Genomic DNA, 144,179 nt, shown 5'->3' with positions numbered 1-144,179 from the left:
TTACAAAGTTTGCTACATTTTCTCCATCTTCTACTCCATTATAATGAAAGATCATGAACACATAAATAGACACATCACTTTTAGGAACATTCGCATATGTTGTATTTCAATTTTCATTGTAATTTCTTTTAAAAATTGTTCAAACCCATTGTAAATTTGTAATGATTTTTAATACTATGGTTGGTGTTGTCTTTTAACTTTTTCTATGAAACCCTTTATACTGCCACGCCTCGTGTTTCCGCTTTAGCGGGGTGTGACAGAAATGGTATCAGAGCCGAAGGTTATAGAGAATACCGGTTTTCCTTTGGAGAACCACTACTATAGCCAAAAAATTTCAAAATGTTTTTAAAATACTGAACATACTACTGGTATAACTAATTCGAGTACGCATTATTGGACTTTAATTAAGCATAGCCTGGCCAACTATGCTTAATTAAGGAAAGTTAATGTGAGGCTGGAAACGGTTATAGTAGAATTATGTTCAAAACAATTTTCAACTTAAACTTTTGAAAAACAAAAAATTTTCGGTGTGCGTACGGGCATTGCATATTATAGGCATTCATCTATATACACTTAGAAACTAAGTGCCCTTTTATAACAATGCCTTTATTTAGAAATAATCTTATCCCTTATCAAGTGCTAAGTTAACCACTTAGGTTATATCACTAGCCACTCTAGGAGCAATGCACTTAGTACTGAGAATGAGTATTCCTCGGTAGGAACTTAAGTCAAAGTTGAAAACTAGGACTAGTATACTTGATTCCTCAATTTCGCTTGAATCTTGAAACCACTACATAGAATGCAAATAAACCGATAAAATAAGTTACAAATATTATTTATAACTATGAAAAGAGTTATAATACCATAAGATAAATTGAAGTCTCAAAGATTCTATTGATTTTGATATCCAAAGATTTATTAAATCTCAAAACCCTAAAAGCCCTAAAACCTAAATTTTATAAACTTTAACATCAATAATTCTATAAAAATAGTTATGAAACTTATAATATTATCTCAAAATAATCAAAGAGCTCTTCAAGTCACCATCTCTCCAATTTTACAATTGTATTCGGCTGCGTTCTAATTGAATTTCGGGACAAAATTCTTTCAACCAGGGGAGACTGTGACAACCGTCAAAATTCGAGTCGGTTGTAGATTTGACTAATCTTAGTTGCACGTATAGGCACAACACATACTAGACTTAGTAACTAGAAGCTAAGTTATAACCTAGTAGAAACTTGGAAACATGTAGAAACAATGGATAGTGTACTTAGATTTCACATTGATATGTGAATTCTATAACTACTTAACTGCAGTGAGTATCCATATTCTGGTCACTCTTTGACTTGAACACATTTTCATGAATCATATACACACATCATTCTTTTGACCTAGTGGTATAAATTAGGACCGACTCTCGTAGGAACTTAAGTCAAAGTTGAAAACTAGGACTAGTATACTTGATTCCTCAATTTCGCTTGAATCTCGAAACCACTACATAGAATGCAAATAAACCGATAAAATAAGTTACAAATATTATTTATAACTATGAAAATAGTTATAATACCATAAGATAAGTTGAAGTCTCAAAGATTCTATTGATTTTGATATCCAAAGATTTATTAAACTTTAACATCAATAATTCTATAAAAATAGTTATGAAACTTATAATATTATCTTAAAATAATTAAATTCAAGGAAATATAATCAAGGAAAATAAAAATTTAAGTAATTTATATTTACCCTTAATTTATAAGTCAAAAATCAATATTTTATGAGTAAAAACTATATTAAGGTGCATATTTTATAAAAATATGGTGTTTTTATAAAATAATTGGAATTTTATAAAAAAAATGGAAGAGTGAGGGAACCTCTCTCCTCTTCAAAATTCGACCCCCTCTTTCCTAGGCACCCTCTTCCAAAAAATTCCAATCATTCACTTCACCCTCACACTCCATCTTCTCCTCTTCACTCTCTCTCTCACTCCAACACCTACTCCACTCATTTCTCTCAAATCTCTCTCTAAACTCACGAAAATTATACAGCCAATAACACTTCTCAAGCACAAAATCTTCATCATTTGATGTTATTCTTAAAGGTAGACACAAAAATCCTTTACCTTCCTTCACTTTTCTTTCAAGTTTTACAAAGTTTGCTACATTTTCTCCATCTTCTACTCCATTCTAATGAAAGATCATGAACACATAAATATACACACACAAACTCACGGTTTTGATGATGACGGTGGTAGGATTTCACCCAAAAACAACATGCATGTTGTAAATGGTGAAATCCAAGGACCAAAACCTAAGTCAAAATCAACATAATGCACTTTTCTACAAGTTTTGGGTGAAAATCACCACATGCACCCTATGTTTTCTATCAAAAACGATTTTTTTAACATTTCAAACTCATGATTGGTCTTCAAACCAACATGCATGTGATGATCTTCAAGCTTAGATGCTTGATGATCAAAGTTTGTTGTTAAAAAGCTTTCAAATAGGTTTATAAAGGATTTATTCCCAAATAGATATCTAAAACAACTTTTCTGATCAAATCCAATTTTTCCCTGTATTCCACCAACAAAATAAGATGTTCTACAAATTTTCAGAAAATAATTCATTTTGCTCGAATTATTATAATTATTGCAATAAAATAGGGCAATAAATCATATAAAATACTTTCTGAGGCCTATAAATCCTAGGTAAATTCGTAAATGACCCAAATGCTAAATAATGACTTCTCATTAAATTTCATCGATTTTTGTTACTGTTTAATGTGGTTTTGAATTTTTGTTTTGTTTTGCCCCAATAAATCATCAAATCACTTTAGAGAATGTGAAAAAGGTATCTAATAATTTTCGCAGATCCTACCCTATCTGTAAGACTCAGAAAAATATTTTCAGAATTGTTCATAATGCATTCCTATTTTCTCTGATTTTTGTATTTATAATGGACTAAAACCAGGAAAAATAGTTTTACTCATCCAAAATTCATGAAAATTTACCAGAATACCTTATAATGTATTAGGATGCTACATAAAAATTGTGATGATTTTTCTCTTCTGTATGCTATTTTTCTTCTATTTTCCCAAGATTAAATACGCTTAAATCCATTTTTATTAGAATAAATACACAAAAATCATAACATTTGGGTTAAACAGTTTAGAAATCCATTTTTATATTTTTACCTGCTTAAGAATGTCTAATAACAGTATTATAAAAAGTTTGGGTAATTTTGGAAACTGTTTTCTATTTATCTCCATTTTTATTAGAATAAATACACAAAAATCATAAAATTGGGTTAAACAGTTTATAAATCCATTTTATTATTTTCCCAGCTTAATAATGTCTAATTACTGTATTATAAAAAGTTTGGGTAATTTTGAAAACTGTTTTCTATTTATCTCCATTTTTATTAGAATAAAAGCACAAAAATCATAAAATCAGGTTAAACAGTTTAGAAATCCATTTTTATATTTTTCCCAGATTAAGTATGTCTAATGGCAGTATCATAAAAAGTGTGGGAGTTTTTATCATTTGGATGCTATTTTTCACGAATTTATATTGATATGAAGGCTTAAAATTTTGGAAAAATAGTTAATCATATCAAAAATTCAAAGGAAAATTTCTGGAAGACCTCAACTATATTTAGAATGAAAATGCAAAGTTTGACAATTTTTGGAAACTATTTGATAATATTTTGGATTTTTAGGAGTTTAAAACACCTTTAAATGTATTGAAATACCCTCAATTAATATTACAAAAATATGGAAAATGATATCCAAAATTATCTTAATCACATGAGTTATAAAATTTCACCATTTCAGAAAAATGTTTGTAACTTAACAATATTAAATTTCGACACATTATTGGCATAATTCTATTGTAGTAGTAAATATACTAGTATTAGATTTCAATTAGAGACTCACTAGCGAATACCATTATTGTAGGAATCGATAGTGGTACGAGTGGAGCGTAGTCAAGGCACCATTTGCATCATCTCAATGCATTGTGAGTATTCACGCACTCCCCTATTTTCACTTTTTATGTTTTGGGGTGGAAAAGCATGTCCAAAAACTATTTAATGTTTGTTGTACTTAAATTGATTTGTATCAAACTTGATTGCTATATTTTGCTATGTATGTTTATGCAACTTGAAAGATGAGGCCTTATCGTCTTAAGTCTCTTCCCTTATACTTTAATCCAACCATTAACTCTCTGAGCCAATGGTCATTATGGATAGCGCTATTAGGAATTGACAACTCCTCACTCGCCCGATTGCTGGAGTGCATGATACCATATAATCTATGGAACAATAAGCATAGATCTTGATAGGGCATCAGTCATAGGCTTGGTTGTGAACTCATTGTTTGCTCATACACATACAATCTCGTTATTTATTATAGCAATAAACTTTGTTTCTCATTATAGCAATGTTGTTGAATTTATGGAAAGTTTTATACCCAATCTTGATTTTGTAAATTTGTGAGTACTCACCAACTATTTTTATATATGACGCTTGTTTTACATGCTTTTTCAGGAATCATCGAGTAAGTGGCACTTAGGGACACATCACTTTTAGGAACATTCGCATGTGTTGTATTTCGATTTTCATTGTAATTTCTTTTAAAAGTTGTTCAAACCCATTGTAAATTTGTAACGATTTTTAATACTATGGTTGGTGTTGTCTTTTAACTTTTGCTATGAAACCCTTTATACTGCCACGCCTCGTGTTTCCGCTTTAGCGGGGTGTGACACCCCATAGCAAAAGATAAAGACAGCACCAACCATAGTATTAAAAAGTGTTACAATTACAATGAGTTTAAACAATTAAAAAAAAATACAATTTATTTGAAAACAAACCCATGCGAATTTTCCTACAAGTGATGTGTCCCTAAGTGCCATCTATAGACATGTTCCTGAAAAAGCAAGTAAAATGAGTAGTCAACTACCAAAATAGTTGGCGAGTTCACAGGTTTACAGGATAAAAGATTTAAAAGTCAAGAACTTCAATTTTTGGAAATAAGTGTGATAATTAAATGTTCGTTGCTAAGATGAGTAAATAAAGTTTCCATAAACAGAAGTTCATTTCTAAAATGAGTAAACAAGTTTCTTGCTAACATAAGAAACAAAGTTCGCTTCTAACATGAGAAACAAAGTTCATTGTTATCATGATAAATAAAGTTCGTTTCCAACAAGAGAAACAAAGTCTGTATGAGAAACAAACGTCGTTGCTAACATGAGAAAAAAAATTTCATTATTATCATGAAAAATAAAGTTTGTTTCCAACAAGAGAAACAAAGTTTGTTGGTAAAAAGAGAAACAAAGTCTGTTACCATAATGAGAAACAAAGATCGATACCAACCTATGAAACAAAGTTGGTATGTGCAAAGTGACTAACCCATGACTTCACAACCCAAGCCTAATGACCGAGGGGTGCCCTCTTGAATAATTCCAGGGACTGTGGAAACTGTGCGAGTGAGGAGTTTTCTACCTCCTAGTAGCGCTATCCATAATGACCATAGGCTTAAAAGTTCTAATGAGTTGTGTGAAATAATTCCAGGGACTTAACCACGATACAAGCCTCATGAATCAACAATTGCAAACACATACATAGAAAATCACAATTGATACAATTTAAAATAAGTACAACGAACATAGATGTATAACCGACATGCCTTCCTACCCTAAAATATTAAAAACCGAAAATTGGGGCCGTGAATACTCACAATTTATTTCATGATGATGCTAACGATGCCTTGAACTAAATTCCACTCGTACCACTACCAATGTGCTACGATAATGATATACACCATTGAGTCTCTAATTAAAATCTAATAGTAGTCTACTTTATCTTATACAATAGAATTATGCCAATAATGTGTCAAAATATTGATATTTGAAGTGTGTTGGGATTGATTACGAACACAATGACACTCAGAAAACTGCTAAGAACACAAGATCTAAATATAATCTGGTTGACTCATATTCGAGTCTGAAATGAGTACAAGAGTTCGAGAGTACAAAAGATACAATGACGCTCAAAGGTTCTTTATCTACTCTAGTACCTATCCTATTTATAGGATACAAACAGACTACAAAACAATTACAAGGACTAAACATCTAAGCTTCGAATACAACAATGCCTTGTAAAATAGATAGAGAGTCAAAATCATTTGGATTTTGACTCCTTACAGACTCAGACCAATTCGACTCCTCGCTATTAACGTTTCGACCTCTACAGTCTCCCCCTTAGTAAGAGAGGTCAAAATTATGCAATCAGCTTTAGAGTATGTAGAAGTACACTCCACATCTCCATATACCATAAAATGGTCTTTCAAATCTCTATTTTGTCTTCATTTTCATTCTTATTCTAGTTGTTAATTTGAATAAGGAGATTTGTATACTGAGAGTTTGTATACCTCTCAAGATCACTCACTTGAAATAAAAACTTCGTCATTTTCCCATTCCTGTTCTTTCCTCGAAACACGACACCAAGAGGTTCATGAATTATTTCACCATCTTCATAATCATTAATGTTAATATTTCCTCTTAGCAAAGATTGAGGGACTTTCAAAGGCTTCTTGACAGCTATTGGAAGCTCAATATCAGTGATTGCCAAGCAATCATAGTAGTTATCAATGAAAACTTTGATATGAGCAAAACCAATTATGAACTCATCCTTGTTGGTCTCTGTTATCTTCGATACATCCATCACACTCAATATCTTTGTGAAGGTGATCAAGTCATTTAAGTTCATTAATGGAAAATCAGCTATTGTAAACTTAAAAGCAATGTTATTTTCTCTTAAGACGACATAACATAAGTTTTGTAGTAGACCTTCGAACAAGTTGTCACGAATGATGGTCATCACCTTTACTATCTTTAGAGGAGACCATGTATCTTTTTCATTTTTCCCCAAGACTGCATGAAAGCGAATCTTCAGTCTTTTGAATTCTTCTTTATCATTGAAATTCTCGAGAATCTTGAATTGAGAAGAAGTGAACAACATGTGATTGATCGGAAAATCAAGCTGATTAAAATCAAAACTTTCTATGTCGTAGCTCTTCTTAGGAACCTTTTGAAAGTAATCATTCATTCCAATCGAAAAAATATCTTCAATTGTTTCATCACACCACTTTTTGTTGGGATCACCCTTGTTCAAGCTAGGTGGGTCATTTGCTCTTCGCCTTAAAATGTTGTTGATCTGCCTTTGCATTTCAATTTCAAGAGCTTGTTGCTTTTTCTTCTCTTCTTCTGATAGAACAAAAAAATAGATTTTCCTTTATCACTTGAATTATCATTCAAAGTTGTCTAGTCAGGAATCGAACTCGAACTCAAACTTGAACCTCCAGCTCCTTCGTTTATTGAAATTCCTTTTGTCAAAGCTCTTGTTGTTGTTGTTGTTGTGGAAGTTGCGTTCAAATACATGGGAAGTGAAGTCGGAATTTGTGTTAAAATTACTTTCTCAACTACAACTCCTTTCTTTTTATCAGAATCCTTTGAAGAACCAACTCCTCCAATACCTTTCTCTCCCCCTTATGACACTTTCACTGCACGTGGAGCATTAGTTGGTAAACGAAGAACCAAGTCAAGGAATGGAGCAAGCTCAAATTTTATATTGGACTCAATATTCGAAATCATTTGATAAAGAATTTCTTGAGATACCGTCGATTGATTCGAAATATCAACCTTGGAAAGAGACTCCTTGATACTTGACAAAAATTCTTCCATATTCTCAAACAACTGAGTATCCTTTTCTTACTTGGCTTCAAGCTTATTTGTATAATCAGGATTAAACTCAACCAATTTAGTGATAGTAGTCACAATTGAAGGGTTTTGAGCATTCTAACACTCCTAAGGTGTACATGCAACCCTAAATACCTTGGATCTATGTTTTCTCTATTATACATGCAAATATAAATTTTCCAAGGTATTGTTCTAACTAGCATAATTTGAAGTACATATAATATAAATTCTAGTAGAATTACATACCTCTTTGTTGTAGCTTGATTCCATGGAGCTTAAGAGTCTAGTGCCTCAAGTGTGACACCTCAAATGGTTCACACAACATCACCAACATCTTGGAATAACTTGAGAGAAAAGGTTCCTATGCTCAAATCGGCTAGCCGTCATGTGTACACACACTAGTGCCAATTTCTTGAGCCATGGGGTCCTTATATATGGTGGCTATTAGGGTTACACCATGTAACTCATGTCTTTCCATATTCTTCATGCTCCATGGGTTAAAACCTCCATGGAGTATCCATGGGTTACTCCATGGGTTTAGCCCAACATGAAGAACTATGGATCATAAGCCCACATATATAAGAATGAATGATTTACACAATCAATCCCATATATTTAATTAGTCTCCTTTTGATCGCAAAATTAATTCCAAATTAATTCTTCATCAATACTAATTAAATAATATGATTTCATATTAGTATATTAGAACTTATAATATATTAACAAATCATAAATATCCTTTTCTCACAAAAGTCTATCCAAATTGTTCTGATACCATGCAACCCAAATGGACCATGCCAATCGGGTCAAGTACATACCAATTATAGTTATGGACTTAGACACTAATCCAACAGTCTCCCACTTGGATAAGTCTAAAACTATTATTGCGTATGACTTCAAAACCCGACTAGCAATCGTAGCTCTTAAAAGCTGTTGTCGAACTCTAAACAAATCAATGACGCGTCCATTAGATAAGGAATCATATATTCCTCCATTCTAGATATCATATTGACTGAGACATGGATTATAATCATTCTCTCTGTCCATTTGTTGTTTCTCGATTTCCGATTTGTGACGACCGACTAATTGAACAAATCAAATCAATCCAGGCTTTGCAAAGCACTTATGGGTGTCATCACTAAATCATCGAGGGATAACAGATATCGCTTTTATCCCTTTAAGGGTAAAAGGAATGGATAACCAACTCATAGGCTTGTTCTACTAATTGTTGAATCATACACAAAGGCACGTTTTATAACATCGAGTTACCAACGTGTTTTCGTACAATCAATGTATAACCAACTCATAGGCAACAACTCATATCTCTAGGTTTGAAGAATATAAGATATTATCGTCTCATGATCACTCGTGATAAAATCCATGAAGTGAGTCAAATGAGCGTGGGTTTAATCCAATACTCAGAATTTATGAGCTCTCATGAATGTTGCAGCAACTCTTGCTACGTCCCATACCTTGGACATCTACAATCCAACTTCATGACAGTCTCGATTCATATCTACTTCCAACATATGAACGACTGTGGATGGTTTGAATAACTTAGTCATTCGGGAAGAACGACCTAGTTATTCTAGAAGTCAAAACATGCAAAGTGAAACACAAGAATAATCAAATCCAATATGGTCTCAGAACTTATGAATATAAATAGAACACCTTTTATTTATCACCATATTGATCACACATTATTCATTGCATACTGTTTCAAACTATCAACTTTATACTTGAATTAAAAACAATAGTTGTGCCATGCTCCAAGCATGTACACTATGTTTTCTAAACACTAGTCATGCCATACACCAAGTATGCACACTATGTTTGTCTAAACATTAGTTATACCATACACCAAGTATGCACACTAAGTTTATCTATGATCTTTACTCTGTGAAATAGATCGATTGAACATAATTCCAATGATTCTCATTTCACAATCCCAAATCCTTACTGCAAATGAAAGAATTCCAAATTCCTGCCATTTACCTAAATCTATAAGATTCTAAACTTATATGCATTGATCCTCTTGTAATGATTATATACAAAGTTACAAAGACTTGTCAACATACATTACAAAGTATTCCAATGGAGATCATTCCATGGAAACGAAGTCTCAAATTCAAAGTACATTGCTTTGAACATCCTTCTTGCATTAAGTTTCCTAATCTTACACAGATTTAATGAATAACTTCTACCTATGGGAATATTTCCATATACTCATTTTGACTATCACTCCTGAACAGGAGTTGCCTCTGTTCAGAATATGTCAATATAGTCCTCTTCAAAAATTTACACCATACTTCCAACTATCACTGAGCAACCAATCTTTGGTAAACCTTAGATTGTCCTCGATAATTGCTTAATCAAATTAGTTATATCTAATTCTAGTACTTTTTCCCTCTTAATGCTCTGGGCATTTGGAAAAAATTAGAATAGATAAATATTATAGCACATACAATCGATCCTATATCTGAAGCATATGAGACACGATTCATGATGTCTCACATAAAGACATGATACTGGACCAGTCTTTTGCTATAATATTTCTATTTCTATTTGCCAAGTTCTCATAATTCAGATTATGAAAAGGGATGTCGTAATCATAATCGAATTTTAGAACGCAAATAATGGACCCATATATAGATTTTCCTTATGTTGAGCCATTCCAACATAAAATTCATATATATATATATATATATATATATATATATATATATATATATATATATATATATATATATATATATATATATATATATATATATATATATATATATATATATCCTTGACTAAAGATGATTAAAACCTCAATCTAAGCTTTTAGAATTGAAATGAAGTATAATTTCCTCTCCCTTAATTATAGCAAAACAACTTTTTCCCAATTGAACTTTTGTTTTCTATAATTAACATTGCTAACTTGCAACACTCATCATAATTATCATGCTCCCACTAACATGAGAATTATCAGCATAACACTTATGCTCCCACTAGCTTTGACATGTACTCAGAATTCAGCTGGACTTCTAAAATCAATACTTTATTGACTTTCTTACCAAAGTTCAGATTTCTGATACGTGATGCTTTGATAAAACTTTATCAAAATCATACACCTTTCCTTAGATAGCACACATGTATGTCTAAACAATTTCAGAACTATGAAAAGGGATGCCGTAATCATAGTCTCAATTGTTTAGACCTTTGCCATTCCTCACAAGTCCATGTTAGTGTGCCGGTTAACCACACACACTCCACTAACGACTTTGAGAATGCAAATATCGCAATTGCTTTCTACTTAAAATCTACTTAGTGAAAGCGTTTCCTCACCATCATTTTCATGAATCGGAGAGAAACCTTATGACACTTAGATTTTATGGTGTATGTGTTCCTATGCATGTGAATTTGTCAAAACCATAATCTCAAGACAAGGTTAGTGACAAATGCAAACTCATATGGAATGAACTTGTGCAGTCTTAACTTCTTGCCACCTGGCAGCACAAGTGTCATTGCTTCCAAGTTGTTATGCAACCAATTGAGAACTCTCAGAACTCATATGCAAATCCAACTTTAACTGGAATGGGCATAGAAATAGGAATATGTCAACACGATAGGTTATAAACCTCAAGTCGTGTGCTAGTGATAAACTACAGCTTTTATTCTTGATTAGATCTTGAAATTCTTTCAGGATCTTTAAGACTCCCACTATTCTCTTGACATATAAGACTCTCTTGCCAAATATTCAAGAGATAGTGCAGATTCTTTATCAAGACAAACACTTCACACAATTGGCCTTAGTTGGTCTTTTTTTTATCCAAAACATCACAACTTACCAATTTCAAATGTACAAGAGTAGGACACACTTTACATTTGACAAGTGTTAATAAACCTTCTTTAAGATGTGTCACTCAAATTACAATCTTCGAGTATGACTCTAAGACTTGTTTTGGAACGAAGTATGACTCATCTTATTGATTTAACCACTTCAACAATTCATGACTCCCCTTCTTAGCCATCAGAATGCACTAATATGTCCCTAGAGGATGAATTGTGATATGGTCTCACAACCATTAAGATGATCATAAAACATGACACTAAAGTACTCTCCCATCTTTTCAGATTTGAGAAACTTTTATCTTTCTGCCTAATTTGATTCTTCTCATTCGTTCTACCATACATTGAAACTTTTCCAATGTTTCAGAATTATACTTAAACTTGTAAGTATAACCATATTTACTAAACTTTAGTAAATCATGACGAATAGTCTTATCGATCTTTTATGGTGGACTTGAGCAATGCACAAGAATGTGTACTCGATCCCTTAGTCCTTCACTCGACTCACATATACATGTGAACAAGAAATTAGTCTTAATTTCCCAAAGATGAAAATTCTCATTCATCACACTATACAGCTTGCATGATTCCAAATTTCTATCCAACTGAAACTTGGGTGATGAGAATCTTTCCTTATTTGGTAAATTATGACACTACCACAAACGAAAGAATCAAATCTATTTTCCAATATTGCTATCAATGGAAACATATAAACAACAATTTTCCACAAATGCCATTGTAAGGGTACATAAAATAAATAAAAACAAAAATTTTCTTTTATTTTAAAACTTGTGGAAAAAGTTATCCTTACAATACAAATGCATATGAAAACTAAGTTGTTATCTATTCCTAAGCAATCTATCACAACTCTTAAGCAGCAGCTCAAAAATTCGGATCATCGAACCATGAGATCGAAATCTATCTTCGCGATCAGAATCAACTTACTCTTCTTTATGCTTCCTCTTTTCTTTGATTCTTAAAACTTCAACATGTGACCCAGTCACATCATGTAATAAGAATCTCCAAATAGGAACTTAATAAAGTTAGATAGTGACCTTACCTGAAGTAGTGCAATCTTATGATCTTTCAGGTAAATAGGGCAACTTTGCAACCAATGCCCCTTCCTTTGGCAATATAAGCATATGGACTCTTTGGGAATGGTACACGAGACTGTCTCAGACTTAGCCTTTCTCTTTACCATTTGGTCAACCAAGTTGACTATGGTCGACCCCTTTCCATTGGGAAGAGAAAGCTTTTTTGGATATCCAATGTTACTATTGTAAATGTCCATGGAAGTTTGGGAAGTTGATCTTCTAATCAAATTTTCTTTACCAGTGTTCCAAATCATTGCTGATTCAGCAGCACCAAGCAAATAGATAAGATCATTAAGGGTCATGTCATAGTCTATTACATAGTAGTCCTTAAAGAACTCACTATGTGACTTAGGAAGTGATTGAACATCCAACTTCCTCATGACTTTGATACCCAACTCTCCCGGATTGTCAATATGTGACTTAGGAAGTGAGCACACATAGACTTTGCTTGCCAATAGGGCTTGAGTGACCTTGAACTTGTGAGTTAGGGAGAATAATTGGAGAAGGTGGAGGTAGAGAAGTATGATTTCCATGAACCAAGCATGGGACATCATCTTCATTAGGAAAGCTTGTTCCTAGGGATTTGGGAAGATCATAGTTGTCTAAACCAGACATCTACAATGGGAGATATTGTCACACCCTAAAACCGGAACGACGGAATCGTTCGGGGGTGGAGGACGTCATGTTTAGTATCCCGAGATATGTATATGGTAAGCAAGTAATGAACAACCATTTCATTTCGAAAGAAAGTGTTTACAATGTGTGTGTTCACAAAACATAGAATTCATAAACAAATAATAAAACAAGACTTGAAGCCATAATGCTCCATCTTCTGAATTCCCAGCACGAGCACCTGTCTAATAGTCTCCTGAGAATATAAGTTATTTGAAAGAGTTTATCAGCAATTAAGCTGGTGAGTTCATAAGAGTTTAGTGATGTTGTAAGTAGTAAGAAAGTTGTAGAAAGTTGTAGTAAGTGATAGTAAGTTCTGTTTAGAAAAGTTTGCATGTTCCTCCAGAAAATCCTATATTTCCTGCTTTGATGAAAGATAAGTAAAAACGACTCAACAGTCCTTTCTATGAGTATTAAATGAACACAAGTTATATAAAACTCAGAGTAAACAAACAATCGGTTGTGTGTATCTGCCCTAAACCCACAACCAAACAAGGAACAGGAAATGAGGCGGAAGACACACATCCCATTGTTTGTTAGATCCTCGTTGTATACAACCCTGGCGTATTCACCTGGTACTCACGGAGTTAACTGTAATAGTTCCTTTATATTTGAAGAAAAGATCCTTTAAGAAAACCCTTATTTCTTATAGTAAAAATGGTAACCACAATAGTTCCTTCTATAATCACTTAGTTTATACTAGCTACATAATCTAATATCGAACAGATAGTTAATTGGGTGGATCTGCCCTAAGCCCACAACCAAACAAGGAACAAGGAATGAAGCGGAAAGCACACATCCAACTACCTATCGGATATTAATTATATGTAACCCTGGTGTATAAACTAAGGTATTATAGGATTAACCACCTAAGGTCTTTTAAGTTATACTGGTTTAATAAAATGGATTAAACCCTTTACTGGTAAGTTCCTAGTTTTGTATACCAAAAGTTCTTGCTTGAAAAGTATGTTTGTATACTAGCAAACGGTGTATTAAATTAGTGTCCTATGACCTGGCCCATACCTGGTACCCCTTATGATTACTTGGTGTATACGGAAACATATATATATCTAAGATCGGATAGATAGTAGGCTGGGTGTATCTGCTCTAAGCCCACAACCAAACAAGGAACAGGAAATGAAGCGGAAAGCACACATCCTACTATCTGTCGGATCCGATTAATATATATCCCTGAATGCATACACTAAGGAATCATAAAGTTAGCATTATAGGCCCCATTCTACTGAATGTACTAGACTGGACTATTCTGTGTGTCGGTTGTAAAATGTAAGTTTTCCCTAGTTTATAACTATCTTAACTCGAAAATAGTTTGCGTTTGACTTTCAAGTGGTACTGTCACTTTATGAAAGTATTGGGAAATGTAAGTACACAGTTCTCATTTATAATCACATGCGGATGTACTAATAACCTAAAAACATATTTGTTTTATTACGGTCTTAATGTGAAGGCTAGAACCCCTACTAAACGTTCTCCCTGCCAAGAGATTAAGGGAACCAAACGCGACCTCTGCAAATTCTTGCAAGCCGTGTAATTCACATTAAAGTTTTATGATCATGTATACCCAATATAACTATCACCTTTTGTTTAAAACAATGAGTTAGTGATTCATTGGTATAATTAGATCCTGAGAGTGTCCTATGCTATAGCACCTTTATTATGTTCGTTCTTTTATAGCATCTTAGTGTGTTCTCGATATAGTATCTTAGTATCTTCTAGTTATAGTATGAACTGAACCCCTAAACTATACCCATCATAGTTTACTAGTAAATTACTTGAACTGTTGTTGAAAAGACTCATTTTTCTACTAAGTTATGCTTGTACTGTAAAAATGGAGTTTTGTTAAACTATAAAGTAACATAACTTTAAAAGAGTTTTTGAAATGTTTTGACTACTTATGAATGACATAAGTAACATTTTGAAAGATGTTTATAACAAACATTTACACATTTATCATTGTGTTCAACTTGTATTCCCCCCCTTAAAACATTTAAAAACAGTTAAAAGATTCATTACGGGGTATGAACTCACCTGATGTGGGTGATTCAAACGGGTATGCGTGTAAGGATGAGAAGTTCCACGAATGAAGTCCTGAGACACAATAAGTCCTAAATGACATATAAGGACACATATTGACATGAATATAGTGTTTATAAACAACTATATGAAAGGAAACACCTTTCGGGACTAGGAAACACCTTGACCAAGTGTTGGAATCACATGTGATTCAACAAAGGAAAGTGAAATGGCATTAACATGAGTTTACGACCATGGGTTTACGGCCCAAGGGAGTTTACGGCCGTAAACTCATGGTCAAACATGCTAAGGTGTTGGTTTGAATGCTAGGGAACTTTAAGGACTTTTGCTCTACCCTTGTATGAAGAAGACCACCTCAAATGAGGCTTTTGATGAGGTTACGGCCCAAAGGAGTTTAAGGCCGTAAACTCATGGTCATTGTGAACTTAAGGGTAGTTTAAGGTCTTAAAATCATCAAGGAAAGGTTCTGGGTCACTAGCTTTGCATCTTATAGGGTTTAGGGCTGAAACATGCTTCAACATTGAGTTTACGGTCCTGGAAGATCTTGGACCGTAAACTCATGATCTTCATGGGAAAAGGCATGTTTCAAGTCTCTAAGCATGGATACTAACTAGATATGAAGTATAGGGAATAGTACATACGATCTAGAAGCTTGAAATGGTTCGTTTTGGCCAAGAACACTAGTGTGTGTTCTTGGTGAAACTTGAAGATCTATGAAAACATGATTTCCATGGATGAATCATGAGGATGAAGCTATTTAAGAAGGATTAACAACAAACTAGAGAAAGAACACTTACGATTTTTGAAGATCAAGTATGAAGATCGGGATGATACTTGAGAGAAAACTCATGTGTTCTTGAGGTGAAAGTGAAAGAATGAAGAAAAGTGAAGGAAATGAGGTTAAAAGGTGGAGTTCACGGCCTACCTTGGGTTTACGGCCGTAAACTCCATGTTTACGGCCATAAACTCCACATGTTGGAGTTTAGGGCTTTAGTGTTGTACAGAGTCTCTAGCAGGTACTTTCTAACACTTAATCCTTAAGTGTATTAGGCTCAAAACTCCTTAGAATGACCTTTAACCGGGCTAGAACTCAGAACTAATGAGTTTGACACTCAGTTGAGTTGATTGACTGGGCTTTAAAATCAAATAAATTTCCGGGTTGTCACAGATATTCAAGTTAGTTGATTTAAAGTCCTTAATATCACACCCAATATGAAGTATTAAGGCTAGGACCCAACACAATACTTTTATAACTTGGAAGAGGGATGTCGTAATCCAAGCTATAACATATTTGAAGGTAGGCGAATGACGATTCTGTTGGATTAGTGTCTAAGTCCATAACTATAATTGGTATATACTTGACCTGACCCGACATGGTCCATTTGGGTTGCATGACATCATGCATTTGGATAGACTAAAATGAGAGAAATAACACTTAAGGTTTATTAATATATTATAAGTTCTAATATATTAATAAGATTATTTAATTAGTATTGATCAAGAATTAATCTAGAATTAATTAAGTGATCAAAAGAAGACTAATTAAATATATGGGTTGATTGTGTAAATCATCCATACTTATATAGTGGGCTAATGCTCCATGGATTATCAAGTTGGGCTAAAACCCATTAGGATGCTCCATGGTGTATTTGAACCCATGGATCCAAGGAAATGGAAAGCCATGACAATTAGGGTTTACCCTAATTGTAACAACTATATAAGCATCTTATTTTGTGGAAAACCGGACACTAGTGAAAAGGGAGGGCAAACCGATTTTATGAAGTGTGCATATTCTCTCAAGTTATTCCAAATGTTCATGGTGTTGTGTAAACCATTTGAGGTGTCACACTTGGGGCACTAGGCTCTTGAGCTCCATGGAATCAAGCACCTAACAAGAGGTATGTAATTCTACTAGAATTTATATTATGTGTACTTTATATTATGCTAGTTAGAACAATACCTTGGAAAATTGATATTTGCATGTATAATAGAGAAAACATAGATCCAAGGTATTTAGGGTTGCATGTACACCATAGGAGTGTTAGAATGCTCAAAACCCAACAGTGGTATCAGAGCCTAGGCTTGTTTTCACTTATACTTGATGCAAACTGCTTAAAAATCGAAGTTTTGTGCTGTCTGAACAGGGGACTCGACGAGTCCATTAAGGGACTCGACGAGTCCAAGACAAAATGCATCCAACTCGCCGAGTTGGTTCATGCACTCGACGAGTTGGACCCCCAAACAGCATATCTTCGAGTTTTGGTGCTGGAATTGGTCTAGAATCATTACCTTTGATTGTTTTGGTCTTATAAAACCTGTTTTTAATGTGGTAATGATTATGTTAAACCAATTTCAATGCCATAATCAAAGTTTCAAGTTTTATATATGTTTATGTGATTCTTGAAAAATTGTTGATTATGAATGTTCATGCTTATGAGTTTTGGTAGATCATAGGAATTATGTGCAAATTGTTTGTTAGTATAATTCTTGATCTCAATGAAATTGTATGGACTCCATAACTTGTCCTCAAGTTATGGATTACCAAAAGTTTTTTATGATTCCTTGATTTATGAGTTAGTTTAGATTAATGAAAAAAAAATGTGTTTTAGTTGTTTTTAATCCAAATTAATCTAGAGTTAGTTCATAAAATATGTTTTTGTAACTTGTCTTCAAGTTATATGAAAAGTCATATTTATGAATCTTAAACTCATAAAAATGTCATAGGTTACATAAAAGTGTCATAGGTTACATAAAAGTGAAGTGTCTTTTTCATTAAATAGTATTATGACTCCATAACTTGTCCTCAAGTTATGGATGTTAAAGAGTCACTTCTTTAAAAGATGTCATTAAAAGATAAGGAGTTTCATAAAAATGAAGAGTCTTCATTTTAATGTACATTAAACTCATAAGTTATGAAATGAAAAGTCTTGAATAGTTTCAAAACTTACCCTCAAGTTTTGGAATTTGTAAAGTTACTCTTCATGTATACTTTAATTCCAAAATTGAACCCTTAGAATTTTAAAAGCTTGAATTCAAACTTTATGGACTTCATTAAATTAATTAAAGTGTTTAATTAAAAGAGTTAATAATTCCATAAAGACATGGTTTAAGTTTAATTAAATTAAGAGTATAGTTTAATTAATAGATTAAACCACCAAGTATTTTAAATGTTTAAAATACACTCTTATACTATTATTATAATTTTAATTATATAGATATGTATAAGATAAAGTCAATCTTACCATTAGTAGGCCTCATTCACGAAGTCGGTCTATAAGGGGGGTATAAGGTTACTGCCTATAAAATGGCAGTTTAATGGGTGTCCACTCTCACCCACCGCTTCCTTGACTGGTGGAGGGTTGTTAGCCGAACGGGTAGGAAAGGACTATAATTCTCCCTTCGTTAAAAGTATAATGATAAATACTAAGTAACTAAACACTTATAAATTCCCAATCTTAGTTACTTAGGAAAATGTGAAATAGGTGCTAACCCATGAAATTACACTTTGTACCTTACCAAGTCGTTAGTGGAGCGTGTGTGGTTAACCGACACACTAATAAGGACTAGTAAGAGTGGCAAAGGATAACTTGACTTTATTATAGATCGGTGGAGCGTGTGTGGTTAACCGGCACATCGATTAGGTGATAAAGTTAAGGGTACCAAGTCAATTTGCATGGTTATTCATACCTTGTTTGTGATCCTCGGCATCCCAGTCACAAACTTGAGAGGGCACAATCAAGATTCAAACATGCCATTGAAAGTTCAATGTATCTCAAAAGATCTAGGAGTTTCAAATCCAATTAAAACTTAATTATATTTCGTTTTTCATGGTGGAAATTGGTAAATCGTCATTTACCTACCTTCAACTATTTTATAACTCGGATTACGGCATCCCTCTTCCAGTTATAAATAGGTTGTTGGATCCTAGCCTTAATATTTGATATTGGGTGTTATATTAAGGACTTTAAATCAACTAACTTGAATTTCTCCCTTATAGATGTCTCCTTCAGACAACTATGGTCTTCCCAAATCTTTAGGAACAAGCTATCCTAATGAAGATGATATCCCAAATGGCAATCAAAGTGAAAGATTAATCCCTTTGTTGTGCATTAGTGGGACTGGAAATCATACTTCACTTCCTCCACCTCTTCCAATAAATCTCCCTATCCCACAAGTTTCAAGACTTGATAAGTTCTAAGTCACTCAATCCCTATTGGCAAACAAAGTCTATATGTGCTTAGGTCTTGGAGATTAAGTCACACATTGACAAGCCGGGAGAGTCGGGTGTCGAAGTCTCGAGGTAGCTGGCTGTTGACTTGGTTCCTCAGTCACTCCCTAATGACAGATCACGACATGACCCTTTAATGATCTTATCTATTTGCTTGGTGCTGCTGAATCAGCAATGATTTGGAACACTGGTGAAGCAAATTTGATTAGAAGATCGACTTCCCAAAACTTCATGGACATTGACAATGGTGACACTGGAAATCCAGAAAAACTTTCTCTTCCCAAAGGAAAGGGATCGGCCATAGTCAACTCGGTTGACCAAATGGTAAAGAGAAAGGCTAAGTCTGAGATAGTCCCATGTACCATTCCCAAAGAGTCCATATGTGCCTATTGCCAAAGGAAAGGGGCATTGGTTGTGAAGCTGCCGAATTTACCTGAAACCTCATAAGGATGGTAAAGTCAAAAGTTTGACTTTACTTCAGGTAAAGTCTGTTATCTAACTCTATTAAGTCTCTTTTGGAGATTCTTAATACATGATGTAATGTAATTACATTTTGATGTTTTTGAAGAATCAAAGGAAGCTTAAAGAAAAAGTGTGCTGATTCTGATCGCATGGTTCGATGACCAGAATTTTGACCCAATGCATAAGAGTTATGAGATATTGCTTAGGAATAGATAACAACAAAGTTTTCATATGAATTTGCATTGTAAGGATAAGTTTTTCCGCAAGTTTTAAAATAAAAGAAAAGTTTTGATTTTATTTATTTGAAGTATCCTTACAAAGGCATTTGTGAAAAATTGTTGTTTATATGTTTCCATTGATAAGCAATATTGGAAAATGAATTTGATTCTTTCGTTTGTGGTAGTGTCATAATTTATCAAATAAGGAAAGATTCTCATCACCCAAGTTTCAATTGGATAGAAACTTGGAATCATGCAAGTTGTATTGTGTGATGAATGAGATTTTTCATCTTTGGTAAATTAAGACTAATTCCTTGTTCACATTCGCATGTGAGTCAAGCGAAGGACTAAAGGATCGGGTACATTAGGTTGTGTACTAGTCAGGTCCACCACAAAGGTTGATAAGATTATTCATTATGATTTACTAAATTTTAGTAAATATGATTATGCTTACAAGTTTAAGTGTAATGCTGAAACATTGGAAAAGTTTCAATATATGGCAGAATTGTGACAACCGTCAAAATTCGATTCGGTTCTAGATTTGACTAAACTTAGTTGCACGTATAGGCACGACACATATTAAACTTAGTAATTAGAAGCTAAGTTATAACCTACTAGAAACTTGGAAACAGATAGAAACAATGGATGGTGTACTTAGATTTCACCTTGATATGTGAATTCTACATCTACTAAGCTGTAGTGACTATCCATATTTGGATCACTCTTTGACTCGAACAACATTTCATGAATCATATACACACATCATGCACTTGACCTAGAAGTAGAAGTTAGTTCAAAGTCTCATAGAAACTTAAGTCAAATTTAAAGACTAGGACTAGTATACTTGATTCCTCAATTTCGCTTGAATCTCGGAATCACTACATAGAATGCCAATAAACCGATAAAAATAAATTACAAACATTATTTATAACTATAAAAGAGTTATAATACCATAAGATAATTTAAAGTCTCAAATATTCTATTTATTTTGATATTCAAAGTTTATTAAACTCCAAAACCCTAAAAGCCCTAAAAACTCATATTTATAAACTTTAACCTTAAAAATCCTATAAAAACAATTATGAACCTTATGATATTATCTTATCATAAAAATTATTATGAAATAAAATTCAATGAAAAATAAAGATTTAGTTATTAACATTTACCCTTGATTTATAAGTCAGAAATCAAGAGTTTTATGCATAAAAACTAGGTTAAGGTGCACATTTTATAAAAAGTTGGATATTTTTATAAAAGATTTGAATCTTTATAAAAGAAACAAGAGAGAGAGAGCCTCTCCTCCCCTAAAATCGGATCCCTCTCTCCCCATATCTCTCTCACACTCTCATTCTCCAACACACACACATCTCTCTTCTTTCTCTCTCTAGAAAACTCTCTCTACCTTCTCTCTACTTTTTCTCTCCAAACACCACTCCATTCTCTCTTCCTCCCTCTAAGAACCAAGAAATTTTCCAGAAAACAAACCCAAGAACACTCCTCAAACTCGAAATCTTCATCATCTTGTGGTATTCTTAAAGGTAAAATCGATTTCTACTTCACTTTTCCTTCAAGTTTTGCTCTTTTTCTTACACTTTCTCCTTCTTCATCTTCTTAAAACTTGTTTTCTTTTTTGTTAAAATGGTTTTTACAACATGATGGATGTGTTTTAACACCATGCATGTATGATAAACAAGGTTGCATGTTCATGATCTTAGTGCAAAAATCGATTTTAAGGATTAAAACATCAAACTCAAGTTAAGAGTTTTTGAGAAACAAAATTTTGTTCATAAATGCATGTATACATTTTGATAAGTTTTAATCTTTTGATCTCTGGAAACATGACTAAAATATGAGTTTATCATGATATATTTAAAATACTTGAAAAGATTTACTCAAGGAAATGATGAAAACCCACTTTTCTAACCAATCATCATGCATGCAATCTGCCAGATTTCTTTACCTGACTTTAAACTGTCATATCTCACTCATTTCTTAGCCAAAATTCGTGAGTCTTTTTCTGAAATATAATATTTTGAGTTAGCTTTCAAACCCATCTGACCTCACTCGAAAATTCCAATATTTCGATTTTTACCAATTTTTACAAAACTGTTGCTCAAACAGCACTTTCCTTATGAACATTTGTTTTGCGTTGCATGTTCAAAGGACTTATTCATCACTAAAAATCATTCAAAAATTATTTTAAACTCTTAATATCATGTATTAATAGGAACAAAAAGATCTTGATTCAAAAGTCTTTGTAACATGTTGCAAAAATTGTCAAAGTAACATCAATAATCTTTACATAAATCACAAGAACCAAGTTTTCTCTATACATTTTATTGAGCCTTTAGGCATGGTTTTCAACATCAAAAATAAGAAAACAATTTTTCATTGTTGTTAAATTGTATGAAGATGCATTCTGGAAATTTTCAGCTCAATATATATTTTCTTTATTTTTATATGAAAATAATAAGAAAATAGATTGTTAAATCATATAAAATACTTACACTAGTAAATAAATTCTGGAAAAATTCTTGGATGATTCTTAAAGTTAATAAACATCTCCCATGAAGTTTCAATGACTTTTGTTACTGTTTAATATGGTTTTGAATTTTCTTTTTGTTTAGCCCCAATAAATCATAAAACCACTTTAGACAAGTTGAAAAGGCTGTATAACAATTTTCGCAGCTTCTACCAGAGGTATAAGACTTAGAAAAATATTTTCAGATTTTTTCATAATGCATTCCTATTTTTCTCCGATTTTTGTATTTATAATGGACTAAAAATAGAAAAAATAGTTCTGCTCATCCAAAATTCATGCAAATTTACCATAACACCTTGTAGTACATTAGGAGGCTACATAAAAATTTTGATGATTTTTCTCTTCTGTATACTATTTTTCTCCTATTTTCTAAGATTAAATACACTTAAATACACAAAATCGGATTTCAGTATATAAAAACCACATTTGGTATTTTTCCCAGATTATTTACTCTGAAAATGAAGTGTACAAAAATTTTGGTAATTTACTTTAACTGTTTAATAATTATTCTCCAATTAATGATTATTTAAGAGGATAAAACAAAGAAAAATAGAAAGACTAATTGAAAAATATCTTTTATATTTTTCACAGCTTCTAAATGTATAATAAAAGTGTTACAAAAATTTTGGGCAATTTTGGAAACTGTTTTCTATTTATTTCAATTTTTATTAGAATAAATGCTCAAAAATCATAAAATTGGGTTAAACAGTTTAGAAATCAATTTTTATATTTTTCCCAGCTTAATAATGTTTAATAACAGTAATACAAAAAGTTTGGGTAATTTTGGAAACTGATTTCTATTTTTCATGAATTTGTATCTATTTAGAGAATTAAATATATGAAAAATGGTTATACATATTCATACTCCATGAAAATTTATCTAGAAGTCTTTTAGTACATTTAGAACCAAAATCTGAAGTTTGGTATCTTTTATTAACTGTTTAGTATTTTTCAAGATTTTATGGTTATTCAAGAAACTAAAATCGTGAAAAATAGTCAGACAAATCAAAAATTCAAGAAAATTTATCTTGAGGTCTTTCACTTCAATTAAAACTGAAATGCAAACTTTGGGAAATTTTAGAACTAAATTAATTTAGTTTTTGAATATTTAATCATTGGAACACCTCTTAAATTGTTAAATATTAGCATTTCAATAATGGGAAATTTCCACTTAAATTGTTATATAACAATTGATTCATTGAAATTTAATTTTCACAGAAAAATGTTTGTAACTTATCAATATTAAATTTTGACACAATATTGGCGTAATTCTATTGTAGTAGTAAGTATACTAGTGTTAGATTTCGATTAGAGACTCACTAGCGAATACAATTATTGTAGGAATTGATAGTGGTACAAGTGGAACTTAGCTCAAGGCATCATTTGCATCATCTCAATGCATATTGTGAGTATTCACCACTCCCCTATTTTCGGTTTTTATGTTTTGGGGTGGAAAAGCATGTCCCGGAAAACTATTATTTGAATGTTGTATTTAAATTGATTTGTATCAAACATGATTGCTATTTTATTGTTATGTCTCTCTATGTATGTCTATGCAACACGGAACATGAGAACTTATCGTACTAAGGCCCTTCCCTTATCTCTAACCATTAACTCTTTGAGCCAATGGTCATTATGGATAGCGCTATTAGGAATTGACAACTCCTCACTCGCCCTATTGCTGGAGTGCATGATACCATATTCATCTATGGAACGATAAGCATAGATCTTGATAGGGCTTCAGTCATAGGTTTGGTTGAGACTCATTGTTTGCTCATACACATACAAACTCGTTTCTCGTTATAGCAATAAACTCGTTTATCAATTATAGCAATCAACTTTGTTTCTCATTACAACAACGAACTTTTATTACTGAAAACTTATATACATGTTTTAGCAATGAAATTGTTTGCTCCTTGTAGCAATGAAATTGATTGCTCATTTTAGCAATGAAACTTGTTTACTCGTTTGAGTAACGAACTTTATCTTCCATGAGAATATGAATGTTGCATCTTATTTGGGCAACATACTTTATCTCTCATGATGACAAAGAACTTTGTTTTTGCAAACTTATTTACTCATTTTAACAATATACTTTTATTATTGGAAACTTTTATCAAAACTTTGATTTCAATTCATGGAACCAATATTATTTTGTTTATCTGTGAGTACTGACCAACTATTTTTATAGTTGACGCTCGTTTTACATGCTTTTTCAGGAATCATCGAGTAAGTGGCACTTAGGGACACTTCACTTTTAGGAGCATTCGCATGTGTTGTATTTCAATTTACATTGTAATTTCTTTTAAAAGTCGTTCAAACCCATTGTGAATTTGTAATGATTTTTAATACTATGGTTGGTGTTGTCTTTTAACTTTTGCGATGAAACCCTTTGTACTGCCACGCCCTGTGTTTCCGCTTTAGCGGGGTGTGACAAGAATGAATAAGAAGAATCAAATAAGGCAGAAAGATAAAAGTTTCTCCAATCTGAAGAGATGGGAGAGTACTTGTGTATCTTGTTTTATGACTATCTTAGTGATTATGGAATCATATCACAATTGATCTTCTAAGGACACCTTAGTGCATTTGTTTTCCTAAGGAGAGGAATCGTGAATTGTTGAAATGGTTAAATCAAAAGATAAATCATGCTTCATTCCAAAATAAAATCTTAAAGTCATACTCCAAGATTGAGCCTTAAGTGACATAATCTTAAGAAAGGTTTAAAACACTTGTCAAATGTAGAGTAAATGTTTTCTTACTCTTGTACATTTGAAATTGGTAAGTTGTGATGTTTTGGATAAAACAAAGACCAACTAAGGCCAATTGTGTGAAGTGTTTGTAAAAGAATCTGCACTATCTTTTGAATATTGGGTATGAGAATCCTATATGTCAAGAGGACAGTGGGAGTCTTAAAGGATCTTGAGATGGTTTCAAGAACTAATCAAGAGTTTTGTTAATCACTAGCCCACGACTTGAGGTTTGTAACCTATCGTGTTGACATATCATATTTCTGTGCCCATTCCAGTTAAAGTTGGCTTTGCATATGAGTTCTGATAGTTCTCAAATGGTTGCATAAAAACCTGGAAGCAATGGTAGGCCCGTGTGCTGCCGGGTGGCAAGAAATTAAGATTGAACAAGTTCAGTCCATATATGTTTGGATTCACCACTAACCTTGTCTTGTGATTATGGTTATGACAAATTCACATGGATAGGAACACATACACCATTAAATCTAAGTGTCACATGGTTTCTCTCCGATTCATGAAAATGATGGTGAGGAAACTCTTTCACTAAGTAGATTTTAAGTAGATAGCAATTGTGAGAATGACAAAAGGTCTAAACATTATGATTACGACATCCCTCTTCATAATTGTTTAGACACACAAGTGAGCTATCTAAGGAAAGGTGTATGATTTTGATAAAGTCTTATCAAAGCATCTTGTATCAGAAATCTGAACTTTGGTAAGAAAGTCAATAAAGTATTGTTTTTCTAGAAGTCCAGCTGATTTCTGAGTACATGTCAAAGCTAGTGGGAGCATAAGTGTTATGCTAGTAAGATAATAATCATTACGCTAGTGGGAGCATGATGATTATGTTGCAAGTTAGCAATGTTAATTATAGATAACAAAAGTTTCAATTCACCTTGAAAAAGTTGTTTTGCTATAATTAAGGGAGAGGATTTTATACTTCATTCCAATTCTGCAAGCTTAGATTGAGATTTTAATCAACTTTAGTCAAGGATATATATGAATGTTATGTTGGAATGGTTCAACATAAGGACATTCTACATATGTTGCATTCTCAAAATTTCGATTATGATTACGGCATACCTCTTCATAGTTCGAATTGTGAGAATATGGCAAATAAAAATTTATAGCATGAATCGTGTCCTATATGCTTCGGGTATAGAATCGATTACATGAGCTATAATAGTTATCCTTTCTAAATTTTCCTAATGCTTAGGGCATTAAGAGGGGAAAAGGGATTAGAACTGGATATGACTAAAATGATTGTCGAGGACAATTTGAGGTATACCAAAGATTGGTCACTCATGGACAATTGGAAGAATAGAGTAAGGACCATATTGACATATTTTGAAAAGAGGCAACTCTTGTTCAAAAGTGATGGTCAAAATGGGAATGTGGAATTGTTTCCATAGGTGGAAGTTATTCTTTGAATCTGTGTAAGATTAAAGAACTTAATGCAAAGAAGGATGTATAAAGGAATGTACTTTGAATTTGAGACTTCGTTTCCATGGAATTGCTTTCCATTGGAATGCTTTGTAATGTCTGTTGCCAAGTCTTTGTGACTTGTGTGCATATTCATTACAAGAGGATCATTGCATATAAATTTAGAATCTAATAAGATTACGGTATATGACAAGAATTTGGTGTTCTTACATTTATTATAAAGGATTTGGGACTGTGAAATGAGCATCATTGAAATATTGTCAATTGATCTGTTTCACAAAGAGAGGACCACATGTAAACATAGTGTGCATACTTGGAGTATGGCATAACTATTGTTTGGACGAACATAGTGTGCATGCTTGGAGCATGGCATGACTATTGTTTCAATTCAAGTATTAAGTTGATTAATCGAAACATGAATAATGAGTAATCAATATGGTGCTTAGATAAAAGGTGTTTTTATTTACACTCAAAGTGTTGGGGCCATACAGGATTGGTATTATTTTTGTGTTTCACTTTGCATGTTTTGACTTCCAGAATAACTAGGTCATTCTTCCCGAATGACTAAGTTATTCAAATCATCCACAGTCAGTCATATGTTGGAAGTAGATATGAATCAAGACTGTCATGAATTTGGCTTGTATGATTTGTCTAATGTGCATTAGACATAGTAGTGGTTGCTACAACATTCATGAGTGTTCATAAGTTCTGAGTATTGGATTCAACCCACGCTTATTTGAATCACTTCATGGATTTTATCACGAGTGAATCATGAGATGATAATATCTTATATTCTTCAAACCTAGAGATATGAGTTGTTGACTATGAGTTGGTTATACATTGATTGCACGTAAACGCATTGGTAACTCGATGTTATAAAACGTGCCTTTCTGTGTGATTCAACAAGTAGTCAGTACAAGCATATGAGTCGAAGTTTATCCATTCCTTTTACCTTCGAGATAAAAGCGATATCTGTGGGCCCCTCGATGATTTAGTGATAACAAAATGTAAGTGCTCGGCCGGGCCTGGACTGATTTGATTTGTTCAATTAGTCAGTCGTCATAAATCAGAAATCAGGAAACAACAAATGGACAGAGAGAATGATTATAATCCATGTCTCAGTCCATATGATATCTAGAATGGAGGAATATATGATCACTTATCTAATGGACGCGTCATTGATTTGTTCAGAGTTCGGCAGCAACTTTTAAGAGCTACGATTGCTGGTCAGGTTGTGAAGGCGTACTTGCAATAATAGTTATTAGACTTATCCAAGTGGGAGACTGTTGGATTAGTGTCTAATTCCATAACTATAATTGTATATACTTGACCCGACCCGGCATGGTCCATTTGGGTTGCATGGCATCATGCATTTGGATAGACTAAAATGAGAGAAATAACACTTAAGGTTTATTAATATATTAATAAGATTATTTAATTAGTATTGATCAAGAATTAATCTAGAATTAATTAAGTGATCAAAAGAAGACTAATTAAATATATGGGTTGATTGTGTAAATCATACATACTTATATAGTGGGCTAATGCTCCATGGATTATCAAGTTGGGCTAAATCCCATTAGGATGCTCCATGGATGATCCATTGTGTATTTGAACCCATGGATCCAAGGAAATGGAAAGCCATGACAATTAGGGTTTACCCTAATTGTAACAACTATATAAGCATCTTATTTTGTGCAAAATCGGACACTATTGAAAAGGGAGGGCAAACCGATTTTATGAAGTGTGCATATTCTCTCAAGTTATTCCAAATGTTCATGGTGTTGTGTGAACCATTTGAGGTGTCACACTTGGGGCACTAGGCTCTTGAGCTCCATGGAATCAAGCACCTAACAAGGGGTATGTAATTCTACTAGAATTTATATTATGTGTACTTTATATTATGCTAGTTAGAACAATACCTTGGAAAATTGATATTTGCATGTATAATAGAGAAAACATAGATCCAAGGTATTTAATGTTGCATGTACACCATAGGAGTGTTAGAATGCTCGAAACCCAACAGATTCACCAATTTCCACCATAAAAAAATGAAATAATTTATTAGGTTTTAATTGAATTTGAAACTCCTAGATCTTTTGAGATTCATTGAACTTTTCAATGGCATGTTTCAATATCGATTATGCCCTCTCAAGTTTTATGACTGGGATGCCGAGGATGTGACAACCGTGAAATTTCGGTCAATTCAAAGTCAACAAGTCAAACCGCTCAACTCCAATAACCCTTGTATGCTAGGGTTTACGTTATGTAATCACTATACAATTCGCTATTTTAATGAGAAATCATCATTTGGAAAGTTCATGTGTTTGATTTTCCTTAGCCTTAACAAGTGCTAAACAACGAACCAAAGCGATAAAACACTATTACACAATCATCGGGATTGTGTAAGACACTAAAACACGGTTTAATGGGGTTTACGAACCTTGCGTTGTGAAGCCGGACACTCAAATTAATCACAAACGAAACCTCTCTAAATCGTTTTCACTCTATCTCTTTCTATTTGAAATCTCTCCCAAATCTCTCCCAAATCTCTCTTAAAAGTTACTTTAACTTTTTGTAATCATTTGGGTCATCTCGACCCTTGACCGGGTCAAAAATCACTTGAAACGGGGTAAAAACGAGTAAAATAGCTTTAAGGATCCGAAACCGAAGCTTCTGGACCGAAGCCTCGCATCCGAAGCCTCGCATCCGAGGCCTCTGATCCGAAGCGAGGGTCCGAAGGTCCGAAGCGAGGGTCCGAAGGTCCGAAGCGAGGGTCCGAAGGTCCGAAGCGAAGGTCCGAGGGTCCGAAGTCCGAAGCGATTTACCGGTTTTTCGACTACGACTTCGTTTTAACTCCGTTTTTCATTATTTTAACGTGGGATTTTCACCCAAAACTTTATTTTATAAACTAAGGCCCCAAAATATATAAATCTCCAGGGTTTTTTATAAAATATATTAAAATAATTGGTGATTGAACTAATTATTGAGGGAATATTTGCTTTTCCTTAATTTATGGCAAAAGCAAACCACTACCACCTCACTCTATGATTAGCCACTCTTTCCCACTACCCCTTGTCTCCTTAGTGGACCTTTACAGCCAATCTCTAGCTCTTCCCACGTTCTAAGAGCTGGAGGATTGATCCTCTCTCCTCATTCTCCATAAAACTCTTTCATTCTACACTTAGCAACCAAGAACACTCTCCAAAATTCTCTCATCTTTTCTCTTAACTTCAAGAACTTCAAGGCTTTCTCCAGGGATTTCTTTCTTCAATTAGTAAGTATCTTCATCATTCACATAATTATTAAACTCCATTCTACTCAAATCATTGATATCTTACACAAGTTCCATCTTATTCGGTGTTAGATTCTCGAATCATCAAGACATCTTCTTAGTGTTCTTGAGTTGAACACTTCCTCTCTCTCACTTTCATCTACTGAAACCACATAAGGTGAGTTCATACCCGTACACTTACATGTTTTTCTTAAGTTTTAAGGGGGGAATACAAGTAAAATCATCAAGAACACAATTAAACTTTTTCTAACAGATTACATCAGAAAAGATGGACGTTAATCACGGACTCTTTTGGTCAACTTAAATATTTTAGTTTTCAAAACTGTTTCAGGTGCAAGTAGTTCAAACTCTTAGCTTTAAAATGGCTACTTGCACATCTCCATATGATTTTTTTACAATTTATGGTGATTTTTACAAAACTGCCTGTCATTTCAGAGGCAAACCCGGACCAGTCTGTGATTATGAACATTTTCACCTCTGTTAGAGATCACTAAAAATCATGATAAAATTTACGAACAAACTAGACTCATATTCCAAACTCTCAAAATTTGCGGATTTGGATTTAGAGCTTTGATGATTTTTCTATAAATTTTCTAAGAACGGTAACAGAAACTGTTTTTAACGAAAAGTTGCTGTTAATTTCATATCACCTTGTAACATGTTGAGCAAGGTGTATATCTTTATGTGATTATATGTTACTGCAATATATGACATTTTGTCTTAATATTTAGACACACATCAGTTTACAAATGGATTTGGTCATATAAAATACAAAGAATAACAAGTGATTATAATCAAAGTACAATAGATACATTCAAACATTAAATAAACTATTTTGAATATAGTTTGCATACATTACCACGTACTACCCTTGGTTGATAAACTATAATAGGTATAGTTTATGATACATTACATAACACATACATTTAAAAAGGGTACATTTATACAAAGGATATTTTCATTAAGCAAGGTACGGCCATACGGTACCAAATTTTCATAACACGTAATTCCGTTAATGACTTTGTGAGACATTTACTTCAAATTACCATTAAGTCCTGTATTGTAACCAGAGTCTCCTTGAGGGAGAGCGTGATACTTGTGTATAGATCTATATTGGGTTTGACAAACCCACACCTAAACTGCATGCAACAGTTAGACCGATAGGTCTGGGGTGACAAATGTCATAACATTTCCGACGCCTGAAGAACGTCGTTTTAGGCAACCTTGGTCATAGTATGGTTATAATAAACTCACATAAAGTATTAACAAACATTGGAATTTACGGGAACTTCATTAAAATTTAACGAGTTTATGTCGATTTAATCTTGCATTGTTTTACTATAAATATGACAAATTACTTGTACATTTCGGTCTTTGGGTTTTAAGACTACATTTACACATTAAGGAAAATATTGGATTTTTCTAACACAAATACTACTTTTACAAACGAAAGGCTTTTAATAATACCAAACAAAAGCTTATGAACTCACCAACCTTTGTGTTGACACTTTTTCAAACAACTTGTATTCTCAGGAAATCATTAAACAGGTAATCAAGTGCTTTTGAGGATGGGACGCTAAGGCGTCTACTATTTCATATTTTATCAACATATTGTAATTGATTCGTAAACATGTAATTCATACAATGATGTAAATTTTTTTAATTATATATATGTTGGTTGTGTTTGCTTGAATTACTATTACAATTGCTGTTATGATACTATACATGAAGTCCTCCACCCCCGGACGTTTCCGCCATCCTTGGTTTGGGGGTGTGACAGATTGGTATCAGAGCGTAGTTTATAGTGAATTAAGTATATCAAACCACATAAGATATACAAACTATAAACACAATTAGGACTAATAGTCTCTGATTTGTGCATTTTTCAAATAAATATACTTTTAGAAAATAAATGATTTTTTTTTTATTAAAAGTATAAATACATGCATACATGCTCACATAGTGTCATAACTAGAAAAACATAAAATAAAAGAAGAGGAGTTGTACATTATGGGTATGCCTTGGTATATGTAAATCAAGTCTGGGAAGGATATAGCCTGATCAACTATATCTGTCCGGGAATTGACTTGCATATACCGGGGGATGGTCAGGATGGACAACAAATCTAACAAACCTAATAACATACTACAAAGGATACTTTAAGAACTCAAAACTAAACATTTACAAATACTATAGGAGTATTTTGTGTTACTATAATAAAAATATTTTATACTTTCATTTTACCTCATAACCCAATGTATTGGGTCAATAAAAAGTATAAAATCGTATGTATCGTAAACATACCGGAAAACAACGTAATAATATACTTTATGTATAAAAGATTTCTCTCCCTATAAATACACTTTTACTAAAAGTACATTGGTTTACGACTTATGCCAGAATCATGCCGCCAAGGAGAAGACCAAGACCTTCCAGCAACACAGCAACACCTCCTCCGCCGCCGCCTCCACAGTTTGATCCCGCGATGTTCCAGGCTGCAGTAACAGCAGCCGTAGCGGCCGCAATGTCGCAGATAGGGACCAACGGAGCTGGTGGTTCGGGATCGGGAGCTACACACTCTAACCACGGAGATAGTACGTGGCGTGCAAAAGAGTGTTCATACAAAGACTTCACAAATGGCAAACCCGACAACTTCAATGGAAGCGGGGGAGTCATCGCTTTGATGCAATGGTTTGAAAAGACCGAAGTAGTCTTTCAGGTGTGCTCTTGCCCCGAAGCGAGCAAAGTTAAGTTCGCAGCCTTCACCTTCACCGGCCGGGCCCTTACTTGGTGGAACTGCCGGATTAAGTCACTTACTCTCGAAGTGGCTAGCTCCATAACCTGGGCAGAACTAAAAGCGTTGATGATGAAGGAGTACTGCCCGAGAGGTGAAATTCAAAAGCTGGAACAAGAACTTTGGAACCTCAGGATGACGGGCTCTAACCTTGAAACCTACACCACCCGATTCAATGAATTGGCTCTCCTCTGCCCAACAATGGTTACTCCGGAGGAGAAAAAGGTGGAGCGATACCTTTGGGGACTGTCTCTCCACGTGCAAAGTAGTGTCCTGGCTTCAAGGCCAACTACTTTTGACAGTGCCAGGGAGCTGGCACAACAACTTGTTGACCACCGAGCCGGTCATAATACTACAACCACCACCACTGATAAATCAAAAGGAGGAAACAACAAAAGGAAGTTCTGGAACGAAAAGAAGAGCCAACCAGCACAGGACCCCGCTAAGAAGCAACAAATTGTTGCTGTCCATGCTGCCACTAATACTGTCACTACTGCTACCACTCCAGCACCACCGAAGTCATATGCGGGAAAACTACCTAAGTGCAACAAGTGCAACTTTCACCACAATGGTGCTTGTAGGGAGATGCACTGTAACAACTGCGACAGGAAGGGGCACACTGCTCGTTTCTGTAAAGCGCCGGCTCAACCAATCAACCAAGTCGCCAGTACGGGGGCAACCCGGACCTGCTACAACTGTGGAGACGCAGGTCACTTCAAAAGAGACTGCCCCAAAGCACAAGCCCCTAATGCTGGTGGAGTAGGAAGAGTCCTGGCAATAGGACATGGGGAAGCAGTCGAGGATCCCACGGTGGTTACCGGTACGTTTCTCCTCAATAACTCTTATGCATGCGTACTATTCGATAGTGGAGCGGAGAGGAGTTTCGTGAGCCACCAATATAAACATTTACTTGAACAAAATCCCCAATCACTAAAGGATACTTATGTAGTAGAAATGGCAAATGGGAAAGTAGAACGCACTAGCGATATATACTCAGAATGTACTCTCACTATAGACAACCATACATTTAAAATTGACCTGATGCCAGTCACCATAAAAAGCTTCGACGTAATCATCGGGATGGATTGGTTAGTTCCTCACCGTGCCGACATTCTATGTTACGAAAGGGCCGTTCGCCTCAATCTACCAAATGACGAAACCCTTCTCATCTATGGTGACAAACCTAGTGCGAATTTACAAATCATCTCATGCATCAAAGCCCAAAAGTATCTCCGGAAGGAGTACCACGCCTTCTTAGCCCATGTAGTAGACAAGAAACAAGACGTGAAAGACATCAAAGACATCCCCAAAGTGTGTAACTTCCCGGATGTGTTCCCAGAGGATCTTCCTGGTGTACCACTCGCACGACAAGTCGATTTCAGAATTGACTTAATACCCGGAGCTACCCCCGTAGCCAGAGCTCCATACCGCCTCGCACCATCAGAAATACAGGAGTTGTCCAGTCAGTTGACCGAGCTTTTGAGCAAAGGGTTCATCAGACCAAGCTTCTCACCTTGGGGAGCACCAGTCCTTTTTGTAAAGAAGAAGGACGGATCCTTTCGCATGTGCATCGACTATCGGGAACTAAACAAACTCACCATCAAAAACCGATATCCTCTACCCCGAATCGACGACCTTTTCGACCAACTCCAAGGAGCAAATTTCTTCTCAAAAATCGACCTAAGGTCAGGCTACCATCAGCTACGAGTTCAAGAAGAAGATATTCCCAAAACTGCATTCAGAACTCGCTATGGGCACTACGAGTTTGTGGTGATGTCCTTCGGTTTAACAAACGCACCTGCGATATTCATGGACCTAATGAATAGAGTGTGTCGACCCTACCTAGACAAGTTTGTAATCGTATTCATCGACGATATCTTGATCTACTCGCGAAGCGAAGAAGAGCATCGCCTACATCTACGCCAAGTGCTAGAGACACTAAGAGCGGAGAAGCTTTATGCTAAGTTCTCTAAATGTGAATTATGGATTAGAGAAGTGGATTTTCTTGGACATGTGGTAAGTGAGAAAGGCATACATGTGGATCCCTCCAAGATCAAGGCAATCGAGAATTGGTCAGCACCTAAAACGCCAACCAAAATTCGACAATTCCTTGGGCTTGCTGGCTACTACCGAAGATTTATACAAAACTTCTCCAAGATTGCGAAACCACTCACCACCTTGACGCAGAAAGGTGTGATATTCAAGTGGGAAAATAAACAAGAAACTACTTTCCAAACGTTAAAACAAGCCCTATGCAGCGCACCGATCTTGTCTCTCCCAGAGGGAACCGAGGACTTCGTAGTGTACTGTGATGCTTCGAATCAAGGCCTCGGATGTGTGCTCATGCAGAGAGGGAAGGTTATCGCATATGCATCAAGACAGCTTAAGACGCACGAGGTTAATTATACTACGCACGACCTGGAATTAGGAGCAGTGGTATTCGCTTTGAAGATCTGGAGACACTACCTCTACGGCACGAAATGCACTATCTTCACTGATCACAAAAGTATCCTCAATCAGAAAGAGCTCAACATGCGACAGAGGAGATGGGTAGAGTTGCTGAATGACTACGAGTGCGAAATTCGTTATCATCCGGGCAAGGCCAATGTAGTGGCCGATGCTCTAAGCAGGAAGGAGTACTCGGGCCGCCGAGTAAAATCCTTAACAATGACAATCCATTCCCACCTGACCATACAAATCAAGGAAGCTCAACTGGAAGCTTTGAAACCAGAAAAGGTGGCAGGAGAGACATTAAGGGGAATGGATAAAAACTTAGAAGTCAAGGATGATGGAGCACGTTATATCATGAACCGGATTTGGACACCGAAGTTCGGTGGACTCCGAGATGTCGTCATGAATGAAGCACACAAGACTCGATACTCCATCCATCCCGGGTCGGATAAGATGTATCTGGACCTCAAGAGATTATACTGGTGGCCGAACATGAAAGCTGAGATTGCTACCTATGTGAGCAAGTGCCTGACTTGCGCTAAGGTCAAAATCGAATACCAGAAACCATCCGGGCTATTACAACAGCCGGATATACCTGAGTGGAAGTGGGAACAAATAACCATGGACTTCATAACCAAGCTGCCTAAGACATCGGGCGGGCTTGACACAATATGGGTAATTGTAGACAGATTGACCAAATCAGCACACTTCCTACCAATGAAAGAAACCGACAAGATGGAGAAGCTGACTAGAACGTACATCAGAGAGATTGTACGACTCCATGGTGTGCCGATATCCATTATCTCCGATAGAGATAGTAGATTTACCTCACGGTTTTGGCAGTCCCTACAAAAATCATTGGGAACTAGGCTTGACATGAGTACGGCCTACCACCCACAAACCGACGGACAGAGCGAACGAACCATTCAAACATTGGAAGACATGTTAAGAGCTTGTGTGATAGACTTCGGTAAAGCATGGGATACCCATCTACCGCTTATCGAATTCTCCTACAATAACAGCTATCATACTAGCATCAAAGTCGCTCCATTCGAAGCTCTTTACGGTCGCAAATGCAGATCACCCCTGTGTTGGGCTGAGGTGGGGGATACACAGCTAGCTAGAGGGCAAGTCTCTAATAGCACCCTCACTGGCCCTGAAATCATAAGGGAAACTACAGAAAAGATCGTTCAAATTCGAGAGAGACTGAAAGCGTCTCGCGATCGGCAAAAGAGTTACGCAGACAAACGACGCAAACCCTTGGAATTCCAGGTGGGTGATAGAGTACTACTAAAAGTTTCCCCTTGGAAAGGAATGATACGATTCGGCAAACGCGGGAAACTAAATCCAAGCTACATCGGGCCATTCGAAATCCTTGCTAGGATTGGGCCAGTAGCATACAAACTTCGATTACCTCAGGAACTCGACAAAGTACATCCCACATTTTACGTGTCGAACCTAAAGAAGTGTTTGTCTGATGAGACACTCGTAATACCACTCGACGAAATCAAAGTTAACGAAAATCTCCACTTCGTGGAGGAACCAGTCGAAATCATGGATCGGGAAATCAAACGAACGAAACAAAGTCGTATTCCCATCGTGAAGGTACGTTGGAACGCTAAACGAGGACCCGAATTCACCTGGGAACGCGAGGATCAGATGAAACAAAAGTATCCACATCTCTTCCCAAACTCTTGAAATCCCAGTCAAAATGAAAATTTCGGGACGAAATTCCTTCTAACGGGGGGATGATGTGACAACCGTCAAATTTCGGTCAATTCAAAGTCAACAAGTCAAACCGCTCAACTCCAATAACCCTTGTATGCTAGGGTTTACGTTATGTAATCACTATACAATTCGCTATTTTAATGAGAAATCATCATTTGGAAAGTTCATGTGTTTGATTTTCCTTAGCCTTAACAAGTGCTAAACAACGAACCAAAGCGATAAAACACTATTACACAATCATCGGGATTGTGTAAGACACTAAAACACGGTTTAATGGGGTTTACGAACCTTGCGTTGTGAAGCCGGACACTCAAATTAATCACAAACGAAACCTCTCTAAATCGTTTTCACTCTATCTCTTTCTATTTGAAATCTCTCCCAAATCTCTCCCAAATCTCTCTCAAAAGTTACTTTAACTTTTTGTAATCATTTGGGTCATCTCGACCCTTGACCGGGTCAAAAATCGCTTGAAACGGGGTAAAAACGAGTAAAATAGCTTTAAGGATCCGAAACCGAAGCTTCTGGACCGAAGCCTCGCATCCGAAGCCTCGCATCCGAGGCCTCTGATCCGAAGCGAGGGTCCGAAGGTCCGAATGTCCGAAGCGAGGGTCCGAAGGTCCGAAGCGAAGGTCCGAGGGTCCGAAGTCCGAAGCGATTTACCGGTTTTTCGACTACGACTTCGTTTTAACTCCGTTTTTCATTATTTTAACGTGGGATTTTCACCCAAAACTTTATTTTATAAACTAAGGCCCCAAAATATATAAATCTCCAGGGTTTTTTATAAAATATATTAAAATAATTGGTGATTGAACTAATTATTGAGGGAATATTTGCTTTTCCTTAATTTATGGCAAAAGCAAACCACTACCACCTCACTCTATGATTAGCCACTCTTTCCCACTACCCCTTGTCTCCTTAGTGGACCTTTACAGCCAATCTCCAGCTCTTCCCACGTTCTAAGAGCTGGAGGATTGATCCTCTCTCCTCATTCTCCATAAAACTCTTTCATTCTACACTTAGCAACCAAGAACACTCTCCAAAATTCTCTCATCTTTTCTCTTAACTTCAAGAACTTCAAGGCTTTCTCCAGGGATTTCTTTCTTCAATTAGTAAGTATCTTCATCATTCACATAATTATTAAACTCCATTCTACTCAAATCATTGATATCTTACACAAGTTCCATCTTATTTGGTGTTAGATTCTCGAATCATCAAGACATCTTCTTAGTGTTCTTGAGTTGAACACTTCCTCTCTCTCACTTTCATCTACTGAAACCACATAAGGTGAGTTCATACCCGTACACTTACATGTTTTTCTTAAGTTTTAAGGGGGGAATACAAGTAAAATCATCAAGAACACAATTAAACTTTTTCTAACAGATTACATCAGAAAAGATGGACGTTAATCACGGACTCTTTTGGTCAACTTAAATATTTTAGTTTTCAAAACTGTTTCAGGTGCAAGTAGTTCAAACTCTTAGCTTTAAAATGGCTACTTGCACATCTCCATATGATGTTTTTACAATTTATGGTGATTTTTACAAAACTGCCTGTCATTTCAGAGGCAAACCCGGACCAGTCTGTGATTATGAACATTTTCACCTCTGTTAGAGATCACTAAAAATCATGATAAAATTTACGAACAAACTAGACTCATATTCCAAACTCTCAAAATTTGCGGATTTGGATTTAGAGCTTTGATGATTTTTCTATAAATTTTCTAAGAACGGTAACAGAAACTGTTTTTAACGAAAAGTTGCTGTTAATTTCATATCACCTTGTAACATGTTGAGCAAGGTGTATATCTTTATGTGATTATATGTTACTGCAATATATGACATTTTGTCTTAATATTTAGACACACATCAGTTTACAAATGGATTTGGTCATATAAAATACAAAGAATAACAAGTGATTATAATCAAAGTACAATAGAGACATTCAAACATTAAATAAACTATTTTGAATATAGTTTGCATACATTACCACGTACTACCCTTGGTTGATAAACTATAATAGGTATAGTTTATGATACATTACATAACACATACATTTAAAAAGGGTACATTTATACAAAGGATATTTTCATTAAGCAAGGTACGGCCATACGGTACCAAATTTTCATAACACGTAATTCCGTTAATGACTTTGTGAGACATTTACTTCAAATTACCATTAAGTCCTGTATTGTAACCAGAGTCTCCTTGAGGGAGAGCGTGATACTTGTGTATAGATCTATATTGGGTTTGACAAACCCACACCTAAACTGCATGCAACAGTTAGACCGATAGGTCTGGGGTGACAAATGTCATAACATTTCCGACGCCTGAAGAACGTCGTTTTAGGCAACCTTGGTCATAGTATGGTTATAATAAACTCACATAAAGTATTAACAAACATTGGAATTTACGGGAACTTCATTAAAATTTAACGAGTTTATGTCGATTTAAACTTGCATTGTTTTACTATAAATATGACAAATTACTTGTACATTTCGGTCTTTGGGTTTTAAGACTACATTTACACATTAAGGAAAATATTGGATTTTTCTAACACAAATACTACTTTTACAAACGAAAGGCTTTTAATAATACCAAACAAAAGCTTATGAACTCACCAACCTTTGTGTTGACACTTTTTCAAACAACTTGTATTCTTAGGAAATCATTAAACAGGTAATCAAGTGCTTTTGAGGATGGGACGCTAAGGCGTCTACTATTTCATATTTTATCAACATATTGTAATTGATTCGTAAACATGTAATTCATACAATGATGTAAATTTTTTTAATTATATATATGTTGGTTGTGTTTGCTTGAATTACTATTACAATTGCTGTTATGATACTATACATGAAGTCCTCCACCCCCGGACGTTTCCGCCATCCTTGGTTTGGGGGTGTGACAGAGGATCACAAAACAAGGTGTGAATAACCATGCAAATATACTTGGTACCCTTAATATTTACCACTGAATAGATGTGCCGGATAACCACACGCGCTCCACCGATACTATGATAAACACTAATTTACTCTTTACCTACCTTGTTAAATCCAGGTTAGTGTGCCAATTAAACACACACGCTCCACTAACGACTTAAGCAAAGTGCAAAGTGTAATTTCAAGGGTTAGCACCAAATTCACATTTTCCTAAAGTAACTAAGATTGGGAATTTAGAAAAGGTTTAGTTACTTTATTATTTATCATTAATACTTTTAATGAAGGGAGAATTCTAGTCCTTGTCCTACCCGTTCAGCTAACGACCCTCCACCAGTCAAGGAAACGGTGGGTGAGAGTGGACACCCATTAAGTTTCCATTTTATAGGAAACAACCTTATACCCCCCTTATAGGCCGTCTTCGTGAATGAGGCCTACTAACGGTAAGACTGCCTTGCTCTTATACATATATATATATATATATATATATATATATATATATATATATATATATATTATTAACTTATAATACTATAAAGTATAAGGGTTGAATTTTAACTTTTAAAATTCTAAGGGTTGAACTTGGAATTAAAGTATTCATGTGGGGAAACTTTACAAATTCCAAAACTTGAGGGCAAGTTTTGAACTATTCAAAAACTTTTCAATTCCATAACTTATGTGTTTAAAGTAGTTTTAATGAAAAACTCTTCAAGTTCCATAACTTGAGGACAAGTTATGGAAGACTTTAAAACATTTAAAAATGAGACTCTCCATTTTTTCATAACTTATGGAAATCTTATGAGTTTTAATAATCATAAATGTGATTTTTCATATAACTTGAGGACAAGTTACAAAAACACATTTTATGAATAACTTTTAGACCAATTTGGATGGAAAACACATTATCACATAATTTTTCTATTAATCTAAGCAAACTCATAAGAACAAGATAATTCAAATCAAACAATTTTCATGTAATTAGCCTAATCATTAAAAAAAAATACAAAACATGAATCTATTAACAATTATATTTTGAATTGGATTGGAATAAACATTACCACATCAAAAACAGGTTTATAGGTTCAAAACAACTTAGGGTAATGATTCTAGTCCAATTCCAGCCTTAAAAGTCGAAAATATGCTGTCAGGGGCTCCTACTCGTCGAGTGTATGAACCTACTCGACGAGTAGGATGATTTTCTTCATGGACTCGGTGAGTCCATCAGTGGACTCGGCGAGTCCAGTGCCCAGACAGCTAGAAAATTGATTTTTTCAGCTTTTTCAGCAATTTGCATCAAGTATAATTGAAAACAAGCCTAGGCTCTATTACCACTGAAGGGTTTTGAGCATTCTAACACTCCTAAGGTGTACATGCAACCCTAAATACCTTGGATCTATGTTTTCTCTATTATACATGCAAATATCAATTTTCCAAGGTATTGTTCTAACTAGCATAATATGAAGTACATATAATATAAATTCTAGTAGAATTACATACCTCTTTGTTGTAGCTTGATTCCATGGAGCTGAAGAGCCTAGTGCCTCAAGTGTGACACTTCAAATGGTTCACACAACATCACCAACATCTTGGAATAACTTGAGAGAAAAGGTTCCTATGCTCAAATTGGCTAGCCCTCATGTGTACACACACTAGTGCCAATTTCTGGAGCCATGGGGTCCTTATATATGGTGGCTATTAGGGTTACACCATGTAACTCTTGTCTTTCCATATTCTTCATGCTCCATGGGTTAAAACCTCCATTGAGTATCCGTGGGTTACTGTTACACCCTAAAACCAGGAATGGCGGAAACGTTTTGGGGCAGAGGACGTCATGTACAGTATCATAACAATGCAAAGTAGTAATTAAGAAACAACATCATCCATTGCATTAATAGTATAATTTCATACATGTGTGTTCTTTCATTCTAATAAGACACCAAAAATGAATCAAAATAAAAGACGAGTCTTGAACATGCTCCGTCTTCTCAAAACCTGGTCGACTGTACCTGTCTACTGATGACCTGAGAATACAAGTTATTTTGAAAGAGTTGATCAGCATTTAAGCTGGTGAGTTCATAAGTATTTAGTGTCAATGTTTTAATAAGTTTGATGAAAATGTTTGTATATGTTTGAAAACTCCTAGAAAATCCTATATTTTCTACTAGTATAAAAAGTAGTCTTCTACCAAGACCCGACTGTTTTGTATGTTTGTTTCTTTGTAAACGTGGAAGCTTTTCCCAAATATTACTATCATTACCAAAATATAGTTTTATATTACCCTTTATGTGAGAAGATCACAATTTGAATATAATGGGAAAATGTATGTGTACTGCAGTATTATTTTTATTAACTACTGAAGTAATAACTACCTTAAACCAAAAAGGCTTATCTAAGGTAAAATGTGATGAGATTGTTACCATACTAAACCGACTATGACACGACGATGAAAGACGTCGGAAGAAATGACATTTGGCACCCGTAGACTTGCAAGTTCCACTGTAGCGAACAGCAAGGTGTAGGATAGTCAATCCAGTATAGATCTATACGCAAACTCACGCTCTCCCTCCAGGAGATTCTGGTTAGAAAACGTAACATAACGAAATGGTCGATGTGTCATGAAGTAGTATCTCACATTATGTTATCTCTGAATCTTGTTATAGTATACTTGTTATAGTAATAGTATTCTATGTATAGTATTCTCGGTATAGTATCCTTTGTATAGTATTCTCTGTTATAATATTCTCTGTCTAGTATTCTCTGTTATAGTATTCTCTGTTATAGTATTCTCTGTTATAGTATTCTCTGTTATAGTATTTGTATATGGTAGTATTCTCCTAAACTATACCTATTATAGTTTACTTGTAATTTATGTAGTTTGAATGAATGGATGTATGCCTTTGCTACCCAAAGGTACTGAACTGATTAAAAGTATTTTTATATGTACATATGTATACATAATATATAACTGATATTTAAACGACATTCGGGCAAATAACCGATACTCTCAGGCCACATCCAAACAAGGAAAAGGAAATAAAGCGAGTTATCAGTACTAAGTCCTTTAAACATTACTTATATAACTATACATATATAGACATGCATTTGACAATATATAAGTTTAAAAAGAAGTTTTGTAAAACATTTGAAGAGTTTAATAATAAATATTGATGACTTGATGTCAATTTATAAAACGATTTAAAAGCGGTTTGATTGATAAAACAGTTTGAAAGTATAAGAAATCCTTTGTTTGAAACACAGTTTGAAGTGTATGAAATCGTTTCTTTGAAACATAGTTATAAATCACAAGTGATTGATTATATAACTAACATGTTTTCTACTTGTATTCCCCCCATAAAAGCATTTAAAATCATTTAAAAGATGGATTAAGGGGTATGAAATCACCTGTAGTGAGTGATGCGAATGTAAGATCGGTAAAGGATGCTAAGTGTCAAGTGAAGACTTGAGCACACACGGATCCTATTTAACATATAATGACACATATATGCTTACAATTAGTGATTAAACAACAAATTAAGCAAGTATAGACACCCTAGAACATGGAAAACACTTGGATTCAAGTGTTATAAGTACAAAAGGGTTGCATCTAAGGGTTGTATGGCCTCACTTTGGAGTTTACGGCCAAGATGTCCTTAACACATGAGTTTACGGCCATGAGCTTATGGCCCAATGAGTTTACGGCCGTAAACTCATGGTAATTGGTACCATTTTCATGTTTAAGGTCCTATACTCAAGTTGGAAGTGTTCTAGACCTAGTTTCAAGGCTTAGGAAGGTGTTGTGGCAACTTTGCACCCAACATTAGGGTTTACGGCCCAAGGAGATTTCCTTGGCCGTAAACACCTTTTGATCTTGTTTTCTTGATGTTTTCTAGGTGTAAACTATGTGATTCAAGCATATAACAAGCTAAGGCAAGAGTACTTACAATATAGAAGCTTGTAAGGTTGTTTAAGGTTCAAGAACACTAGTGTGTGTTCTTGGTGTTCTTGGTGAAATGAAGAACACTTGAAGATCTAACCAAAAGAAGAGATTTCATGGATGAAATCATGTGTATTCACTAGATATGGAAGGATATCAAGTTGAAAATGGAAAGATTACTTACTAGATTGAAGATTGGAATAAAAGTTCTTGATGATACTTGAGAGTAAACCCGAGTTCTAGGCTTGAAAGTGTGATAATGAATGAAAATGACCAAGATTTCATATATATGCATGGAGTTTATGGCCACCATGAGTTTACGGCCGTAAACCCATGGTCTCATGGCCGTAAACTCCTCATTTGAGGGTTTAAAGCATGATTGGTGGTTTGGAACTTTTGTTGACCCATTCTAGTATTTGATCCTTTGATGTACTAAGCTCAGAATGCCCAAACAGACTCAACACAGTGCTAAAAGTTAGCAGAAGCAAGTTGGAGTTAGATTGAAGTGAATGGTTGTACAAGATAGAAATGTCGAGTTGTCACATCATCCACCCGTTTGAGAGAATTTCGTCCCGAAATTAGAGTTTAAGCAAATAAGTAGTTACAATTAACTAAGTAAAAATATGATGATATTTCATTTTCATCTGATCCTCGCGCTCCCAAGTGAATTCAGGTCCTCACTTGGCGTTCCAACGAACCTTCACTATCGGGATACGGTTTTGCTTCGTTTGCTTGACCTCTCGGTCCATCATCTCTACAGGTTCTTCCACGAAGTTGAGGCTCTCGTTGATCTCGATCTCGTCGAGTGGGATTACAAGAGTCTCGTCGGACAGACACTTTTTCAAGTTCGAGACGTGGAAAGTAGAATGTACGTTACTGAGTTCGTGAGGTAGATTGAGTTTGTAAGCTACAGGACCAATTCTAGCAAGAATCTCGAAAGGCCCTACGTATCTTGGATTTAGTTTTCCACGCTTTCCGAAGCGTATCAAGCCCTTCTAGGGTGATACTTTCAAAAGGACTCGGTCTCCCACCTGGAATTCCAAGGGTTTCCTTCTTTTGTCGGCGTAGCTTTTCTGTCGGTCTCTAGAGGCTTTCAATCGTTCACGAATCTGAATGATCTTCTCTGTCGTTTCCCGAATGATCTCCGGACCTGTGAGAGTGCTGTTAGGAACTCGTCCTTTAGCTAACTGTGTGTCGCCCACCTCAGCCCAGCACAGAGGGGATCTGCACTTACGGCCATAAAGGGCTTCAAATGGAGCAGCCTTTATGCTCGTATGATAACTGTTGTTGTAGGAAAACTCGACAAGGGGTAAATGAGTATCCAATGCCTTCCCAAAGTCGATCACACAGGCTCGCAATATATCTTCCAAGGTTTGAATAGTCCTCTCACTTTGTCCGTCGGTTTGCGGATGGTAGGCTGTACTCATGTCCAGCCTCGTTCCAAGGGAACTTTGTAGCGACTGCTAGAACATCGAAGTGAATCTACTATCCCTATTGGAGATAATAGATATAGGAACACCATGCAGTCGTACGATCTCCCTAATGTATGTTCTTGTGAGCTTCTCCATCTTGTCAGTTTCTTTGATGGGCAGGAAGTGTGCGAACTTGGTCAATCTATCAATGATGGCCCAAATGGTATCAATTCCACCCGTTATCTTAGGCAACTTGGTTATGAAGTCCATTGTGATCCGCTCCCACTTCCATTCCGGTATCTCCGATTGTTGAAGTAGACCTGATGGTTTCTGGTATTCGACCTTAACCTTGGCGCAAGTAAGGCATTTACTCACATAGGTAGCAATCTATGCTTTCATGTTAGGCCACCAGTATAGTTTCTTAAGATCCAGATACATCTTATCTGAACCTGGGTGGACGGAATAACGTGTGTTGTGTGCCTCGGTCATGACTAAGTCTCTGAAACCACCGTGTTTCGGTGTCCAGATCCGATCCATGAAATATAAGGCTTCGCCACCCTTGACTTCTAAATTCGTATCCATCCCTCTCAGGGATTCACTCGCCATGTTTTCGGGTTTCAAGGCTTCGAGTTGAGCCTCTTTAATTTGTGTGGACAAGTGTGAATGGATAGTTATAGTCAGAGATTTGACTCTCCGACCAGAGTATTCTTTCCGACTCAGGGAGTCAGCTACTACATTGGCCTTGCTGTGACAACCGTCAAATTCTGGTCAAGTCAAAGTCAAGTAAAGTCAACAAGTCAAACCGGTCAACTCTACTAACCCTTGTATACTAGGGTTTACTTTATGTAATTACTGTACAACTCACTATTTTAATAAGAAATCATCACTTGAAAAGTTTGTAATTTTAGATTTCTTGAACCCTAATCAGGGTAAGTGAGGTAGTAAAGCGATAAAACACTATTACATACCCTTCGGGGGTGTGTAAGACTCTTAAAAATGGCTAAACGGGGTTTGCGGACCTTGCGTTACAAAGCCAAACACTCAAAAAGGTCACAAAAGAAGTCTCTCCCAATCTCTTTCACTCTATCTCTCTCTGCCTCAAATCTCTCCCAAATCTCTCCAAGCATGTAAAATCTCTCCCAAATCTCTCTAAGTATGTGAAATCTCTCCCAAATCTCTCTCTGAATGAGAAATCTCTCCAAGTATGTCAAATCTCTCCCAAATCTCTCCAAGCATGTGAAATCTCTCCCAAATCTCTCTCTGAATGAGAAATCTCTCCAAGTATGTGAAGTCTCTCCCAAATCTCTCCAAGTATGTGAAATCTCTCCCAAATCTCTCCAAGTATGTAAAATCTCTCCCAAATCTCTCTCTGAATGAGAAATCTCTCCAAGTATGTGAAATCTCTCCCAAATCTCTCTCAACTTCTTATAATCACTTGGGGCATCCCGACCCTTAATTTAATCGAAAACCGCTCGAAAATGGAAGTTTACGCGAAAAACCCTCTTAAGGAGCCGAATCTTCTTAGGAACCGAACATTCTTAGGAACCGAACCTCCCTTAAGGAACCGAAACCTCCTGAGAACCGAAACCACCTCCTGAACCGAAACTACTAAGGAACCGAAAGTAACCTTCGGTCCGAGAGGCCACCTTCGGTCCGAGAGGCCACCTTCGGTCCAAGCCTTCACCTTCGGTCCGAGATGCACAGCTTAAGGAGCCGAACCCTACTCTCGGTTCCCCCATTAACTTTCGGTTCTAAGGGCTGGGACCGAACCTCCGGCCCAGAATTTCGGAAATTGGCAATTTTTGCCCGGTTTTCAATATTTTTAACGTTTTGAGCCCGCGTGATTTTAACACGAGATTTTCACTGAAACTTATATTTTGACATATAAGACCCCATATTTCCATAATCTAATCACATTTTGAGGATAATCATTGTCTAAGATAAAAAAAAATATAGTGGGTGAGATACTTGTGGTGGAGTGTTGACTTTGCCTTAGTGTATGACACAAGCAACCACCCCATGCCCACTCAATGACCAGCCCTTGTCCTTCCACCATACCTGGTCATTTCATTGTCCTTTCCCACCATTTTTCCAGCCACACTCTTGGTCAAAGGCTAGAAACCCTTACCCCTCCTCACATTTCTCTCATTTCTCTCATTCTCTACCAAAGAACAAACTCCATTCTCTCTCACTTCTCTCTCTAAATTTCGAGATTTCAAGGCTGATTTTCAAGTTCTCCATCTACTTTTGGTAAGTAATATATTGGGGGATAGTCGTAGTGGACAACAAATCTAACAACCTAACATCACCCTATATTGAATACGCTAAAAACCAAACATAACATTTAAAAATACTATAGGAGTATTTTGTAAATTTATAACTCGACATTTAGATTCATTTCATATCTCTTACACCCCTATTCTCGTACAGACAGCATGGCAGGGTTCCATCTACCTGGAGACCCTTACTTCCCTAATGAGGGAAACGCTGGATGGCTTGAGGCAGAACCCGAGGAAATGATCGAGGAGGATCTTGAGGAAGACCCCGAAGAGGTTGAGGAAGAAGAGGAACCCGAGGAGGAAGAAGAAATGGGGGACGAAGAAGAAGAAGAAGAACCAGAGGAGGAAGTCATCAACCCTCCTTACATCGCCAGGGTGCTTGCGAACCGTTTTGGCTACAACGGGCCCGAGCCCCGTTGGGCAAAAGTGATCGAGGGATGGGGCCGTCAACAACGACAACGATCACCATTTGGCAAACAACGGGGTTACTACGACCTCAGTCACGGGGGACCGGCTGATAGAGCCCTCCCAGTCGTGATCCAACAGATCACAAACCTTGGAGACCAGAATAGGGAAGTGGCAAATCAAGTCTGGGATCTCAACGCTGTTGTAGAAGCCTCGGATGCTCGTACCAGGGACTTGGAAACAGACTTCTACCCCATGGACCAACTCATCGAGGACCTTACCACCGCTCGGGTGGAGGTGAGGGAGTACCAGATCAGGCACACAGCTCTCGAGGAGAGAATGATCGCAGCCGAACGCCGGATTGCGGAGCTTCAGGGAGCCACGACCTCATCTCAAGGCCACCATGGACCAGATGCCACCCGCCTCGAGTAGTGCTTGCACTGCTCACATTTTGTTATAAAAAAAACTAGGATTTCGAGTATGCGTTGGTGCTACTTTTCTTACAAGTAGATCCGACCCTACGTCTAAGTGATTACACTATTCGAGGAGTCGGTGTGCTGTTAAAATTTTCTTTTTCTGAATTGATGTAATGTAGACCTCCTATGAGGACTAATTTTCCTAAACAATATGTATCAAATTATATTAATGAAATTGGCATGTATTTTAGTTCATTGCGAATTTATGATAATCTCATAACATGACAGTACAAACAATTTACTTTCGGTGTTTCTGAGATTCTTAATGTGCACCTCCTGGTTAATTGTAACTGTGAGACGATCGACTTAGAAATGGTAAGTCCGCCTTAGGTCATGTTCCTTGTTTGGTTGTGGGCTTAGGATAGACTCATTAAGTTCAACAACTTATTGGACCATAATTACAAATAACCGGTGTGCATCGAGTGATCTTAGGAAAGGACCAGGCATGATCAAAGATTACAGAATTACATTTGGGTCACTACTAAATTCAGGGAGTTCGAGCGCATGAACTTTCTTCATAAATCATTTCTGAATGTTTTAAGTCAGGACATATAGGAAATAATCCAATTCAATAAACTCTGACTTACAATTGAAGACTTACTGATTTTTTTCGTCTTTATAAATTTTGATAGAACTATGCCACCAAGGAAAAGACCCAGACCTTCCGGCAGCACAACACCACCTCCTCCGCCACCACCTCCACAGTTTGATTCCGTGATGTTCCAGGCTGCAGTAACAGCAGCCGTAGCGGCTGCAATGTCGCAGATAGGTACAAACGGTGCTGGTGGTTCCGGATCTGGTGCTACGCACTCTAACCACGGGGACAGTACTGGGTGTACAAAAGAATGTTCTTACAAAGACTTCACGAATGGCAAACCTGATTTTTTTAATGGAAGCGGGGGAGTGGTCACACTAATGCAATGGTTCGAGAGGACTGAAGCAGTTTTTGAAATCTGTGCTTGTCCCGAAACGAGTAAAGTTAAGTATGCGACATTCACTTTCACCGGTAAAGCTCTCACTTGGTGGAATGGCCGAGTTAAGTCACTTACTCCTGCAGTGGCTAACTCTATAAGCTAGGAAAACTTGAAAGCTTTGATGCTAAAGGAGTACTGCCCGAGGGGTGAAGTGCAAAAACTTGAAGAAGAACTCTGGAACCTCAAGATGTCGGGCACAGACCTTGAAACTTATACTACCCGATTCAATGACCTCGCACTCCTCTGCCCAGCAATGGTCACTCCAGAAGAGAAGAAGGTGGAACGATACCTCTGGGGGCTATCATCCCAGATTCAAGATAGTGTGCTGGCCTCGAAACCCACTACTTTTGACAGTGCCAAGGAATTGGCACAACAACTTATCGACCATAGAGCCAGCCACGGTACTGTTACTACCACCCATGATCAAGCTAAGGGGGGGAGCAATAAAAGAAAATTCTGAAACAACAAAAAGAAGCAGTCCGCGCCAGACTCCTCCAAAAAGCAACAGACAGTTGTTGTCTGTGCTGCCACTACTCCTGCCACTTCAGCACCACCGAAGCAATATGCAGGAACCCTTCCCAAGTGCAATAAATTCAACTTCCACCACACCGGTGCTTGTTGGGAAAGGCACTGGAACAACTGCAACAAGAAGGGGCACACTGCTCGATTCTGTAAAGCACCAACCCAACCCATCACTCAAGTCACTAACACCGGAGCAAGTCGTGCCAGCTATGGCTGTGGGGAAACGGGGCACTTCAAGCGAGACTGCCCAAACGCACGAAACGCCAATGTTGGGGGTGTAGGAAGAGTCCTAGCTATAGGGCACGGAGAAGCAGTCAAGGACCCCACGGTGGTTACCGGTACGTTCCTCCTTAATAACTCTTATGCATGCATACTTTTCGATAGTGGGGCAGAGAGGAGTTTCGTGACCCACCAATACAAACATTTACTTAAACAAAATCCTAAGTCACTAAAAGATTCATACGTCGTAGAAATGGCAAACGGGAAGGCAGAGCGCACTAATGATATTTACGCAGGGTGTACCCTCACTCTAGACAATCATTCATTTAAAATCGACCTAATGTCGGTAACAATAAAAAGTTTTGACATAATCATCGGTATGGATTGGTTAAGTTCTCATCGTGCCGACATTCTATGTTACGAAAGGGTCGTTCACCTTAATCTGCCAAGTGGCGAAACCCTTCTCATCTACGGTGATAAACCCAGTGCAAACTTACAAATCATCTCTTGCGTCAAGGCTCAAAAGTATCCCCGAAAGGAATACCACGCCTTCTTAGCCCACGTAGTAGATAAGAAACAAGAGATGAAGGATATCAAAGACATTCCAGAGGTGTGCAACTTTCCCGACGTATTCCCAGAAGACCTTCCAGGCGTACCCCTCGCACGGCAAGTCGAATTCCAAATCGACTTGGTCCCCGGAGCTACCCCAGTAGCCAAGGCTCCATACCGCCTAGCGCCGGCAGAAATGCAAGAATTATCCAGTCAACTAAACGAACTGTTAAGAAAGGGGTTCATCAGGCCGAGCTTTTCACCTTGGGGAGCACCAGTCCTGTTTGTAAAGAAGAAGGACAGATCTTTTCACATGTGCATCGACTATCGGGAGTTAAACAAACTTACCATCAAGAATCGATATCCCCTACCCCGAATCGACGACCTCTTCGACCAAATACAAGGAGCAAGCTACTTTTCAAAAATCGATTTGAGGTCGGGTTACCATCAACTACGAGTTCAAGAAGAAGATATCCCCAAGACAGCCTTCAAAACTCGCTATGAGCACTACAAGTTTGTAGTGATGCCCTTCGGGTTAACAAACGCACTTGCGGTATTCATGGACTTGATGAATCGAGTGTGTCGACCCTACTTAGACAAGTTCATGATCGTATTCATCGACGACATTTTGGTCTACTCACGAAGCGAGGAAGAACACCGCCAACACCTACGACAAGTGTTAGAGACATTGAGAGCTGAGAAGCTATATGCTAAATTCTCTAAGTGCGAATTTTGGATCCGAGAAGTGGGTTTCCTTGATCATGTGGTCAGTGAAAGAGGGATACATGTGGACCCCTCCAAGATCAAGGCAATCGAAAACTGGCCAGCACCTACAACACCAACGGAAATCCGACAATTCTTGGGGCTTGTTGGATACTACCGAAGATTCATCCAAAACTTATCCAAGATCGCTAAACCGCTCACCACCTTGACTCAAAAAGGTTTGATGTTTAAATGGGAAGATAAACAAGAAGCTGCCTTCCAAACGTTAAAACAAGCCCTGTGCAGCGCACCAATCCTGGCTCTCCCAGAAGGAACCGAAGACTTTGTAGTCTACTGCGACGCATCAAACCAGGGGCTTGGGTGTGTATTAATGCAGCGAGGAAAGGTCATTGCCTACGCATCGAGGCAATTGAAAACGCACGAGGTCAACTACATGACCTCGAATTGGGAGCAGTAGTGTTCGCCCTAAAGATCTGGAGGCACTACCTTTACGGAACAAAGTGTACTGTCTTTACCGATCACAAGAGCCTTCAGCACATTCTCAACCAAAAGGAGCTCAACATGAGGCAAAGACGATGGGTAGAACTACTGAACGATTACGAGTGTGAAATTTGTTATCACCCAGGTAAGGCAAACGTAGTAGCAGATGCCTTAAGTCGAAAGGAATACTCGGGACGCCGAGTAAAGTCATTAACGATGAAAATCCATTCACACCTGTCCACACAAATCAAAGAGGCTCAGCTGGAGGCCTTGCAACCGGAAAATGTGACGGGCGAGGCATTAAGAGGAATGGATAAAAACCTAGAAGTCAAGGACGATGGAGTTTGTTACCTCATGAACCGAATCTGGACACCGAAGTTCGGTGGTTTCAGAGACGTCATCATGAACGAAGCACACAAGACTCGATACTCCATCCACCCAGGTTCAGATAAGATGTATCTCGATCTCAAGAAGTTGTACTGGTGGCCAAACATGAAAGCCGAAATTGCTACCTATGTGGACAGGCGTTTGACTTGCGCCAAGGTCGAAGTAGAATATCAGAAACCCTCAGGACTACTACAACAGCCTGATATACCTGAGTGGAAGTGGGAACGGATAACCATGGACTTCATAACCAAGCTACCTAAGACCACGGGCGGGCTTGATACCATATGGGTAATTGTAGACAGATTGACCAAATCAGCGCATTTCATGCCGATAAAAGAAACCGACAAGATGGAAAAACTGACTAGGACGTACATCAAAGAGATTGTACGACTGCATGGCGTGCCAAAATCCATTATCTCAGACAGGGATAGTCGATTTACCTCGCGATTCTGGCAATCACTTCAGAAGTCCTTGGGAACTAGGTTGGACATGAGTACAGCCTATCACCCATAAACCGACGAGCAAAGTGAGAGGACCATTCAGACGCTAGAAAACATGCTTAGAGCGTGTGTGATAGACTTTGGTAAAGCTTGGGATACCCATTTACCACTTGTCGAATTCTCGTACAATAACAGTTATCACACTAGCATCAAGGTTGCACCATTTGAAGCCCTCTATGGCCGCAAGTGCAGGTCACCTCTGTGCTGGCCTGAAGTGGGTGACACACAACTTGCTAAGGGACAAGTCCCTAATAGCACCCTCACAGGCCCGGAGATAATAAGAGAAACTACAGAGAAGATTGTTCAAATCCGAGAACGATTAAAAGCTTCTAGAGACAGACAGAAAAGTTACACGGATAAGAGACGAAAGCCCTTGGAATTCCAAGTTAGAGATCGTGTGCTATTAAAGGTCTCAGCCTGGAAGGGTTTAATATGTTTCGGCAAACGAGGAAAGCTGAGCCCTAAATACCTCGGACCATTCGAGATCCTCGCTAGGATTTGCCCGGTAGCTTACAAGCTTCGCCTACCACAGGAACTTAATAACGTACATCCTACCTTCCACGTATCGAACTTAAAGAAATGTCTATCCGACGAGACCCTCATGATACCACTCGATGAAATTGAAATCAACGAGAGTCTCCACTTCGTGGAAGAACCGGTAGAAATCATGGATCGAGAGATCAAAAGAACAAAGCAAAGTCGTATTCCCATTGTGAAGGTCCGCTGGAATGCTAAACGAGGACCCGAATTCACCTGGGAACGTGAGGATCAGATGAAACAGAAGTATCCACATCTCTTCCCAAATTCTTGAAGTCCCAGTCAAAAAGCTAAATTTCGGGACGAAATTCCTTCTAACGGGGGGATGATGTGACAACCGTCAAATTCTGGTCAAGTCAAAGTCGTCGCCAGCGAGACCTAGAAATTGACGAATTTCCGTAGGTGTCTTCGGTGCTGACCAGTTCTCAATGGCTTTGATTTTGGAAGGGTCCACGTGTATTCCCTTCTCGCTAACAACGTGGCCCAAGAATTCGACTCTTCGAATCCAGAACTCGCACTTAGAGAACTTTGCATAGAGCTTCGCTGATCGTAATGTTTCTAAGACTTTCCATAGATGTTGACTATGTTCCTCCTTACTTCGGGAGTAGATAAGTATGTCATCGATGAAGACGATAACAAACTCATCCAAGAAAGGATGGCACACCCTATTCATTAGATCCATGAATACAGCTGGTGCGTTGGTTAATCCGAATGGCATTACTACAAACTTGTAGTGTCCATAACGAGTTCGGAAGGCTGTCTTGGGGACATCCTCCTCTAACACTCGTAATTGGTGATACCCGGATCTTAGATCTATCTTCGAAAAGTAGTTTGCTCCTTGAAGTTGATCAAATAAGTCGTCAATGCGCGGTAGAGGATAACGGTTCTTGATGGTAAGTTTGTTCAGCTCTCTGTAGTCGATGCACATACGAAACGATCCATCTTTCTTCTTTACGAACAAGACCGGTGCTCCCCATGGTGAGAAGCTTGGCCTAATGAATCCCTTTCTGAGAAGTTCGTTAAGCTGACTGGAAAGTTCCTGCATCTCTGCTGGTGCCAGACGATAAGACGATTTGGCTACTAGGGTAGCCCCTGGAACTAAGTCGATACGAAATTCGACTTGACGTTGTGCTGGTAATCCCGATAGTTCTTCTGGAAAGATGTCGGAAAAGTCGCGTACTTCGGGGATATTCTGAATGTCTTTCACTTCTTGGTTTGTATCGACGATGTGTGCAAGGAATGCATGACATTCCTTTCGTAAGCACCTCCGAGCTTGAATACACGAAATGATGCGAAGGTTCGTACTTGATTTATTGCCGTAAATAACTAGAGTTTCGTTGTTAGGGAGTTAAGACGAACTGCTTTCTCAAAGCACATGATATCGGCGCGAAGATGACTTAACCAATCCATGCCGATTATGACGCCGAAACTTTTAATTGAGACCGGCATGAAGTTGATTTGGAAAGAATGACTATCTAAAGTTAAAGTACAACCTATGTATATGCAGTTAGTACTTTCCGTTTTCCCGTTTGCCATTTCTACAGTGAATGATTCCTCTAGTGCACGTGGTTTTTGTTTGAGTAAATGAGTAAATTTTTGGTTCACGAAACTCCTCTCCGGTCCACTATCGAATAGTATGCATGCATATGAATTATTGAGGAGAAACGTACCAGTAACCACCGTAGGATCAGCTACGGCTTCTTTGTGGCCTATCGCCAGAATTCTTCCCACTCCGCCAGAATTTCCTGCCTTCGGGCAGTCACTCTTGTAGTGGCCCACCTCGCCACAACCGTAGCAAGCGTGGCCCACGCCAGCACCGGGGACTTGGGTAATTGGCTTTGCCAGAGCCTTACAGAAACGGGTTGTGTGCCCTTTCCTGTTGCAATTAGCGCACTGCATTTCCCGGCAGGCACCATTATGATGGAAAGTGCATTTATTGCACTTGGGCAAATTCCCCGTATACGGCTTTCTCGGTGCAGTAGCAGCAAGCACAATCGCGGCATGAACAGCCACAACTTGCTGCTTCTTGGCAGAGTTCTGCGCTAATTTTCCCTTTTTGTTATCCCAGAACTTCCGCTTGTTGTCGGCGGCTTTGGAGGGTTCTGAGATGGCTAGGGTTGTTGTTGTTGACGGGGTAGGGACCTCGTGATCGATGAGCCGCTGTGCCAATCGCTTGGCACTGTTGAAAGTAGTGGGGTTTGAAGCTAAGACATTCCCCTGAAATGGAGGCACCAGCCCCCAAATGTACCTCTCAATCTTCTTCCCCTTGTTGGGAACCATATTGGGACATAGTGCCACCAGATCGCTAAATCTGGCAGTGTATGCCACTATGTTGGAGTCCTTCATGGTCAGGCTCCAGAGTTCTTGTTCCAGTTTTTGAACCTCGCCCCTCGGGTAGTACTCTTCAATCATCAGCCCTTTAAGAGTTTCCCAGCCCATAGCATTAGCCACTATTAAAGTTAGTGACTTGACATGACTATTCCACCATGTCAGGGCTCTATCACTGAAGGTGCATGTAGCAAATTTTACTTTGCTTCCTTCAGTACAGGAACAGATCTCGAAGATCGATTTCGTCTTCTCGAACCATTACGACAGAGCAATGATTCCACCGATTCCATTGAAGACTCGGGGTTTACAGTTGGTGAAGTCTTTATAAGAGCACTCTCGCGAGCGCACAGTGACATCACCTGGTATGGAATGAACGACTGTTCCACCTCCAACAGTACCCTGGTTGTAGTGGTATTATGCCATGGCCGTAGCAACAGCCGCAACTACCGTAGCATTAAGAGCTGCCGTATCGAATTGTGGAGGGGGTGGTGGAGGTGGTGTTTGAGTTGGAATAATCGGAGGATTACGCCTTGTTGACTTACGAGGAGGCTTCTTTCTACTATAAGTTTAAAAGGATGAGTACAATGATAAGAATTCAATAGTGAAGTTAATGAATGAGTCCCCTGAACTAAATCGCCATAGTTCAACAACTAGATAAGAGTAGGAGTTCCATAGAGTTCTAGAATTACAAGAATGAAAGTATTTGAACAAAGATTTCTACAAAAGATTAGCTGACTGTCAATATCATTGATATTAAGGATGTAATTAGTTTGGGGAAAAATTGACCTAAGAGTAGGTCTTACATCATATCAGAAGTAGTAAAATTTTGACAGCTTAGAAGTCTAGTTAAAGTACTTGAATGACAGGAATATTTTACAGAAGAGTTCTTCATAGAGGACCGATACGAAAGGCTATTCCTTAAACCAAAAGAAAAGATGAGTCAGACATCTTCTACTGGTGACGGGTATTCCTCGGGCGAACCCTCAGATCTGCCAGTTGACGTATTACGTCTTGAAGATGTCGCTCATGAGCTCTCTGACGCACTCGAAGTTCTATGACTTCAGCTCGGGATGCAGCCAGCTGTTGCTGCAGAGCCTCATTGGTTCTCCCAGGCCTTTCCATGGCTTCTTCGAGTTGGCGAATGCGGACCGTGTTAATTCCAGAGTTAGCGTCAATTTCCATGACTCGGTCGATGGCTGCTCTACCTTGCTCATTATTCTGAGCAATCCTGCGGACCATAATGGGCAGGACTCGGTCAGCTGAGCCTCCTTCGCTGAGATTGTAAAAGCTTCGGTCTCCATTGAAGGGTAATGGTTGACCCTGTTCATCACTCCAAAGATTCAAGTTTGTCGCCCACAAGGGTGTGGGACCTTGAAATGCAGGTCGGGGGTTGAGATTTGGGTTTCGAACTTCTTGAGGTAAGTTGTTGACTTCTGGTTCGGAGTCAGAACCATCCGAAAAGCCTTCTGCGGGGTGATCATCCAAAGGGATTGGATGATCATCTTCTGGCTCTTCATCAAGCCATCCGACATTGCCCTGATTTGGGAAGTACGGGTCTCCGGGGATATGGAATCCAGCCATGTTATCTACGCGAGAAGTAGGGTAAGAAATTTATCTAACATTTCTTAAATAAAGCGATAAACAAATAAAAAGTTTTTATAAGAAATACTTGCTACTAATCCTAATAAGTTTGTTCTTTGAATGGATTAGTGTCTAAAACACTCCTATAGTATTTTAATTTATGTTTTGTTCTCATGTTCTCAATTTAGTAATGTTGGTAAGTTTCTAGATTTTTTGCTACATCACAACCATTCTCGGCATATGCTAATCATTTTTCGGACCAACATAGTTGATCAGGCTATGTCACTCCCAAAACTGACCATACATCCCTGAGCTTACTTGTGATGTTCAACAATCGTAATACTTTTGTTATGTTCAAGTATGACACTGTTCTATAGTAAGTATGTACGTATGTAATTATGTATACTTTTAGTTAAGTATTTTAGTACTTAAAAGTATAAACTCTTGGTCAGAGTATTTTAATCCCTATGTGTTTATAGTTTGTATATCTTTTATGGGTTGATATACTCGATTCACTATAAACGATGCTCTGATACCAATCTGTCACACCCCAAAACCAGGAACGTCGGAAACGTTCTGGGGCGGAGGACGTCATGTACAGTATCATAACAATGCAAAGTAGTAATTAAGCAACAACATCATCCATTCCATTAATAGTATAATTTCATACATGTGTGTTCTTTCATTGTAATAAGACACCAAAAATGAATCAAAATAAAAGACGAGTCTTGAACATGCTCCGTCTTCTCAAAACCTGGTCGACTGTACCTGTCTACTGATGACCTGAGAATACAAGTTATTTTGAAAGAGTTGATCATCATTTAAACTAGTGAGTTCATAAGTATTTAGTGTCAATGTTTGTATAAGTTTGATGAAAATGTTTGTAAATGTTCAATGTAAATGTTTGTATATGTTTGAAAACTCCTAGAAAATCCTATATTTTCTACTAGTATAAAAAGTAGTCTTCTACCAAGACCCGACTGTTTTGTATGTTTGTTTCTGTGTAAAAGTGGAAGCTTTTCCCAAATATGACTATCATTACCAAAATATAGTTTTATATTACCCTTTATGTGAGAAGATCACAATTTGAATATAATGGGAAAATGTATGTGTACTGCATTATTATTTGTATTAACTACTGAAGTAATAACTACCTTAAACCAAAAAGGCTTATATAAGGTAAAATGTGATGAGGTTGTTACCATACTAAACCGATTATAACAATACGATGAAAGACGTCGGAAGAAATGACATTTGGCACCCGTAGACTTGCAAGTCCCACTGTAGCGAACAACAAGGTGTAGGATAGTCAATCCAGTATAGATCTATACGCAAACTCACGCTCTCCCTCCAGGAGATTCTGGTTAGAAAACGTGACATAACGAAATGGTCGATGTGTCATGAAGTAGTATCTCACATTATGTTATCTCTGAATCTTGTTATAGTATACTTGTTATAGTAATAGTATTCTATGTATAGTATTCTCGGTATAGTATCCTTTGTATAGTATTCTCTGTTATAGTATTCTATGTCTAGTATTCTTTGTTATAGTATTCTCTTTTATAGTATTCTCTGTTATAGTATTCTCTGTTATAGTATTTGTATATGGTAGTATTCTCCTAAACTATACCTATTATAGTTTACTACTAATTTCTGTTGTTTGAATGAATGGAGGTATGCCTTTGCTACCCAAAGGTACGGAACTGATTAAAAGTATGTTTATATCTACATATGTATACATAATATATAACTGATATTTAAACGACATTCGGAAAAATAACCGATACTCTCAGGCCACATCCAAACAAGGAAAAGGAAATAAAGCGAGTTATCAGTACTAAGTCCTTTAAACATTACTTATATAACTATACATATATAGACATGTATTTGACAATATATAAGTTTAAAAAGAAGTTTTGTAAAACATTTGAAGAGTTTAATAAGAAATATTGATGACTTGATGTCAATTTATAAAACGATTTAAAAGCGGTTTGATTGATAAAACAGTTTGAAAGTATAAGAAATCCTTTGTTTGAAACACAGTTTGAAGTGTATGAAATCCTTTGCTTGAAACATAGTTATAAATCACATGTGATTGATTATATAACTAACATGTTTTCTACTTGTATTCCCCCCCCCCCCCATAAAAGCATTTAAAATCATTTAAAAGATGGATTAAGGGGTATGAACTCACCTGTAGTGAGTGATGCGAATGTAAGATCGGTAAAGGATGTTAAGTGTCAAGTGAAGATTTGAGCACACACGGATCCTATTTAACATATAATGACACATATATGCTTACAATTAGTGATTAAACAACAAATTAAGCAAGTATAGACACCCTAGAACATGGAAAACACTTGGATTCAAGTGTTATAAGTACAAAAGGGTTGCATCTAAGGGTTGTATGGCCTCACTTTGGAGTTTACGGCCAAGATGACCTTAACACATGAGTTTACGGCCATGAGCTTATGGCCCAATGAGTTTACGGCCGTAAACTCATGGTAATTGGTACCATTTTAATGTTTAAGGTCCTATACTCAAGTTGGAAGTGTTCTAGACCTAGTTTCAAGGCTTAGGAAGGTGTTGTGGCAACTATGCACCCAACATTAGGGTTTACGGCCCAAGGAGATTGCCTTGGCCATAAACACCTTTTTGATATTGTTTTCTTGATGTTTTCTAGGTGTAAACTAAGTGATTCAAGCATATAACAAGCTAAGGCAAGAGTACTTACAATATCGAAGCTTGTAAGGGTGTTTAAGGTTCAAGAACACTAGTGTGTGTTCTTGGTGTTCTTGGTGAAATGAAGAACACTTGAAGATCTAACCAAAAGAAGAGATTTCATGGATGAAATCATGTGTATTCACTAGATATGGAAGGATATCAAGTTGAAAATGGAAAGATTACTTACTAGATTGAAGATTGGAATGAAAGTTCTTGATGATACTTGAGAGTAAACCCGAGTTCTAGGCTTGAAAGTGTGATAATGAATGAAAATGACCAAGATTTCATATATATGCATGGAGTTTATTGTTGGATTAATGTCTAAGTCCATAACTATATTTGGTATGTACTTGACCCGACCCGGCATGGTCCATTTGGGTTGCACTTCACCGGCACAATTTATATGGATAGTCTTTTGAGAATAGTATATTTATGATTTATATTAATCTATTATAAGTTCTAATATATTAATATGGAATCATATTGTTTAATTAGTATTGATCAAGAATTAATTTAGAATTAATTAAGTGATCAAAAAGAACTAATTAAATATGGACTCTTATATATATGGAATGGGCCAAGTTCATTTAGGTTGGGCTAAGCTTTCATGGATGGTCCATGGAGCTTTTAACCCATGGATCCTATGTAAATGAAAGGTCATGGGTATTAGGGTTTACATGGATGTAACCCTAATCCTCCATAATATATAAAGGGGTCCTTGGCTCACAAAATTGGCACAAGTGTGTGAAAATAAGAGTGGGCCGATTTTAGTGTGCATACATATTCTCTCAAGTTCTTCCAAGGTGTTTTGGTGATTTGTGATTCCATTTGAGGCTTCCACACTATTGGGGCTAAGCTCTTAAAGCTTGAAGACATCAAACTACATCAAAAGGTATGTCATCTAACTAGAACTTTGTAGTATATGTGCTTCATAATATGCTAGTTAGGATGAAACCTTGGAATAATTAATATTTACATGTATAATAGAGAAAACATAGATCCAAGGTATTTAGGGTTGCATGTACACTTAGGAGTGTTAGAATGCTCAAAACCCAACAGTGGTATCAGAGCCATGGGTTGTTTTCTGTTATATTGATGCAAATGTTTTATTTTCAAGTTGAAAAAAAAGGAAAAAAAACATGACGTTTGTCAAATTTTAAGATAATTACTTGTTTTTGTGAAAAACTAATTATTTGTAAAATTTGAATCATTTGCTATATGAGTTGAATTAGGTCAAATTTAGTAAAAGATAAAATGATATGATTATTTTATTAGTTTTAAAAGTTTGATCTAATGAGTTTTTTGAAACCTCCATAAGTTATGGATATGAAAAGGTTTTTAAAAAAATTGATTCAAAGTTTTTTATGGAGTTACAAAACTTGGTCTTAATGTTTTAAAGAATTCCATAACTTGTTCTTAAGTTATGGAACATGAAAAGTTTCATCATAAAACAAGTATTTAACTCCATAAGTTATGGAATCCAAAAGTTTTCAAGAGTTACAAAACTTGCCCTCAAGTTTTGGAATTTGGAAAAAGTTTTTTATGATAAAAAAAAGAATTGAATTCTAAAACTCTTGGGTTCATAACTTAAACAATTAATTAAATGGTTTTAATTTTGAATTTAATAATTGAAATTATGATGTTTTTATTGAATAATTCAATTAACTCTTATGGACTTTATTAATAGATAATTAAAGTGTTTAATTAAAAGAGAATTAATAATTCCATAATGACATAGTTTAAATTTAATTAAATTAAGAGTATAGTTTAATTAATAGATTAAACCACCAAGTATTTTAAATGTCTAAAATACACCCTTATACTATTATAATATTAAAAGTTTAATATATTATATGTATAAGAGCAAGTCGTCTTACCATTAGTAGGCCTCATTCACGAAGCCGGTCTATAAGGGGGGTATAAAGTTACTGCCTATAAAATGGCAGTTTAATGGGTGTCCACTCTCACCCACCGCTTCCTTCACTGGTGGAGGGTCGTTAGCCGAATAGGTAGGACAAGGACTATAATTCTCCCTTCATTATAAGTATAATGATAAATACTAAGTAACTAAACACTTATAAATTCCCAATCTTAGTTACTTAGGAAAATGTGAATAAGGTGCTAATCCATGAAATTACACTTTGCACTTTGTTTAAGCTGTTAGTGGAGCGTGTGTGGTTAACCGACACACTAACCTGGACTTAACAAGGTAGGCAAAGGGTAACTTAATGTTTATCATAGTATCGTTGGAGCGTGTGTGGTTAACCGGCACATCGATTGAGGGGTAAATATTAAGGGCACCAAGTATATTTGCATGGTTACTTCACACCTTGTTTTGTGATCCTCGGCATCCCAGTCACAAAACCTCAAGGGCACACTCGAGATTGAAACATGCCATTGAAAAGTTCAATGAATCTCAAAAGAATCTAGGAGTTTCAAAACCAATTAAAACCTAATAATACATTTCGTTTATCTTGGTGGAAATTGGTAAATCGTCATTCACCTACCTTCAAATATTTTATAGCTTGGATTACGGCATCCCTCTTCCAAGTTATAAAATAGTTTGTTGGGTCCTAGCCTTAATATTTCATATTGGGTGTTATATTAAGGACTTTAGATCAACTATCTTGAATATCTCCCAAAATATGTCTGGTTCAGACATCTATGATCCTCCCAAATCTCTTGGAACTTCACTTCCTCCACCTCCTCCAATTATTCTCCCTAACCCACAAGCTTAAGGTCACTCAAGCCCTATTGGCAAGCAAGATCTATGTGTGATCGCATCTTGGAGATAAAGTCACATATTGACAAGCCGTGAGAGTTGGGTGTCAAAGTCTTGAGAAAGTTGTATGCCCAATCACTTTCTATGTCACATAGTGAGTTCCTTTGGGACTACTATGGAACAGAGTATGACATGAACCTTAATGATCTTATCTATTTGCTTGGTGCTTCTAAATCAGCAATGATTAGGAGGACTAGTAAAGCAAATTTGATTAGAAGATCAACTTCCCAAACTTCCATGGACATTGAAAATGTTACATGGTAAGGGGCATTGGTTACGAAGATGCCAAATTTACCTGAAAGATCTTCAGGTAAAGTCCACTATCAAATTCTATTAAGTTTCTATTATGAGATTCTTATTACATGATGTGACTGGGTCACATATTGATGTTTTAAGAATCAAAGAAAAAGTGAAGAAGGAAGTATATGCTGATTCCGATCGCGAAGATGGATTTCGATCGCATGGTTCGGTGATCAAAATTTTGAGCTGTTACTTAGGAGTTATGTAATATTGCTTAGGAATAGATAACAACAATTTTCCATGTGGATTGTAAGGATAAGTTTTTCCGCAAAGTTTTAAAATAAAAGAAAATTGTTTAATTTTATTTATTTGAAGTATCCTTACAATGGCATTTGTGGAAAATTGTTGCTTATATGATTCCACTGACAGCAATATTGGAAAATGGATTTGATTCTTTCATTTGTGGTAGTGTCTAAATTTACCAAATCAGGAAAGTTCCTCATCGCCCAAGTTTCAATTGGACCGAAACTTGGAATCATGCAAGTTGAATAGTATGATGAATGAGAACTTTCAAGCATTGGAAAGTCAAGACTAATTACTTGTTCACATGGATGTGTGAGTCAAGTGAAGGACTAAAGGGATCGAGTACACATTCTTGTGCACTGGTCATGCCCACCACAAAGCTTGTTAAGACTATTTGATTTACTAAAGTTTAGTAAATATGGTTATACTTACAAGTTTAAGTATAATTCTGAAACATTGGAAAAGTCTCAATGTATGGCAGAACGAATGGGAAGAATCAAATTAGGCAGAAAGATAAAAGTTTCTCAAATCTGAAAAGATGGGAGAGTACTTTAGTATCATGTTTGTGATCATCTTAATGATTTAGAAATCATATCACAATTAGTCCTCTAAAGGTCATCTTAGTGCATTCTTATGACTAAGAAGAGGAGTCATGAATTGTTGAAATGGTTAGATCAGGAAGATGAGTCATACTTCGTTCCAAAACAATTCTTAGAGTCATACTCCAAGATTGTAACTTGAGTGACATATCTTAAAGAAAGGTTTAAAACACTTGTCAAATGTAAGAGTAAAAGTGTTCTACTCTTGTACATTTGAAATTGGTAAGTTGTGATGTTTTGGATAAAACAAAGACCAACTAAGGCCAATTGTGTGAAGTGTTTTTCTTGATAAAGAATCCGCACTATCTCTTGAATATTTGGCAAGATAGTCTTATATGTCAAGAGGATAGTGGGAGTCTTAAAGATCCTAAAAAGAATTTCAAGAACTAATCAAGAATAAAACCTGAGGTTCTTCACTAGCACACGACTTGAGGTTTATAACCTATCGTGTTGACATATTCTGTGCCCATTCCAGTTAAAGTTGGCTTTGCATAGGAGTTCTGAAAGTTCTCAATTGGTTGCATAACAACTTGGAAGCAATGGCAGGCCCTGTACTGCCAGGTGGCAAGAAGTTAAGATTGCATAAGTTCAGTCCATATGAGTTTGGATTTGTCATTATCCTTGTCTTGTGACTATGGTTTTGACGATTCACATGGATAAGAACACATACACCATAAAATCTAAGGGTCATAAGGTTTCTCTCCGATTCATGAAAATAATGGTAAGGAAACACTTCCACCAAGTAGATTTGAAGCAGATGGCAAAAGGTCTAAACAATTGAGACTATGATTACGACATCCCTTTTCATAGTTCTGAAATTGTTTAGACACACATGCATGCTATCTAAGGAAAGGTGTATGATTTTGATAAAGTTTTATCAAAGCATCTCGTATCAGAAATCTGAACTTTGGTAAGAAAGTCAATAAAGTATTGATTTCTAGAAGTCCAGCTGATTTCTGAGTACATGTCAAAGCTAGTGGGAGCATAAGTGTTATGCTAATAATCATCATGTTAGTGGGAGCATGATAATTATTGTTAGTGTTGCAAGTTAGCAATGTTAATTATAGAAAACAAAAGTTTCAATTCGTGAGGCTGCAGGGATTGAAAAAGTTGTTTTGCTATAATTAAGGGAGAGGATATACTTCATTTCAGTTCTAAAGGCTTAGATTGAGACCTTAATAATCTTTAGTCAAGAATATATATATGAATTTCATGTTGGATTGGTTCAACTTAAGGAAATTCTATATATTGCGTTCTCAAAATTCGATTATGATTACGGCATCCCTCTTCATAGTCAAATTTTGAAAACATGGCAAATAAAAGTATTGTAGCAAAAGACTGGTCTAGAATCATGTCTTTATGTGAGACATCATGAATCGTGTACCATTTGCTTTGGGTACAGGATCGATTGCATGTGCTATAATATTTGTCATTTCTAAATTTTTCCAAATGCCCAGAGGCATTAAAAAGGGAAAAGGTCTAGAATTGGATATGACTAAAATGATTAAGCAATTGTCGAGGACAATCTGAGGTTTACCAAAGATTGGTTGCTCAGGGACAGTTCGAAGTATAGTGCTAATTTTGGAAGGACCATATTGACATATTCTGAAAAGAGGCATCTCTTATTCAGAAATGATAGTCAAAATGAGAATATGGAGTTGTTTCCATAGGTGGAAGTTATCTGTGTAAGATTAGAAAACTTAATGCAAGAAGCATGTCCAAAGCAATGTACTTTGAATATGAGACTTAGTTTCCATGGAGTTGATCTCCATTGGAATACCTTATAATGACTGTTGATAAGTCTTTGTGACTTTGTACATATTCATTACAGGAGGGTCAGTGCATATAAGTTTAAAATCTAAACAGATTTCGATAAATGATAGGAATTTGAAATTCTCACATTTTTCGATAAGGATTTGGGAGTGTGAAATTAGAATCATTGAAATTATGTTCAATTGGTTTATTTCACAAAGTAAGGATCATAGACAAACATAGAGTGCATACTTGGTGTATGGCAAAGCTATTGTTTAAGAAAAACATAGTGTACATGCTTGAAGCATGGGACAACCAGTGTTTTTAATTCAAGTATAAAGTTGATAAAACCGAAACAATGAATAATGAGTAATCAGTATGGTGATAAATAAAAGTGTTTATCTATATTCATAGGGTTTGATACCATATTTGATTCATTTATTCTTGTGTTTCACTTTGCATGTTTTGACTTCCAGAATAACTAAGTCGCTCTTCCTGAATGATTAAGTTATTCAAACCATCCACAGTCGGTCATATGTTGGAAGTAGATATGAATCAAGACTGTCATGGGTTGGTTTGTAGAGGTCCAAGTTGGTGGACAAAGTGGTGCTACAACACTCATGAGTGCTCATAAGTTCTGAGTATTGGATTCAACCCGCGCTCATTTGAATCACTTCATGGATTTTATCACGATTGATCATGAGACGATAATATCTTATATTCTTCAAACCTAGAGATATGAGTTCTTACTCTGAGTTGATTATACATTGATTGCACGAAAACGCATTTGGTAACTCGATGTTATAAAACGTGCCTTTGTGTATGATTCAACAAGTAGTAGAACAAGCCATATGAGTCGAAGTTTATCCATTCCTTTTACCTTCGGGATAAAAGCGATATCTGTGGGCCCCTCGATGATTTAGCGATGACACATGTGAGTGCTTGGCCAAGCCAGGACTGATTTGATTTGTTCAATCAGTCAGTCATCATAAATCGAAAATCAGGAAACAACAAATAGACAGAGAGAATGATTATAATCCATGTCTCAGTCCATATGATATCTATAATGGAGGAATATATGATCCCTTATCTAATGGACAAGTCATTGACAAGGTCAGAGTTCGACAGCGGCTTTAAGAGCTATGATTGCCAGTTAGGTTTTGAAGTCATACTCAATAATAGTTTTAGACTTATCCAAGTGGGAGACTGTTGGATTAATGTCTAAGTCCATAACTATATTTGGTATGTACTTGACCCGACCTGGCATGGTCCATTTGGGTTGCACTTCACCGGCACAATTTATATGGATAGTCTTTTGAGAATAGTATATTTATGATTTATATTAATATATTATAGGTTCTAATATATTAATATGAAATCATATTATTTAATTAGTATTGATCAAGAATTAATTTAGAATTAATTAAGTGATCAAAAAGAACTAATTAAATATGGACTCTTATATATATGAAATGGGCCAAGTTCATTTAGGTTGGGCTAAGCTTTCATGGATGGTCCATGGAGCTTTTAACCCATGGATCCTATGTAAATGAAAGGTCATTGGTATTAGGGTTTACATGGATGTAACCCTAATCCTCCATAATATATAAAGGGGTCCTTGGCTCACAAAATTGGCACAAGTGTGTGAAAATAAGAGTGGGCCGATTTTAGTGTGCATACATATTCTCTCAAGTTCTTCCAAGGTGTTTTGATGATTTGTGATTCCATTTGAGGCTTCCACACTATTGGGGCTAAGCTCTTAAAGCTTGAAGACATCAAGCTACATCAAAAGGTATGTCATCTAACTAGAACTTTGTAGTATAGATGCTTCATAATATGCTAGTTAGGATGAAACCTTGGAATAGTTAATATTTGCATGTATAATAGAGAAAACATAGATCCATGGTATTTAGGGTTGCATGTACACTTAGGAGTGTTAGAATGCTCAAAACCCAGCATTTATGGCCACCATGAGTTTACGGCCCAACATGAAGAACTATGGATCATAAGCCAACATATATAAGAATGAATGATTTACAAAATCAATCCCCATATATTTAATTAGTCTCCTTTTGATCACAAAATTTATTCCAAATTAATTCTTGATCAATACTAATTAAATAATATGATTTCATCTTAATATATTAGAACTTATAATATATTAACAAATCATAAATATCATTTTCTCACAAAAGTCTATCCAAATTGTTCCGATGCCATGCAACCCAAATGGACCATGCCAATTGGGTCAAGTACATACCAATTATAGTTATGGACTTAGACACTAATCCAACAACAATAACATCGACTTTTCCATGCAACAAGGTGTAGTTTTTCTCCATTTTCTGGACTTCTTTCAATAACTCGAATTTGAGTTCAACAATTTTGAGATCCACAGACTCCTTCATTGTACTCAGTTGTTCAACAAAGAGTTCATGAAGTTCCTTTGGAACGTCACGTAGCTTTTGAATCTCATAGTCATAGCTCTTGGAAAGAAACGCTAACCTTTCTGCTTGTTTCTGCTCAATTCCCTCAATCAAGTTTCGTAAGTGATTTTCTTGAGCTTTCATCAAATATTCCATTTCGACGCCTGTCACAAAGTTCTTTCCTCTTATATATGCTTGTATATGAAGAAGAGAATTGATTTTTGAGTTAAGGCTCTTGAAGTGTTTACCTGACATGATTAAGTTACCAGGAACATTCTCCTCCTCGGGATCAAATTGAAGATCAACAAATGACACCATGATATCATCATCATTAGGTTCTTCATCATGAACCACTTTCTCAGCCTCAGGTGATTGAGATAAGAAAAGAGTTGTAATAGGTTCATGCATGATACCAGAATATGTTGGTGATATGTTCGAAACTGGAACTGAAGTTGTAACAGGTGATGAAATTGGTGGTAAATTTGTTGAAGTTTTGACAGTGGAAGTTTCAATGGTAGAAGTGACAGATAATTCATTGTTATGCATCCCTTCATCCATGTTCACATGTGTGTCCTTATCAGATAAGTTCACAGGGATGCCTAGAGTTCGAATTTGTATTGGACTCGATATGCGAAACCCCGGATGGTATGGCCAAGGTCTTCTCAGGGATGGATGTTGGTGAATGATCACTCAAATTGATGTTTGTATTCATATTAGATATGTTTACATTGACATCAGGATTCCCTGTCGCCTCAAAATTCGACTTGAGAGGAGAATCCCTTTGAGTTGATCCAATAACAGAGTCTTTTATAGGAATATCTGACCTTTCACAATCATTGTCATGATCTGTTTCGACCGTCACATTCTCAAGTGGAACCGGATTCTTACGTTTCTTCTTTTGTAACTTTTGAGCCATATCAAGAGCTTGATGTTTCTTTGAAGTTGGTGAAACAGGAACAGATTCTTCTCGAAACAAAACATCGTTCCTGTTAAATTGAGGCTTTTGAATCTTATTTATATCTTTCTGAGAAGAAATAAGATTTGAAGACTCGATATTCGTTGGCTCAACACTTTCAATGGAAGGTTCTTGTATAGGTTGCTTGATTGGTGAATCGGTAGGCTTCTTTGTTGGTTTCTTTATTCATTTTAGAACTCCCGATTTCGATTGGATGATTTCTTTCATAACTTCCTCCTCTACAGTTGCTGATTTTTCGACTTGCTTTTTATTATTTGAAACTTTCAAATCTTTAGAAGGTCCTTTTGCCTCCTTCTGTGGAAGAACCCGAGTTGGTGTAGAAGGGTCAATTGAAGCCAAGTATTGCACAAGAATCTAATTTTTAGGATCAACAAGATTGAGCATCGCATCTGGAATACGAGCAACATTTGGAAAAACAGTTGGATCATTAACAAAAATCCTTGGTGCAACCATAATCGGAAACTCAATAGTTTCGACATCAGAAGGAACCAAAATATCCTCTAGACGATAAACGTCTTGTAAAATAAAGCTCCAAACCCGAGAACTCAAAACATCATTATCGATATTGGTGTGTGTAATTGAAGTTCCAAACTCCTTCTAGAGATGTGTACCATAATACACATTCAGACCGTAATACAATCCTACGATTATTGAATATTCTTCAAGATTATCTTTTTCGAGCCAAGAGCTTCGTCCTGTTAAGCAGCGTAACATAATCCCAAACAGAAAAATCCACATACATGAAAGACCAGACTTCTTAACGTGAATTATTCCATTAATAGTTGGTTGATGCCCCCATTTCATTAAACATATGAAGCACCTGATCAGTCGAAACATCATAAAATGTACCTGACACTGGCAACTTCAGGATTTGGGCGAATTGCTTCCTAGTAAGCTTCTTAGTCTTTGAATTCATCAACTGAAACGTGACCACGTTAGTAGTTTTGTTGAAGACAATAGTTGAACCAGCAAGAGAAAGCCATTACATCGGAACTGCAAACGAGGATGAAAGTGCAGTTGATTACACAACGTTGTTCAGGGTTTGAACAAGCATTCGTAATGGCTTTGGATATTGATAATCGATGGAACCAGACGAAGATTAGTGGGTTGGATCTTCATCATCGGTTGCGAAACTTCCTCTTCATTTGTTGTTGTTGGATCAACAGTGTGATCAGGAGCAACCATTGCAGAGAATGCATAAGAATTTGGAAACAATGAACAGTTAGGGTTCTCAGAAATTTGATCTAAGAGCATAAAGTTTGATAACGAAATTATCAACTTCCTTTTATAAGCAAAGGTATTTTTGTATTTGAACTGGTATCCAATAATATACTGCCACCATAAAAAGCTCCACTTCATAAAAGTGATCTTCATGTTTTCCTTGATTCCCTTGAATATCCTGAACCGTCTTGTCCATCGGGTCTTCCGCTGTTCCTAACTGGATAAGAACCATCACAATTTTTGAACCGCAACCAAGTACACCATTTAATTTCGAAACCAAGATATGATCATTCCTCTGGCATGGAGGCAAGGCTCATTCGCTTTTGGGATTTAGAAGCGAAATCATATGCCAGTCTTTTCAAAATCTAAGTTTTGAGTTGGTAGTACCCAGAACCTGAAGGATTTTAGTGCATTTGTGTGCCAAAGAATAAGAGAGGAGCAATGTTAACAAAAATAGATATAGTGATAGCAAATATCATTTGATACGAAAGCAGAATGATCTCAGGCAAAGATCTATTAATTCGACATCAAGAGAGATGAAGAAATGTTTGTGTGGTATCCCGTTAATTACAATCGAATACACTTTGATAAGCATCGAAGGGATTCTTTTTCATTGGTTTCGAAGGCAGCTTCATATTTTCACAACATCACAACTTAACATAAGTGTGATCCAATTGAGCAAAATTACTTGGATGACCAGTGTAGTCAAGAACAAGTATGGTTGGATATGATTTTAAGTGAAAAAATGTCAAAAGGATATTCAGACATAAATCTCATTCCAAAAAGAAATTAAAAGTACCAGATCTATTTGGGCAAAAACGGCTTGGTGACAGAACATTTTATCAACATTACACAATGTGAATGGAATGAGATTTTGAATATAAAAAAGGTACAAAACATGTGTTTCGTTAAATCTTGAACAAAAGTGTTCACCGTCAATTCATTGATGGTTAGGTTCGTTGGGTTTCACCGTCATCATGGAAGAATGACTCAGAATCATAAACACAAAGGTTTGTCATATCTACATTCTAGTAGGTTTCAACCAGAGATGTCAAGGATATGCAGTGTAGTGTGTGATAGTGAAAGAAATTTTGGATGAAAAAGATTGGTTATAAGAACTCATTGTACCTCTGCGAAATATATGGACCTTGCAGAAATCTATTTACTCAATATGAGAAGAGAGAGATAGCTCTTCGACTAATGTGAATCCATCCTGATTGGGAAGAAACTTTCATAGTGAGAGTTTCATTAAGGCTTCGAACACATAGAGTCTATGAGGCTTGAATACAACATGCAGCAACACGCTTCTAGGGACACTTAGCTAGTACATAATTCCAAATGAATACATGTTCCCTTGGTTGATATGTTCATTTAGCATGCATCATAGAATCATGTTGGTACAATGAAACTTGACACGTTAGACAATAATATCAAAGAAAGACAAAAACAAGTTTAAGAAAATATTTTTGTATTTTTGCTTGTAGAAATCAAGTACAAAAATAAGAAAATATTTTTGGATTTTTTGTTTTAAAAATAAAACACAAAAATAAGAATTTTTTTTTAATTTTGGAAAATTAACAAACAAAAATAAACTAACTGTAAAATGTTACCCAGGTACGTTCGACCCATAGTCGAACAATCATTAATAAAGCGTTGTACATCGAACGACTTTCATCAAAAGCGAATTGTGTTCTGAATGGTTCAGAGAAAAGACGAATGCGAACGCAGTGGAACACTGAACGTGAACAGTAACCTCTGAATAGAACCAAAACAGTCGAGATTGAGTTAAAACGCACAAAGAAAATATCTACTAATAGAAAGCAATAAAAACAATCACAGGTAAGGGAAAGACAAAAGTTTATGTCAAAATTAAAAAGAACACGGAAAAAATCTTGCTTGCATCATTCCTAGTCCAGTCAAAATCCTTAAGAACGATTTTTCATCTAAATGTTTTGTAAAAATGTCTCCAAGTTGATCCATTGTTTTGACAAAATGGACTTCAATGTTTCCATCTTCGACGTGGTCTTTTATGAAATGATATCGAAGAGCAATATGTTTGGTTTTCGAGTGTTGGACTGGATTGTGCAAATACGAATGACACTTTCTGAATCACAATACAAAGGTATTTTCTTCATATTGATTGCAGAGTCTCACAATTGGCTTTAAATCCAAATCACTTGTGATGTACACGCAGCTCTAGCCACATACTCTGCTTTTGCAGTCGAAACCGAAACACAAGTTTGCTTTTTTTGATTGCCAGCTTACAAGCTTCCCATCCAATAATCGACATCCTCCAGTTGTGCTCTTTCGATCCAGTTGGCACCCACCTATTTCCGCATAAGAGAATGTATGGATAAAGAATCCTGTCTTCGAAGGATACCATAATCCCAACAAATTGTTCCTTTGAGGTATCGAAAGATATTCTTAAGAGCATTGAGATGGGGTTCTCTTGGGCTCGATTGGTACCTGGCACAATTACATACAACAAACATAATATCAGGTCGACTTACAGTTAAATAAAAAATCGAACCAATCATGCTTTTATACATCGTTAGATCCACAGCAGGCTTATCCAACGAAGGATTCAAGCGTGTGCCAACTATCATAGGTACTTCAACTTTCGTGTTATTCATCATACCAAAACTTTCAAAAAGATTTGGAGTATATTTCTCTTGATTAATAAAAATTCCTTCCTTGCTTTGACGAATATGCAAACACAAAAGGTTATTGATTTTCCCCATCATACTCATTTTTAATTGACTTTTCATGAGTTCCTCAAATTCCTTAGATAATGAAGGATCAGTCAAACCAGAAATAATTTCATCGACATAAATTTGAACGAGCATCATGTGATCCCCTACTTTCTTTTGAAATAAACTAGGATCAACTAATCCTTGTTTAAATTTAGTTATTTTCCATAAATTTGTCAGAGTTTCATACCAGGAACGAGGTGCTTGTTTCAACCCATTGACTGCCTTGTCTAAAATATAACAGTGATCAAGATACTTATCATTCACAAAACTAGGTGGTTGTTCGACATATACCGTTTCTTCCAGAACACCATTGAGGAATGCACATTTGACCTCCATCTGATAGACGTTAAAATCCTTATGAGCTGCATAAGCATGAAAAAGTCGTACCGCCTCGAGTCTTGCGACAGGGGTAAAGGTTTCCTCATAATCGATACCTTCGTGTTGAGAATAACCTTTTACGACTAGTCTTAATTTGTTTCGAATAATACTGCCTTCTTTATTAGTTTTATTTTTAAAAATCCATTTTAGAGCAATTAACGAAACATCCTTAGGTTTAGGAATCAATCTCCAAACATTGTTTCGTTCGAATTCAGCAAGTTCAGGTTTCGTTGGAACAACCCAAACAGAGTGTTCTAATGAAACCTTTACTGTTTTTGGTTCTAATTTCAAAATGAACACATTAAACATACAATATTCTTGATGAACATTCAACATTTCATTTTTAGCTCGAATCTGAGCTCGAGTCAAGACACCAGAATTTGGATCACCAAAAATTTGTTCTTTTGCATGATCTTTTATCCACTTGTCCATCGATGTATATGCAGGATCAAAGTCTAAAGGCACATCTTCGAAAATGTTATTTGCTTCTGAACCATCACCTTCAATTGATATATTATCAGTTACGTCATGAAAATCATTATTTTGATCATTACTATTATCATGATTCGATCCACTTGGCACCCCCTCGACCAATGGATTTGAGATGTGATGCTCCCCCTCAACATCATCATCGTTATACATATGCTCCCCCTCTATATGAGTTGTAGTTGGCATATGATTCCCCTCAACAGTCGAATCATGGTTTTCATTTTGTGATGTCGAACTAAAGTGCTCCCCCTCCACTTGATCACATGTGGAAACCAGTATTCTCTCCATATTTACCCTTGATGTTGATGGAGAATGTGCATCATTTTCTTCACTTGTGACTGTCGAATCATCAGAGTGTTTCGACGCTTCAGGAACATGATTATCATTAGCATGGATTTCTGCATCAATGGCCGTATCAGGGATCCCAAAAATCAAATCAATATCAATATCATAAGAATTCATGATTCAGATTCAACATTTGTTTCAACCATAATAGGTTTTTGAACGAAGGAATGTTTGACTCTTTTGACGTAATAGTCATCGAAGGTGAGATTGAAAGTTTCTTCGATCTTCCTCGTTCGTTTGTTCAACACCCTATAGGCCATAGAGTTGTGAGAATATCCCAAGAAGATTCCTTCATCATCTTTTGACAGAACTTGGAAAGATTGTCCATGAGATTAATGATAAAACATCTACACCCAAAAACGTGGAAAAATTTAACATTAGGTTTCCTTTTGTTTATTACTTCATAAGGTGTAATGTTAAAATAACGATGAATGAAAGAACGATTTTGTGTAAAGCAAACAGTCGAAACAGCCTCTGGCCAAAGGTATTGAGGCAAGTTCGCATAAGTGAGCATAGTTCTTGTAGCTTCACATAAGGAACGATGCCTCCTTTCTACAACAACATTTTGTTGCGGTGTATAAGGAGACGTAAAATTATGATATATGCCCAACTCGGTCAAGAATGAATCCAGAATTTGATTCTTGAATTTCGTTCCATTATCACTCTTTATCCTTCGAACTTTTATTTTTAAGCTCAACTCTATGTTCTTGATAAAGTGAATCATCACTTGAGCAGCTTCTCACTTCTGTCGAAGAAAGAAAACCCAAGTAAACCTGGAAAAATCATCAACAATGACTAATATGTACTTCTTCTTATTGAGAGTCTCAACATTCAAAGGTCCACACAAGTCAATGTGAATAAGTTCCAAATGTTCAATGATTTTTGAATCAATGACTATCGGATGACTTTGACGATGTTGTTTTCCCTATTCACATGCAACACACAATGAGTCATTGTCAAATTTTAAAATAGGTAAACCTCGAATAAGATCATTTAGAACAATTTTGTTAAGATTTTGAAGGTTAAGATGAGAAAGACGTCGATGCCATAACCAGCTGAGATCAGAGGATGCTTTCGATAGTAAACAAACTGAAGGTACACCCACAATTGATTTCAAGTCAAGAGTGGACATATCTCCCTTTCGTTTCAACTTCATTAGAATCTCCTTGATTTCCTTTTTGGAAATAATACTTCCTTCCGCATCAAAGAGTACCTGATTTCCAGTGCCAACAACTAGTTGCAAAACACTAATCAGATTATTCTTTAAGCATTTAACATATGCAACTTGATTCACAATGAATTTCCCATTTGTTACTTTTTTGTATCCTTTGACTTTACCCTTGTTGTTGCTTCCAAAGTTTACAACTCCAAAATTGTCCAACATTCGAAAATCATGTGATGGGTTTTAGTATACTACAACATCCTATGTTGCACATACAACCCTAAATTCTTTGGATCTATGTTTTCTCTAATTATACATGCAATATTGTTTCCAAAGCATTAAGCCTACAACTAGCATACAATTGATATAAACAACATAGAAATGAGTTGTAGACTTACCTCTTTGTTGTAGCTTGTAGAACTTCTTGAGTTTGGCCTTTAAGAACTTAGTGCCCTAAGTGTTGCACCTCAAATGGAATAACAACACACCTAGAACAAAGGATGAATTTTGAGAGAGTTTCTTCCACTCAAATCGGCTATAGTGACTCCAAGAACACTAGTGTTGCCATTTTGGATACTAAGGGACTTCTTATATAGTGTGGCATGATTAGGGTTACACCATGTAAACCCTAATGGGCATGACTTTCCATATTCCTTAGGCTCAATGGGTTTAAACCTCCATGGATCATCCATGGATTGTCATATGGGTTTAGCCCAACCTAAGGAATCATGGATCATTGACCCACACCATAAGAATGAATGATTTACCAAATCAACCCCTTATATTTAATTAGTCTCTTTTGATCACAAAATTAATGCCAAACTAATTCTTGATCAATAATAATTAAATAATATGATTTCATATTAATATATTAGAACTTATAATATATTAATAAATAATAAATAATCTCTTCTCAAAAGTCCATCCTATCAAATTCTCCTCGTGATATGCAACCCAAATGGACCATGTTACTCTCGGGTCAAGCACATACCAATTATAGTTATGGGCTTAGACACCTAATCCAACAGTCTCCCACTTGGATAAGTCTAATAACTATTATTGCAAGTACGACTCCCTAACTCGACTAGCAATCATAGCTCTTAAAAGCCGATGTCGAACTCTGACCTAGTCAATGATGCGTCCATTAGATAAGGGATCATATATTCCTCCATTCTAGATATCATATGGACTGAGGCATGGATTATAATCATTCTCTCTGTCCATCTGTTGTTTCCCGATTTCCGATTTATGAAAACCGACTAATTGAACAAATCAAATCAGTCCAGGCTTGGCCAAGCACTTAGGGGTGTCATCACTAAATCATCGAGGGGCCCGCATATATCACTTTTATCCACATGGGGTAAAAGGAAGGGATAAACTTCGACTCAAATGCTTGCTTGTACTTACTCATCAAATCACACACAACAATATGTTGTATAACACCAAGTTACTGGTGCGTTTACATACGTCAATGTGCAACCGACTTGCAACTACAACTCACATGTCTCCGTTTCAAGAATATAAGATATTATCGTCTCACAATCACTCGTGATAAAATTCATGAAGTGATTCAGATGAGCGTGGGTTGAATCCAATACTCGAATCTTATTCCAGGAGCACTCATGAACACTGCAGCCACCTTGTCCTAGAAATACTACAGACCCATTCATGACAGTCTTGCCTCAATACCTACTTCCAAATTATGATCGGTTGTGGATGGTTTGATTAACCTAGTTATTCGGGAAGTCAAAACATGCAAAGTAAAACAAAAGAATAATACTAATCCTCTATGGCCCCAAAACTTTTGAGTGCCATATTGATTACTCATTATTCATCGTATAATGTTTCGTATAATCAACTTAATACTTGTATAATGTTTCGTATAATCAACTTAATCAACTTACTTTGTGAAACAGATCAATTGAAAATATTTCAATGATGCTCATTTCACAATTCCAAATCTTTATTGCACGTGTGATAATTTCAAATTCTTGTCACTGCTAGGAAGTGTTAGATTCTAAACTATCATGCAATTATTATTTTGTAGTGTCTAGGTACCAAAAGTTACAGAGATTTGACCAACGATATTACAAAATATTCCTTTGGAGATTGTTACAAGACACTGTCACGGAAATGAAGTCTCAGATTCAAAGTACATTCCTTTGAACATCCTTCTTGCATAAAAGTTTCTAACTTCCTCATCTATTCTTCAACTCCCAATATGGAAACATTCCATATTTTCCATACGACAACTCATTATCAATAGACTCCTGTCTATTCATAATAATGTCAATATGGTCTATCCATTACTATACTTCCAACTGTCCTTAAGTGACCAATCCTTGGCAAACCTTAGATTGTCCTTAACAGTTGTTTAACCACTTTAGTCATATCCGGTTCTATTCCTTTTTCCCACTTAATGCCCTAGGCACTTGGAAAAATAGAACACGAGAATATTATAGCATATGCAATCGATCCTCTACCCGAAGCATATGGGATACGATCCATAATGTCTAACATAATGACATGATACTTGATCAGTCTTTTGTTATAACATTTTTATTTTCCATGTTCTCACAATTTGAATTATGAAGAGGGATGAAGTAATCATAATCGAATTTGAGAACACAATTAACATTTCCATATATAGAATTTCCTTATATTGAAGCATTCCAACACAACATTCATATATATTTGACTAAATTTGATTAAAAACTCAATTTAAGCCTTTAGATTTTGAAATGAAGTATAATTTCCTCTCCCTTAATTATAGCAAAACAACTTTTCAAACCCTGCAACTTTTTGATTTGAAACGTTTTGTTTTTCTATAATTAACATTGCTAACTTGCAACATTTTCCATAATAATTATGCTCCCACTAGAATAACAGTTACTTCTTTAACAGCATAACACTTATGCTCCCATTAGCTTTGACATGTACCCAGAAATCGGCTAGACTTCTAGAAATCAATACTCATTGACTTTCTTACCAAAGTTCAGATTTCTGATACGAGATTCTTTGATAAGACTTTATCTAGGATTCTCAAACTCATACACCTTTCCTTAGATAGCTCACATGTGTGTCTTAACAATTTTAGAACTTACAACCATAAGTCTGAAATGTTTAGACCTTTGCCATTTCTCATAATTCGAACTATGAAGAGGGATGCGGTAATCATAATCGAATTTGAGAATGCAAACATCACAATTGCTATCTCCTTAAAATCTTCTTCGTGAAAGCATTTCCTCACAATAATTTTCATGAATTGGAGAGAAACCTTATGACACTTAGATTTTATGGTATATGTGTTCCTATCCATGTGAATTTGTCATAACCATAATCACAAGACATTGTTAATGACAAATCCAAACCCATATTCAATGAACTTGTTTAATCTTAATTTCTTGCCACTTGGCAGCACAAGGGCCTACCATTGTTTCCAAGTTGTTATGCAAACGATTGAGAACTCATAGAACTCACATGCATAGTCAACTTTTAACTGGAATGGGCACAGAAACAAGAATATGTCAACACGATAGGTTACAAACCTCAAGTCGTATGCTAGTGTCTACAATAGGTTTACTGTCGATTAGTTCTTGAAACTTTCAAGATCTTTAAGACTCCCACTGACCTCTTGACATATAAGACTCTCTCTTGTCAAGAACCATTCATTGACAAACAAATATTCAAGAGTTAGTGCGGTTTCTTATCAAGAAAAGACACTTCACACAATTGGTTTTAGTTGGTCTTTGTTTTATCCAAAACATCACAACTTACCAATTTCAAATGTACAGGAGTAGAAACACTTTACTCTACATTTGACAAGTGTTATAAACCTTACTTAATTTAGTGTCACTCAAGGCACAATCTTGAAGTATGACTCTAAGACTTGTTCTTGGAACGAAGTATGATTCACCTTTTGATTTAACCATTTCAGAAATTCACGATTCCTCTTCGTATCCATACAAATGCACTAATATGTCCTTAGAGGATCAATTGTGACATGGTTTTCATAATTATTAAGATGATCATAAAACACAATACTCAAGTACTCTCCCATCTTTTCAGATTGGAGAAACTTTTATCTTTCTGCCTAATTTGATTCTTCTCATTCGTTCAGCCGAACATTGAACTTTACCAATGATTCGGAATTATACTTAAACTTGTAAGCATAACCATATTTACTAAACTTTAGTAAATCATGATGAATAGTCTTATCGTTCTTTGTGGTGGACCTGACCAGCGCACACCTAGTGTACCCAATCCCCTAGTCCTTCACTTGACTCACATATACATGCGAACAAAGAATTAGGCTTAATTTCCCAAAGATGAAGGTTCTCATTCATCACACAATACAAGTTGCATGATTCCAAGTTTCTATCCAACTAAAACTTGGGTGATGAGAATCTTTCCTTATTTTGTAAATTCTCTGTTGGATTAGTGTCTAAGTCCATAACTATAATTGGTATGTACTTGACCCGATTTGGCATGGTCCATTTCGGTTGCATGGCATCGGAACAATTTGGATAGACTTTTGTGAAAAAAAGGATATTTATGATTTGTTAATATATTATAAGTTCTAATATATTAATATGAAATCATATTATTTAATTAGTATTGATCAAGAATTAATTTGGAATTAATTTTGTGATCAAAAGGAGACTAATTAAATATATGGGGATTGATTGAGTAAATCATTCATTCTTATATATGTGGGCTTATGATCCATAGTTCTTCATGTTGGGCTAAACCCATGGAGTGACCCATGGATACTCCATGGAGGTCTTAACCCATGGAGCATGAAGAATATGGAAAGACATGGGTTACATGGTGTAACCCTAATAGCCACAATATATAAGGACCACATAGCTCAAGAAATTGGCACTAGTGTGTGTTCACATGAGGGCTAGCCAATTTGAGCATAGGAACATTCTCTCTCAAGTTATTCCAAATTGTTGGTGATGTTGTGTGAACCATTTGAGGTGTCACACTTGAGGCGCTAGGCTCTTAAGCTCCATGGAATCAAGCTACATAAAAAAGGTATGTCTTCTAACTTGTTTCCATTACCCAAGTATCAAAGATTGTATGCTAGTTAGGGTAATACCTTGGAAAGTTCACGTTTGCATGTATAATAGAGAAAACATAGATCCAAGGTATTTAAGGTTGCATGTACACCATAGGAGTGTTAGAATGCTCAAAACCCATCAGTGGTATCAGAGCCTACGCTTGTTTTCATTTATACTTGATGCAAACTTGTTTTTCAAAACCAAAATCTGCCCAGACTGGAAAACTCGACGAGTTCTGGCCAAAAACTCGCTGAGTTCATGGGTTAAGGCATGAACTCGACGAGTTCCTTGGAGAACTCGACGAGTTGAGCTTCCAGTTGGCAGATTTTTGTGTTTTTTGGCTGAAATTGGACTAGGAACATTACCCTAAGATGTTTTTCAACTTGTAAACCTGTTTTTTTTTGATGTGGTAATGTTCATGCTAATCCAAATTCATAGATATTTGTCAATAGATTCATGTTTTGTATTAGTTTAATGGTTAGGCTAATTACATGAAAAGTGTTTGATTTGAATTATCTTGTTCTTATGAGCTGATTTAGATTAATAGAAAAGTTATGTTATAATATGTTTTCAATCAAAATTGATCTAAATGTCGTTCATAAAATGCGTTTTTGTAACTTGTCCTCAAGTTATATGAAAAGTCACATTTATGATTATTAAAACACATAAGATTTCCATAAGTTATGAAAAATGGAGAGTCTCATTTTTAAATGTTTTAAAGTCTTCCATAACTTGTCCTCAAGTTATGGAACTTGAAGAGTTTTTCATTAGAACTACTTTAAACACATAAGTTATGGAATTGAAAAGTTTTTGAATAGTTCAAAACTTGCCCTCAAGTTTTGGAATTTGTAAAGTTTCAAGTCATGAATACTTTAATTCCAAGTTAAGCCCTTAGAATTTTAAAAGTTAAAATTCAACCCTTATACTTTATAGTATTATAAGTTAATAATAACAATATATATATATATATATATATATATATATATATATATATATATATATATATATATATATATATATAAGAACAAAGTCAGTCTTACCGTTAGTAGGCCTCATTCACGAAGTCGGTCTATAAGGGGGTATAAGGTTACTGCCTATAAAATGACAGTTTAATGGGAGTCCACTCTCACCCACCGCTTCCGTGACTGGTGGAGGGTCGTTAGCCGAACGGGTAGGAAAAGGACTATAATTCTCCCTTCATTATAAGTATAATGATAAATATAAAGTAACTAAACCTTTTATAAATTCCCAATCTTAGTTACTTTAGGAAAATGTGAATTTGGTGCTAACCCATGAAATTACACTTTGCACTTTGCTTAAGTCGTTAGTGGAGCGTGTGTGGTTAACCGGCACACTAACTTGGATTTAACAAGGTAGGCAAAGGGAAACATAATGTTTATCATAGGATTGGTGGAGCGCATGAGGGTAACCGGTACATAGATTAAGTGATAAATATTAAGGGTACCAAGTATTTTTGCATGGTTATTCACACCTTGTTTTGTGATCCTCGGCATCCCGGTCACAATATTTGAGAGGGCACAATCGAGATTGAAACATGCCATTGAAAAGTTCAATGAATCTCAAAAGATCTAGGAGTTTCAAATCCAATTAAAACCTAATAAATTATTTCGTTTTTCATGGTGGAAATTGGTGAATCTTCATTCGTCTACCTTCAAATATTTTATAGCTTGGATTACGGCATCCCTCTTCCAAGTTATAAAAGTATTGTGTTGGGTCCTAGCCTTAATATTTCATATTGGGTGATATATTAAGGACTTAAATCAACTAACTTGAATATCTCCCATTGTAGATGTCTGGTTCAGACAACTATGATCTTCCCAAATCCTTAGGAACAAGATTTCCTAATGAAGATGATGTATTGGTTCATGGAAATCATACTTATCTTCCTTCACCTCCTCTTATTCTCCCTAACCCACAAGTTCTTGAATAGTTCAAGGTCACTCAAGCCCTATTAGCAAGCAAAGTCTATGTGTGCTCACATCTTGGAGATAAAGTCACATATTTACAAGTCGGGAGAGTTGGGTGTCAAAGTCTTGAGGAAGCTGGATGTTCAATCACTTCCTAAGTCACATAGTGAGTTTCCTTTGGGACTACTATGTAACAGACTATGACATGACCCTTAATGATGTTATTAGGTGCTTCTAAATCAGCAATGATTTGGAGTACTTTTAAAGCAAATTTGATTAGAAGATCAACTTCCCAAACTTCCATGGACATTGACAATGGTTACATTGAAAATCCAGAAAAGCTTTCTCTTCCCAATGGAAAGGGATCGGCCATAGTCAACTCGGTTGACCAAATGGTAAAGAGAAAGGCTAAGTCTGAGACAGTCTCGTGTACCATTCCCAAAGAGTCCATATGTTTCTATTGCCAAAGGAAGGAGCATTGGTTGCAAAGCTGCCCTATCTACCCGAAAGATCATAAGGTTGGTCAAGTCAAAAAGGTTTGACTCTACTTCAGGTAAGTCCACTATCTAACTCGAGTAAGTTCCTATTTGGAGATTCTTATTACATCATGTGACTGGGTCACATGTTGAAGTTTTAAGAATCAAAGAAAAGAAAGGAAGCTTAAAGAAGAGTAAGGTGATTCTGATCGCGAAGATAGATTTCGATCGCATGGTTCGGTGATCAGAATTTTTGAGCTGCTGCTTAAGAGTTGTGATAGATTGCTTAGGAATAGATAACAACATAGTTTTCATATGGCATGATTAGGGTTACACCATGTAAAACCTAATGGGCATGACTTTCCATATTCCTTAAGCTCCATGGGTTTAAACCTCCATGGATCATCCATGGATTGTCCCATGGGTTTAGCCCAACCTAAGGAATCATGGATCATTGACCCACACCGTAAGAATGAATGATTTACCAAATCAACCCCTTATATTTAATTAGTCTCTTTTGATCACAAAATTAATTCCAAACTAATTCTTGATCAATACTAACTAAATAATATGATTTCATATTAATATATTAGAACTTATAATATATTAATAAATCATAAATAACCTCTTCTCAAAAGTCCATCCTATCAAATTATCCTGGTGATATGCAACCCAAATGGACCATGCTACTCTCGGGTCAAGCACATACCAATTATAGTTATGGTTTAGACACCTAATCCAACATAATCAATATACCAACTTTCGTCATATTGCTCGTCACAAAGAACCTACGATCAGTTAGAAGAATTTAGGTCCCCAAGACCTTTTGGATCCTTGGAAATTAGTTTGGAACACATTATGCAACGAAGAACCTAAAACCCAATTACGAACTTTCGATTTAAAACTGTCAATTAAGTCAATTTTGATGGCTTTAGGCATCGAAATGTGATTATTCAATGGGAAAGGTTCAGCATTGAGTTTTGGTTTTTCATCCTGTTTCTGAAATCCATCTACTTTCTTCTTTGGAATTTCTTTCCACTATCTCATTATAGGAGTAGATTTTTGAGATGAAGTACTTCCACACATCGAATTATTCAAGTACTTCTCATAAGCAGATTGGATTTGCTCTTGCGAATACTTTCCTGATTGATATTGTTTTCCTTTTCCCTCAAGCCAGTGATTGATGCTCCTAAAATCACTTCTCCCTTTTACAGATGATGCTTTCATCTTCTGTTTCGAATCAGGATTTAGAAAATGTGGATATTTGTAACACCCATAAAATTCAAGCGAATTTAAAACTTTTCAAAACATTCAAAACCAACAGTTATTACAGATTTGTTTTCAAAATAGTATATATCAGAGTTTTTCCCAGAAACATAAATGAAACATGAGGACTGTACGATCATGCCTTTGCCTTGCCGCGATTCCCTGATGTACCTGAAACAACAAACTAAAACTGTAAGCCCGAAAGCGTAGTGAGTTACCCCAAAATACCGATACCCTGCACATAACACATATACACATAACAGCATATAATGGATCCACAGCTTTACAGACTGGATTACCCCCTGGGCCCACAGTGTGAGTCTGGATTGCCTTACGGGCCCACAGATCACATCTGGATTGCCAATGAGCCCACTGTACGAGTCTCCATCAGCTCATATCTAGAATGCTCCCGGGTTTCTTGGTTACCGCACAGAGCAGTATTACCTCAAACCATCTCACATAATATGTCGACATATAACATAACTAATGCACATACAGATAATCATACAGAATCACAGGTAGTCCTACAGATCTACCGGACAAGCATATCACTGGCATACATCACTAGCTCAAACTCAACATCTCAAGAACTACTAGAATATCAAATCCAATGGGCCGGCCTTGGTGCCTTAGACCCCTTAGAATAGTAAGGGTAACTCACCTCACACTTTCGACTCGAAGATAAACTCAAGCTCTCGGATTGCCGGCACAAACTCCACCACCTATATTCACCATAGAACCATACTTGTAAATTTCCAATTTCCCAAAATGCCCCCAGAAGTCCACTGGTCAACCCTTGGGTAAAGTCAAAGTCATTGGTCAAGGTCAACAGTCCATGTTGACATCAACTCGTCGAGTACCCTCAGCTACTCGCCGAGTTCTTTGCATAACTCGCCAACTCGCCGAGTCACTAGAGTGACTCGTCGAGTTCCTAAGGTTTGCGGCCGTAACCTCTTTGACCAGCTCGTCGAGTTCCTCTTCCAACTCGCCAAGCCCATATATGTCCAAAGGTTGGGAAAACCCTAGCCGACATCTGACTCGCCGAGCCCACGACAATCTTCATCGGACTCGCCGAGTCGGCCATACGACTCGCCGAGTCCCTTCAGTCCTTCATCCATACAGAGGCTTTTTAAGCAATGGTAAGGCTCCAAATTGTAGATCCAGCTTCCCAAGGCATGTTTATCATGTAAAGTTGCAAACTTTACTTACATGCAAAGCTCCAAAGTCTTACAATGACAAAACTAAGCTTGTAAAGAATTCTCACACTTGAGGGAAGGTTCATGTTTGCCAAAGCTAAAAACTTTATGGACTTAGAGACCAAGGAGAGTCCAGATCTGAAGTTACAACTTCAGATCTTAGCTTATACCCAAGAATGGATTCTTATTATGCTACAAAAACCCTAAAATCCACCCAAAAGAGATCTAGAATGAAATGGGGTTAAGATAACAACTTAATACCTTCAAAAATATGCCAACTGAAGTAGATCTTGATTCCACGAGTTCCTTGCTTCAATCCACTTGTTTCCCCAAGTTTTTCCTCACCAAGATACTTCTTCCAAGCTTAAACACACCAATGAAGCACACACACACGATTTAGGGTTTTAAAGTGTCAATGGGATGTAAAGGGGAGGCTGGGGGAGGCCAATGATCCTTTAAATAGGGTGCAAAGCCCCGAAATTTAGGGTTTCTTCTGCCAGCTCCTACTCGTCGAATCCCTTATTGGACTGGGCGAGTAGGTCACTAAAACACATGGACCAACTCGCTGCTAGTCGACGAGTTGGGCAACCAACTCGTCGAGTAGACCTAATCAAGAAAATCTCATATAAAAATCAATACCTAAGAATCGGGGAGTTACAATTCTCCCCCACTTGAACTAGACTTCGTCCTCGAAGTCTGCCGTGGTGAACAGTTCCGGATAGTGCTCCCGCATCTCTGCCTCCGGCTCCCACGTCCACTCGGATCCCCTCCGATGCTCCCACTGTACCTTTACCAAAGGAAACTGTTGGATTAGTGTCTAAGTCCATAACTATAATTGGTATGTACTTGACCCGACTCGGCATGGTCCATTTGGGTTGCATGGCATCAGAACATTTGGATAGTCCGTTTATGAGGAAAAGACATTTTGTGACATATTAATATATTATAAGTTCTAATATATTAATATGAAATCATGTTATTTAATTAGTATTGATCAAAGAATTAATTTGGACTTAATTTAGTGATTAAAAAGAGACTAATTAAATATATGGGGATTGATTGTGTAAATCATTCATTCTTATATATGTGGGCTTATGATCCAAGATTCCTTATGTTGGGTTTAAACCATGTGGTGATCAATGGATACTCCATGGAGGTTAAAACCCATGGAGCATAATGAATGGGTAAAGTCATGGGTTACATGGTGTAGCCCTAATGTGCACACTATATAAGGACCCCTTTAGCTCAAGAAATTGGCACAAGTGATACATATGTGAGGGCTAGTCAATTTGAGCTTGGAGTGTCTTCTTCTCATGGTTATTCCAAGTGTTCATGATGTTGTGTGAACCATTTGAGGTGTCACACTTGGGGCACTAGGCTCTCAAGCTTCATGGAGTCAAGCAACAACAAGAAGGTATGTATTCTATCTATTTTATTATCCTAGTATCAATGTTTTGGTATGCTAGTTAGGATAATACCTCGGATATTCATATTTGTATGTGTAATAGAGAAAACGTAGATCCAAGGTATTTAGGGTTGCATGTACACTTAGGAGTGTTAGAATGCTCAAAACCCAACAGTGATATCAGAGCCTAGGCTTGTTTTCTTGTTATAGTTGCTAAAATTGCTGAAAAATTGAAGTTTTTTTGCTGTCTGAACAGCAGACTCGCCGAGTCCCTAAAGGGAATCGACGATTCCAAGGCTAAATTCATCCAACTCGCCGAGTTGGTTCGTGCACTCGATGCGTTGGACCCCCAGACAACATATCTTCGACTGTTTTGGCTGGAAATGGACTAGGAACATTACTATAAGTTGTTTTTGAATCTATAAACCTGTTTTTGATGTGGTAATGTTCATGCTAATCCAATTTCAAAGATAATTATCAATAGATTCATGTTTTGTATTAGTTTAATGATTAGGCTAATTACATGAAAAATGTTTGAATGAATTATCTTGTTCTTATGAGTTGCTTAGATTAATAGGAATGTTATGTGAATTTGTTGTTTTCAATCCAAATTAATCTAAGAGTTGATTCTAAAATGTGTTTTTTGTAACTTGTCCTCAAGTTAGATGAAAAGTCACATTTAAGATTCATAAAACTCATAAATATTTCCATAGGTTATGAATAAAGAAAAGTCACATTCTTTAATGGTTTAAAGTCTTCCATAACTTGTCCTCAAGTTATAGAACTTGAAGAGGTTTTTGAATTAAAACTACTTTAAACACATAAGTTATGGAATTGAAATGTGTTTGAATAATTCAAAATTTGCCCTCAAGTTTTGGAATTTGAAATGTTTTCTTTCATGAATACTTTAATTCCAAATTAAGCCCTTAGGAGTTTAAAAGTTAAAATTCAACCCTTATACTTTATAATATTATAAGTTAATAATATATATATATATATATATATATATATATATATATATATATATATATATATATATATATAAGAGCAAGTCAGTCTTACCGTTAGTCTGCCTCATTCACGAAGCCGGTCTATAAGGGGGATATAAGGTCACTGCCTATAAAATGGCAGTTAATGGGTGTCCACTCTCACCCACCGCTTCCTTGACTGGTGGAGGGTCGTTAGCCAAGCGGGTAGGACAAGGACTATAATTCTCCCTTCATTAAAAGTATTAATGATAAATACTAAGTAACTAAACCTTTTATAAATTCCCAATCTTAGTTACTTAGGAAAATGTGAATAAGGTGCTAACCCATGAAATTACACTTTTCACTTTGCTTAAGTCGGTTAGTGGAGCGCGTGTGGTTTACCGGCACACTAGCTTGATTTAACAAGGTAGGCAATGGGTTTCTTAAAGTTTATCATAGGCCGGTGGAGCGTGTATGATTTACCGGCACATCGGTTAGGTGATAAACATTTAAGAGTACCAAGTAATTTGCATGGTTACTTCACACCTTGTTTTGTGATCCTCGGCATCCCAGTCACAAAACCTGAAGGGCACACTCGAGATTGAAACATGCCATTGAAAAGCTCAATGAATCTCAAAAGATGTAGGAGTTTCAAATCCAGTTAAAACCTAATAAATTATTTCGTTTTTCATGGTGGAAATTGGTGAATCGTCATTCACCTACCTTCAAATATTCTATAGCTTGTATTACGGCATCCCTCTTCCAAGTTATAAAATATTGTGTTGGGTCCTAGCCTTAATATTTCATATTGGGTGTTATATTAAGGACTTTAAATCAACTATCTCCAATATCTCCCAAAAAGATGTCTAGCTCAGACATCTATGATCTTCCCAAATCTCTTGGAACTTCACTTCCTCCACCTCCTCCAATTATTCTCCCTAACCCACAAGTTCAAGGTCACTCAAGCCCTATTGGCAAGCAAGGTCTATGTGTGCTCACATATTGGAGATGAAGTCACATATTGACAAGCCGGGAGAGTTGGGTGTCAAAGTCTTAAGAAAGTCGGATGTTCAATCACTTTCTAAGTCACATAGTTAGTTCCTTGGGACTACTATGAAACAGACCATGACATGACCCTTAATGATCTTATCTATTTGCTTTGTGCTGCTGAATGAGTAATGGTTTGAAGCACTGGTAGAGCAAATTTGATTAGAAGATCAACTTCCCAGACTACCATGGACATTATCAATGGTAACATTGAATATCCAGAAAAGCTTTCTCTTCCCAATGGAAAGGGATTGGCCATAGTCAACTCGGTTGACCAAATGGTAAAGAGCATGGCAAGTCTGAGATAGTCCAGTGCACCATTCCCAAAGAGTCTATATGTTCCTCTTGCCAAAGGAAGGGGCATTGATTCCGAAGCTGCCTATTTACCTGAAAGATCATAAGGTTGATCAAGTCAAGAAGTTTGACTCAACTTCAGGTAAAGTCCACTATCTAACTCTTTTTAGTTTCTATTCTGAGATTCTCATTACATGATGTGACTGGGTCACATGTTGTCACACCCCCAAACCAGAATGGCGGAAACATTCGGGGGTGGATGACTTCACGTAGTATCATAACAGTTGAATATTTGTAAAGAAAGTAACCCAACCATCATAAATATAATAAAAGTTACATCGTTGCATGTAATACATGTTTCAAAAGAATATTACAAATATGATGATTTAAAATGTTTTGATAACAGACGCCTTAGCGTTCCTTCTCCAAAAGCTGATGGTTACCTGTATTACTGATTCCCTGAGAAGTACAAGTAGTTTCGAAAAAGTGTCAACAATTAAGTTGGTAAGTTCATAAGCGTTTTTGTAATAAAATTTGTATGTATTTCGGTAAAATAACTGAAAGTGTTTTCCAGAAAATCCAATATTTTCTATGTATGTGTGACAGTTTGAAAAAGTGCCAAAGGCTGGGATGCAATAGTATCTTTTATGCTAAAATGGTGAAAGTGGATTTATACATATATAATGTAACACTGAATGCATTTAAGAGTCTCGTAAATCAAAATATTTCGATATTTCATGTGAGATTTATAACCATGCTATTGACCCAGACTGCCTGTAACAACGTTCTTCAGGCGTTGCAGTGTTATGACGTTTGTCACCCCAGACCTGCCGGTCTAACTGTAGCTAACAGTTTAGGTGCAGGATTGTCAATCACGTATAGATCTATACACAAGTATCACACTTTCCCTACAAGAGATTATGGTTTATAATACAGGACTTGAAATGCGTACTCGAGAGTATGGTGAAGCCGGATGTCTCACAAAACTTAGTATCAATAGATTTACGGAATGAAAAGTCCACATTACTTGTAAATAAAAGTATTTCCTTTTTTATCGGGTTTATGTAAAGTTGTCATGAATATTTCGTAAACTATACCTATTATAGTTTTTCAAAAGTGTGTTCCATTTGGTGATAAAAAAACTTGACGTAATACCAACTTTGCATGTAAAGTGTAACGTGAGTATTAATGTTGTTTCACATTTATAAACAGGATGCAAGTAAAAATATTCGAAACCATATAAAACGGTGCGTATTTGAACATAAGTTTTTCTCATGTTTCACTTGTATTCCCCCCCCCCCCCAAACATGAAAAAGACGTGAAAATTTAGGGGTATGAACTCATCTGGAAAGTGTGATGATTTGAAGAAAACGAGACTTTACTCGGGTAGCGCTTCGACTGGGAAGGGGTAAGTTTCTTGGGATTCTCGGAGCTTCGGACCTTCGTCCGAACTTGGATATGTAACCGGGGTGTCGGGGTCGTCTCGGGATGCTAAACGTAGAGTAGAAGTGAGAGATAAAAGGGAAATGAGCAAGGGAAATCGGAACCCTCGCATCTTATTTATAGGGGCTGCCAGGCTCCGTACGCTGGGCGTACTCCGAAGTACGGGGGCGTACCTCGTACGCGGGGCGTACCCTCGTACGCGGGGCGTACGTCAGCGATGACGTCTCCAGTCTCTGGTCTTCGGATAGGACGGTAGTAGAGGGTGTAGGGGCGACGTGGCCGATCTGAGGCCGTGCATTGGGTACGCTGGGCGTAACCCTTCGGATAAGCCTCGAAGTGTGTGCCCAAAACTTCAAAAATGCGTAACTTTCGCATACGAGCTCCGTTTTTGACGTTCTTTATATCCACGCGTAGGTGAGAATATACTCTACAACTCCCATTTAGACTTCATTGGTAAATTTTGAATTTATTTTTAATAATATATTTTTAACAGGTCGGGACAGGAGAAATCCGTTAAAAATTCATAACTTCTTCATCCGACGTCCGTTTTCGTCTGTCTTTTTACTGTTGTATTACCATTGACGAGATCTTCGATACTCGTTTCGGTCGTGTTGGCTAAAAGTCGCTCGATCTCTATTTCGAGTTTTTAGCTGTGTACTGCTGTTCCGAAATTTAGAAAAATCATAACTTCCTCATACGAAGTCAGATTTGGGCGTTCTTTTTATGCATGCTCACGGTTTAACGTAATCTACGACTTTCGTTTAGATACCTAAGGCTAAAAAGTATTTTATTGAAATTTCACTTTTTACGCTTAACAGTGTTTTACTAGTTGTGTCGCGGATTTTCGATTGGTCATAACTTCTTCGTTATAACTCGGATTTGAGTGTTCTTTATATTTCTGAGAACCTTGACATAATATTTAATATTTTATGTATCCCAATTGAGACTTTAGAACACTTCATTTTTGACATTATTTTATTACATCAAATATAGTTTATAATATTTGACTTTTTGAACATTACATTGACTCGAAATATCGGGTTGTCACATCATCCCCCCGTTAGAGGGAATTTCGTCCCGAAATTTAATCTAAGATAGAGTTTATGGACTAGGAAAAAGATGTGGGTACTTTTGTTTCATCTGATCCTCGCGTTCCCATGTGTATTCAGGTCCTCGCTTGGCATTCCAACGGACCTTCACAATTGGTATGCGGCTTTGTTTAGTTCTTTTAATTTCCCGATCCATGATTTCTACTGGCTCTTCTATGAAGTGGAGACTCTCGTTGATTTCAATTTCGTCCAGACGGATGACGAGGGTCTCATCAGATAAGCACTTCTTTAGGTTCGACAATGAAAGGTAGGGTGTACGTTATTGAGTTCCTGCGGTAATCGAAGTTTGTACGCCACCGGGCCGATCCTGGCAAGGATCTCGAATGGTCCGATATACCTTGGGTTTAGTTTCTCACGTTTTCCAAAACGTATTAAACCCTTCCAGGGTGAGACTTTCAATAGTACCCGGTCCCCAACCTGGAATTCCAAAGGTTTCCGTCTTTTATCCGCATAACTCTTTTGTCTGTCTCTTGAAGCCTTCAGTCGTTCTCGGATTTGGACAATCTTCTATGTAGTCTCCCTTATGATTTCCGGTCCAGTGAGAGTGTTGTCGGGTACTTGACCTCTTGCTAGCTGCGTGTCACCCACTTCAGCCCAGCATAGGGGTGATCTGCACTTACGGACGTAGAGGGCTTCAAATGGAGCAACCTTGATGCTAGTGTGATAGCTATTATTGTACGAGAACTCAACCAATGGTAAATGGGTATCCCAAGCTTTACCAAAATCGATCACACAAGCTCTTAGAATATCTTCCAAGGTTTGAATGGTCCTCTCACACTGACCATCGGTCTGTGGGTGGTAGGCGGTACTCATGTCCAACCTTGTTCCTAGAGATTTTTGTAGTGACTGCCAGAACCTCGAGGTGAATCTACTATCTCGGTCCGAGATAATGGATACTGGTACACCATGCAGTCGTACAATCTCCCTGATGTATGTTCCAGTTAGTTTCTCCATCTTATCTGTTTCCTTTATTGGTAGAAAGTGCGCAGATTTGGTTAACGGGTCGACGATCACCCAGATGGTGTCAAGTCCACCTACTGTCTTGGGTAACTTGGTTATAAAATCCATGGTTATCCGCTCCCACTTCCACTCGGGTATTTCCGGTTGTTGCAACAATCCCGAGGGCTTTTGGTACTCTACCTTGACTTTGGCGCAAGTCAGACATTTGCCTACATAGGTAGCGATTTCGGCTTTCATTTTAGGCCACCAATACAGGTTCTTGAGATCCAGATACATCTTATCCGATCCAGGATGTATGGAGTATCGATTCTTATGGGCTTCATTCATGACAACATTTCTGAATCCGCCAAACTTTGGCGTCCAGATCCGATTCATGAATTAACGAACTCCGTCATCCTTGACTTCAAGTTTCTTATCCATTCCTCTTAAGGCTTCATCCACCACATATTCGGATTTCAAGGCTTCTATTTGAGCTTCCTTGATTTGTGTGGACATGTGTGAATGGATCGTTATAGTTAAAGATTTCACTCGGCGGCCCGAGTATTCCTTTCGGCTGAGGGCATCAGCTACTACATTAGCTTTCCCAAGATGATATCGAATTTCGCATTCGTAATTGTTTAGTAGTTCTATCCACCTCCTTTGTCACATATTGAGTTCCTTTTGATTGAGGATGTGTTGAAGGCTTTTATGATCGGTGAAGATTGTACATTTCGTGCCGTAGAGATAGTGCCTCCAGATCTTTAGAGCGAAAACGACTGCTCCTAGTTCGAGATCGTGCGTGGTATAGTTGACCTCGTGCGTCTTGAGTTGTCTCGAGGCATATGCGATGACCTTCCCTCGTTGCATTAGGACACATCCAAGTCCCTGGTTTGACGCATCGCAGTAGACCACAAAGTCTTCTGTTCCTTCTGGCAAGGATAATACAGGTGCGCTGCATAGGGCTTGCTTTAGTGTTTGGAATGCAACGTCTTGTTTTTCTCCCCAGCGGAAGGTTACCCCCTTCTGAGTCAGGGTGGTAAGTGGCTTAGCAATCTTCGAGAAGTTTTGTATGAACCTTCGGTAATACCCGGCAAGGCCCAAGAATTGTCGGATTTCTGTTGGAATCCTTAGAGTTGTCCAGTTCTCGATTGCCTTGATTTTGGAAGGGTCCACGTCTATCCCCTCCTTGCTGACCACGTGACCTAGGAAATCTACTTTCCGAATCCAAAATTCGCACTTTGAGAATTTTGCGTATAGCTTCTCTGTCCTTAATGTTTCTAAGACCAGACGGAGGTGTTGGCTATGTTCCTCCTTGCTCCTTGAATAGATGAGTATATCATCTATGAACACGATCACAAATTTGTCCCGGAAAGGACGACACACTCGGTTCATCAAGTCCATGAACACCGCCGGTGCATTGGTCAATCCAAAGGGCATCACTACAAACTCTTAGTGACCATAGCGAGTTCAGAATGTCGTTTTGGGAATGTCTCCTTCCAGGACTCGCAGCTGGTTATACCCAAATCTTAAATCGATCTTTGAGAAGTAGCTCGCTCCTTGTAGTTGGTCGAACAGATCGTCTATGCGCGGTAAGGGGTATCGGTTCTTGATCGTGAGTTTGTTCAGTTCCCGGTAATCGATGCACATGCGAAAAGATCCGTCCTTCTTCTTTACGAACAGAACCGGTGCTCCCCAAGGTGAGAAGCTCGGTCTGATGAATCCTTTGCTTAGGAGTTCGTTTAGTTGGCAAGATAATTCCTGCATTTCTGCCGGTGCTAGACGGTACGGCGATTTTGCTATTGGGTAGCTCCGGGAATCAAGTCGATCCTGAACTCCACTTGACGTTCTGGTGGGACTCCTGGAAGATCTTCAGGGAAAATGTCGGGGAAATTGCAGACTTCCGGAATATCTTTAATATCTTTCACTTCTCATTTCTGGTCTATCATGTGGGCTAGGAAGGCATGATATTCTTTGCGAAGGTATTTTCGGGCTTTGACACAAGAGATGATTTGTAAATTGGTACCGGGTTTATCCCCATAAATGATAAGAGTTTTACCGATTGGCAGATTAAGGCGAACGACCCTTTTGTGACAAAGTATATCGGCATGGTGAAGGCTTAACCAATCCATACTGATGATGACATCAAAGCTTCTTATAGTGATCGGCATTAGATCTATTTGGAACGAGTGTTCATTTAAATCTAACGTGCAACCTATGTACATATTGTTTGTGCTTTCTGTCTTACCGTTTGCCATTTCTACTGTAAAAATCTTATTAAGTGCTTGGGGTTTTTGATTAAGTAAGTGTTTGAATTTATGACTCACGAAACTTCTCTCCGCACCACAGTCAAAGAGTATGCATGCATAAATGTTGTTGAGGAGAAACGTACCCGTAACTACTGTGGGATCGGCCATTGCCTCGTTCTGCCCTATTGCCAGCACTCTTCCTACACCGCTAACATTCTTTGCCTTAGGGCAATCTCTCTTGTAGTGCCCAGTTTCCCCACACCCATAACATGCCTGGCTCACTCCAGTACCAGGAACTTGGGTGATTAGTCGTGATGGTGCCTTACAAAAACGAGCAGTGTGCCCTTTCCTGTCGCAGTTTTTATAGTGCATCTCCCGGCAATTCCCGTGGTGATGGTAATTGCATTTGTTGCACTTTGGTAAGTTTCCAGCATATTGTTTTACCGGCGTAGGGGTAACAGGGACAGCAGTGGGGGCAGTAGCGGCATGGACCGCCACTATTTGTTTCTTTGAAGGTTCATGCAAAGTTTGACCCTTCCTCTTGTTCCAAAACTTCTTCTTCTTGTTGTTATTGGCATTGTTTTTATTGTTGTTGTTTCCTTTGGTTGGTTCCGGGATGACGGTCGTGACATCTTGGCAGACCCCATGATCGACGAGGGACTGTGCTAGTTGTTTGGCACCGTCGAACGTCATGGGTTTGGAAGCTAGCACACTTCCTCGAAGCTGGGGCGACAGCCCCCAGACATACCTTTCCACCTTCTTGCTTTCTGGGGCCATCATCCCTGGGCAAAGTATTGTCAAATCACTGAACCTATTCGTATAGGTTGTGATGTCCGATCCCACCATAGACAATCCCTAAAGCTCCTGTTCAAGCTTCTGGATCTCGCCCCTTGGGCAGTACTCTCGCAGTAGCATTTGCTTCAGGTTCTCCCAACCCATGGAGTTTGCCACTACCAGAGTTAGTGACTTGACGTGGCCATTCCACCACGTTAGGGCTCGTTCGGAGAAAGTACAGGCGGAAAATTTTACCTTGCTCTCTTCGGGGCATGAGCATATCTCGAACACGGCTTCCATTTTCTCTATCCATTGGGATAGATCCATTACTCTCCCAGTTCCATTAAAGGGGATGGGTTTGCTATTGGAGAAGTCCTTATAAGTACATTCCCCGGAACGTCCCTGGTTTTGGCCATTAGTAGAGCTATTTATTCCTCCCCCTAATCAGTTGTTACTCATTTGAGCCATTCCTGCAGTTATGGCAGCTGTTACAGCGGCCTGAAAGGTAGCAGCATCCATCGACGGAGGTGGAGGTGGTGGTGGTGGTGTTGGTGCTCCTGTAGTATTGAAGTGTCGAGGATTCCTTCTTGGTGGCATGATTCTGCCATAAGTTAAGATACGAATTCTTGATAAGTCTTCAGAAATGATTATGGAAAGTCTTGGTATCCTATGCTTTGCGCTCCGAACATTACCGGAATTTGTAAGTAAAGGGGAAACTTTCAATAATAAGTGTATGATTTCCTTAGTATCTAAAGAACTTAATGGTATACTCAAGGAAATAATAAATGCATGTCATTCTCATTGATATTAATATTTGATACAACGATCATGAAAATTTGACCTTACATGTGTCTAGGGTACGTCAATGATAAAGGGAAAATTTAACAGCATTCGGGCCCCCGAATTGTGCACTCACAATCCGTCGGGTTTACATTTAAAGGAATGAGTAACACCAACACTTAGTCGATAAGTATATATATATAGCGCCAGAAGTACATGCTCTACTCCGAGCGGGTGGCATGCTGTGGACCATGGTATGTGGTTGTGGAACTCTGAGCTCGGGCTACTTGACGTTCAACCTCGATGATGCGCCTCTCCATTGCGGCTTGGTTCTTATGGAATTCCCTTACTTCGGCTCTAGTAGCAGTAATGTCCTTCTGCAGGGAAAAGGTGTGCTATATTGTCCGCTCATGTTCTTCGTCCAGACGACGAAGACGTACCACAGTGACAGCAGTGGTGGCCCCAATGTCCAAGAGTTGGCTGCCATTTACTCTTGCTTGCTCGCCTTGGTTGGCAATGCGACGAACCATGACAGGGAGTGCCCTGTCAGCCGAACCCCTGTTGGTGAGGTTATAAAAGCCCCGTGCCATGCCGTAGGGTGGGCGTTTCCCTTGCTCCCTGCTCCATCGCTTCAGATCCACAGCCCAGCGGGGCGCCGGGCCCTGGAAGTTCCTTTGGGGATTTGCTGCTCCTCGGGGAGGATTGTAGACCTCGGGTTCCGAGTCAGTGCTCCCACCATCTCCTTCCTCTTCTGACTCTTCATCTAGGTCTTCCTCGGGATCCTCTTCGGAATCCTCTTCTGGCTCTTCCTCGGGGATCTCTTCGGGATCTTCCTCTGGGTCCTCCTCAATCCAGCCTCCATTACCCTGGTTAGGGTGGTAGGGATCCTCGGGAATGTGAAATCATGCCATTTTGTATAGTCGAGAAATAGAGGCAAGAGAATTATATAAAAATTTGGGAGTAAAAGGTAACTTTTAATAAATAAATTTTTTATTTATTTGACGATTCCTAATTTTAACTAAATATCGAGGTTCGCATGATTATTATAGTTCTTATCTATTATAATAAATGAAGCTTTTTTGCCACATGTCCTCTTCTCCTTCATTTGGACACATGGAATTTTCTAGAATTTTTAAATTTTCTATTTTCCACTTGTCATTTTATTGTATTTTTCATTTTATTAAATTAAAATTCCATATTAATATGTAAGGTAATATATATGTAAAGTATTTATTAGAAATGGTTTATATATGTAATGTATTCAATACATTAAAGCCTTACTAATTTTAATAATTTTAAATTTTTCTCATTTTTCTTATAAATTCAAACTTTTTCAAATTGTTAAAATTTAATATTTAATTTTTTTTAATTAAACCCATGTAATACATGGGTCTCACACCTAGTGGTTTTATAAAATACTCCTATAGTATTTCAAATTTGTAAGTTTGATTCTAGTATTTCATTTGGTAAGTTTTCGACTTGTTGCTCACTACGACCATTCCTCGACATACGTTGGTCACATCCAGGATAAATATAGTTGATCAGGCTATATTTATTCTCGATCTGCTTACATACCCTGAGGCCTAATCGTAGTGTCGCAACTTGTCTTAATACTTTTGTAACATTTTAGTTATGATACGAGACCGATGCATGCGTGTACTTATACTTTTATATAAAAAAAATATACCATTTTAATTTATTAAAAGTATCGTTTATGAAAACGTTTTGTCAGAGGGTTTTAGTCCCTTTGCATTTATAGTTTGTATATCTTATGTGGTTCGATATACTTAGTTCACTATAAACAATGCTCTGATACCAATCTGTCACACCCCCAAACCAGAATGGCGGAAACATTCGGGGGTGGATGACTTCACGTACTATCATAACAGTTGAATATTTGTAAAGAAAGTAACCCAACCGTCATAAATATAATAAAAGTTACATCGTTGCATGTAATACATGTTTCAAAAGAATATTACAAATATGATGATTTAAAATGTTTTGATAACAGACGCCTTAGCGTTCCTTCTCCAAAAGCTAATGGTTACCTGTATTACTGATTCCCTGAGAAGTACAAGTAGTTTCGAAAAAGTGTCAACAATTAAGTTGGTGAGTTCATAAGCATTTTTGTAATAAAATTTGTATGTATTTTGGTAAAATAACTTAACGTGTTTTCCAGAAAATCCAATATTTTCTATGTATGTGTGACAGTTTGAAAAAGTGCCAAAGGCTGGGATGCAATAGTATCTTTTAAGTTAAAATGGTGAAAGTGGATTTATACATATATAATGTAACACTGAATGCATTTAAGAGTCTCGTAAATCAAAATATTTCGATATTTCATGTGAGATTTATAACCATGCTATTGACCCAGACTGCCTGTAACAACGTTCTTCAGGCGTTGCAGTGTTATGACGTTTGTCACCCCAGACCTGCCGGTCTAACTGTAGCTAACATTTTAGGTGCAGGATTATCAATCACGTATAGATCTATACACAAGTATCACGCCCTCCTTACAAGAGATTATGGTTTATAATACAGGACTTGAAATGCGTACTTGAGAGTACGGTGAAGCCGGATGTCTCACAAAACTTAGTATCAATAGATTTACGGAATGAAAAGTCCAAATTACTTGTAAATAAAAGTATTTCCTTTTTTATCGTGTTTATGTAAAGTTGTCATGAATATTTCATAAACTATACCTATTATAGTTTTTCAAAAGTGTATTCCATTTGGTGATAAAAAAACTTGACGTAGTACCAACTTTGCATGTAAAGTGTAATGTGGGTATTAATGTTGTTTAACATTTATAAACAGGATGCAAGTAAAAATATTCGAAACCATATAAAACGGTGCGTATTTGAACATAAGTTTTCTCGTGTTTCACTTGTATTTCCCCCCTAAAACATGAAAAAGACGTGAAAATGTAGGGGCATGAACTCACCTGGAAAGTGTGATGATTTTAAGAAAACGAGACGTTACGCGGGTAGCGCTCCGACCGGGAAGGGGTAAGTTTCTTGGGATTCTCGGAGCTTTGGACCTTCGTCGGAACTTGGATATGTAACCGGGGTGTCGGGGTCGTCTCGGGATGCTAAACGTAGAGTAGAAGTGAGAGAGAAAAGGGAAATGAGCAAGGGAAGTCGGAACCCTCGCATCTTATTTATAGGGGGCTGCCAAGCTTCGTACGCTGGGCGTACTCCGAAGTACGCGGGGCGTACCTCGTACGCGGGGCGTACCCTCGTATGCGGGGCGTACGTCAGCGATGACGTCTCCGGTCTTTGGTCTTCGGATGGGACGGTAGTAGAGGGTGTAAGGGAGACGTGGCCGATCCGAGGTCGTGTATTGGGTACGCTGGGCGTACTCCGAAGTACGTTGGGCCTAACCCTTCGGATAAGCCTCGAAGTGTGTGCCCAAAACTTCAAAAATCCGTAACTTTCGCATACGAGCTCCGTTTTTGACGTTCTTTATATCCACGCGTAGGTGAGAATATACTCTACAACTCTCGTTTAGACTTCATCGGAAAATTTTGACTTTATTTTTAATAATATATTTTTAACAGGCCGGGACAGGATAAATCCGTTAAAAATTCATAACTTCTTCATCCGACGTCCGTTTTTGTCTGTCTTTTTACCGTTGTATTACCATTGATGAGATCTTCGATACTCGTTTAGGTCGTGTTGGCTAAAAGTCGCTCGATCTCTATTTCGAGTTTTTAGTTGTCTACTGCTGTTCCGAAACTTAGAAAAATCATAACTTCCTCATACGAAGTCAGATTTGGGCGTTCTTTTTATGCATGCTCACGGTTTAACCTAATCTATGACTTTCGTTTAGATACCTAAGGCTAAAAAGTATTTTATTGAAATTTCACTTTTTTACGCTTAACAGTGTTTTACTAGTTGTGTCGCGGATTTTCGATTGGTCATAACTTCTTCGTTATAACTCGGATTTGAGTGTTCTTTATATTTCTGAGAACCTTGACACAATATTTAATATTTTATGTATCCCAATTGAGACTTTAGAACACTTCATTTTTGACATTATTTTATTACATCAAATATAGTTTATAATATTTGACTTTTTGAACATTACATTGACTCGAAATATAGGGTTGTCACACATGTTGATGTTTAAGAATCAAAGAAAAGTGAAGAAACTTAAAGGAAGTATATGATGATTCTGATCGCGAAGATGGATTTCGATCGCATGGTTCGGTGATCAGAATTTTGAGCTGTTGCTTAGGAGTTATGATATATTGCTTAGGAATAGATAACAACAAGTTTTTCATATGTTTTTGCACTGTAAGGATAAGTTTTTCCGCAAAGTTTTAAAATTAAAGGAAATTTTTGATTTTATTTATTCTAAGTATCCTTACAATGGAATTTGTGGAAAAAAAGAAAAAAAAACTATTGCTTATATGAATCCATTCATATCAATATTGAAAAATGGGTTTGTTTCTTTCATTTGTGGTAATGTCTAATTTACCAAATAAGGAAAGATTCTCATCACCCAAGGTTTCAGTTGGATAGAAACTTGGAAATCATGCAAGTTGTATAGTATGATGAATGAGAATTTTCATCTTTGGAAAATTAAGATTGATTCCTTGTTCACATGTATATGTGAGTCAAGTGAAGGACTAGGGGATCGAGTACACATTCTGGTGCACCGGTCAAGTCCACCACAAAAGATCGATAAGACTATTCGTCATGATTTACTAAAGTTTAGTAAATATGGTTATACTTACAAGTTTAAGTATAATTCTGAAACATTGGAAAATTTTCAATGTATGGCAGAACGAATGAGAAGAATCAAATTAGGCAGAAAGATAAAAGTTTCTCAAATCTGAAAAGATGGGAGTGTACTTTAGTATCAGGTTTTGTGATCATCTTAATGATTTAGAAATCATATCACAATTAGTCCTCTAAGGAAATCTTAGTGCATTCCTATGACTAAGAAGAGGAATCCAGAATTGTTGACATGATTAATCAAGAAGATGAGTCATACTGCGTTCCAATACAAGTCTTAGAGTCATACTCCAAGACTGTAAGTTGAGTGACATATCTTAAAGAAAGGTTTAAATCACTTGTCAAATGTAAGAGTAAAAGTGTCCTACTCTTGTACATTTGAAATTGGTAAGTTGTGATGTTTTGGATAAAACAAAGACCAACTAAGACCAATTGTGTGAAGTGTTTGTCTTGATTAGAATCCACACTATCTCTTGAATATTTGACAAGAAAGTCTTATAGGTCAAGAAGACAGTGGGAGTGAAAAAGATCCTGAAATAGTTTCAAGAACTAATCAAGAATAAAAACCTATATTTCATCACTAGCACACGACTAGGGGTTTATAACCTAATGTGTTGACATTTCTGTGCCCATTCTAGTAAAGTTGGCTATACATTTGAGTTCTACATGTTCTCAATTGTTTGCATAACTACTTGGAAGGAATGGCAGGCCGTGTACTGCCAGGTGGCGAGAAATTAAGATTAAGTTCAATCCATATGAGTTTGGATTTGTCACTAACCTTGTCTTGTGATTATGGTTTTGACAAATTCACTTGGATAGGAACACATACACCATAAAATCTAAGGGTCATAAGGTTTCTCTCCGATACATGAAAATGATGGGGAGGAAACACTTTCACCAAGTAGGTTTTAAGTAAGATAGCAATTGTGATCTTTGCAATCTCAAAGTCGTTAGTGGAGCACGCGTGGTTGACCAGCACACTAACATGGACTTGTGAGGAATGACAAAGGTCTGAACAATTGGGACTATGATTATGGCATCCCTTTTCATAGTTCTAAAATTGTTTAGACACACCTGTGAGCTATCTAAGATAAGGTGTATGATTTTGATAAAGTCTTATCATAGCAATCTTGTATCAGAAACCTGAACTTTGGTAAGAAAGTCATTAAGGTATTGATTTCTAGAAGTCCAGCTGATTTCTGAGTACATGTCAAAGCTAGTGGGAGCATATGTGTTATGCTAATAATCATCATGTTAGTGGGAGCATGATAATTATGATAAATGTTGAAAGTTAGCAATGTTAATTATAGAAAACAAAAGTTTCAATTCGTGGAGTTGCAGGGGCCGAAAAGTTGTTTTGCTATAATTAAGGGAGAGGAAATTATACTTCATTTCAATTCTAAAAGCTTAGATTGAGGTTTAATCATCTTTAGTCAAGGATATATATGAATTTTGTGTTGGAATGGCTCAACATAAGGAAATTCTATATATGGGTCCATTATTTGCGTTCTAAAATTCGATTATGATTACGGCATCCCTTTTACGGCGTCCCTTTTCATAATCTGAATTATGAGAACTTGGCAAATAGACATAGAAATATTATAGCAAAAAGACTGGTCTAGTATCATGTCTTTATTCGTGTCCCATATGCTTCGGATATAGGATCGATTGCATGTGTTATAATATTCATCATTTCTAAATTTTCCAAATGCTCTAGGCATTAAGGGGGAAAAATCTAGAATTGGATATGACTAAAATGATTAAGCAATTGTCGAGAACAATCTAAGGTTTACCAAAGATTGGATGCTCAAGGATAGTTGGAAGTATAATGTTAAATTTGGAAATTATTCAATTTGTGTAAGATTAGAAAAAACTTAATGCAAGAAGGATGTTTCCATGGAGTTGATCTCTATTGGAATACTCTATAATATCTGTTGACAAGTCTTTGTGAGTTTGTGCATAATCATTACAAGAGGATCAATGCATACAATTTTAAAATCTAACAGTTTTTGGTAAATGATAGGAATTTGGAATTCTTACATTTTCGATAAGGATTTGGGAGTGTGAAAAGAGTATCATGGAAATTATGTTCAATCGATCTAGTTCACAAAGTAAAGATCATATACAAACATAGAGTGCTTACTTGGTGTATGGCAAAGCTATTGTTTAGAAAAAAACATAGTGTACATGCTTGGAGCATGGGACAACTAGTGTTTTTAATTCAAGTATAAAGTTGATAAAACCGAAACAATGAATAATGAGTAATCAGTATGGTGATAAATAAAAAGTGTTCTATTTATATTCATAGGTTTTGATACCATACTAGATTTAATTATTCTTGTGTTTCATTTTGCATGTTTTGACTTCCAGAATAAACTAGGTCACTCTTCCCGAATGACTAAGTTATTCAAATACTCCACAATCGGTCATATGTCGGAAGTAGATATGAATCAAGACTGTCATGGGTTTGGTTGTAGAGGTCTAAGATGTTGGACAAAGCGGTGCTACAACACTCATGAGTGCTCATAAGTTCTGAGTATTGGATTCAACCCACGCTCATTTGAATCACTTCATGGATTTTATGACGAGTGATCATGAGACGATAATATCCTATATTCTTCAAACCTAGAGATATGAGTTGTTACTATGAGTTGGTTGTACAATGATTACGCGAAACCGCATTGGTAACTCGATTTTATAAAACGTGCCTTTGTGTATGATTCAACAAGTAGTAGAACAAGCCATATGAGTCGAAGTATCCATTCCTTTTACCTTCGGGATAAAAGTGATATCTGTGGGCCCCTCGATGATTTAGTGATGACAAATGTAAGTGCTCGGTCGGGCTTTGACTGATTTGATTTGTTCAATTAGTCAGTCGTCATAAATCGGAAATCGGGAAACAACAAATGGACAGAGAGAATGATTTATAATCCATGTATCAGTCCATATGATATCTAGAATGGAGGAATATAAGATCCCTTATCTAATGGACAAGTCATTGACAAAGGTCATAGTTCATCGACAAGGTCAGAGTTCGACAGCGGCTTTTGAGAGCTACGATTGCCAGTTGGTTCTTGAAGTCATAGGCAATAATAGTTTTAGACTTATCCAAGTGGGAGACTGTTGGATTAGTGTCTAAGTCCATAACTATAATTGGTATGTACTTGACCCGACTCGGCATGGTCCATTTGGGTTGCATGGCATCGGAACATTTGGATAGACCGTTTATGAGGAAAAGACATTTTGTGACATATTAATATATTATAAGTTCTAATATATCAACATGAAATCATGTTATTTAATTAGTATTGATCAAAGAATTAATTTGGACTTAATTTATTGATCAAAGAGAGACTAATTAAATATATGGGGATTGATTGTGTAAATCATTCATTCTTAACAAACATAGATCCAAGGTTTTCTAGGGATGCATGTACACTTAGGAGTGTTAGAATGCTCAAAACCCATCAGTGGTATCAGAGCCTAGGCTTGTTTGTTTGATACTTGATGCAAAATAGTGAAAAAAGTCGATTTTCTTGCTGCCTGCATGATGAACTCGCCGAGTCCATGGGGGGACTCGCCAAGTCCATGACTAAACTCATCCTACTCGTCGAGTAGGTTCGTGCACTCGACGAGTAGGAGCCTCAGAATACAGATTTTCGACTTCTGCTACTGGAAATGGACTAGAAACATTACCCTAAACTGTTGTGGTGTTATTAAACTTGTTTTAGATGGTGTAATGATTGTTCTAATCCATATACAATGGCTAATATCAAAATTACATGATTATATGTGTTCATATGTTCTTGAAATTTTGATATGATTATTCATGTTCTTATGAGTTCTTGATAGATCATAGGAATTACTTGATTAATGTTGAATTCATGATCTTTATGTATTTTAATGGAGTCCATAACTTGTCCTCAAGTTATGGATAACCAAAAGCCTTTTTGTATTAAAGCCATTAAAAGAACACATAAGTTACAAAAATGTAGAGTCTTCATTTTAATAACTCATAAGTTATGAATTGGAAAGGTTTTGTAAAGTTACAAAACTTGCCCTTAGGTTTTGGAACATGTAAAGCCATCTTAATAAACTTTAGTTCCAACCCCTAGAATTTTAAAAGTTAAAATTGAACCCTTATACTTTATAATATTATAAGTTTAATAATATATATATATATATATATATGTATAAGATCAAGTCGTTTTACCGTTAGTAGGCCTCATTCACGATGCCGGTCTATAAGGGGGGTATAAGGTTGTTGCCTATAAAATGGCAGCTTAATGGGTGTCCGCTCTCACCCAGCGCTTCCTTGACTGGTGGAGGGTCGTTAGCCGAACGGGTAGGACAATGACTTAAAATTCTCATTAAAAGTATAATGATTATTATAAAGTAACTAAATGTTTTATAAATTCACAATCTTAGTTACTTTAGGAAAATGTGAATAAGGTGCTAACCCATGAAATTACACTTTGCACTTTGATTAAGTCGTTAGTGGAGCATGTGTGGTTAACCGGCACACTAACTTGGACTTAACAAGGTAGGCAAAGGGTGACTTAAGGTTTTTCATAGGTCGGTGGAGCGCGTGTGGTTAACCGGCACATCGATTAAGTTAAAAACATTAAGGGTGCCAAGTAATTTGCATGGTTACTTCACACCTTGTTTTGTAATCCTCGGTATCCCAGTCACAAAACATGAAGGGCACACTCGAGATTGAAACATGCCATTGAAAAAGTTCAATGAATCTCAAAAGAATCTAGGAGTTTCTAAAAACCAAATAAAACATAATAATTTATATTTCATTTTTATGGTGGAAATTGGTGAATCGTCATTCACCTACCTTTCAAATATGTTTTAGCTTAGATTACGGCATCCCTCTTCTAAGTTATAATATATTGTGATTGGATCCTAGCCTTAATATTACATTTGGGTGTTTTATTAAGGACTATCTTTATATCTAAACTAAACTTGTCTTTTCTTCTTTTCAGATGTCTTCCAACAATGCTGCTCCTGGCTGAAACCCTATCGGCTCCTTCTCTCTCATGAACCTTTGTGGGGGAGTCATCTTTGATGGATCCAACTTTACTGATTGGATCAAAAACATCAGGATGGTCACTCGGTATGAGAACAAAGAATATGTTCTCGACAAGGAGCTTAAGGTACCCGAGCCGACTGCTACTCCTGAGGAGTTTGCTAAATATGAGGCACATGAAAGAGATGCTACCAAAGGGGCATGCATCATGATGGCCACTATGACAGCCGAGCTACAAAAGTCCTATGAGGACTACTATCCTTTTGAGATGCACCAGGATTTGATGGACCGCTACCATCAGAGTGCTCGTCGAGAGCGATATGAAATCATCTCCTCCATGATAACAACCCGAATGAAAGATGGTGAACCCATCACAGGCCACATGCAAAAAATGCAGAGGTATGTGGATCGTTTGATGAAGCTGAATGTGAACTTCCCAGAGGAGTTAGCAATAAATATGATTTTGCACTCCTTACCATCGTGTTATGATCAATTCCGCATGACATACCACATGAACAAGGAAGAAGTCACCCTCAACAAACTTCAAGGACTCTTAAAGACCGCATAATCAGGTCTTAAAGGTAAGTCGGTTGTTACCACTCCTACTCCTACTCCAAACTCCGCACCTGTCCTGGCAATCGGGAAAGGTAGAGGGAAGAAGAGGAAGAACCCTTCGAAGGGTACCAAGGGTAAGACCCTTGATGGCTCCTCTTCAAGCGGAACCAAGAAAGGTTTCATCACTCCTTCTGCTGACCCAAAAGAGGCTGAATGCTTCTATTGCCATGAAAAGGCACACTGGAAGCGGAACTGCCCGAAGTACCAGCAAGATTTGAAGGATGGGAAAGTGAAACCCAACCATGCAGGTATTTACACTATATTATCTAATACCTCACCTTATTCTAACTCTTGGGTCCTTGATACCGGTTGTGGTATTCTTATTTGTTCTGACTTGCAGGGACTAAGAAGAAGTGAGAATGTGGAGCATGGAAAGATAAACTTGATCATGGGGAATAGGAAAGTTTCACCTGTCACCAAGATTGGAGTTTATACTTTGTTGCTAAGTAGTGGGTTTACTTTAGATTTGAATAATTGTTGTTATTCGCCAGAAATGGCAAGAAATGTTATTTCCTTTCATGCTTTATACAAACAAGGGTTTACCTTCTCTTTTGATAGTGAAATTGGTGGAATAAATGCTTTCTTTAATAATGTGTTTTATTTTAAAGCATTACCTTGTGATGGTGTGTATGAAGCTGTGTCTGTTGTAGATAATTTAGGAAATAATGTGTTGTATGTTGATTCTACTAATGATAATAACTTGGATAAAGCTGTGCCTGCTCAGTGGACACGTGCTCAGGGCAGAACATCACCCTCTCATGAAACATCCTAGTAATATCAGTCACCGACTCTGTCTTCTGCTTGAGAGATAGAAACTCCTGCGCCAAACGTTCCCTCTCCACCTGGGGAACATACACATCTCGAAACTGTTGGATAAGGTGTCTAAGTCCATAACTATTTCTGGTATGTACTTGACCTGACTCGGCATGGTCCATTTGGGTTGCATGGCATCATGCATTTGGATAGACTAAATGAGAGAAATAACACTTGTGGTTTATTAATATATTATAAGTTCTAATATATTAATAGTATTATTTAATTAATATTGATCAAGAATTAATTTGGAATTAATTAAGTGATCAAAAGATGACTAATTAAATATATGGGTTGATTTTGTAAATCATCCATAACTTGTATAGTGGGCTATAAGACTCCATGGATTATCAAGTTGGGTTAAACCCATTGGATGCTCCATGGAGGCTCCATGGGAGTTACAAACCCATGGGTCATGGAAATGAAGAGTCATGTCACATTAGGGTTTACATGGTGTAACCCTAGATGTGACACACTATATAAGGAATATGATACTCACCGAAATCGGCTGCACTAAGGATAAGAGAGGGCAACCCGATTTTACAAGTGTTATACATTCTCTAAAGTTATTCCAAAGCATTTGGTGTTGTGTGAAACATTTGAGGCATCACACTTGGGGTGCTAGGCTCTCAAGGTTTTTCAAGGAATCATAACAACTACAAGGTATGTAATTCTAGCCATCTTTTATGATTAAAAGTTCCCCATGTATGCTAGATAGGATTATGAAGCTTGGAAATCATATTTTGCATGTATTTTAGACAAACATAGATCCAAGGTTTTCTAGGGTTGCATGTACACTTAGGAGTGTTAGAATGCTCAAAACCCATCAGAAACAACTTGGTGAGCCTCTCCCAAGTCACTGCAGCATGATCTGTGGGGGTAAAATCAGTCGTCACAAACTTCCACCAGTCCTTCGCTCCCAAGCAAAGCTGGCTCAGGGTGAACCGGACTTTCAGATGCTCTGGGCATGAACAAGTATAAAATCATCCCTCAATATCAGCGATCCATCTCATGGAAACAATCAGATCCTTTGTCCGATCGAACTCTGATGGTTTCGTGTTGCTGAACTCTCGAAACAACACGAGTCACCTCCCTGTGGTCTAGCAGCAGGAACAGCTGCAGTAGCTGCAACAGCAGCGACCTCAGTAACAGCAGCGTATCACTCGTCAAACGTCTCAATCAGGGTGGTCTTAATAGACCCAAACATCTCAGGAATCTCCGCTCGTATAGCTGCGGCCACTTCCTCGTGAATCATCCTGCAAATCTCATCATCACTAGTCAAACTGCCTCCCGGGTTTTGGCGTGTACCCACCATGATGTCTCTGAAACAAAACACAAAAATCATTAGAGACTCGTTCGAGCATACTCACACTCGATCACTCATCCCGACTTGTTCCTTAGCATCATAAGGATTCTTACTTGGGTGGCATACAGATCTGGTGCTTTCAGTAGTACGGGCCCAATACTACCTTCCACACCAACCTGTAGTCATCCCAAGTCCTCCTCCTAGAATTCTAACTCACAAGTACTCTATCTCTTATAAGTATCATGCTACTCTCTCGGTAGGCTACTCATATGCTCATCTAGGTATCTCTTTCTAGATTATCTCTCGACTTAGAACTCAGCACATACTCAGAGCAAATAACAGATAACACTGATCAAAAGCATCTCCTAGGCTAAGGAATCACAAATCAGGCAACTCTAGCCCTAGAATATGAAATACTTAGCCTACTCTCTAGCATGCATCTCTATATCACATAAGTATCTCATAAATATCTCGGAAAGTAAACAGTTAAGGATATTTTGGGAAACCACCATTCGGGCCCTGGCTGATTGTACACACTGCTCCTTCTCGTTTTCTCTTGAAATCTCTTACTCGGTTTAGAAAAATCATTTCTTTTGAAAAAATTTCTCAAATCCTCAATTTGAGTCCAGCCATACCTGAAGGTGCATCCAAATCCCTCAAACTAAGGCTCTGATACCAACTTGTCACACCGTAAATTTTCAAAACAAAATTTTCAATTTTAAAAGCACAATAAACGCATATATAGTATTTCACAAAACCACATGTATCTCAAAATGTCAACATCAAAACCATAATAAAGTCAAATCCCAGAATCCTCAATATTGTCTCGAACAAATGTGTACAGTCATGCCGGCACCTTCCCGTGGTCATGAGAAGTACCTGAAACACATCACAAATAACATGGTAAGCACGAAGCTTAGTGAGTTCTCTAAAATACCACATACACAAAGTAACAAGCCTCTTATGGCTATAACTCGGCATGGACCCTCCAGTCTCATGCTGTGACAACCCGGAAATCTCTGACTCTAAGTTACCTCGATCATTGAAAGTCAGACTCGTTTTCTGTTGTCTTTTGACACTTTTTAAGGATTCGTTTAAGTGTTCTAAACTTAAGAACATCCGACGTGAGATTAGGAATGAGTTGCCAAGTAACAAAGTAGCAAAATCGGGCCATACACTCTCTTAGGAGGAGTGTACGGCCGTACACATGGGTGTGCGACCGCACACCCCACCCCATGGTAGCACACTCAAGGTGGTGGGTCACCCACCCCTATATATATGAGTAGACCCCATCATTCATTCCTTTCTTCCTCTGGCTGCACACTAATCCTTCTCTCTCAAGCTTCTTCAACCGCAAACCCTCCCAAGGCCTAAAAAATGTGTGTTTTCCATCACCTAGCTTATTATACATGAAGAACCTATTGATCTAAGCCTTGAATCATCATGTTCTTCACTCTTTGAAGGAGTACGGCCGCACACCTTCATAAGGTTGGCCTTACACTCCTTAAAGGCTCTCCAAAGTGAGAGTTTGGGCCCTATTTTCTAGTTGGACATAGCCCTAGCCTTGTTACACCGTAAAGTCGAAAAATTTAGCATAAACTTGAGGAGTGTACCGCCGCACACCCTTTTGTACGGCCGCACACCCCTTTGTACGGCTGCACACACACCCTATGGCCGCAAACTCCCATTTGATGATCATTTTGGGCATCAAACTTGCATTCCAACCAAGCACGGGGCCTAGAACACTTCCTTAATGCTTCTTAGGGCCTTGAAACACCTCAACATACACACTCTTTCATGAGTGTATGGTCGCACACTCATGGGCCGCACACCCATGGCCGCACACACACTTAGGGTGGCCGTACACCTCCCTCACTCAATCCCATATGGTTTTAACACTTAGTACAAGCGGTTCCAAGTCCCTAGAGTGGGTTTGTATCATATCTAGTAGTCAAATACCTTCATTTGACTCCTATATGTGTTATTACATGTTGAATAGGATCTAGTTGTGTTCGAGGTTTCATTAGATACTCAGCATCTCATACCGACCTTTCATTCAAGCCATCCACTCGAGGTGAGTTCATACCCCGACATTTTCCGAGTTTTTAATGTTTTAAGGGGGGGGGGAATACAAGTAAAAGCACAAGTAATCTTGTGTTAAATATATAATTTGATTTATTATATTTTTCTATCGATAGTATACATTGAACATAGAATTTACTAAACATGATGAACATAGTTACTACTAGACTTGAAATCAGTTTTTACAAAACATATTAAGATACAAAATATGGAGAAAACAGTTTTCAGAAACAACGGAAACAAACTTATGAACTATGAAATAAAAGATATTATTTTATAAGACACATAATAATAACACAAGGGGTTTTCATAGTATTATTAGTGAATTCGTTGAGAGAACTACAGTGTGAGACGCCTTGTAACCAGAGTCTCTTGGAGGGAGAGCGTGAGTTTGTGTATAGATCTATACGGGAGTGACAATCCCGCATCCTGACTATTAGCTACAGTCAACCGAGGGTGACAAACGTCATTTTCATCGACGTACGTCCGAGTACGTCGTATTGTTGAGCGTCCATAGTATGGTTATGAGAATCCACAGGTGAAACAACGACTCGTTCACATAATAATACACCTAACAAATCGACACTAGGGTTAGTAATCATGTGATCATTTAGTATATACACTAGGGTAATATGAAATTAACATCCAACTTTCAGTGGGATGTGTGATCTCCGCCTCATTTCCTGTTCCTTGTTTGGTTGTGGGCTTAGGGCGGAATCACCCAATCGACTGTCTGTCCGATTCAGATTTCTATGACTCGTATGTGCTAAGTGATCGCATGAGGGTATTCACACTATGGTATTCAGACTACGGTATTCACACTACGGTATTCACACTACGGTATTCACATTACAGTATTCACACTACGGTATTCACACTACGGTTTTCATACAAAGGTTTTTCATGCAAAGGTTTTCAAACAGAACAATGCTTAAACAACATAAGTAGGGTAGATACTTGTACTCTACGATTTTGGAAACATATAATTCAACGAATTACACTTAGGGAAAATATAGGATTTTCCAGGGTAAACATCCGTACTTATTTAACAGTCGGTTCATTATTCAACTAACGAATATAAATTATTAATTCCATGACTCCTTAGTTTATGCATCCAGGTTATGTATGAAGAATACCTGATAGACTGTGGAATGTGTGGTTTCCGCCTCATTCCCTGTTCCTTGTTTGGTTGTGGGTTTAGGGCAGATCCATACAATTAACTGTCTATCCGATATTGGTTTACACAGAACTATATGAACTAAGAAGTCATAAAAGGAATGGGTTAATCATGCTGCACATAAGAAAATATTGGATTTTCTGGAGAAACACTTTCAACAGACATTAAAGAATCGCTTTTACTTATCATTCATTACATCAGAAAATATAAGGTTTTCAGGAGAAACATAACGTACTTTTCGAAAGAACAAAGAATAGTTTTTCTAAAACAAAACGCTTATGAACTCACCAGCTTTATGCTGATACTCTTTCAAAACCTACTTGTATTCTCAGGACAGTAGTAGACAGGTACACGCACCGGGTTCATGAAGATGGAGCGTCGTAGTTCGAGTCTTTACTTGTTATTTACTTTTGGAGTCAATCATGTATGATTCAAATGTAATGTAAACACCATACTATTAATACAATGGTTGTTGTTGCTTTGATTACTATTATTCAATTGTTGTGATACTATACATGACGTCCTCCGCCCCCGAACGTTTCCGCCGTTTCGGTTTGGGGGTGTGACAGATTGGTATCAGAGCATTGTTTATTGTGAACTAAGTATATCAACCGATAAAAGATATACAACTATAAATACAATGGGGCCGAAGTGCTCTGGATAAGAATATATTTTAAATATATACTGATACCTTATAAAAGTATACATACTTGCTTATACATATATACATACTAGAACAAGTATCAGAAGAAGAACAGAACAGAAGTATTTAAAGGTTGAACATTGTGGTCAAACCTGGACAATTATGTAATCATATCTAGGATCAATATAGCCTGATCAATTATATTCATTCAAGATGTGACAGACATGTGTTTGGGAGTGATGTGGTGTTGCAACAGTCTTAAAGCTTACCTAACACCAGTCAAGAGAATTCTAGATCAAGTACATAGAGTTAGAATACTATAGGAGTATTCTATGATACTATAACGCGATAACAAGTTTAAAACACACCAGGTACATTACATTAAAATACTATAGGAGTATTTTAGGCACTATATAAATAACTTATGTGATAACTTAAAAGACCCTTACGGATAGGTCTATAATCTTGCAATGTATACTCCCAAGGTTATATATAATTGAGATTTTATAGACTTAGAATTCGTGATCTACGCTTCACTACCTGTTCCCTGTTTGGTTGTGGTTTTGGAGTAGGATCACCTATTCGAAGGTCTATTTAATCTTGAATTATATACAACTTGTATACATTGTGCAATTATAGAAGGACTCTGTAAGGATCACCCCATAAGGTTTCACTTAATCTCATAGATTCTCTAGACACTTCCATTCTCGTACGACAAACCCAGATAGATGTAAACACTTCCTCATAGCAGCCAACAGATGAGTCAAGGAGGAACAAGAGCATGTTCATGAGAAGCTTTCAAAGAAGGATCAGCCGAAGTAGCCAAAACGTCTTATGCGTCACACTAATAAATAATAATCGTGTTTAACTCAATGGGCAAGTGGAAACACTGCTCACATTATGTGTTAGGATTATTTTCTTACATGCAGCTGGTAACAGTTATTCAGGTAACAGATATTCATTCGATGATAGCCATTCCAAATTCATAAAGTTTATTTGGTATAGACTCTTTAATGAATTTTTTTCCAGAACCCTGTCGAAGTCAGGAACCGATACACTCAGAACTAGGATCACCTTGTCTTTTCAAGCTTTAGACTTATGTCCACTGCTTTAGACTTATTCCATCTCATCTTTGCATTCTTTTAGCAAAGATGCCTCCTCGCAGATCAAACAGACGCACTACTCCAATAACTCCAACTCCTACGCCACAATTCGATTATGCTGCCCTCCAAGCAGCGATATCCTCCGCAGTGGCAACTGCTCTAGCTCACTTCGGTGAAAGTGGTGCCCTCGGATCTGGTAGCGGTACCCACTTAGCCAACCCCGGAGATTCTTACGGACACCCAAGGGAGTGTTCGTACAAGGACTTCAGGAACTGCAAACCCAATTCCTTCGATGGAAATGGTGGAGTCATCGCTCTGAGGCGATGGTTCGAGAAAACAGATTCGGTCTCCGAAATCTGTGCGTGCCTTGAAGGGAGCAAAGTGAAGTTTGCTGCCTGCACCTTCTCGGACAAAGCCCTGACATGGTGGAACAACCATGTTAAGTCACTGACCCTATCAATGGCTAACTCAATAGGTTGGGAAAACCTAAAAGAGTTAATGTTGGAAGAATACTGCCCGTTGGGCGAAGTTCAAAAGCTGGAACAAGAACTATGGGAGCTCAAGATGGTCGGCTCAGACATAGTGGCCTACACTGACCGGTTCAGCGACCTAGCAGCTCTATGCCCCGGGATGGTTACCCCGGAGAGCAAGAAGATAGAAAGATAAATCTGGGGTCTAACTGCCCCGATCCAAGGAGATGTGCTGTATTCTAACCCCGCCACATTCGACAGTGCTAAACGCCTGGCTCAGCGGCTCATCGATCATGGAGTCCGCCATGGTGTGAAAGTCCCCGTTTCCGAGCCATCGAGGGAAGAGGACAATAGCCAGAAGTCGGGGAACAAGAGGAAGAAAAAGCTAACAACACAGGAACACCCACAGGAGGAACAAACGAGTACTATATACGCCGCCACCACACCTGCTACTCTAGCACCTGCCAGTCGATATGCTGGAACCCTTCCTAAATGTAATAAGTGCAACTTCCATCATATCGGAAGGTTTCGGAAGTTGTATTGCAAGAACTACCTCAGAAGGGGACACACCATACGTTTCTGTAGGACACCGGCGCGACCAATCTCTCAGGTCCCATTTGAGGAAACAAGTCAGACCTGCCACGAATGTGGTGAAACGGGACACTTCAGGAGAGACTGCCCGTTGGTCAGGAACCCTGGTGAAGAGGGAAGAGTGCTAATGATCACCGCAGGAGAGTCTACCCCGAAGACCCTCGAGAGCAACGGTACGTCTTCCAACTCGAATCTTTTCCCAAACCCACATTTCCAAGGAAACCGTCTCACGACTAAGTTCTAAGTATAATATTTTCTTCCTCGTCTAAATTAAGCACATAGTTTATATATAGAAACTAAATACTCTGTCTGGTAAGCTATAATGGCTTGGTGTAAACATTAGGGCTATATATAATTAGGAACCAATAGAATTAGAGTGCGTGATTCCGCCTTATCTCCTGTTCCTTGTCTGGTTGTGGATTTAGGGCAGAGTCACTCAGTCGACTGTCTTATCCCTCTTAATTATATATAACTTGTAGACACCAAGCGAATATAGAGAGACTGGATAGGGATCATAATATCAAGTAGCACTCACCAGAAAAATCTTTCAGTTATACACACATAAGGCAATGCAAAACTATCGTGGTAGTAATTTCCGAATCAAAACAGAAAGCACCGAGAATATACACCCAGATGCACCGATGTTCTAACGAAGCGCTCTTTCCAAACTAACTTAACCCGAAATTCCACGACGTCTTCCCACTGAGTCCGACTGATTCTGCGTTATACCAAACCCACGTGTCACCGAGGAGACCCTTTGCCTTAAACCGACCGAATAACACATCTCTCGTTACCCTATCAATGTTAGATGTGCGTGCGAGGGTGGTATATAATTAAGATCCTACGGACTTAGGATGTGTGATTCTGCCCTATCTCCTGTTCATTTTTTGGTTGTGGACCTGGGGCAGGGTCACCCATCCGACCGTCTTATTAGTCTTAATTATATACGACTTATGTACATGAGGCAATGGTAGATGGACCGGGTATGAGTCCTACCATGAACTCAAGGACAAAGGTTGCTCAGAACTACGAAAGAACATCCTACCAGTTAGATGAACGTGGTCAGGCAAGTCAAACCTACACATCATTCATGGATCAGAACATCAAATACAGCAGTGACAATCCGTTGAACCATCCAGCGAGGATTTGAATTCACTAAAGAACGCAAGGGTTGTATGAAACCCAAGGGCTCTACCGATCCTAGAGAATCGTCTGTCTGACGAGACACTTGTGATACCCATCATCTTTTTCCGAACCTAGGAATTTTATTCCGTGTTTGAATTTCGGGACGAAATTCCCTCTAACGGGGGGATGTTGTGACATTCCCTCTAACGGGGGGATGATGTGACAACCCGGAAATCTCTGACTCTAAGTTACCTCGATCATTGAAAGTCAGACTCATTTTCTGTTGTCTTTTGACATTGTTTAAGAGTTCGTTTAAGTGTTCTAAGCTTAAGAACAACCTACGTGAGATTAGGAATGAGTTGCTAAGTCACAAAGTAGCAAAATCGGGCCATACACTCTCTTAGGAGGAGTGTACGGCCGTATACATGGGTGTGCGGCCGCACACCCCACCCCATGGCAGCACACTTAAGGTGGTGGGTCACCTACCCCTATATATATGAGTAGACCCCTTCCTTCACTCCTTTCTTCCCTTGGCTGCACACTACTCCTTCTCTCTCACGCTTCTTCAACCGCAAACCCTCCCAAGGCCTCAAATATGTGTGTTTTCCATCACCTAGCTTATTATACATGAAGAACCTATTGATCTAAGCCTTGAATCATCATGTTCTTCACTCTTTGAAGGAGTACGGCCGCACACCTTCATCAGGTTGGCCGTACACTCCTTAAAGGCTCTCCAACGCGAGAGTTTGGGCCCTATTTTCTAGTTGGACATAGCCCTAGCCTTATTACACCTTAAAGTCAACAAATTTGGCATAAACTTGAGGAGTGTACGACCTCACACCCCTTTGTACGACCGCACACCCCTTTGTACGGCCGCACACACACCCTAGGGCCGCAAACTCCCCTTTGATGATCATTTTGGGCATCAAACTTGCATTCCAACCAAGCACAGGGCCTAGAACACTTCCTTAATGCTTCTTAGGGCCTTGAAACACCTCAACATACACACTCTTTCATGAGTGTACGGCCGCACACTCATGGGCCGCACACCCATGGCCGCACACACACTTAGGGTGGCCGTACACCTCCCTCACCCAATCCCATATGGTTTTAACACTTAGTGCAAGCGGTTCCAAGTCCCTAGAGTGGCTTCGTATCATATCTAGTAGTGAAATACCTTCATTTGACTCCTATATGTGTTATTACATGTTGAATACGATCTAGTTGTGTTCGAGGTTTCATTAGATACTCATCATCTCATACCGACCTTTCATTCAAGCCATCCACTCGAGGGGGGGAATATAAGTAAAAGCACAAATAATCTTGTGTTAAAGATATAATTTGATTTATTATATTTTTCTATCGATAGTATACATTGAACATAGAATTTACTAAACATGATGAACATAGTTACTACTAGACTTGAAATCAGTTTTTACAAAACATATTAAGATACAAATATGGAGAAAACAGTTTTCAGAAACAACGGGAACAAACTTATGAACTATGAAATAAAAGACATTATTTTATAAGATTCATAATAATAACAAAAGCAGTTTTCATAGTATTATTAGTGAATTCGTTGAGAGAACTACAGTGTGAGACGCCTTGTAACCAGAGTCTCCTAGAGGGAGAGCGTGAGTTTGTGTATAGATCTATACGGGAGTAACAATCCCGCACCCTGACTATTAGTTACAGTCAATCGAGGATGACAAACGTCATTTTCATCGACGTACGTCCGAGTACGTCGTATTGTTGAGCATCCATAGTATGGTTATGAGAATCCACAGGTGAAACAACGACTCGTTCACATAATAATACACCTAACAAATTGACACTAGGGTTAGTAATCATGTGATCATTTAGTATATACACTAGGGTAATATGAAATTAACATCCAACTTTCAGTGGGATGTGTGATCTCCGCCTCATTTCCTGTTCCTTGTTTGGTGGTGGGCTTAGGGCGTAATCACTCAATCGACTGTCTGTCCGATTCAGATTTCTATGACTCGTATGTGCTAAGTGATCGCATGAGGGTATTCACACTACGGTATTCACACTACGGTATACACACTACGGTATTCACACTACGGTTTTCATACAAAGGTTTTTCATGCAAAGGTTTTCAAACAGAACAATGCTTAAACAACATAAGTAGGGTAGATACTTGTACTCTACAATTTTGGAAACAGATAATTCAACAACTTACACTTAGGGGAAATATAGGATTTTCCAGGGTACATATCCGTACTTATTTAACAGTTGGTTCATTATTCAACTAACGAATATTCATTATTAATTCCATGTCTCCTTAGTTTGTGCATCCAGGTTACGTATGAAGAATACCTGATAGACTGTGGAATGTGTGGTTTCCGCCTCATTCCCTGTTCCTTGTTTGGTTGTGGGTTTAGGGCAGATCCATACAATTAACTGTCTATCCGATATTGGTTTATACATAACTAGTATGAACAAAGAAGTCATAGAAGGAATGGTTTAATCATGCTTCACATAAGAAAATATTGGATTTTCTTGAGAAACACTTTCAACAGACATCAAAGAATCGCTTTTACTTAACATTCATTACATCAGAAAATATAAGGTTTTCAGGAGAAACATAACGTACTTTTCGAAAGAACAAAGAATAGTTTTTCTAAAACAAAATGCTTATGAATTCACCAGTTTTATGCTGATACTCTTTCAAAACCTACTTGTATTCTCAGGACAGTAGTAGACAGGTACACGCACCGGGTTCATGAAGATGGAGCGTCGTAGTTCGAGTCTTTACTTGTTATTTACTTTTGGAGTCAATCATGTATGATTCAAATGTAATGTAAACACTATACTATTAATACAACGGTTGTTGTTGCTTTGATTACTATTATTCAATTGTTGTGATACTATACATTACGTCCTCCGCCCCTGAACGTTTCCGCCATTTCGGTTTGGGGGTGTGACACATGCTACTCAGTGTGGAACCTCCGGTCATGTGTCTTAGTGAGGACCCTCTGGTCTCACAGCTCCGTTTGGACCCTTTGGTCCTGTCTCAGTGGAAACCCTCCGGTCCCACAACTCGGGTTAGATCCTCTGGTCCTATCTCAGTAAAACACAGAAAAAAGCATATATAACAGACAAAATGCATAATATCTCATAACTCAAATAAGCACATAAGACCCTCCGGTCACACATAGATACCACTCATGGTAAGTATAGTGAGAAAAACTCACCTCGTAAGTACGCTAAGAAAATGTGTACTCCTCGAACACGAATCACCAAAAGTCTAGCCTACATGTAACAAGCATGTCTAATTAACCCTTAAATATCACAATTTCAAATAACTCATGATAGTCCTGTTGGATTAGGTGTCTAACCCCATAACTATAATCGGTATGTACTTGAATTGATAGCAGCACAATCCTTTTGGGTTGCCCTCAACCTAGCAACTGGACAAGGAAATTATGAAAGGAGAGATATTAATTTATAAGATTAATAAATTAATATAAATGATTTATTAATATGTTAAAAGATTAATATATTAATTAGAAATCATTATGTTTAATTAATAGTTACCCAGAAATTAATCAGAATTAATTTTGGGGTTAAAAGTATTAATTATAAAGTGCAGGGACTAGTTTGCAATTATCAGATAGTTGAGTGGAAGGCTCCAGAACCTCCTTGGAAGGAGGTGGACGAAATCTATAGGGGAAACCCTAAGGATTTCGTCCAAGGGGGCTTTGGATAAGGCCCTTGGGTTTGCTTAGGCCCTAAGCAAAGGAGCATTAGGGTTTTCCCTAAACCCTAGATCCCTCAGCTATATAAGGAGCCTCCCAGCTCTCAAAATCGGTCACCACTTCTTTGAAGAAACCCTAGGGCCGAAATTGCATACTCTCTACCCTCTTTCCTTCTAGTTTCCTTCTTGCTAGTTCTTGGGTGTGATTCCATTAGAGGCATTACATTTGTGGTGCTAAGCTTCCAAGAAGATCAAGATCAAGATCAAGAGGATTATCAATTGTTTGCTATAACAATTGAAAGGTATGTAACTCTTAAACCCTAGTTAGTTATTTTCGAAAATAGCCTCTCTCCTCTAGGGTTCTTGTTTTGCAATTCAAAGTTGTATGTTCAATAGTTAAAACATATATCCAAAGTAGGTTGCATGTGAACTTAGGAATTGTTTTCTGGTTTATTTGTTTTACCTAAATCCCATCAGTGGTATCAGAGCCATTGTTTGTTTTGAATTGAATTGCTATAATTGTTGAATTGCAAATTAGGGTTTATAGCCATTAAACCCTAAAGGCCAAAATTTTCGATTTTAGGGTTTTGGATCAAAGGGTTTTCGAAAACCATAGCCTCCAAGAACCCTAATCGAAATTAGGGTTAGGGTTTTGGAAACCCTAGCCTCCTTCCCTTAAAATTCGAAATATGCTAGCCTTTTTAGGGTTTCCTTGTTTTGATAATAGTTGCCTTATTGGATAATTGAGAAAAATAAGGAAATTATCCTATCCCCATATTTTCGAAATCTAGAAGGGATATGGATTAGGATTAAATTAATTGTTTAATTTAATTAGATAATCCTCACAAGATTTAATAAATTGATTAATAGTTAATTAATAGATAAATATTAAATCTAGTAATTTGGTTTATTTTAAATTTAAATTAATAGTTTAATTTTCGAAATTTATATAAACCTTAAAGTTTTAAAAAGTTTAAAACACATCTTATATATGTATTATAATTAAAAGTTTAATATTATATATGTATAAGAATATGGTCAGTCAAATCGCTAGTATGCCTCATTCACGAAGCTAGTCTATAAGGGGGGTATAAGGAAACTGCCTATAAAATGGTAGTTGAATGGGTGTCCACTCTCACCCACCGCTTCCTTGATTAGTGGAGGGTCGTTAGCAGAACGGATTTGATAGGACAACTACATCTCATTAAAAGTATAATGTTATTAAAGAAAGTACTAGAACATTATTTTACAAAATCCTAACTCTAGTTACTTTAGGAAAAATGTGAAAAGTATGCTAATCCATGGAATTGCACATTATGCTTTATTGGTCGTTAGTGGAGCGTGTGTGGTTAACCAGCACACTAAAAGGCACTAATAAAGAGTAGTAATGGGTATCTCATAATTGTCATTTTGATGGAGCGTGTGTGGTTTACCAGCACATCAATAGTTAATGATAAAGACAATGAGGTTACCAAGCACATTTGCATGGTTATTCACATCTTGTTTGTGATCCTCGGCATCCCAGTCACAAATAGAAGAGCATAATCTGAGATTAAAACATGCCATTGAATAGTTTTAATGTATCTCAAAAGAATTAGGAATTTCACTTCGTTTATTTCGTCTAATGGTGGAATTGGTGAATCGTCATTCACCTATCTTTATGAAATTTACACTTGGATCTCGGTATCCCATTTCTAAGTTGTGAATCTTCATAGTTGGATCCTAACCTTGATATTATATCTTTGGGTTATTATATTAAGGTATCTTGAAATCTAACTAAATCTTTCTTTCTTTTCAGATGTCTACTCCTGGAAACACTTCTGCTTCATCCTCCTCCAATCACAACTTCTCTTTGCTCAACATTTGCTCCAAAGTCGTTATGGATGGCTCTAACTATAACGATTGGATGCGAAACATCAAGATGGCGCTTCGATTTGAGGACAAAGAATATGTCCTTGAAAAGGAGCTCAAAGAACTTGATGAGTCAAAAGCTACTCCTGAAGAATATGCTGCCTACAAGAAACATTATGATGATGCTACCAAAGTGGCATGCATCATGGTGGCAACCATGTCCCCAGAACTGCAGAGGTACTATGAGGACTACTGGCCTTTTGAGATAAACAAGGACCTTATGGAAAAGTACCATAAGCGAGCTCGTCAAGAAAAGTTTGAAGTGGTCAAGTCACTCATGGCTTGCAAGATGAAAGAAGGGGAGTCGGTTGTGTCTCATGTGCAAAGAATGCAACGCTACATAGAGCGTTTGGTCAAGCTCAACATTCACTTTGATGAGGAATTAGCCATTGATATGGTCTTGAACTCACTACCTGATTGTTATGGTCAGTTTATTCTAACTTACCATTTGAACAACACTGAGCAGACTCTGGCCCAATTGCACAACTTGTTGCAGACAGCTGAAGCAGGGATGAAGGGTAAAAGTATAGCCTCCACACCTGCAAGTGCCCCTGTCTTGGCTATTGGAAAGGGAAAGGGGAAAAAGAGGAAAGGTCCTCATAAGCAAAACTGGAAGAGCAAGGCTCAAGCTGGGTCATCTAGTAATGGCCCAAAGGCTAAGCCCAATGCTACCACTCCCCATGTTTCTGATCCAAAAGAGGCGGTTTGCTTTTATTGCAATCAAAAGGGGCATTGGAAGAGATCTTGCCCATAATATCTGCAAGATATCAATGATGGCAAAGTAAAGCCATCTTCAGCAGGTATTTACACTATTTCTTCTAATAACTCATTATCTTCTCGTTCATGGGTCCTTGATACAAGATGTGGTTTTCACATCTGTTCTGATTTGCAGGGGCTAAAGGAAAGTGAGGAGATAGAGTGAGGAAGGATAAACTTGATCATGGGAAACAGAAAGTCTTCACCAGTGACCAAGATCGGAGTTTATCCACTTTTTCTTAGTAATGATGTTAGATTAGATTTATTAAATTGTTGCTATTCGTCTGAGATGACGAGAAACATTATTTCATTTCATGCATTGTTCAGACAAGGTTTTAAATATTATTTTAATGATTTGAATGGTTCAATTTCTGTTTATAAGAATGGTGTTTTTGTGTTTGAAGCTTTGCCTTGTGATGGTGTGTATGAAACAGAGACTTGTGTTGATAGCTTAGGAAATAGTGTATTTAATATTGACTTGTCTAATAGTGTAGACAAGGCATGCTTGTGGCATTATCGTCTTGGACACATTAACAAGAAGCGCATAGCCCAACTCCAAAACGATGGAGTGTTGGAATCGTTTGACCTAAAATCAGATGATATGTGTGAATCTTGTCTTTTGGGAAAGATGACAAAATCACCATTCACATGGTCTTGTGAAAGAGGTGAAGGTCTGTTGGATCTCATACACACAGATGTGTGTGGGCCCTTCAGATCAACTACAAGGGATGCTAATCGATTCTATGTGACTTTCACTGACGATTATAGCAGATATGGTTATATCTACTTAATCAAACATAAGTCAGAAACCTTTGAAAAGTTCAAAGAGTTTAAGCATGAGGTCGAAAATCAATTGGGCAGGAAGATAAAGATACTTAGATCCGATAGAGGCGGGGAGTATCTTAGTATCGAGTTCAACGACTATCTGAAAGAATGTGGGATAGTCTCACAATTAACTCCTCCTAGGACACCACAGTTAAATGGTGTAGCTGAGAGGCGTAATCGAACCTTGTTAGACATGGTTCGTTCTATGATAAGTCGTGCTTCGCTTCCTATTCACTTCTGGGGGTATGCTTTAGAGATAGCCGCCCACATCCTCAATCTTGTCCCTACAAAGAAGGTTGCCAAAACACCTCACGAAATGTGGACGGGGAAAGTTCCCTCGTTAGCACATATTAAAGTCTGGGGTTGTGAAGCTTTCATAAGACGGGAGACTCACGACAAGCTAGCAGCTAGACGTGAGAAATGTGTTTTCATTGGTTACCCAAAGCAGTCTTTTGGATATTTGTTCTACAGACCTAGTGAAAACGTGGTCTTTGTAGCACGAAGAGGAGTCTTTCTAGAAAGAGAGCTCATATTCAAAGAGGACAGTAGGAGCACCATTGAACTTGAAGAAATTCAAGAGTTAGCCAATGAAGGAACCTTAGATGACACTAGCACTCAACCAGAGGAAACAGTTCCTGTTGAACCAGTTGATAACTCATTACCTCTTCGAAGATCCACTAGGGTGAGTGTGCCACCTGAGTTGTATGGTTTTCATATTACTTCAGATGGTGACACATTCATTAGTGATAGGACACTAGTAAATTTAGATGAACCAGTTACTTACAAGGAAGCAATGGCAGGCCTAGAGGCTTCCAAGTGGAAAGAGGCAATGGACAGCAAGATTAAGTCCATGTATGACAACCAAGTTTGGAATTTGGTTGATAGTGCACCAGGTCGTAAGACAGTTGGGTGCAAATGGATCTTTAAGAAGAAGACAGACATGGATGGAAATGTGCACACATTCAAGGCTCGGCTGTTTGCAAAAGGTTTCACTCAAACCCCAGGGGTTGACTATGATGAGACCTTCTCGCCAGTAGCGAAGATTAAGTCTATTAGGATATTGCTCGCCATAGCTGCCTTTCATGACTATGAAATCTGGCAGATGGATGTCAAGACTGTTTTCCTTAATGGGAAGTTGGCTGAGGATATTTACATGAATCAGCCAGAGGGTTTTGTTGATGCAAAGTTTCCCAATAGAGTGTGCAAGCTTGAGAAATCCATTTATGGATTGAAACAAGCATCTCGCAGCTGGAATCTTTGCTTCCATGAGAAAGTCAAAGAGTTTGGTTTCTCTAGAAGTGAAGATGAGTTTTGTGTGTATATCAAGGCTAGTGGTGTTGGATATAGTGTCTAAGTCCATAACTTTATTTGGTATGTACTATGAGTTGGTTATTCATTGATTGCACGAAAACGCATTGGTAACTCGATGTCATAAAACGTGCATTTGTGAGTAATTCAACAAGTAGTTAGTACAAGCATATCAGTCGAAGTTTATCTGTTCCTTCTAGAAATAGAAGCGATATCTGGGCCCCTCGATGATTTGGTTTTGACCTATGTACCGGGCCCGGTCAGAACCTAATTGATGTGTTCAATTTAGTTCTATGTCGAAACAAATCAGAGATCGAGAAACAAATGCTGGACAATAAGTAAGACCATGTTCCATGTGTTTGTCCGGCTGATATCATGAGAACAGAGGATTATATGATCACTTATCTTAAATGGCGTATCATCATCATCTCAGTTCCGAGAGACTTTGAAAGAGCTACGATTGCTAGTCGGATTTTGAAGTCATATTCGCAAATATAGTTATTAGACTTATCCAAGTGGGAGACTGTTGGATATAGTGTCTAAGTCCATAACTTTATTTGGTCTGTACTTGACCCGCCCGGCATGGTCCATTTGGGTTGCATGGCATTGCAATACTTGGATAGACTAAATGAGAGAATAAGGCACTTAGGATTATTAATATATTATAAGTTCTAATATATTAATAATAGTATTATTTAATTAGTATTGATCAAGTATTAATCTAGGATTAATTTGGTGATCAAAGTGAGACTAATTAAATATATAGGGTTGATTATGACAATCATCAATTCTTTTATGGTGGATTAATGATCCATGGTTTATGGGTTATGGATGTAACCATATGGAGCTCCATGGATAGTCCATGGGAGTTACAAATCCATGGGTCATGGGAAATCAAGAGTCATGACAATTAAGGGCATTCATGTGTAAACCCTAATTGTGACAACACTATAAAAGGAACCCTATGGCTAGCAAAATGGTGATCTAGATGACCTAGTGTTACTAGAGAGGGCATAACCATTTTTGAGGCTAAGTGACATTCTCTCAAGTTATTCCAAGTCTTGTGGTGTTGTGTGAAGCATTTGAGGCACAACATTTGGGGTGCTAGGCTCACAAAGTCTTGAAGGAATCCAAGCAACAACAAGGTATGTATTTCTACTAGTTTTATGTTTTATGTAATCCCCATGCCATGCTAGTTAGGAAATAACCTTGAAAATGAAATTTGCATGTATATAGAGAAAACATAGATTCAAGGTTATTAGGGTTGCATGTACACTTAGGAAGTGTTAGAATGCTCAAAACCCATCAGTGGTATCAGAGCCTAGGATTGTTTTCTGTATACTTGATGCAAAACTGCTTAAAATCGAAAATTCTGCATTCTGACGACTGGACTCGCCGAGTCCATGGGGAGGACTCGCCGATTCCATGAACAAATTCATCCTACTCGGCGAGTAGAATAATGCACTCGGCGAGTAGGAGCGTGCTGGGCAGTTTTTTCGAGTTTTGTTGCTGGAAATGGATTAAGATCATTATCCCAATCTGTTTTGGACTTGTAAAATCTGTTTTTCAAAATGATAATGATTATGTTAACCCATTTTACATGACTTTTATCAATTTTCAAGTATTGTATATGTTTATATGATTTCTTGAAATTGCTTGACATGAATTTGTGTTCTTATGAGTTTTTAGAAGATCATAGGAATTATATGTAACCTCCATGTATGTTTAATTCATGATCTTAATGGAAATGGTGGTGTCCATAACTTGTCCTCAAGTTATGGATAACCAAAAGTCACTTCTTTTAATTATGATTAAAGAACTAAAGAGGTTTCATAAAATGAAGAGTCTTCATTTTTATGAACCATTAAAAACTCATAAGTTACAAATTGAAGAGACTTGGAATAGTTTCAAATCTTGCCCTCAAGTTTTGGAATTTGAAAAGTCTTATACTTTAATACTTTAATTCCAAATTAAACCTTAGATTTTTAAAAAGTTTAAAAATCAACACTTATACTATTATTATAATTTTATTATATAGATATGTATAAGAATATGTCATTCTTACCGTTAGTAGGCCTCATTCACGAAGCCGGTCTATAAGGGGGGTATAAGGTTGTTGCCTATAAAATGGTGACTTAATGGGTGTCCACTCTCACCCACCGCTTCCTTGATCGGTGGAGGGTCGTCAGCCGAACGGGTAGGATACGACTTTAAATACTTGTTAAAAGTATAATGAATTATAAAGTAACTATACATTATAAATTCCCAATCTTAGTTACTTTAGGAAAATGTGAAATTGGTGCTAGCCCATAAAATTACACTTTGTACCTTACCAAGTCGTTAGTGGAGCGTGTGTGGTTAACCGGCACACTAACATGGACTAGTAAGAGTGGCAAAGGGTAACTTGACCTTATTATAGATCGGTGGAGCGTGTGTGGTTAACCGGCACATCGATTAGGTAATATTGTTGAGGGTACCAAGTCAATTTGTATGGTTATTCACACCTTGTTTGTGATCCTCGGCATCCCAGTCACAAACTTGAGAGGGCACAATCGAGATTCAAACATGCCATTGAAAAGTTCAATGTATCTCAAAAGATCTAGGAGTTTCAAAACCAATAAAACCTAATAATAAAATATTTCGTTCTTATGGTGGAAATTGGTAAATCGTCATTTACCTACCTTCAAATATTTTATAGTATGGATTACGGCATCCCTCTTCCAACTATAAATAGTTTGTTGGATCCTAGCCTTAATATTTCATTTGGGTGAATTATTAAGGATTCCTAATCTAATGAAACTTGTCTTTCTTTCCTTTCAGATGTCTTCCAACAATGCTTCTAGCTCAAACACAACAGGCTCCTTTTCCCTTATGAACTTGTGTGGTAAGGTCATCTTTGATGGATCCAATTTCAATGAGTGGATCAGAAACATCAGAATGATTACCCGCTATGAGGACAAAGAATATGTCCTCGATAGGGAGCTTAAGGTTGTGAATGAAGCCACTGCTACTCCTGAAGAGTTTGCGGAGTTTGTTGCACATGAAAAGGATGCTACTAAAGTAGCATGCATCATGATGGCCACCATGACTCCTGAACTTCAAAAATCCTATGAAGATTTCTACCCCTATGAGATGCACCTGGATCTGATGGAAAGGTACCATCAGAGCGCGCGCCAGGAGAGGTATGAAATCATCTCCTCCATGATAACCGCAAGGATGAAGGATGGTGAACCCATCACCGGTCACTTGCAGAAGATGCAAAGGTTCGTTGACCGGTTGCTGAAGCTAAATGTTGACTTTCCTGAGGAAATGGCGATTGACATCATTCTCCATTCCTTACCTCCAAGTTATGATCAGTTTCGTATGACTTATCATATGAACAAGGAGGAAGTCACACTTAGCAAACTTCAAGGACTCTTAAGGACAGCTGAAAATGGCCTTAAGGGTAAAGCGGTTGCTACTTCTACTCCTTCAATAGCCCCTGTTCTGGCTATTGGGCAGGGAAAGGGTAAGAAGAGGAAAAACCCTTCGAAGGGTACCAAGGGTAAGACTCTTGATGGTTCCTCTTCAAGTGGGACAAAGAAAGGTCCCATTACTCCTTCTTCAAACCCAAAGGAAGCACAGTGCTTCTATTGCCAGGATAAGGGACACTTCAAGCCAAGCTGCCCTAAATATCTGCAAGATGTAAAGGATGGGAAGGTTAAACCCACCCATGCAGGTATTTACACAATATTGTCTAATAACTCATCTAATGCTAATTCTTGGGTTCTTGATACAGGTTGTGGTATTCACATCTGTACTGATTTGCAGGCACTAAGAAGAAGTGAGCAAGTGGAGCACGGGAAGATAAACTTAGTCATGGGCAACAGGAAAGCATCACATGTTACCAAGATAGGAGTTTATTCTTTATTGCTTAATAATGGGTTAATGTTAGATTTGAATAAGTGTTGTTACTCGCCCGAAATGGCGAGAAATATTATTTCTTTTCATGGCTTGTACAAACAAGGTTTTTTATTTTCATTTGATAATAAAAATGGTGCTATTAATGTTTATTACAATGATGTATTTTACTTTAAAGCATTACCTTGTGATGGTGTATATGAAGCCGTGAATGTTGTAGACAATCTAGGAAATAATGTGTTGTATATTGATTCTTCAGATAGCTTGGATAAAGCATCCTTGTGGCATTGTCGTCTTGGACATGTTAACAAGAAGCGCATAGGCCAACTCCAAAAGGCTGGAGTCTTGGAATCATTTGACCTCAAGTCAGATGATAGTTGCGAGTCTTGTTTACTTGGAAAAATGATAAAGTCACCCTTCACAGGTACGTGTGATAGGGGTGAAGGTTTGTTGGACCTTGTACACACGGATGTGTGTGGGCCCTTCAGAGTTGCTACAAGGGATGATAATCGCTATTATGTGACTTTTACTGATGATTACAGTAGATATGGATATATTTACTTAATCAAGCATAAGTCAGAAACCTTTGAAAAGTTCAAAGAGTTTAAGCAGGAAGTTGAGAATCAATTGGGCAGGAACATCAAGATGCTCCGATCCGATCGAGGAGGAGAGTATCTTAGCATTGAGTTCCTTGACTATCTTAAGGAATGTGGGATTGTCTCACAATTGACACCTCCCAGAACACCACAGTTGAATGGTGTAGCTGAGAGGCGCAATCGAACCTTGTTGGATATGGTTCGTTCCATGATGAGTCGAGCTTCGTTACCAATCTCTTTCTGGGGGTATGCCTTAGAGACTGTCGCCCATATCCTTAATCTAGTCCCTACTAAAAAGGTTGCCAAAACACCTCACGAGATGTGGACTGGGAAAGTTCCCAATTTTGACCACATCAAGATTTGGGGTTGTGAAGCTTTCGTGAGGCGTGAAACTCATGATAAGCTTGACCCTCGAAGTGAGAGGTGTATTTTCATCGGCTACCCACAGAGATCCTTTGGTTACCTCTTCTACAGACCCAGTGATAATGTGGTCTTTGTAGCAAGAAGAGGAGTCTTTCGTGAGAGAGAATTCATAAGCCAAGGGGACAGTGGGAGGCAAATTGACCTTGAAGAGCTTCAAGAGTCAAGTGGTGAAGGAACCTCTAATGCTATCGACCAACCTGAGGAGGAAACTCCTGTTGATCCGATAGATGAGTCTGTACCTCCAAGACGTTCCACTAGGGTGAGGAACACACCTGATTTTTATTATGGTTATCACATCACCATTGAAGGTAGTGATAGTACACTAATAGATTTGGATGAACCTAATAACTACAGGGAAGCCATGGCAGGCCCTGAGTCTGCTAAATGGAAGGAGGCTATGGACAGCGAGATTCAGTCCATGTATGACAATCAAGTTTGGAACTTGGTTGACAATGTACCAGGTCGTAAGACAGTTGGGTGCAAATGGTCTCTTCAAGAAGAAGACCGACATGGATGGAAAGGTACATACTTACAAAGCGCGACTGGTTGCGAAGGGCTTTACTCAAACTCCGGGAGTTGACTATGATGAGACCTTCTCACCAGTAGCGAAGATTAAGTCTATTAGAGTATTGTTAGCCATAGCTGCATTTCATGGTTATGAAATATGGCAAATGGATGTCAAAACCGCTTTCCTTAATGGAAAGTTGGCTGAGGATGTTTACATGGCTCAACCAGAGGGTTTTGTCGATATAAGATACCCTAATAGAGTGTGTAAGCTTGATAAATCCATTTATGGATTGAAACAAGCATCTCGCAGATGGAATCTTTGCTTTGATGAGAAAGTCAAAGAGTTTGGCTTTTCTAGGAGTGAGGATGAGTCTTGTGTGTATGTCAGGGCTAGTGGGAGCATAGTTAGCTTCTTGGTGTTGTATGTGGATGACATACTTCTCATAGGAAACGACGTCCCAACCTTGCAGGAGGTTAAGTCCTGGCTTGGGAAGTGTTTCGCTATGAAGGACCTTGGGGAAGCTGCCTATATCCTAGGGATAAGGATATTGAGAGATAGGAGTAAGAGACTAATTGGACTTAGTCAAAGTACTTACTTGGATAAGGTGCTGAAGAGGTTCAGCATGCAAGAATCCAAGAAAGGGGAATTACCCATCCAGGGTAATGCCAAGCTAAGTAAGACTCAGAGTCCGAGTACAGAGGCTGAGATAGCTGAAATGAGTCATATACCATATGCTTCCGCTGTGGGCTCAATCATATATGCTATGACTTGTACTCGCCCTGATGTGGCCTTTGCTTTGAGCATGGTCAGTAGATATCAAGGGAACCCTGGCAAGGCACACTGGACAGCGGTAAAGAACATTCTCAAGTATCTGCGGAGGACTAAGGATTGGGTCCTTACCCTCGGAGGCAGTGATGACTTGAGAGTGGAAGGATATAGCGATGCTAGCTTCCAGACTGATAGGGATAATTTCCGCTCTCAGTCAGGCTGGGTCTTTATCCTAAATGGAGGGGCAATTACTTGGAAAAGTTCCAAGCAGGAGACAGTAGCTGATTCTACTTGTGAATCAGAGTACATAGCAGCAAGTGAAGCAGCTAAGGAGGCGATATGGCTAAAGAACTTCATCGGAGACCTTAGAGTTGTACCAGCTATAAAAGAGCCAATGGAAATTTTCTGTGACAGCGAAAGTGCGGTTGCTTTGGCTATGGAACCGAGAGATCACGGGAGATCTAGGCACATTGACAGAAAATACCATTTCATCAGACATCGAATAGAAGAAGGACTCCTCGTGGCTAAGAGGGTATCATCAAATGAGAACCCGGCAGATCCCCTCACGAAGGGACTGAGCAGGGTTAAGCATTTACAGCATGCGAGGCGCATTGGGCTGAGGGATGATATTAGTTTCAATAATTAGATTCCTGAAACTTGTAAAATGTAATTGACATTTGATGATAAATAAAAGTTGTTATTTATTTATGAGTAAGGTGTTACTATCTTGTGTTGATTGTTTACTATGTTTCAATTTTGCATGTTTTTACTTCCAGAATAATTATGTTATTATTCAAACCATCCACAGTCAGTCAAACTTTGGAAGTAAGTATTGATTTAAGACTGTCATGAATTTGGCTTGTATGATTTGTCTAAAAGTGCTTTGGACAATGCAGTGGTTGCTACAACATTCATGAGTACTCATAAGGGCTGAGTATTGGATCCAATCCACGCTCACTTGCATCACTTCATGGAATTTATCTCGAGTAATCGTGAGACGGTAATATCATATAAATCTTCAAACTTAGAGATATGAGTTGTTGACTATGAGTTGGTTATTCATTGATTGCACGAAAACGCATTGGTAACTCGATGTCATAAAACGTGCCTTTGTGAGTAATTCAACAAGTAGTTAGTACAAGCATATCAGTCGAAGTTTATCTGTTCCTTCTAGAAATAGAAGCGATATCTGGGCCCCTCGATGATTTGGTTTTGACCTATGTACCGGGCCCGGTCAGAACCTAATTGATGTGTTTAATTTAGTTCTATGTCGAAACAAATCAGAGATCGAGAAACAAATGCTGGACAATAAGTAAGACCATGTTCCATGTGTTTGTCCGGCTGATATCATGAGAATAGAGGATTATATGATCACTTATCTTAAATGGCGTATCATCATCATCTCAGTTCCGAGAGACTTTGAAAGAGCTACGATTGCTAGTCGGATTTTGAAGTCATATTCGCAAATATAGTTATTAGACTTATCCAAGTGGGAGACTGTTGGATATAGTGTCTAAGTCCATAACTTTATTTGGTATGTACTTGACCCGACCCGGCATGGTCCATTTGGGTTGCATGACATTGCAATACTTGGATAGACTAAATGAGAGAATAAGGCACTTAGGATTATTAATATATTATAAGTTCTAATATATTAATAATAGTATTATTTAATTAGTATTGATCAAGTATTAATCTAGGATTAATTTGGTGATCAAAGTGAGACTAATTAAATATATAGGGTTGATTATGACAATCATCAATTCTTTTATGGTGGATTAATGATCCATGGTTTATGGGTTATGGATGTAACCATATGGAGCTCCATGGATAGTCCATGGGAGTTACAAATCCATGGGTCATGGGAAATCAAGAGTCATGACAACTAAGGGCATTCATGTGTAAACCCTAATTGTGACAACACTATAAAAGGAACCCTATGGCTAGCAAAATGGTGATCTAGATGACCTAGTGTTACTAGAGAGGGCATAACCATTTTTGAGGCTAAGTGACATTCTCTCAAGTTATTCCAAGTCTTGTGGTGTTGTGTGAAGCATTTGAGGCACAACATTTGGGGTGCTAGGCTCACAAAGTCTTGAAGGAATCCAAGCAACAACAAGGTATGTATTTCTACTAGTTTTATGTTTTATGTAATCCCCATGCCATGCTAGTTAGGAAATAACCTTGAAAATGAAATTTGCATGTATATAGAGAAAACATAGATTCAAGGTTATTAGGGTTGCATGTACACTTAGGAAGTGTTAGAATGCTCAAATCCCATCAAGTGGGAGTATAGTAACTTTTCTGGTGTTATATGTCGATGACATATTACTCATTTGTAACGACGTTCCAACCTTGAGAGATGTTAAGTCTTGGCTTGGAAAGTGTTTTGCCATGAAAGACCTTGGAGAAGCTGCCTATATTCTTGGGATTAGAATATTGAGAGATAGAAAGAATAGACTAATTGGACTTAGTCAGAGCACATACTTGGATAAGGTACTAAAGAGGTTTAGTATGGAAAATTCCAAGAAGGGAGAGCTACCTATCTAGAGCAATACCAAATTGAGTAAGACTCAATGCCCGAGTACAGATGAGGAAATAGCAAACATGAGTCGTGTACCTTATGCTTCCGCTGTCGGATCGATCATGTACGCTATGACATGTACTCGCCCTGATGTGGCACTTGCTTTGAGCATGGTCAGTCGCTATCAGGGGAACCCGGGTAGAGCTCATTGGATAGCCGTTAAGAATATACTCAAGTATTTGTGAAGGACAAAGGACTGGGTCCTTATGCTTGGTGGCAGTGATACTTTGAGAGTAGATGGTTACAGTGATGCCAGCTTTCAAACGGATAGAGATAACTTCCGTTCTCAATCAGGCTGGGTATTTTTACTGAATGGAAGAGCAGTTACTTGGAAAAGTTCCAAGCAAGATACGGTAGCTGATTCTACTTGTGAATCAGAGTACATAGCAGCGAGTGAAGCATCGAAAGAAGCAGCTTGGTTAAGGAACTTCATCGGAGATCTCGGAGTTGTTCCAACCATCCAGGAGTGTATGGAACTGTTCTGCGATAATGAGGGAGCGGTTGCCTTAACAAAGGAACCGAGAGATCATGGTAAAACCAGACATATCGACATAAAGTACCATTTTATCATACATAGAGTAGAAGAAGGCCATCTTGTAGTAAAGAGGGTGTCATCTGAAGATAACCCATCAGACCCCCTCACAAAGGGTCTGAGTAGGGCTAAGCATATTCAGCATGCTCGGAGCATAGGACTGAAAGATGATATTAGTTTTAGTAGTTAGAAACTTGTAACAAAGTAAATGTAATTGACTTTTGGTGATTAAATAATAAAGTATTGTTTATAAGTTTGGTTACTGCCTTTTGTCAATTGTTTATTATTGTGTTTCATATTTTGCATGTTTTACTTCCCGAATAATAAGATTATTCAAACTCCACAGTCGCTCGTACTTTTGGAAGTAAGTAGTGAATTAAAACTGTCATGAACTGGATTGTAGATTGTCTGAGGATAGACATGGCAATAGAATTGCTGCAACGTTCATGAGTACTCAGAAATTGAGATTTGAGTATTGGATAAACCCTCGCTCAGAGTATCACTTCATGGAATTCATCACGAGTAATACTGAGACGATAATATCTTATAATCTTGAAACGAAGATATATGAGTTGTAATTTACAAAGTCGGTTATACATTGGTGATACGAAAATGCATCAATAACTTGGTGTTATAAAACGTATTGTCATGTATAATTTGATGAGTAAAAGATACAAGCATATGAGTCAACGTTTATTCGTTCCTTTTGCCCTAACCGGAAAAGCGATATATGTGGGCCCCTCGATGATTTGGTGTTGACTTATGTGTTGGGCCCAACCAGTATTAAATTGATGTGTTCAATTAGAAGTCCTACATCATCACAAATCAGAAATCGGGAAACATAGATTCTAGACAAAGAGATTGATTACGTTCCATGTCTTATGTCTGGGGATATCTTGCAGAACGAAGGATTATATGATCACTTATCTTAGGACATGTAACTGACTGGGTCAGAGTTCAGCAGCAGCTTTTGGAAGCTACAATTTGCTGGTCAAATTTAGAAGGCATACTAGCAATTATAGTTACAGACTTATCCAAGTGGGAGACTATTGGATTAGGTGTCTAAGCCCATAACTATAATTGGTATGTACTTGAATTGATAGCATCACAGTCCTTTTGGGTTGCCCTCAACCTAGCAACTGGACAAGGAAATTATGAAAGGAGAGATATTAATTTATAAGATTAATAAATTAATATAAATGATTTATTAATATGTTAAAAGATTAATATATTAATTAGAAATCATTATGTTTAATTAATAGTTACCCAGAAATTAATCAGAATTAATTTTGGGGTTAAAAGTATTAATTATAAAGTGCAGGGACTAGTTTTCAATTATCAGATAGTTGAGTGGAAGGCTCCAGAACCTCCTTGGAAGGAGGTGGATGAAATCTATAGGGGAAACCCTAAGGATTTCGTCCAAGGGGGCTTTGGATAAGGCCCTTGGATTTGCTTAGGCCCTAAGCAAAGGAGCATTAGGGTTTTCCCTAAACCCTAGATCCCTCAGCTATATAAGGAGCCTCCCAGCTCTCAAAATCGGTCACCACTTCTTTGAAGAAACCCTAGGGCCGAAATTGCATACTCTCTACCCTCTCTCCTTCTAGTTTCCTTCTTGCTAGTTCTTGGGTGTGATTCCATTAGAGGCATTACATTTGTGGTGCTAAGCTTCCAAGAAGATCAAGATCAAGATCAAGAGGATTATCAATTGTTTGCTATAACAATTGAAAGGTATGTAACTCTTAAACCCTAGTTAGTTATTTTCGAAAATAGCCTCTCTCCTCTAGGGTTCTTGTTTTGCAATTCAAAGTTGTATGTTCAATAGTTAAAACATAGATCCAAAGTAGGTTGCATGTGAACTTAGGAATTGTTTTCTGGTTTATTTGTTTTACCTAAATCCCATCAAGTCCTTCCTTAGCTCCAAGGATGGGTAAAAGACCATTTTACCCCCCATGGTCTCCATAAGTCCTGCCTCAACCAAACCCTAAAGTCAACAAAAGTCAACACTCAATTCAACTGTCCATGTTGACCTGACTCGCCGAGTGCGCCTATGTGACTTGCCGAGTATCGCAAAAACCCAACTTAACTTGTCGAGTCGTCTCGTCAACTCGTCGAGTTACCCATATCCATACTCATCGGGGAAAACCCTAGCCGACTCGCCGAGTCAGCTCTTTGACTCGTTGAGTCCCTTAAGTCAGTTTCTCATTCAGACATTTTTAAGGCAGAAAGCAACCCCAAACTCTAGATCTGACCTCCCTAGGTTCGCTTATCACGTAAAGCCACAAGCTTTACGTTCATGCATGGCACTTAGGGCTTGAAATGCCAAAAACATGATCCATTAAGGGTTTCTTACTCAAAAGCTCTATTATGGCTGAATAAAGAAGGGACCTTTGGACTCTAGGGACCTCACGAGATCCAGATCTGAAGTCCAAATCTCTAGATGAAATCAATACACTCAAAGTCCCAATATTAAATGGAAGAAGCCCTAAACTCCATAAACATGAGATCTAACCAACATAATGAGAAAGGTGTTGACTTTTTACCTTTCACAGAAGCTCTAGACGAAGTAGTAATGGATCTAACAGCCCCTTCTCATTCCTTGCTCGAAATCCTTCCCTTCTCTTCAAAAGATGCACCAAACACTCAAGGATTAGCTCACACACTCTCTCATAGCTCAAAGGCTGATTAGGGTTTCACATAGGGGAGTTGGGCAACTGGTGAGGCGGAAATGAGAACATAAGTTCTCTTAAATAGGCCCCAACCTTGGAGATTAGGGTTTTCATCTCACAGCGCCTACTCGGCGAGTCGGCTCTCTGACTCGTCGAGTCGGTCATTAAACCCACATGGCCAATCACGACTCTACTTGACAAGTTGAGGCTCCAACTCATCGAGTTACTCAATAAACCCCGAAAGTAAATATATAAATAATATACCTAGGAGTCCGGACGTTTCCTTTTTGTTGTTAGAAATTTATCTAAATGAGTTTTAATGACCTCCATAACTTGTCCTCAAGTTATGGAAAATGAAAGGTCTCATCTTTAAAATTGCATTAAACTCATAAGTTATGAATTCTAAGAGTCATCAAAATATAGTTGTCAAAGTTCTTATGATTGTTGTTAGTTTATATGTTATGCTAATTACTTGTATCATTTGATTTGAAACTATTTTGCCTTATGAGTTAGTTTAGATCATGATTAAAAAAATTATATGATAATTTTCCTTGTTAAATTGGTTTAAATGATCTTTAATGAGTTCCATAACTTGTCCTCAAGTTATGGAACATGAAAAGTCTTATCAAAAATGTTTTAATGAACTCCATAACTTGTCCTCAAGTTATGGAAAATCAAGAGTCTTTTCATAAAACCAACATTAACTCATAAGTTATAGAAATGAAGAGTTTTGACAAGTTTCAAAAACTTGCCCTCGGGTTTTGGAATTTGTAAAGTCTCACTAATGAAACTTTAATTCCAAACCCTAGAGTTTTAAAAGTTAAAATTCAACCCTTATAGTTTATAATATTATAAGTTTAATAATATATATATATATATATATATATATATATATATATATATATATATATACATATATATATATATATATATATATATATATATATGTATAAAACAAGTCAGTCTTACCGTTAGTAGGCCTCATTCACGAAGCCGGTCTATAAGGGGGGGGGGGGGGTAAAATGGTGGTTTAATGGGTGTCCACTCTCACTCACCGCTTCCTTGACTCATCGAGGGTCGTTAGTCGAATGGGTAGGATAGGACATTAATTCTCCCTCATTAAAAGTATAATGATAAATATAAAGTAACTAAACTTTTATTAAATTCCCAATCTTAGTTACATCAGGAAAATGTAAAAATGGTGCTAATCCATGAAATTACAATTTGCACCTTGTTAAGTCGTTAGTGGAGCGTGTGTCGTTAACCGTCACACTAATCTGGGACAGACAATGTGTAGCAAAGGGTGGCTTGATGTTAATCATAGATCAGTGGAGCGTGTGTGGTTAACCGACACATTGATTAGGTGATTTGTAACATTGAGTGTACCAAGCTAATTTGCATGGTTATTCACACCTTGTTTGTGATCCTCGACATTCTAGTCACAAACTTGAAGGGCACAATCGAGATTTAAACATGTCATTGAAAAGTTCAATGAATCTCAAAGGATCTAGGAATTTCAATCCAATTAAAACTTAATAATCTATTTCGTTTTTCTTGGTGGAAATTGGTGAATCGTCATTTACCTACCTTCAAATATTTTACAATTGGATTACGACATCCCTCTTCGCAATTATAAAATATTGTGTTGGGTCCTAGCCTTAATATTTCGTTTTGGGTGTTATATTAAGGACTTAAATCAACTAACTTGACTTTCTCCCTTGCAGATGTCTAGTTCTTCCCGAATCTTTTGGAAAAAGCTTTCCACATGAAGATGATATTCCACAATATCATACTTCACTTCCTCCACCTCCTCCAATTATTTTCCCTGACCCACAAGTTCAAAGACTTGAAAAGTTCAAGGTCACTCAAGCCCTATTCGCTAGTAAACACCAAGATGGAAGGTCTATGTGTGCACATGTCTTGGATATGAAGTCACACATTGACAAGCTGGGAATGTTGGGTGTTGTTTTCCTGAGGAAGTTGGCTGTTGACTTGGTTCTTCAGTCACTTCCCGAGTCGTATAGTCAGTTTGTTAAAGACTACTATATGACAGACCGCGACGTGACCCTTATTGATCTTACCTATTTGCTTATTGCTGCTGAATCATCAATGATTTGGCGCAATGGTCAAGAAAATTTGATTGGAAGATCTACTTCCCAAGTTGCCATGGACATAGGCAATGACATAGATAGTCCATAAAAGATCCCTTCTCCTATGGGAAGGGAATTGGCTATGGTCAAAAGATTTGACCATAAAAAGAAAAACCAGTTCTGAGATAGTTCCATGTCTAAATGCAAAAGAGTCCACTTGTTTCTACTGCCATTTGAAGGGACATTGGAAGAGAGGCTGCCATGAATACCTGAAAGATCTAAGAGAAGGTAAATTCAAAAAAGGTTTGACTCTACTTCAGGTAAATCCACTATCTAACTCTATTGAGTTCCTGTTTGTAGATTCTTAATACATGATGTGATAAGATTACATTTTGATGTTTTGTAGGATCAAAGGAAGCTTAAAGGAAAGGCATGCAGAGTCTGATCGCGAAGAGATGGATTTCGATCGCATGGTTCGATGATCAGATTTTTAAGTTGCTGCTTAGGAGTTATGATATATTTCTTAGAAATATGTAGTAACATAGTTTTCATTTGTAATTGCATTGTAAGGAAAAGTTTTTCCGCAATTATATAAATAAATAAATTTTTTTATATATATTTCCTTGCAATGGAATATGTGAAAATTGATGTTTGTATTTTTAGCAATATGGATTTGATTCTTTCGTTTGTGGTAGTGTATAAATTTACAAAATAAGGAAACATTCTCATTATCCAAGTTTCGATTGGACAGAAACTTGGAATCATGCAACTTGTATTGCATGATGAATGTGAACCTTCGTCTTTGTAAAATTAAGACTAATTCCATATTCACATTTATATGTGAGTCAAGTGAAGGACTAGGGGATCGTGTACACTTGGTTGTGCGCTGGTCAGGTCCTCAACAAAGAACGATAAGACTATTAATTATGGGTTACTAAAGTTTAGTAAATATGGTTATGCTTACAAGATTAAGTGTAACTCTAAATCATTGAAAAAATGTTTCAATGTATAGCAAAACGAATAAATCAAAGTCGGCAGAAAGATAAAAGTTTCTCCAATCTGAAAAGATAAGAGAGTACTTGAGTATCTTCTTTTATGATCATCTTAATGATTATGAAAACATATCACAATTTGATCCTCTAAGGACGCCTTAGTGCATTTGTTTGGTTAAGAAGAGGAATCAGGAATTGTTAAAATGGTTAAATCAATTAAGATGAATCATACTTCGTTCCAAAATCAAATCTTAGAGTCATGTTATATACTCTTGTACATTAGAAATTTGTAAGTTGTAATGTTTTGGATAAAACAAAGATCAACTAAGACCGATTGTCAAAAGTGTTTGTCTTGATAAGAAACCGCACTAACTCTTGAATATTTGTTTGTCAAGTAATGTTCCTTGACAAAGTGAATCTTATATGTCAAGAGGTCAGTGGGAGTCTTAAAAATCTTGAAAAGTTTCAAGAACTATTAAGAGTAAACTTATTGTTAATCACTAGCACACGACTTGAGGTTTGTAACCTATCGTGTTGACATATTCTTGTTTTTGTGGCCATTCCAGTTAAAGTTGACTATGCATGTGAGTTCTATGAGTTCTGAATTGTTTGCATAACAACCTAGAAGCAATGGCATGTTCTTGAGCTGGCAGGTGGCAAGAAAATAAGATTGAACAACTTCAGTCCATATGAGTTTGGATTTGTCACTAACCCTATCTTGTGATTATGGTTTTGACAAATTCACATGGATAGGAACATATACACCATAAAATCTAAGTGTCATAACGTTTCTCTCTAATTCATGAAAATGATTGTGAGGAAACGCTTTCAATAAGTAGATTTTAAAGAGTTAGCAATTGTGATATTTGCATTCTTAAATTCGATTATGATTACGACATCCCTCTTCATAGTTCGAATTGTGAGAAATGGCAAAAGGTCTAAAGTTTTGAGACTTATTGATGTAAGTTCTAAAATTGTTTAGACACACATGTGGGTTATCTAAGGAAAGGTGTATGAGTTTGAGGGGATTAGATAAAGGCTTATCAAAGCATCTCGTGTCAGAAATCTGAACTTTGGTAAGAAAATCAACAAGTATTGATTTCAAGAAGCCCAACTTATTTCTGGGTACATGTCAAGGCTAGTGGGAGCATAAGTGTTATGCTAGTAATTATTATGCTAGTGGGAGCATAATTATTATGGTAAGTGTTGCAAGTTAGCAATGTTAATTATAGAAAACAAAGTTTTCAATTCGCAAAGTTGTAGGGTTGAAAAGTTGTTTTGCTATAATTAAGGGAGAGGAACTTATACTTCATTTCAATTCTAAAATTTTAGATTGAGATTTTAATCAAATTTAGTCAAGGATTTATATGAATACCATGTTGAAATGCTTCAACATTGGAAATTCTATATATGGAAATATTATAGAAAAAGACTTGTCAAGTATCATGTCTTTATGTAAGACATTATGAATCGTATCCCATATGCTTCGAGTATAGGATCGATTGAATATGCTATAATATTCATGTGTTCTAATTTTCCAACTACCTAGGGCATTAAGAGGGAAAAAGGACTAGAACTGGATATGGTTAAAGTTATTAAACAACTGCTAAGAACAATCCAAGGTTCACCAAAGATTGGTTGCTTATGGATAGTTGGAAGTATAGTAACGGATGGACCATATTGACATTATTATGAATAGACAGGATTCTATTAACAATAAGTTGTCGTATGGAAAATATGGAAATGTTTCCATAATGGGAATTGGATATCAAGAATCCATGAGAAAGTTAGAAACTTTTATGCAAGAAGGATGTTCAAAGGAATGTGCTTTGAATATGAGACTTCAGATCTATGGAATTGTCTTGTAACAATCTCCAATGGAAAGTTTTGTAATTAACAAAGTCTCTTTGACATGTGTACATAGTCATTACAAAAGGATCGCTGCATATAAGTTTAGATTCTAACAAATGACAGTAAGTGGCAAGAACTTAGTATTCTTACACTTACGATAAGGATTTGGAATTGTGAAATGAGTATCATTGGAAATGTTTACATTTGATATATTTCACAAAGTAAGGATGGTAGGTAAACATAGTGTGCATGCTTGGAGCATGGTATAGCTTTTTTAATTCAAATATTAGTTGATAAATCGAAACAATATACAATGAATAATGTGTAATCAATATGACGATTAAATAAAAGTTGTTTTATTTACACTCAAATGTTTTGGGGCCATATAGGATTAATATTATTCTTGTGTTTCACTTTGCATGTTTTGACTTCCAGAATAATAAGAATTATTCAAACTATCCACAGTCGATCATACGTTGGAAGTAAGTATAAAAGAAGACTGTCATGAGTTGGCTTGTATATTGTCTAAGGAGTTAGACACAACAAAAGTTTTCTACACCATTCATGAGTGCTCCTGAAATAAGATTTGAGTATTGGATTCAACCCACGCTCACCTGAATTACTTCATGGAATTTATCATGAGTAATTGTGAGACGATAATATCATATAATCTTCAAACCAATATATATGAGTTGTTGACTACGAGTTGGTTGTGCGTTGATGGCATGAAAACGCATCAGTAACTTGATGTTATAAAACTTGTCATTGTGCATGGTTTGATGAGTAGTTAGTATAAGCATATAATGTTGAAGTTTATCTGTTCCTTTTATCCTAAGAGGATTAAAAGCGATATCTTGGGCCCCTCGATGATTCTGTTTTGACTATGTGTCGGGCCCGGTCAGAACTAAATTGATGTGTTCAGTTATGTTCTATGTCAGACGAATCGGAAATCGGGAAACAAATTACAGGACAATAAGTATGACTATGTTCCATGTATTTGTCTGCTTAGATATCTTGAGAACAGAGGAGTATATGATCCCTTATATGAAGGACGCGTCACTGACTAGGTCAGAGTTCGACAGCGGCTTTTGAAATCTTACGATTGTTAAGTCGGATCCTGAAGTCGCATTGGCAGCTATAGTTATTAGACTTATCCAAGTGGGAGACTGTTGGATTTGGTGTCTAAGCCCATAACTATAACTGGGATGTACTTGACCCAATTGCAGCATGGTCCTTTTGGGTTGCCTTCACCAGTGCAATTTGATAGGATGGACTTTTGAGAATAAGGTTATTTATGATTTATTAATATATTACAAGTATAATATATTAATATAAAATCATATTATTTAATTAGTATTGATCAATAATTAATTTGGAATTAATTTTGTGATCAAAAGAAACTAATTAAATATATGGGGATTGATTGTGTAAATCAATGCTTCTTATAGTGTGGGCAATGATCCACAGTTATTTAGGATGGGCTAAACCAATGAGATAATCCATGGATAGTCCATGGAGGTTAACCCATGGATCCTAAGTAATATGAAAGGTCATTAGGGTTTACACAACATTCTTAGAGCCAAAATCGGTTGCCACAACATTCTTGGAGAGTGTGTATTGATTTTGTACTAAGTAACTTATTCTCTCAAGCCTCCTCTTGCATATTGGTGTTTGTGAACAATTAGAGGCATCACACTTGGGGTGCTCAAGCTTTCAAAGGTCAAGAACTACAAGTCCTTCTAAGAGGTAAGCCATCTAACTATTTCTATTGTTCATTTGACAATTTTTATGCTAGTTAGGATATATGCTTTGGAAAACTGAAAATATGCATGTATAATTATAGAAAACATAGATCCAAAGCATTTAGGGGTGCATGTGCACCATAGGAGTGTTACACTGCTCAAAACCCAACAATTAACATGTCATTAAGATAAGCACAAGTATTATCAAATTCAGCCAAAACATCATTATAAGAAGATGAAGGAATTTTAAATGAGTTAAGAATATCACGTACCTTAGAAGTCATTGGTGATTTCATTGATTCAGTGGACATGAAACACTGGCCAGTCATCGCTTCATCACTCATCTCTTCCACAACCACTTTTTCCTCATCATCTTCCTCCAGTTTAGCATACATGGATCCGTGAGTCGAATTTCGCATCTCATCGTCATCTGATCCAGACGACCATATATGATAAGTGCCTTCTTCCTTATCACATCCTCTAGCCATCAAAGAAACTCCCTTGGTTCGAGCACGAATCTCTTCTATCTGCTCAACATAGTATGCTTCATCCCTGACTTTCTCCTTCTTTTTTTCTTTCTTTCTGAGCATGCAGTCCTTCGCCAGATGGTTCGACCCATTGTAGTAGTTACAATCGTAACTACAATCACCTTTA

Source organism: Lactuca virosa, chromosome 7 (genome assembly GCF_052849685.1).
Source record: "Lactuca virosa cultivar CGN04683 chromosome 7, Lactuca_virosa_CGN04683_v6, whole genome shotgun sequence".
Classification (NCBI taxonomy): Eukaryota; Viridiplantae; Streptophyta; class Magnoliopsida; order Asterales; family Asteraceae; genus Lactuca; species Lactuca virosa.
Note: the sequence above shows the minus strand (reverse complement) of the source record.